Below are 116721 nucleotides of genomic sequence, written 5' to 3' on the forward strand. Positions count from 1 at the left end.
GCACATTTTCGCATATGCAAAAATATAAGCGAATATTACGAATATGTGAATATTCGTCCATATATTCGCGAAATATCGTAAATTCGAATATGGCCTATGCTGCTCAACACTATCAACCACAAACCCTACTGTGTTGATCCAGAAGAAGGCAAAAAGCCCTTATGAGGCTAAGGCCAATTTCCACATAACCAGGGGGAATTCCTTCCTAAGGGTATGTTCACACTACGTAATTCCAGCAGTATTCCGTGAGCGGCATTCCGTGACCGGAATTACGGTCTGTGAACATAAACATCAGTGTGATTGGGTTTCCGCGAGACCCGTTCACACTGCGGAATTTCAGCGGCGGACTATTCTGCCGCTGAAATTGTTCCGCGCAAAGAAAGAACATGTTCATTCTTTGCGCGGAAGTCCGCGATCACTGCATAGCCGTCAATGGTGGCCACGTAGTCCTACCGCCGACCACCGCCAGAATGGAATCTCCGTTCGCGAAATTCTGCGAGCGGAGATTCCATTCATAATCCGTAGTCTGAACATAACCCTAACTCCAAATATAGAACAAATTCCTGAATCAAAGTCCCATCTCCAGAAATCCAGTAACCATAACCTCTATTATTATATTTTTCAAGAAAAGCTTCAAGGCCCCTCTTGAATCTTTATGGATCAACCCATCACATTGTGTGGCAAAGAGTTCAATAGTCTCACTGCTCTAACAGTTAAGAATCTCTCTCCCCCCCCCCCCACCTATGCTGATGATAGTTTGCCACTTAAATTATGTCCTAAAACATAGTTGGGACTTGTTTGCCCTAATGGGGAAGTTCCATCTTCTTGGTCCCCTTGTCCTTCTGATGTGGTTGGATGACACGCCAGCTCTATAATGGAGCATGACAATAATATCACTCAGCCTCTTCCATAGGAACGTGAGTGACATTGTGCGGTCACGTGCTCCTCCATAGGGGCACCATGTTATTGACGGGATAGCCACCTGCTTCTTTGTGAGGTCAAACAAGCCACAGCTACAGAATATTGCGGTCGGGTGCCAGATAGTTAAACACATTAGTAAATTACTTCTATTACTCCTTCCAGTACTTATTAGCAGCTGTATTCTACAGAGGAAATTCTTGGGTTTTGAATTCCTTTTTTGTCTTGTCCACAGTGCTCTCTGTTGACACCTCTGTCCGTGTCGGGAACTGTCCAGAGCAGGAGAAAATCCCCTTAACAAACCTATGCTGCACTGACAGCTGATACAGCCTTGTTTATGTAGAATGTTCTTTGCGTGCTTCCATCCTAAGTACCCGTGACTTCTAGGCGGAACCTCCCATAGACATATAGAATCAATCACAAAAGCATAATGAGTCATATTATATACAGTTCATCTATTACTGGAGAAACAGGATATACCAAAAGTGTTTACAGATTGTAAATAGAGAATTTGTTTTCCCTCTATTGTACTGTTATGTAACCAACAGAGGCAAAGGTTAGATCCTTGGTTTAAAGGGGTACTCTGCTGCTCAGCGTTTGGATTAAACTGTTCCGAACGCTGGAGCCGACGCCAGGAGCTTGTAACCCGCTGGGACTCCCTGCGATCTCCTGCATGTTGAGCCTTGCACGAATGGGCAAGCGTCATATCCCCTCCATGTTTCTCTATGGAAAACCCAGAGAAAGCCAAAAGCTGTATCTCCTGCTCTCCCATATAGATATATGGAGGGGGCATGTAAGCCGCTGCTTCGTACGGGGGAGGATATGCCTCATTCCCGTGAAGAGCCTGGGTCCCGTGGAATACCCCTTTAACCTCTTAAGGACCCAGGACGTACGGGGACGTCCCCGCACCCTGGGCCTTAAGGACCCAGGACGTCCCCGTACGTCCTGGCGTTTTCCGGTCTCTGCCGCTCGCCGGGCAGAGATCGGAACTGGATGCCTGCTGAAATCCTTCAGCAGGCATCCAGGGCAAACGCCGAGGGGGGCCATGTAGGCCCCCCATGTCGGCGATCGCCGCAAATCGCAAGGGAAATCGCCCTTGCGATCTGCGGCGATACCGGGCTGATCGGGTCTCTGGGACCCGACCGCCCGGTAATTTCGCATGATCCCGGCTGTCACAGACAGCCAGGACCATGCTGAAGTATCGGAGCGAGGTGGCAAGCCGGCCACCTCCTCCGATCCCCTGCGATCTGTCGGTTAGTGAACCGACCAATCGCAGGAGGGGGGGCGGTTACTTCCTCCCGTCCTGCCCGGCCCCTGAAAGTCCGGAGAGGACGGGAGGAAGACCGGAGGACGCGGCGGGGGACGGGGGAGTGCTGGGGACCGGCCCCGGTACTTACCTCGTCCCTGAAGACCCGGATCCCGGCGAGGAAGATGGCGGCGGCGGCGACAGGTGAGTAGATCTTCAGCCGCGGTCGGGCCCTTTACAGCAATGCACGTCGCCGTAAAGCGACATGCATTGCTATAATAGGACCCTGTAAACTACAACTCCCAGCATGCCCAGACAGCCCTTGGCGTCTGGGCATGCTGGGAGTTGCAGTTTTGCAACATCTGGAGGTCCACAGTTTTTGGACCACTGTGCCCTTCCAGATGTTGCAAAACTACACATCCTCAGCATGCCCTTACTGTCCAGGCATGCTGGGAGTTGTAGTTCTGTAACATCTGGCCCTTCAGATGTTGCAGAACTACAACTCCCAGCATGCCTGGACAGTTTTGGCATACTGGGAGTTGTAGTTTTGCAACATCTAGAAGGGCACAGATTGGGAACCACTGTATTAGTGGTCTGCAAACTAGTCCTCCAGATGTTGCAAAACTACAACTCCAAGCATGCTGGGAGTTGTAGTTCGGCAACATCTGGCTCTAAAGATGTTGCCGAACTACTACTCCCAGCATGCCTGAGAATGTTTGGGAGTTGTGGTTTTGCAACAGCTGGAGGCACACTGGTTGGGAAACATTGTTTCCTAACTCAGTGTTTCCCAACCCGTGTGCCTCCAGCTGTTGCAAAACCACAACTCCCAAACATTCTCAGGCATGCTGGGAGTAGTAGTTTTGCAACAGCTGGAGGTCCCCCCCCTGTGAATGTACAGGGTACACTCACATGGGCAGGCGGCTTACAGTGAGTATCGGGCTGCAAGTTTGCAATGCAGCAAATTTTGCGCGGCAGCTCAAACTCGCTGTAACCCCCCCGCCCGTGCGACTGTACCCTAAAAACACTACACTACACTACCACAAAATAAAATAAAAAGTAAAAAACACTACATATACACATACCCCTACACAGCCCCCTCCCTCCCCAATAAAAATGAAAAACACCTGGTACGCCACTCTTTCCAAAATGGAGCCTCCAGCTGTTGCAAAACAACAACTCCCAGTATTGCCGGACAGCCGTTGACTGTCCAGGCATGCTGGGAGTTTTGCAACAGCTGGAGGCACCCTGTTTGGGAATCACTGGCGTAGAATACCCCTATGTCCACCCCTATGCAAATCCCTAATTCAGGCCTCAAATGCGCATGGCGCTCTCACTTCGGAGCCCTGTCGTATTTCAAGGCAACAGTTTAGGGTCACATATGGGGTATCGCCGTACTCGGGAGAAATTGACTAACAAATCTTGGGGGGCTTTTTCTCCTTTCACCCCTTATGAAAAGGTGAAGTTGGGGTCTACACCAGCATGTTAGTGTAAAAAAAATAAACTTTTTACACTAACATGCTGGTGTTGCCCTATACTTTTCATTTTGACAAGAGGTAAAGGGGAAAAAAGCCCCCCAAAATTTGTAACGCAATTTCTCCCGAGTACGGAGATACCCCATATGTAGGCGCAAAGTGCTCTGGGGGAGCACAACAAGGCCCAGAAGGGAGAGTGCGCCATGTACATTTGAGGTGATTTGCACAGGGGTGGCTGATTGTTACAGCGGTTTTGACAAATGCAAAAAAAAAAAACCCCACATGTGACCCCATTTCGGAAACTACACCCCTCACGTAATGTAATAAGGGGTGCAGTGAGAATTTACCCCCCACAGGTGTCTGACGGATCTTTGGAACAGTGGGCTGTGCAAATAAAAAATGTTGTACAGCCCACTGTTCCAAAGATATGACAGACACCAGTGGGGGGTAAATGCTCACTTTACGCCTTCTTACGTTCCTCAAGGGGTCTAGTTTCCAAAATGGTATGCCATGTGGGGGTTATTTTGCTGTCCTGGCACCATAGGGGCTTCCTAAATGCGACATGCCCCCCGAGCAAAATTTGCTCTCAAAAAGCCAAATATGACTCCTTCTCTTCTGAGCATTGTAGTTCGCCCGTAGTGCACTTCAGGTCAACTTTTGGGGTACCTCCATACTCAGAAGAGATGTGGTTACAAATTTTGGGGGGTATTTTCTGCTATTAACCCTTGCAAAAATGTGAAATTTGGGGGGGAAACACACCTTTTAGTGATTTTTTTTTATTTTTTTTTTACGTATGCAAAAGTCGTGAAACCCCTGTGGGGTATTAAGGCTCACTTTATTTCTTGTTACGTTCCCCGAGGGGTCTAGTTTCCAAAATGGTATGCCATGTGTTTTTTTTTTGCTGTCCTGGCACCATAGGGGCTTCCTAAATGCGACATGCCCCCGAGCAAAATTTGCTCTCAAAAAGCCAAATATGACTCCTTCTCTTCTGAGCATTGTAGTTCACCCATAGTACACCTCAGGTCAACTTATGGGGTACCTCCATACTCAGAAGAGATGGGGTTACAATGTTTGGGGGGTATTTTCTGCTATTAACCCTTGCAAAAATGTGAAATTTGGGGGGAAACACACATTTTAGTGAAATTTTTTTTAAATTTTTTTACATATGCAAAAGTCGTGAAACACCTGTGGGGTATTAAGGCTCACTTTATTCCTTGTTACGTACCTCAAGGGGTCTAGTTTCCAAAATGGTATGCCATGTGGGGGATTTTTGCTGTTCTGGCACCATAGGGGCTTCCTAAATGCAACATGCCCCCCAAAAACCATTTCAAAAAAACGTACTCTCCAAAATCCCCTTGTCGCTCCTTCGCTTCTGAGCCCTCTACTGCGCCCGCCGAACACTTTACATAGACATATGAGGTATGTGCTTACTCGAGAGAAATTGGGCTACAAATATAAGTATACATTTTCTCCTTTTTCCCCTTGTAAAAATTCAAAAATTGGGTCTACAAGAACATGCAAGTGTAAAAAATGGAGATTGTGAATTTTCTCCTTCACTTTGCTGTTATTCCTGTGAAACACCTAAAGGGTTAAAACGCGGACTGAATGTCATTTTGAATACTTTGGGGGGTGCAGTTTTTATAATGGGGTCATTTGTGGGGTATTTCTAAAATGAAGACCCTTCAAATCCACTTCAAACCTGAACTGGTCCATGAAAAATTGTGAGTTTGGAAATTTTGTGAAAAATTGGAAAATTGCTGCTGAACTTTGAAGCCCTCTGATGTCTTCCAAAAGTAAAAACATGTCAATTTTATGATGCAAATATAAAGTAGACATATTGTATATGTGAATAAAAAAAAAAAATATTCGGAATATCCATTTTCCTTACAAGCAGAGAGCTTCAAAGTTAGAAAAATGCAAAATTTTCAAATTTTTCATAAAATTTGGGGATTTTTCACCAAGAAAGGATGCAAGTTACCACAAAATTTTACCACTATGTTAAAGTAGAATATGTCACGAAAAAATAATCTCGGAATCAGAATGATAACTAAAAGCATCCCAGAGTTATTAATGTTTAAAGTGACAGTGGTCAGATGTGCAAAAAATGGCCGGGTCCTGAGGTGTAAAATGGCTGGGTCCTTAAGGGGTTAAATATAACACTCATTTTGTAAAGCATAAGCCACACTAATCCATAGAACAAAGTCCATATGACATCTTTAAGGTTGGGTATTGTCTTACAACATAAATCTTTCTTGTAAAAACAAACCTGCGTTAGAGATTCTACGTAATGAACAAGGAGGGAGAGGGAACATTTTTCCCGCCTGGGAGAATCGCACCAACATAATCCTACTGGAATTTATGATAGAAAAGCTACTTAACTGTACGGAGTCCCATTGTTTCCTCAGGGGTATGATACAAACCTGTAATGCTCTGGACAGTTCCTAAAATGGACAGAGGTGTCAGCAGAGAGCACTGTGGTCAGACTGAAAAGAAATTCAAAAAGAAAAGAACTTCCTCTGTAGTATACAGCAGCTGATAAGTACTGGATGGATTAACATTTTTTTTTTTTATAGAAGTAATTTACAAATGTGTTTAACCGTTTTGGTACTAGTTGATTAGTAAAAAAAAAAATTGTTTTCCACCGGAGTACCCCTTTAAGTATTAGGCTATGTTCACACAATGGGATTCCGTGCAAAATTCCACATAAGAATTCTGCATGGACATTCCCATTTCATTGGGAATTCTGCTGAACTGTGCACATGGCGGAATTCCCGCGGCAAAAGATTCTGCCGTGGAAATCCTGATTCCGGAGTCCACAGAAAGAATAGACATGTCCATGTGGAAATGCACTGAAATGTATTGGCGTCTTTGAGACGCTCCCCTGTCCGGGAAATAACCCCGAAATTTACTGTACGGACATTCACCTGTGTGAGAGAACAGCAGAGGGGGGTTACACACCAACTGAGAAAGTAGATAGGGGGGAAAGAACCAAGGAGGGAAGGCTGAATGGAGAGGAGATAATCATACAGGCTGTGTACAAGTATAAAGAAAAAATGCAGCTCGTACAGTCAAAAGTAAGCAAATTTTTATTAAAAACCTTATGCAAAAAGTTTTTGTACCATAATTTCAAAGCAAGAATAAAAATTAAAAAATCCTTTACAAAAGATGTCCACAGCCTGTTGAACTTTTTTCTTGTATATAGCGTTATTAGGGTGCGTTCACACACTCTTACTAGTAGCAGGTTTCACGCTGCGGGAAACCTGCTGCGAGTTATGCTACCATTGATTTGAATGGGTCCTCAGACAGTCCGCAATAGTGTCAGATTTGCAGACTGTCCGCGGACTCATTTAAATCAATGGTAGGGTCCCAGCAAACTGAAACTTATCCCCTATCCTTAAAATAGGAGATCATTTTTTATATCCCAGAGTACTCCTTTAAATGTTATGTCCAAGTTACTTCACATCCTGGAGAGTAAAACCTCTGGATGTTTTGTAACGGTGCCCATAAAAGATCATCATCCTCACATATTAATAAGTCAAACTGACTCCCTTAGAGGGATATTGGACCAGACCAAACATTTCCATATGACTTTGCCGGAGTTTATTCCAAGTGCTTCAGAGAGTTGTGCCTTGTATAGTACTACCAACCTCAGAGGGAAGGTAAGTCCGGATGACTGGCTTTAATTGACACCATATTGGTGAACTGGTTACACTTGCAAGTCCTGAAACCATTGCCAAGGATCCAATATTGATCACTGACTTTTATAACTATTACTTAAAATATATAATGGTTGAACAATTATACTACCAGGGAACCAATGGAAGCCAATCCTAAGTATCTAATGTGTGACTCAATACATACTTGATGTTCAAAGCGAGCTATACATAGCACGTAGGAATGTATTACCTGCACCTTTAATAGAAGTTCACTATTCTTCATGCTTTCATTATTATAGGAGGATTTCTGCACAATGTCAATCAGCTGGTTAATGCACTCCTCATGTGACTGTCAATAACTAATATGTTTATTAAATCAGTTGAAATTTTAGACCCAGAAATGCCATGAAAAATCTTAGTTGTTAAAGGAGTACTTCAGCTATGCAAAAAATACCCCCTAACCACAGGATAGAGGATTAGTGTCTGATTTTGCAGGTTCTGACCACTGGGACCCCCTAGAATCTCTAGAATGGAGCCAATTTTCTTACCTAGAGGACCCCCACCCTCTGTGACAAACTGGTTTCAGGAGTGACTGTCTGATCCCCCTATTACCGGCCATAGCGATGTTCCGCCTCTGATGATGATTGGCGGACTATGCCTTAAAACCCAGTTTTGAAGATTGTGGGAAGTCCTAGAAGTCGGCCCTCCCACGATCAGACACTTATCCCCTACCCTGTGGAAAGGGGCTACGTTTTGCATAACTGGGGTGCCCCTTTAAGGGCATTTTACAAGGGATAGTATGAGTATGGGTCAAACAGGCCAATTACTTTTGTAAAAGGTACTATGATCATCCCATGGACAAGTAAGCAGTTGTTTGCTTGCTAATGGCTGGAATGGTATGGCCCTAAAAGTCATCATTTGTCTGGTCTCAGGAGTGACTGCCTGATCCACCAATGACCAGCCAGGGCGATGTCCCGCCTTAGGTGATAATTAGTAGACTGGTGCCTTTAGTTTGTCTCAGAAAGTGGGGGCCGAGTGCTCCAAGGTAAGAGACAGGCCCCATTCTGAAAATTGTGGGGAGTCCTAGTGGTTAGCCCTCCCATGATCAGACACTTATCCTCCTGTGGAGTTTTGCATAACTGGGCTGAACAAGCATAATAAAGGGTCCCATGAACGAACCAGCAGATGTTTGTTGGCTGATGGCTGGAATGATATGGCCTTAAAAAGTCACCATTTGTTGTCCGATAATCTATCAGTGTAGACAGGGATGTGCCGCCAACAATGATGGAAGTGAGTTGCCGAACAAATGATCCAGCGATCATTCAGGTGGCTCTTCTCTGCCAAGGGTCCTTCCAAGAATCGCCAATTGATGTGTACATGGTCGGCGCTCATATCAGGCAGCTATCTGCCTGGGTCAAAGGACCCTAGTGTATTTCCAGTTTGCACCAAATCAGAAGGTAAAAACATAATTGGGCAGTGGTCGAGGGTAACTAATAGGACAAGGGGTTACAAGCGCTCAAAGGGTCTGTCTGTGAACGCAAATAGACATCAGAGGCAAGTAACTAGATTATGATCTAGGAGGAACCACAGTGGCCTGCAGGGCCTACACGGAAGGAGAAATCCATACCGTAGGTGCTACTGCAAGTTCAGGAAAACATTTACAAGGAGTATGAGGGACATTACACTATAATGTACTATATTATTTTTTTTTTATATCGAATCCTTATATAGTAAATACTATAGTATACAAACCCAGTCCTTGTCTATTTTCTAGTAATCCTCCTGGGCTGGGAGGGACAGGACGTGTCTGCGCACCTGTGTCGCCTCTGTCCTATTTATTATTCATCAATTCTAGAAATGTTTTGAATACTGAGCCGTCCATTTATAACAATTAACTATTCATGAACCTCACCTGTGACAGCCAGGAATTCTGGACAGGTTAGTAATTGACATATAAGACCTAATGAAAGAGGAACTTATAGGAGCTCCTGCCAAACATGCTCCACCAATGTGATGTCTACAGGACAATGGTCTACAATATTGTCTTCAAACCCGTGACTGTGCCAAAATGTATGGAGGTGTCAACTGGATTACATCATGTCAGTGACAAGAGTGATTGGAAATATTAATATTTCAGCTTCCATACAGGAACGTTGTCTTTACAGAGAATGTATCTTTTACTTTTACTGATTAAAGACAGATACTTAAACATGCAGTATAAAAAAAATTAAAAACAATTTATGATATTATGGGGGCAGCCATCTTGCCTAAGATGGTTTTTTTTTTAACAGCCCATGGACCATAGACAACAATAGAAAGGAGCTATCCCATTCACATGAATTGGAAACACGACTGGACATTCTCTGTGACCTTTTTAAGCTTTATTCAACAGGGAGGGGGAAGCTGAGCTCTTGTGTGATAGGGAGTGGATCCAGTGTCAGGCTTCTTTCACACTGCCATTGTGACACGGCGCACGTCCGTGGGAGAACCCGGGATTAAATAGCGGGAGGAAAAATACATCATGCAATGTTTTTTCCTCCCACTACTCCTGTCAAAAACAACGGTGCCCGTCGGACTCCATAATAGTCAATGGGATCTGTCGGCACCTGTTGTTTCCCGTTGTGCCTTGTCAAAAATAATGTCTAAGGCACAAAAAAAAGGACGATGGACGTTTTCCGACAGGGTACGATGTCAGTGTGAAAGGGGGCCTTATGGTGTCACCTTTCTCTCTACTCCTACCTGTGATGATAATGAGGAGCCTGATGGAGAAAACTCTGTATGGAACAAGAAGTCTCAGCTTGGTTTTAGGCCTAGTGACCAGAAAGGAAATTTCAGGATTATTAGAAATGATAGATAGTGAAATTTCAATAAAAAAAATAAATCACTAAACATTCTTAAAGAGATAAAGTTAACAAAAAAACTTGATCTGAACAACAGTTTATTTTCCAATTGCACAAAACAGTTTAAAGGTTTTGTCTTGTTTGGAGAAATCTATGGATATTATACAATAGATAGAAACCTACACTGCTCAAAAAAAAAATAAAGGGAACACTTACATAACAAACATCCTAAATATGAATGAATAAACTAATTGTATGAAATACTTTCGTCTTTACATAGTTGAATGCGCTGACAACAAAATCACACAAAAATTATCAATGGAAATCAAATTTATCAACCCATGGAGGTCTGGATATAGAGTCACACTCAAAATCAAAATGGAAAACCGCACTACAGGCTGATCCAACTTTATGTAATGTCCTTAAAACAAGTCACAATGAGGCTCAGTAGTGTGTGTGGCCTCCACGTGCCCGTGCGGGGCCGGGATTCGCATTGCGAGAAGCGCCCGCATGCGAATCCCGGCCCGTCACTCACCTTGTCCCGCTCCTGCAGCTTCCTCACTCTCTCAGCTCCGGCACGCACATCCCCATTCCTTAGTGAGCGCGTTCGCTGAAGCTTTGAGATTCAAAGGGCCAGTACGCCCACAAATTATAAGTTGTAGCACCTCCCACACCCCCCTGCCGGATCTTCAGTGCCCTTGGCCTGAGATAAAGCGTTCCCATTGCCTGATCTACCATTCCAGTGTATCCAGACCTTCCTGCTACATTTTTTGACTATGAACCTTTGCCGCCTTCCTTGACTCTCTGCTACGTTTGACTACTCTACAGCCTTCTTCTGTACCTCGTCTTGCCCAGTTACCTGTGGGGTCGAGCCGTGTCGGGGGTAGCGACCTGGGTGACTCCTGCTGAAGCAAGCCCATCCTGCCTTGCAGCGGGCTCTGGTGAAAACCATCGGCACCTTAGACTCCGCTCCCCGATACGGTCCGAGTCATCTGCCACGCAGGTGGAGGATCCACTTCAGGCTTCGTGACAGCCTACATCCAGGTGCGTGACAGGAACAAGCGGGCTAGTCCATAGCATCAATGCCTTCCACTTGCAGGAACTGCTGACACGCACCAGCAACATGAGGTTTAGCATTGTCTTGCATTAGGAGGAACCTAGGGCCAACCGCACCAGCATATTGTCTCACAAGGGGTCTGAGGATCTCATCTTGGTACCTAATGGCAGTCAGGCTACCTCTGGCAAGCACATGGAGGGCTGTGAGGCCCCCCCAAAGAAATGCCACCCCCCACCGCCAAACCGGTCATGCTGGAGGATGTTGCAGGCAGCAGATCAGTCTCCACGGCATCTCCAGACTCTGTCACGTCTGTCACATGTGCTCAGTGTGAACCTGCTTTCATCTCTGAAGAGCACAGTGCGCCAGTGTTGAATTTGCCAATCTTGGTGTTCTCTGGCAAATGCCAAATGTTCTGCATGGTGTTGAGCTGTAAGCACAACCCACACCTGTGGACGTTGGGCCCTCATACCACTCTCATGGAGTCTGTTCCTGACTTTTTGAGTGTACACATGCACATTTGTGGCTGCTGGAGATCATTTTGCAGGGCTCTGTCAGTGCTCCTCCTTGCACAAAGGCGGAGGTAGCGGTCCTGCTGCTGGGTTGTTGCCCTCCTACGGCCTCCTCCACATCTCCTGATGTACTGGCCTGTCTCCTGGTAGCTCCTCCATGCTCTGGACACTACGCTGACAGACACAGCAAACCTTCTTGCCACAGCTCGCATTGATGTACCATCCTTGATGAGCTGCACTACCTGAGCCACTTGTGTGGGTTATAGACTCTGTCTTATGCTACCACTAGAGTGAAAGCACCGCAAGCATTCAAAAGTGACCAAAACATCAGCCAGGAAGCATAGGAACTGAGAAGTGGTCTGTGGTCACCACCTGCAGAACCACTCCTTTATTGGGGGGTGTCTTGCTAATTGCTTATAATTTCCACCTGTTGTCTGTTCCATTTGCACATCAGCATGTGAAATTGATTGTCAATCAGTTTTCCTTCCTGAGTGGACAGTGGGATTTTACAGAAGTGTCATTGACTTGGAGTTACATTGTGTTGTTTAAGTGTTCCCTTTATTTTTTATTTTTTTAGCAGTGTATTTTGGTGTCTTACTGCTGGATGCCCACTTAACTATTTGGGGTCAAGGGACTTCCTTAGGGGAGGATTCTTATGGAATCCAGTTAAAATTAGCTGTGGTTAATGGCTTTCACTTGGGGTAAAATTATTTTTTTGGTTGCCAATACCTTTATCTAAACGTGTTTGTCAACTCCAGTCCTCCAGGCCCCCAAGAGGTCATGACTCGGGGATTTCCCATACAGAGGACGCTTGTGTTAATGCCTGATGCACTGACCATAGTTATTAGTGTTGAGCGGCATAGGCCATATTCGAATTCGTGAATATTCGCGAATATATGGACAAATATTCGTCATATATTCACAAATATTCGCATATTCGTAATGTTCTCGCTTTATTTTCGCATATGCGAAAATTCGCGAATGCGAAAATTAACATATGCGAAAATTAGCATACACAAAATTAACATAAACGAAAATTCTCATATACGAAAATTAGCATATGTAAATTTTCGCATATGCGAAAATTCGCACACCAGTCTCACACAGTAGTATTAGAGCCTTCTTTACACCCCACAAGCTGGAACAAGCAGGGATGATCACTGTGATGTGTACTGTGAAAAAAAAAAAAAAAAAACTATTCGTAATTACGAATATATAGTGCTATATTCGCGAATATTCGCGAATATGCGATATTCGCGAATAAAATTTGCATTGCGAATATTCGCGAGCAACACTAATAGTTATATATCACCTGTGACATACTAAGAAAAACATGAGCTGTGGCCGAGCCTTGAGGAACGGAGTTGAGAATTGCTGATCTAAAAACTTGGCTGACACAAGGTGACTTATCGGTTTCCTCCTGGCACCAAATCACTTTCAGTCAACCCTAGATAATTCAGGATTTCTGTATAAAATATGGGATTACCAAGCATCAGACTCTCTTCTATTAGCTTAACATACCCTAGAAGGCCTATATAAAGATGGTGTCTGAAATGTTAAGACAGAGCCGCCATCAGGGGGGTACAGGCAGTACTCATGTAAGGGGCCTGAGCCACCAGGGGGCCTGGGGCCTGTGACCAGCATCGATCACTGGTGCCGGCTGGCAGGATGTGCGGATGTGCGAACATCCCTGTGTGCCTAAAGATCATTTCGGGACACAGGAATGTCCGGGTTACTCAGGGATGTCTGGGTTACTTAGGGATGTCTGGGTTACTCACGGCCCACGGCCACTTTAAATTCGCAAAGGTGGCAAGGAGGCAGTGCGCGCAGTTACATCACTAACGTGATGTGCGCCCAGTCTGGAGGAGCGGTGCGGAACAGAGGAAGGAGGACGTGCGGGGCGGCAAGTTTCCAGCACCTTGGCAGCTTCGGAGCTCTGATCACTGCTTCTACGGCCCGGGAACCTGCTGCTATGGCCCATAGGCCACAAGATACTGACCTGGACCGTAGTAGCAGTTATCAGAGCCCTGGGGCAATGCAGTACACAGACATAGTGCCTCTTGCCATATACTGTATATGGCTGGAGGCAGTATGTCTGTGAAGGGCCTACAGCTATATATGGGGGCATGGGGGTCTACAAATATATATGGAGGCACGGGGGATTCTAGAAATGTTTTCTTTGGGGCACAGATGGGGATCTAGAAATGCATATTGGGGCACAGAGGGGTGTCTAGAAATGGTATATTGGGGCATAGAGGGGGGGGGGGGCTAGAAATGGTTCATGCCGGAACAAAGAGGAAAGTCAAGAAATATATATGGGCACAGGGGGTCTACAAATATGGGGGCACAGATGGGAGGCCACAAATCTATAAGGGGACACATAGAGGGGTCTAGAAATCTATATGGGGGCACAGAGGGCTCTATAAGTATATGAGGACACAAAGCAGGAGCTAATGTTATGTGGGGCCATACACATTTGGAGTTTGTAAAGTGGTGTGTATTGTGCTGCAGAAAGGGGCCTAAAATGTTTGTCTGGCTGCTCTGACAGGTTCCGTGGAGTCACAGCAAAGAGAAGTCTTCACAATGGCCCAGGTCAGAGAGGGAAAGTAAAAATTACCAACTTCGATCAGAGAAGACGTTGCCTGTAATGTATGTAACTATAATCACTTATATGTCTGCAGAGCGCTTGCTGGTATCAAACTGTGTGAGGGAAAAAATTGTGATTTTCCCACAGCAACCAATCACAGCTCAGCTAAAGAGCTCTGGTAACATGAAACCTGATTGGCTGTTGTGGTAAAATCTATTTTTTTCTATCACACAGTTTAAGAAATCTGGCCCAGTATGTGGGAATATTGGCCAATTTTAGGGTGGTTTCACAGTAACCAGAATAAGGTATATTAGATTATATCATTAGGAACATTTTTTTAATTGGGGTGGGCTCTGGGGGCGGACTTGGCACGGGCCACAGGGGGCCAGGCCCTAAGCTGTGTAAGGGGCCCTGACATTTCTGATAGCAGCCCTGTGTAAAGACCTATAGAGATGTTTTATGACATTGCATTTCTACCTATAGGCAAGGTAGGGTCTACAAAGGAAACTCATTGCCCTCACATTTAATTTACTAACCTATGGACTAGGCTTGGTAGGTACACCAAGTGTACAATGGACATAGCGCTAACCATTTGAAGCATTGGTAAGTAGCCACCATCGTCCCAAAAATTTGCAAGGCACCATCCTTGTGCTACTACTTTGCTACTTAAAGGGTCACATTAACCAAATGTGATGCATAGGAATATCCTTTTGGGTTGAGGCATTCTACATCTTTCCGTGCTTGAGCTACTGTTAGAGGAAGCATGTGAAATGTTATCTCATCACTGTGAAAGTGGTTGGGTTACCTCATAACACCTGAGGCGACAGTGGAGAAGGTTTACTGACAGTGAGCTATGCTGATAAGAGGAGGTACCCAGTCTACAGTAATAGATACCAGTGTCCATACATTCCAGAGCTAGGTCGATAGTTGTCATAAGAGGGATGTCCATCAACCAAGGCTTAGAATAGAAGAAAATCATGTAAGTAAATTAAAGGGGTATTCCAGGATTTTTTTTTTATTTGACTATGCTACAGGGGCTGTAAAGTTAGTGTAGTGTCTGTACCTGTGTGTGACGGTTTTCTCAAAATTCTTATGTGATTTTCACCCCAATATTTAATTTTAACAGCATACAAAATGACTGTTGTCTCGGATTTTTCCCAGGTTGCAATGCATTCAAGACCTGACATCACTAGTCAGCTGATGACAGGGAGCCTGTCTGCTTCAATGGGTGGGAGAGAGATTAGCTTGGTGGGAGAGAGATTAATCTGCAACTAATGCAACAGCTGTAGGCACCCTGATTGAAAACCACAGGTCTTTTGAATGGATGCAGCTCATTTATGTTTCAATGGGTGGGGTGGCTGATGTGTGGGAGGGAGGAAAATGGAATTGTGGGATTTGTAGTCAGAAAAAGAAAAGTCAAACAGGAAATACCAGTTCACAAAAAGCTAGCCACAGTTTTATGATAATCTCACAACACAGCCATTTAGCCCCAAGACAAGCACAGATCCTTCCTAAGCATGTCCATTACCAGGTACGTACTAAAATCACCTTATGGTGGATAACGCCTTTTAAAGTAAGCTTTAGGTTTGTGACCTTAGGTATGCCCCAAAGACACAAAAAGTGGAAATTTATAAGACTCCCATACTCTCTGAAGAGTAGTCAAGTCACATTAAAGGGGTGGTCCAGCATTATGCTACTAGGCTGGGATTAAAAAATAAATAAAATCTACATTCACTAATTCAACAGTGTCTGGTACCGATTGCTCATGGCTCCCTGGCTCCCATTCACACAAGGAAGTGACAACTGCAAACAAGCACCTTTATTATGATGAGGACCAAGAAATGGTGAAAAGTGGGCACTGAGTACCCTCGGAAGTATATAAACAGATTCCTATGATCATAAACTATTATTAGATGGAATCCTGGGATCTTTATACAGAGCAATGTCCACATCTCATGTTCAATGCAGACAGAAAATGTAGAGACCCCTCCACTTTTTTACATTTTGTTATGTTGCTCCATGTGCTGAAATAAATAAAAATTAAAGTCCCCCCCCCACCATTTTGCACAGAATGTTAGAAATTTTTGTAAAATTTTAAAAAATGAAACATTGAAGTTTTGCATGAACATAAGTATTCAGACCCCTAGATATTTAGCTCTGGCTCCTCCCATTTCTCTTGATCATCTCTGAGATGTTTCTCCAACTTGATTGGTAAGTTCAGCTGATTGGACAGGATTGGGAAAGACAGGCCCCTGTCTATATAAGGTCTCACAGCTGACAATGTATATCAGAGCTAAACCAAGCCATGAGGGGGAAAGAACTTCATGTAGAGCTCAGAGACAGGATTGTGTGAAGGCACGGATATGGAGAAGTTCCCCTCCAGAAATAAACAGAAAGTCGCCTGGATTTGCAAATAAAAAGCATCTAAAGGATTCTTAGACTGTGAAAAACAAGATTCTCTGGTCTGATGAAAAATTTTTGGCCTCAGTTTTAAGTTTCAATTCTAGAGGAAACCAGGCACTGCCCATCACCATCCCTACAGAGAAGTATGGTGGGAGAGCATTATGTCTGGGGGAAACCAGGCACTGCCCATCACCATCCCTACAGAGAAGTATGGTGGGGAAGCATCATGTCTGGGGGAAACCATGCACTGCCCATCACCTGCCCAATACCATCCCTACAGTGATCATGGTGGGGGCAGCATCATGTCTGGAGGAAACCAGGCACTGCCCATCACCTACCCAATACCATCCCTACAGTGATCATGGTGGGGGCAGCATCATGTCTGGAGGAAACCAGGCACTGCCCATCACCTGCCCAATACCATCCCTACAGTGATCATGGTGGGGGCAGCATCATGTCTGGGGGAAACCAGGCACTGCCCATCACCTGCCCAATACCATCCCTACAGTGATCATGGTGGGGGCAGCATCATGTCTGGAGGAAACCAGGCACTGCCCATCACCTGCCCAATACCATCCCTACAGTGATCATGGTGGGGGCAGCATCATGTCTGGGGGAAACCAGGCACTGCCCATCACCTGCCCAATACCATCCCTACAGTGATCATGGTGGGGGCAGCATCATGTCTGGAGGAAACCAGGTACTGCCCATCACCTGCCCAATACCATCCCTACAGTGATCATGGTGGGGGCAGCATCATGTCTGGGGGAAACCAGGCACTGCCCATCACCTGCACAATACCATCCCAACAGTGATCATGGTGGGGGCAGCATCATGTCTGGAGGAAACCAGGCACTGCCCATCACCTGCCCAATACCATCCCTGCAGTGAAGTATGGTGGGGCAGATTCAAGCTGTGGGGACAGGGAGACTGGTCAGGGTTGAGGGAAAGCTGAATGGAGCAAAGTACAGAGATATTCTTAATAAAAACCTGATCCAGAGCGCTCTGGACCTCAGACTGGGCAGCTTATCTACCAACTAAGACAATGACCCTAAGCACACAGCCATGACAAGACATGATCAGCTGAGGGACAACTCTGTAAATGTCCTTGAATGGCCAAACCAAAGCCCAAATCAAATGGAGCATCTGTGCAGAGATTTAATAATGGCTTCCACTGACAGTTCCCATCCACCCAGACTGAGGCTGTTTTGCAATACAGTTCCTGTTTCAGGTTTTTGATAAAAGAACGGATTCCTCAAAACTGGACTAAATTGTATCAAAACGTTTGTACAAATTTTAATCCGTATACGTTTTGAAAAATGATGTCCGGTTGCATCAGTTTTTTAAGAAAAAATTGTATACGTTTTTAACTTTTAATTCCATTATGAATAAAGTTTCACTTGTTTGATTGAAATTCCAAGAAAAAAACAGAGTAAGGTCAAAAACCGAATGGGGAAAACCAGATGGAACAGTACAAACATACGGTTCTGTACAGTTGCCACTGACTCTCATGTTAAAAATAAAACCGTATACTTTTCAATATGGTTTTTCACTCGGACCAAAAACAGTGGTAGGCTGGGTTCACATCACGTTTTCAGCCATACGGGACCGTATATGGCCGTATATGAGGGGAGCTAAAACCGGCCACTCCCGTATCCCTGCCATATGCCGCTTGTATGTAATTCATTTCAATGAGCCAACCGGAGTGAAACGCCAACCACGGTTTTAGGTCCGGTGGAAAACCGTATATAGGGGGCAAAAATTAGCCGACCGGAGTAAGCGTTTCACTCCGGTTGGCTCTTTGAAATTAATTACATATGGGCCACATACAGCAGGGATATCGAAGCGTACGGTTTTAGCTCCCCCCAGCCGTATACGGTGCTGTATGGCTGAAAATGTGATGTGAACCCAGCCATAGGCTACAGTTTTGGGTACGGGAAAAAAACTGACAAAACCGTACAGGATGCAAAACGGACACAACCGGATGCATCTTTTGGCATACGGTTCCCAATGGAGAGCCAATGCATACGGTTTTCAATATGAAAACGTTACTGGGAACTGTATTGCAAAAACGTGATGTGAACTCAGCCTGAGAGGATCTGCAGAGAAGAATCAGAGAAAATCCTCAAATCCAGGAGTGTAAACCTTGTGGCCTCATCTCCAAGAAGACTGGAGGCCGGAATCACTGCCAAAGGAGCTTCAACTAAGTCCTGAGTAAAGGGTCTGAATAGTTACGTCACTGCAAGATTTTTTATTTAATATTCTGTTTTGACTTTGTCATTATGAGTACTGAGTACAGAATTATGGGGGGGGGGGGGGTTCCTCATATTGGGTCTGAAGACTTTTTGGATGTAACATGAAGTGTGTGAATTAGTTGGTATCTCCTATGACTTTCTTCCCCAGGCCTGGATGATGCTTCTCCCCGTCACCTCTCTCTGGGTGTTGTCTCATTCCAGGATGACGCTCCCCGTGTAGAAGGTGCAGAGAGCAGCTGTCTGCGCAGATCTGGAATGTGCTCTCTCCGTGACTAAACGTGAACTCTCACAGTAGATATCATTGTGATCAGTGTCAGGTGTTCATCAATGTAGACGGCTCAATGCACCGACCGCAGCCCCGTTCTCTGTGTACTCTAAGCTTTGATTTTGTAAGCGGTGGATCAGCACTGAGGTCATTGTGGGCACCATTGTATCCAGGATAACAAATACAGCTGATCGGGTCAAACGCGGGGTGTCAGGGAAAGTCGAAATTGAAATTTTATTTATTTCCAAAAACTATTTATGGAGATGTTGAGGTGTAATACAGTGTTTTTGTATTTTGTGTGTATATATATATATATATATATATATATATATATATATATAGTTTTTTAATGTAGATTATTATTGTTCTTATTTATGTTTAAATACCTTGTCACAGGACCACATGATTCCATCACATAACTGCTGCAAAGAGCATCTTCCATCTGTAATGCCTAATTTTTTCTGTGGCCGTGCTACAAGGGAATTCTGGGAGCTCAGGGAGGACAGAAACCTCCCATTGAGCAGAAGGGCAAGTGGCTTTCCCTTAAAGTTAGGGAATTCCATGTAAATTTCATGTGGATTTTCAGTCAGAATCTGTGTGGAATCCACTCAGTGTGAACATATTCTAAGCCCTCCCTCCCTCTTTACCAGTCATTTATTTAGTTGATGTTTCTTGTCATCTTATATATTTAAACCCCCTTTTTTCATAGGTGCAGCACTGGAATTTTAACCCATTACAGGGGTACTCTGCTGCTAGACATCTTATCCCCTATCCTTTGGATAGGGGATAAGATGTCTGTAATCTCTCACAGTACCCAGCATTCAAAACAAATGCCCGGTTCCTGCAGCAGTGGTTGTGATGTCATGGCCTTGCCCCCTGACACCCCCCTCCCATAGACATGAATGGAGATAGTGTGGCTTGACAACACAAGGCAGGGTAGTCGTGACGTCATGATCACTGCCTCTGACTCCGAGCGTTCTGAACAAAATGTACCCCCTTTAAGGACACATCCAGCTTCAAGTTTTCCTTTTAAGAGCCATAACTCTTATTTTTTCCATCCATAGACCCATATTCGGTCTTGTTTTTTGTATGACCAATTGTACTTTGTAACGACACCTTTCATTTTGCCGTAAACTGTACAGCGAAACAAGAAAATATTATTTTGTGGGGAAAATGGAAAAGAAAACCACAATTTTGGAGGGTTTCTTTTTTTAACAAATTACATTTTTTATGTCCTTATAGTATTTATAGCAATCACTCAACTGCTATTACTGTTTAGTGCTATGCATAGGCATAGCACTGACTAGTATTTTCTGCAAACTACTTCTATAGTCTTCTAGAAGGCAGACCATAGAAGAGGATTGCGGCAGGAGGCTAGTGAGGAAACCTCTGGTCACCATCTTGGCTCATCAGACCCCCATGATTATGCCATGGGTGGTCCGATGATACTCATTAAGACCCCGTTTAGCTACAGATGCCATGATCAGTATTGATCACAACATGTAGAGGGTTAAAGGGGTACTCCGCTGCTCAGCATTTGGAACAAACTCTTCCGAATGTTGGAGCCGGCGCCGGGAGCTTGTGACATCATAGCCCTGCCCCCTCATGACATCACGCCCCCTCCCATAGAATTGTATTGAAGGGGCGGGGCATGATATCATGAGGGGGCAGGGCTATGACTTCAAGAGCTCCCAGCACCAGCTCCAGCATTCAGAACAGTTTGCTCCAAATGCTGAGCAACAGAGTACTCCTTTAATTGCAGGGACACTGATGCCCACCATTAACAGCGGGTCCCCAGCTGCTGATAGAAATGGGAACCTGTTGTGCATGAAGCTCCTGCACTTGCTTAATGTATAGGACGTAAATGTACATCCTGGTGCGTTACGTATCAGGGCACCAGGATGTACATTCACGCCAATTGTTGTTATTGAGTAAAAAAAAAATAAAACCTAATAATAATAATAACCATCATCATCATATCATCACAGAGATCTGGGATTTGATGACTAAAGTCCCTGGTATGTAGCCAAAGTCTCACTTTAAAGAAAAGTTTTGCACTTTCCAATTGCAACCAACAGATGGCGCTACAGTTTTGTTCCAGCACGCTGCCACTCTATCGCATATTGTATGCACGCTGCACCATATCCAGCGTAAAAATGTTAAAATTACACCTTTACATGAAAAATGTCAGAACAATCCGGAGAAAATGAAAAATGACAATGTTCTTTTAGAAATAAGCATCAAACATTCTGATTTTTATCTTGTGAAATTCCTTCTTAAATAAAAAGGTGAGGACGCGGTGCGTAAGATGTATTTCTTCATCTCTCCCGGCGGATCCCTCCTTTAATTAACTCGTTTGCTCGGATAAGATCTATAATGAATTCCAGATAAATTGTATGTCATGTGATGAGATTGTGATGCGAGTGTATTGTACCGTCATGTGCTGTGTCATTGGACCAGTGTAAAGCGTCTGACTAGTCTGAGCTATGCCAAAAATGCACTTTAAAATTCAAGAGCAAGGCAGGGTTGGGTTACCTGGATGGGGCAATCTGATGGAGCCTACAGGGAAGAACCTACAGGAACCTTTGCATGCAAAGAACATATCATATAGGAGAAGATTTATCAGAACTGTTTAAAGGGGTACTTTAAATCAACGGGTGCCAGAAAGTTCTACAGATTTGCAAATTACTTCTATTTAAAAATCTTAATCCTTCCAGTACTTATCAGCTGCTGTATGCTCCAGAGGAAGTTGTGTAGTTCTTTCCAGTCTGACCACAGTGCTCTCTGCTGACACCTCTGTCCGTGTCAGGAACTGTCCAGAGCAGGAGCAAATCCCCTATAGCAAACCTATCCTTCTCCGGACCATTCCTGACACTGACAGAGGTGTCAGCAGAGAGCACTGTGGTCAGAATGGAAAGAAGTACACAACTTCCTGTGGAGCATACAGCTACTGATGAGTACTGGAAGGGTTAAAAAATTTCAATGGAAGTAATTTACAAATCTGTTTAACTTTCTGGCACCAGTTGATTTGAAAACTTTTGTACCCTTTTAACCTTTGCAGAGGAAAAGTTGCCCAGTTGCCCATAGCAACCAATTGCTTCTTTCATCTTGCAGAGGCCTTTGTAAAAATGAAAGAAGCGCTCTGATTGGTTGCTATGGGCAACTGGGCAACTTTTCCTCTGCACAGGTTTTGATAAATCTCCCCCACTATTTCTACTGCTAACCTGATGCTTGGTCACCTTACACATAATATATGGAGCAACTATATAGAATTCAGCATGTCCAACCTAAAAGAACTTCGACTCTCAGCTGCCGTTTCTTCCTCCCTTTTTCATGTCTACAGACCATCTTCTCAATGTGCATAGCTGTGGATTTCAGGTGGCCCCATGTTAGGCAACATTGGTAAGTTCTTCTGCTTCCCTGCATACATTTCCATGTCTATAGACTAGTGGACAGCATCTTCTTACAAGCATACCATTGGCCCCTTAGCATAGCCGATCCCTTCAGTTACTGCACACACTGATCTTTGACATTGATCATTGTTATCTCATATTATTACATAATAAAGAGGTGTCATTTTTACCGAAAAATGTACTGCGTCAAAATGGAAGCCCCCAAAATTTTCAAAATGGGGTTATTGCTTCACTTTTGTCGCACAATGATTTTTTTTCCCGTTTTGCCGTTTATTTTTGGTAAAATGACTGATTTCATTACAGAGTAGAATTGGTGGCACAAAAAATAAGCCATCATATGGATTTTTAGGTGCAAAATTGAAAGGGTTATGATTTTTTAAAGGTAAGGCGGAAAAAATGAAAGTGTAAAAAATGGAAAAACCCTGAGTCCTTAAGGGGTTAATACATAATAATAATAAATAAACAAAGTATATAACTCAAAAAACTTAGTGAAAAGTCTGCAAAATAAATTTTACGGAGTGCCAAAAATAAAAGTGTCATTGCACAAATGACAAAATAATTTGATTTTATTGGGATATAAAACTAAAATGATGTGTCACAATCTGCAGCTGGTAATAAGCAGTGTATGTACTGGGCTATAACAGAAGCTTATACGTAATAAATCTGTCATTGTATACAGCGGCTGTAACAAAAGCGTTTGGCAGAGGCGCTCACTTCCACATAACGTGGGTGTTTTCCACAGTTTATTTAACCCGGGTTGTCTAATAGACACCAGCCTCTCCGGAATGAGGAACGTCTGTAACATAGAGAATAATAGAAGAATTTTAGGATCTGAAATAAAGATGTTAATGTTTCTTTATTTGTTATTCAACCCCATCATTATCTTACCTATAAATCGTAGGAGGAAGTAACCAATAGAACCACAATGTAACTTTATTAGATCTTGAGCTTTCGTAATGATCAGTGTTTTGACTGTAAACTCTCTTTACACTTCCTCTTAAACCTGGTCGCATGCACGAATTAAGAATGTATGTACTTTGTTCTTCAGCCTGGGGCTTTTCTAGGGTTTTAGGAGATCAGACTCACACATCGTTCTCCAGTATACTAAAACAAAAACAAGAGTGGCCCAAACAAGTAGTGTCAACTAAATCAGTTGTGTCAAATAGAGACCGCAATGGTAAAAGTGCCCACAGTGTGCCCAAAATTAACTGTGCCAAAAGGTGTGCCCTCCATAGTTTCCTCACGCTAATAGTGTCCACATGGTGTCCCCCAAAACATATCCCCAGTTGGAAATAATGGCCCCATAACCCTAATAAGTGCTTAAAGCGTGCCCACAGTGTGCCCAAAATTAACTGTGCCAAAAGGTGTGCCCTCCATAGTTTCCTCACGCTAATAGTGTCCACATGGTGTCCCCCAAAACATATCCCCAGTTGGAAATAATGGCCCCATAACCCTAATAAGTGCTTAAAGCGTACCCGACTTCAAGATACTCAGTGTGTGTTCATAAAGGTAACCCTGGAGGGGAGAGAATAGGACCGGAGGGGCACATGACAGGGGGATTATGCAAGGGAGGGGTTAAATGGCTGGGGTTGCAGCAGGGTAGACAGGAAAGGGTTAGTGGCTGAGGTTTTTGCAGCAGGGTAGGTAGGAAAGGGTTAATGGCCGGGGTTTTGCAGCAGGCAGGGGAGGAGTCAAGAAGGGGTTAAAAGGCCAGGGTTAGGGGGAGGGTGTTCAGTTGGCGCATGGCCAGCTGAACGTTACATAGTTACATAGTTAGTACGGTTGAAAAAAGATATACGTCCATCAAGTTCAACCAGGGAATTGAAGGGTAGGGGTGTGGCGCGATATTGGGGAAGGGATGGGATTTTATATTTCTTCATAAGCATTAATGCTATTTTGTTCCAGGAATGTATCTAATCCTGTTTTAAAGCTGTAAATTTTTCCTGCTGTGACCAGTTCCTGAGGTAGACTGTTCCATAAGTTCACAGTTCTCATGGTAAAGAAGACGTGTCGCCCCTTGAGACTAAACTTTTTCTTCTTCAGACGGAGGGAGTGCCCCCTCGTCCTTTGGGGGGGTTTAACCTGGAACAGTTTTTCTCCATATTTTTTGTATGGGCCATTAATATACTTATATACATTTATCATATCTCCCCTTAAACGTCTCTTCTCAAGACTAAACAATTGTAACTCCTTTAACCCCTTAAGGACCAGGCCATTTTACACCTTAGGACCAGAGCATTTTTTGCAATTCTGACCACTGTCACTTTAAACATTAATAACTCTGGGATGCTTTTACTTATCATTCTGATTCCGAGAAGGTTTTTTCGTGACATATTCTACTTTAACATAGTGGTAAAATTTTATGGTAACTTGCATCCTTTCTTGGTGAAAAATCCCAAAATTTGATGAAAAATTTGAAAATTTAGAATTTTTCTAACTTTGAAGCTCTCTGCTTGTAAGGAAAATAGACATTCCAAATAAAAAAATAATAAAAAATTTTGATTCACATATACAATATGTCTACTTTATGTTTGCATCATAAAATTGACGTGTTTTTACTTTTGGAAGACAAATGATTTTTACCCCACAAATGACCCCATTATAAAAACTGCACCCCCCCCCCCCCAAAGTATTCAAAATGACATTCAGTCAGCGTTTTAACCCTTTAGGTGTTTCACAGGAATAGCAGTAAAGTGAAGGAGAAAATTCACAATCTTCATTTTTTTACACTCGCATGTTCTTGTAGACCCAATTTTTTTTTATTTTTACAAGGGGTAATAGGAGAAAATTTATACTTATATTTGTAGCCCAATTTCTCTCGAGTAAGCACATACCTCATATGTCTATGTAAATTGTTCGGCGGGCGCAGTAGAGGGCTCAGAAGCGAAGGAGCGACAAGGGGATTTTGGAGAGTACGTTTTTCTGAAATTGTTTTTGGGGGGCATGTTGCATTTAGGAAGCCCCTATGGTGCCAGAACAGCAAAAAAAAAAAAACACATGCCATATCATTTTGGAAACTAAACCCCTTGAGGAACGTAACAAGGAATTAAGTGAGCCTTAATACCCCACAGGTGTTTCATGACTTTTGCATATGTAAAAAAAAAAAAAAAAAAAAAAATTTCACTAAAATGTGTGTTTCCCCCCAAATCTCACATTTTTGCAAGGGTTAATAGACCCCCCCAAATTTGTAACCCCATCTCTTCTGAGTATGGAGGTACCCATAAGTTGACCTGAAGTGCACTACGGGCAAACTACAATGCTCAGAAGAGAAGGAGTCATATTTGGCTTTTTGAGAGCAAATTTTGCTCGAGGGCATATCGCATTTAGGAAGCCCCTATGGTGCCAGAACAGCAAAAAAAAAACACATGCCATATCATTTTGGAAACTAGACCCCTTGAGGAACGTAACAAGGAATTAAGTGAGCCTTAATACCCCACAGGTGTTTCACGACTTTTACATATGTAAAAAAAAAAAAAAAAAATTTCACTAAAATGTGTGTTTCCCCCCAAATCTCACATTTTGCAAGGGTTAATAGCAGAAAAGACCCCCCCCCCAAATTTGTAACCCCATCTCTTCTGAGTATGGAGGTACCCCATAAGTTGACCTGAAGTGCACTACGGGCAAACTACAATGCTCAGAAGAGAAGGAGTCATATTTGGCTTTTTGAGAGCAAATTTTGCTCGGGGGCATATCGCATTTAGGAAGCCCTTATGGTGCTAGAACAGCAAAAAAAAAAAAAAAAAACACATGGCATACCATTTTGGAAACTAGACCCCTTGAGGAACGTAACAAGGAAAAAAGCGAGCCTTAATACCCCACAGGGGTTTCACGACTTTTGCATATGTAAAAAAATAAAATAAAATTAACTAAAATGTGTGTTTCTCCCCAAATTTCAAATTTTTGCAAGGGTTAATAGCAGAAAAGACCCCCCAAAATTTGTAACCCCATCTCTTCTGAGTATGGAAATACCCCATGTGTGGACGTCAAGTGCTCTGCTGGCGCACTACAATGCTCAGAAGAGAAGGAGCGCCATTGAGCTTTTGGGAAAAAAATTGTTTGGAATGGAAGTCAGGGGCCATGTGCATTTACAAAGCCCCCCGTGGTGCCAGAACAGTGGAACCCCCCACATGTGACCCTATTTTGGAAACTACACCCCTCACAGAATTTAATAAGGGGTGCAGTGAGTATTTACACCCCACTGGCGTTTGACAGATCTTTGGAACAGTGGGCTGTGCAAATGAAAAATTTAATTTTTCATTTTCATGGACCACTGTTCCAAAAATCTGTCAGACACCTGTGGGGCGTAAATGCTCACTGTACCCCTTATTACATTCCGTGAGGGGTGTAGTTTCCAAAATGGGATCACATGTGGGTATTTATTTTTCTGCGTTTATGTCAGAACCGCTGTAAAATCAGCCACCCCTGTGCAAATCACCAATTTAGACCTCAAATGTACATGGTGCGCTCTCACTCCTGAGCCTTGTTGTGCGCCCGCAGAGCATTTTACGCCCACATATGGGGTATTTCTGTACTCAGGAGAAATTGCGTTACAAATTTTGGGGGTCTTTTTTTCCTTTTAACGCTTGTGAAAATAAAAAGTAAAGGGCAACACCAGCATGTTAGTGTAAAATTTTTAATTTTTTTACACTAACATCCTGGTGTAGCCCCAACTTTTCCTTTTCATAAGGGGTAAAAGGAGAAAAAGCCCCCCAAAATTTGTAGTGCAATTTCTCCCGAGTACGGAGATACCCCTTATGTGGCCCTAAACTGTTTCCTTGAAATACGACAGGGCTCCGAAGTGAGAGAGCGCCATGCGCATTTGAGGACTAAATTAGGGATTGCACAGGGGTGGACATAGGGGTATTCTATGCCAGTGATTCCCAAACAGGGTGCCTCCAGCTGTTGCTAAATTCCCAGCATGCCTGGACAGTCAGTGGCTGTCCGGAAATGCTGGGAGTTGTTGTTTTGCAACAGCTGGAGGCTCCGTTTTGGAAACACTGCCATACAATACGGTTTTCATTTTTATTGGGGGGGACAGTGTAAGGGGGTGTATATGTAGTGTTTTACCCTTTATTATGTGTTAGTGTAGTGTTTTTAGGGTACATTCACACTGACGTGTTACGGTGAGTTTCTCGCTAGAAAGTTTGAGCTGCGGCAAAAAATTTGCCGCAGCCCAAACTTGAAGCAGGAAACTTACTGTAAGCCTGCCCGTGTGAATGTACCCTGTACGTTCACATGGGGGGGCAAACCTCCAGCTGTTTCAAAACTAAACTAAACATTGCAGTTTTGCAACATCTGGAGGGCTACAGTTTTAGAGAACACTGCAAAGTGATCTCCAAACTGTGGTCCTCCAGCTGTTGCAAAACTACAATTCCCAGCATGCCCTGACAGCAAACAGTTGTTTGAGCATGCTAGGAGTTGTAGTTTTGCAAGATCTGGAGGGCTACAGTTTAGGGACCACTATATAGTGGTCTCAAACTGTAGCCCTCCAGCTGTTGCAAAACTACATATTCCAGCATGCCCAAACAGCTGTCTGGGCATGCTGGGAGTTGTGTAATTTTGCAACATCTGGAGGGCTACAGTTAGAGACCACTGTATAATGGTCTCAAAATGTACCCTCCAGATGTTGCTAGACAACTCACCGGCTTCCGTCGGATCCAGCCGCACGTCATGGCCGCCCGCCGATCTCCGTCGCCCGCCCGAATCGGTAAGTGGATCTTCGGCGCCGGTCCCCGTCGTTTCCCCGTCCTGCCCCGCCTATTGTGGGTGGGCAGGATGGGGAAAACGAAAGTAAACCCCCCCCGCCCCCGATCTGCTATTGGTGGTCGCGTCTAGACTACCAATAGCAGGGATAGGAGGGGTGGCAACTCTGCCACCTCACTCCTATCGCTGCAGGGGGATCCTGGGTGTCTTAGACACCCGCGATCCCCTTTCTATTCCAGGTCACCGGGTCACTATAGACCCGTAATGACCCGGAATTGCGCAAATCGCAAGTGTGAATTCACTTGCGATTTGCCGCGATCGCCGACATGGGGGGGTCGGATGAGCCCCCCGGGCATTTGCACGGGATGCCTGCTGAATGATTTCAGCAGGCATCCCGCTCCGATCCCCGCCTGGCGCACGGCGGGGACTAGAACTGCCCATGACGTAAATGTACGTCCCTGGTCCTTAAGACCCAGGGTGTCGGGATGTACCATTACGTCATGGGTCCTGTAGGGGTTAATCGCTTCTCATAGCTAAGATGTTCCATGCCCCATATTAGTCTAGTCGAGCGTCTCTGCACCCTCTCCAGCTCCGCAGTGTCCCTTTTATGGACTGGTGCCCAAAACTGAACAGCATATTCCAGGTGAGGCCGTACCAATGCTTTATAAAGGGGGAGTATTATGTCCCTGTCCCTTGAGTCCATGCCTCTTTTTATACATGACAATATCCTGCTGGCCTTGGAAGCAGCAGCCTGACATTGCATGCTATTCTGTAGTCTGTGATCTACAAGTACACCCAGATCCTTCTCTACCAGTGACTCTGACAGTTTAATCCCCCCTAAGACATACGACGCTGCAGGTTATTAGTACCCAGATGCATAACTTTACATTTATCCACATTGAACCTCATTTGCCAAGTGGATGCCCAGACACTTAGTCTATCCAAGTCATCTTGTAACCTGTACACATCCTCTATAGACTGTACCGTGCTACAAAGCTTGGTGTCATCTGCAAAAATAGAAACAGAGCTGTTAATGCCACGTTGGTGATATTCTGCGGAGGGTTAGGGATGAGGCCCTCCAGCATGGCCCTGGGTGGCTGGAGGCACAGTTTTCATCCCTGGCCACTCCTGTTGCGCTGCTGGTGGGGGAGCCCGGGCCCCAGTCCAGTGGCCGATGCTCTCGCCCGGCAGAGCGCTTGTCACTGGCATCCTCTCGTTGTCCACGGGGCCAGTGGGTGAGTCCCTCTCTTGCCCCTGCAGGTCGCCGGGCTGGTGTGTCTGATTGTGGGCGGCCTGGGGGGACTTCCTTTGGCGGCCCTGCTGGAGGTGCAGGACATGCAGTCGGCACGTCCCTGGGTCATCAGGTGGAGCAGGGTTCCAGTGCAGCCTGCTCCTACATGGAGGCTGCAGTGAGGGAGCAGGCCTGGCACAGATCTTCGTCACGTGCTCCGGCATGCTCTGCCTCTCAGCCCAGGGGGGCGGGCTCCTGCAGGCCTGGTGGTGACCCTGGCCAGCATCCATTCTCCGCCTGCATCCTCGTCCTCTAGGGAGGGCTGGTGGGCCAGGACCGAGGTGGCTCCAGCTGTTGCCGTGGGGGGAGGGGGGGATCTGTGGCCAGCAGTGGAGGAGAGTTCAGCCCTGCCCCTAGTGAGGAGAGTGACGACGACCTGCTGATGGCTGGGGATCCTGTTTCATCCCTGGACCCCAGGGATCCTGTTTCATCTCTAGTGTCGCTGGGATACCCCTCTTCAGGAGGGTCTCCGGCTGGAGCTGTTGCTGTTCCTGTGGGCAGGGTTCCCCTGGCCCCTTCTGCTGCTGCAGATGAGAGTCAAGTGGCGAATGTCCGCAGTCATCCGGATGCTGGAGAGACGGCCACTGGTTCAATGCCGGTGAGGTCGGGTGAGTGTTCTCCAGTTTTGCGGGTCCGGGGGTGGGGCCTGGAGGGCTGGGGGAGTTGCAATTTTTTCTTGACGTTCTCCAGGCCCTATTGCGGGGTGGGGGGTCCCCGGTTCAGGTGTGGGGGGCTGCGGGTGCGGTCGAGAGGGCTGAGTACGGCGGGGGTGTCGGTGGATGTTGTTCCTAGTGGCGGGGTTGGTGCAGGCCTGTCGGGGTCTCCTCCTGTGGTGGCGGCTTCGGGGGCGGGGGGCAGTGTGCACCTGGCAGATGCCACTAGGGGTGAGGTTTATGTGTGTTTTGAGGGCCCTTTATGGGCTCACCTCAATGCGGAGGTGCGGGATAAGATTTGGAAGCAGGAGTACGTTGATATTTTTTCGCTGCTGCCGTTAGAAAAGTTTAACCTGGATAGGGTTCGGCCTAGTGAGCCCAAATGGATGGAAAAGAAGAAGTATCAGCTGATACCGCAGACTTTCTCCAATTGGCTGCAGGCCTTGGCGATATTGGCTAGCGTTGTGGGGGAGAATGCATCGGAGCACTGTTCCGGTCTCTTCTGCTATATGGATGCGGTGGGGGAGGTGTACCAGGTTTACGGGGGCACGGCATGGCTGCGGTATGATGAGCAGTTCCGGCAATGCATGCCTGATTTGATGTGGGACCATAAGGACATTGGTCTGTGGATGCGGCTGATGTCAGCTCAGGGGGTGGTCAGCTGTCCTTTCAGGACGGTGCCGGCGGCTCAGGTTCGGGGGTTAGGCGGTTGGCGGGGTCCGGGCGTGGAGTGTGCTGGCAGTTCAACTAAGGGAGCTGCAAGTCTGGGGCCGACTGTCGCTTCAAGCACGAGTGCTCCGGCTGTGGGGGCGGACATGGCCTGGCGCAATGCTTCCAGCGAGGGAAGGGGCGAGGCTGAGCAGAAGAGGGGCGACTCCGCTATGGGTGGAAAGGATGGAGCCTTTCCGCTCCCTTTACCCAAATAGGGCGGCTGCAGAGCTGTTGTGGGGTGGGTTTGCGAACGGTTTTTGCAGCCCATTTTCGGGGTCGGCCCCCCCAGGGGGTATTGCGCGTAATCTGGTCTCGGTGCTGGCTCGCCCGGATTTGGTGGAGGAGAAGCTGCTTAAGGAGGTGTCTCTGAGCAGGATGGTGGGGCCGTTTGCGTTTCCTTCGTTAGAGGGGTTGTGGTTGTTGTCATTGGGTTTGGTGCCCAAGAAGGGGCCCAATAAATTCCGTCTCATTCACTACCTCTCCCACCCGGTGGGTGGGTCAGGGAATGATGACATTGACCCGGCTCTTTATACCGTGTCTTAAACCTCGTTTGATGCTGCACTGGTGTGGGTGCGGCGGTACGGGCGGGTGGGGCCTCTTTTGGCGAAAAAGGATATTGAGGCGGCATTCCGTTTGTTGTAGTTTTTTGGGGGAGCGTTTTTTTGTGGACCTCTGTCTGCCGATGGGGTGTTCCATCTCCTGTGCGTACTTTGAAAAGTTCAGTAACTTCCTGGAGTGGGTCGTGCAGAGGGAGTCTCAGTTAGACTCCGTGTAGCACTACCTTGATGATTTCCTTTTTCTTGGCCCGGCGGGGCCGCGGGTGTGCGCTGTTTTGTTACAGGTGATGGAGCGGGTTTGGTTTGGCATCACGTTGGCACCCGAAAAGGCGGAGGGGTTTTTGGGTATCGTTTTTTGGGTATCGTTATTGATACCCTGGCGATAGAGTGTTGGCTGCCTGAGGACTAACTGGGCAACCTGCGGGAGGAAGTGGCGAGGGCATGTAGGGTGCGCAAATTGCATTTACGGGAAGTTCAGTCTTTACTGGGCCGGATCATCTCTATGGGGAAGGTTTTTTTTGGCTACAGCTACCGCAGGGGTCCAGCGGCCCACTGATTTTGTGCGTCTCTCGACAGGCTTGAGAGCAGACTTGGGGGTATGGTAGGAATTTTTGGCCTGGTACAACAGGAGGTCGGGGGTGATGGAGGCGCCGGTCTCTGGTTCAGGCTTGGAACTGTTCACCGATGCGGCTGGTGGCTGCGGATTCGGGGCGTACTTGCAAGGTCAGTGGTGCGTTGGGCAATGTCCGGAGGCTTGGAGTGAAGCGGGGTTTACTTGGAACCTAGCTTTGCTGGAATTGTATCCAATTGTGGTGGCCGTTGAAGTGTGGGGGGATTTGTTTCGCAATCGGAAGGTTTGCTTCCATTGTGATAATATGGGGGTTGTGTTGACCATTAACAATCAGACGGCGAACTCTCCGCTGATGGTTATGTTACTGCGCCACGAGGTGTTGCGGGTGCTGGAGCTCAATTTGCATGTAGTTGCTTTGCATGGACCGGGGGTGTTATTCAGTGGCTGACGCCCTCTCTCGCTTACAGTGGGGCCAATTTCGGGAACTGGCGCCGGAGGCCGAGGAAATCGGATTTCCCTGCCTGGAGTGGCTATGGCAGCTGGAGTAGAGGTTGCGCTGGGCCTGGTTTGTCGGTCGGTGAGCCGGGCTACCTGGGAGTCCTACTGTCGATGGTGGGCCGATTGGGAGCAGCTGGTTGGGCAGTTGTCCATTATGGGTGCTTCTTCAAACTGGGAGGCGGCTCTTTTGTTCCATGTGGGCAGGGCTTTTTGTGAAGGGGTGTCCCCGTTGAGTATTAAATCGCTGGATGGAGGCTTTGGCCTTCTGGTTTAAGGCCCGGAGTTTGCCGGATGTGAGTAAGGCGTTTTTGGTCCATCAGGCGTTGGGGGGTTTTCGGAAAGGGGCGGTTTCCCGGTACAAGAGGAGGCCGGTGACTTTTCCTCTTCTGACACATTTGGGTGTTTTGTTGGCGGGGGTGTTTTTCGGACTACGAGTTGTGCCTATTTCGTTTAGCGTTTGCGCTGGCATTTTTTGGGGCGTTCCAGATTTCAGAACTGGTGGCCCCTAGCTGGAGTTGGGTGGGGGGGGGGGGGGGGGGTTACTTTTTTCCGATGTTGGACTGGTGGAGGCCCTGGATTGATCTGGATCATCGGTCATTCTTATGTTGTGCGGGGTGGTGTCCGGGCTGGAGTGCGGCCTGCTGGTAGGCAGCTGGGCTTGGATAGTTTGGAAGGGCAGGTGCATTGGTTGGGGAAGGGCCAGATGAAGTGGTCGGAGCTGTTAGCAGGGGTGCAGTTTTTCGTCCAGTTGGATAGGTCCCCAAATGTGCTGGTGATTCATTTGGGAGGGAATGACTTGGGTTTTCGGAGGTCCCGGGATTTATTGTGGGATATCAAATTGGATTTTCTCCACTTGTGGTCTTCGATTTCGGGGATGGTCGTAGTGTGGTCGGAGATGGTGGCTCGTAGGAAATGGAATCAAGGTAAACAAGGTAGTGGGCAAGTTTGTGGCGTGGAATGGGGGATTGATGGTGAGACATAGGGAGTTGGAGGAGGGGGTGCCGGAGTTTATGGCGGATGATGGGGTGCACCTGAACAAGCTGGGGATGGATCTTTGGATCTTGGAGGTGAAGGAGGCGGTGGAACAGACTGTTCGTTTGTGGAGGAACAGCGATAAGTAAGGGGGTCACTTAACGCCATTGTGGCGGGGTCAAGAGATGGATCTGGAGGCACCATTGGATGGCATGATGGCCGTATTGGAGTATCGGAGTGTGGAGCTGGACTGGGAGTGGTTCCAAGCCCGATTGTGAAGTCCATGTGGACATGGTCAAAGGACATTTTGTGGGCTTCACAAATGGTGCTCCTGGGCAGGTGAGCTACAGCTAGGAGCAAGTGAAGCACAACCCCTGGTGCCTTCAGGTTCTTCTCCTGCGTTAGGGATAATTTATAAGTCGTGGTGGGTTCTGGTTCTATGTATGATGTTCATACAATTGTTGTTATGGTTACAATGTTTTAATTGGATATTTAATAAAGTGGGCTGCTGTGGCCTTTTTGCACCAACACCTTGACTTGTCTTGTTTAAGGAAGGGGAGGGTTTATGGTGAATTAAGGGATGGTGTAGGTGGGTGGGTAAAGGTACATAGCAGCTATAATATCCCCTAGTCAAGGTAGCCCTGGAGGGGATAGAATAGGACCGGAGGGGCACGTTACAGGCGGATTATGCAAGGAAGGGGTTGAATGGCTGGGGTTGCAGCAGGGTAGACAGGAAAGGGTTAATGGCTGGGGTTTGCAGCAGGGTAGGTAGGAAAGGGTAAATGGGTGGGGTTTTGCAGCAGGGAGTAGAGGAGTCAAAAAGGGGTTAAAAGGCCGGGGTTAGGGGGACGGTCTTCAGTCGGTGACCAGCTGAACGTTCCCACCCGACCGCCTTTTTTTAGTTCTGTCGCAGCAGCAAGGTCAGGAGAGGGATCTGGAGGCACCACTGGACAGCATGATGGGGTGTGGAGGTGGACTGGGAGCGGTTCCCAGGCCGATGGTGAAGTCCATGTGGACATGGGCACAGGAAGTTTTGTGGAGTTCACAATGTTTACAATGTTTTAATTGGTTATTTAATAAAGTGGGCTGCTGTGGTCTTTTTGCACCAACACCTTGTCTTGTCTTGTTTAAGGAAAGGGAGGGCTTTTGGTGAAGTAAGGGATTGTGAAGGTGTGGGTGGGGGGGGGGGGGGGTAAAGGTATATAGCAGCTATAATATCCCCTAGTCAAGAGCAGCACTATTTCTGGCCATTATATAACTTGTATATGGCATATTTCTGCTCTGCATGCATCAACTCTAACTATCAGTTCTCCCAGAGCTGGGGGATGGACACTAAAGGTAATAGTTCCTGCCATACACTGCACACACAGAGGAGGAGATCGTGCACTTCTATGTCTCTATACACTGTACACAGAGGAGGAGATCGTGCACTTCTATGTCTCTATACACTGTACACAGAGGAGGAGATCCTGCACTTCTACGTCTCTATACACTGTACATAGAGGAGGAGATCCTGCACTTCTATATCTCTATACACTGTACACACAGAGGAGGAGATCCTGTACTTCTATATCTCTATACACTGTACACACAGAGGAGGAGATCCTGCACTTCTATGTCTCTATACACTGTACACACAGAGGAGGAGATCCTGCACTTCTATATCTCTATACACTGTACACAGAGGAGGAGATCCTGCACTTCTATGTCTCTATACACTGTACACACAGAGGAGGAGATCCTGCACTTCTATGTCTCTATACACTGTACACACAGAGGAAGAGATCCTGCACTTCTATGTCTCTATACACTGTACACAAAGAGGAGGAGATCCTGCACTTCCATATCTCTATACACTGTACACACAGAGGAGGAGATCCTGCACTTCTATGTCTCTATACACTGTACACAGAGGAGGAGATCCTGAACTTCTATGTCTCTATACACTGTACACACAGAAGAGGAGATCCTGCACTTCCATATCTCTATACACTGTACACACAGAGGAGGAGATCCTGCACTTCTATGTCTCTATTCACTGTACACAGAGGAGGAGATCCTGCACTTCTATATCTCTATACACTGTACACACAGAGGAAGAGATCCTGCACTTCTATGTCTCTATACACTGTACACACAGAGGAGGAGATTCGGCACTTCTATGTCTCTATACACTGTACACAGAGGAGGAGATCCTGCACTTCTATGTCTCTATACACTGTACACACAGAGGAGGAGATCCTGCACTTTTATGTATCTATACACTGTACACACAGAGGAGGAGATCCTGCACTTTTATGTCTCTATACACTGTACACAGAGGAGATCCTGCACTTCCATATCTCTTTACACTGTGCACACAGAGGAGGAGATCCTGCACTTCCATATCTCTATACACTGTACACACAGAGGAGGAGATCCTGCACTTCTATGTCTCTATACACTGTACACAGAGGAGGAGATCCTGCACTTCTATGTCTCTATACACTGTACACACAGAGGAGGAGATCCTGCACTTCTATGTCTCTATACACTGTACACACAGAGGAGGAGATCCTGCACTTTTATGTCTCTATTACACTGTACACACAGAGGAGGAGATCCTGCACTTTTATGTCTCTATACACTGTACACAGAGGAGGAGATCCTGCACTTCTATATCTCTATACACTGTACACACAGAGGAGGAGATCCTGTACTTCTATATCTCTATACACTGTACACACAGAGGAGGAGATCCTGCACTTCTATGTCTCTATACACTGTACACACAGAGGAGATCCTGCACTTCCATATCTCTATACACTGTACACACAGAGGAGGAGATCCTGCACTTCTATGTCTCTATACACTGTACACAGAGGAGGAGATCCTGCACTTCTATATCTCTATACACTGTACACACAGAGGAGGAGATCCTGCACTTCTATGTCTCTATACACTGTTCACACAGAGGAGGAGATCCGGCACTTCTATGTCTCTATACACTGTACACAGAGGAGGAGATCCTGCACTTCTATGTCTCTATACACTGTACACACAGAGGAGGAGATCCTGCACTTTTATGTCTCTATACACTGTACACACAGAGGAGGAGATCCTGCACTTTTATGTCTCTATACACTGTACACAGAGGAGGATATCCTGCACTTCCATATCTCTTTACACTGTACACACAGAGGAGGAGATCCTGCACTTCCATATCTCTTTACACTGTACACACAGAGGAGGAGATCCTGCACTTCCATATCTCTATACACTGTACACACAGAGGAGGAGATCCTGAACTTCTATGTCTCTATACACTGTACACAGAGGAGGAGATCCTGCACTTCCAAATCTTTATACACTGTACACACAGAGGAGGAGATCCTGCACTTCCATATCTCTATACACTATACACACAGAGGAGGAGATCCTGCACTTCTATGTCTATATACACTGTACACACAGAGGATGAGATCCTGCACTTCCATATCTCTATACACTGTACATAGAGGAGGAGATCCTGCACTTCCATATCTCTATACACTGTACACAGAGGAGGAGATCCTGCACTTCCATATCTCTATACACTGTACACACAGAGGAGGAGATCCTGCACTGAATGGCAAATGGTAGCTGGAGGGTCCTATTAGAAATATTGAATTTGGGCCAAGGAGCTTCCCACCCTGATGAAGAGTTCACAAGAATTGTTTCTGGATTTTATATTCCAAGAGTAATATCCTACTTAATATGCAGTTTGTCTTTCTTGGTAAAACTTTATACAGACTTGTATGTGCTTGGAAATCTAGGACAACCCAAACATTATGAGTGTTCTTATGTATGTATAATAAACAACTGGGTCTCAGCCATTTTGTCTGTCCTTCAGGTATCAGAGAAATGCTGCCAAAAATCCTTTACCAGGAATACAGGATAGAACATGAATAGTCTCTATGTAAACTGCACAGTAAGGAACAGAATCTATGATCATTTGTGTGAGCCGATAAGTGATTGCGGCCAATTGTAGCCGTCTATAATAATCAGTCGAGATGACTACCTACATTGTTTCGTATACAACCCAAAACTGGGACTTTTTAACAATGTCACAATAGAATCTTTTGAAAAACATTTTTGTTTTCATGAAATCATTTTTGCCAGGAATCTAACTCATCATTGGAGTCTGCTTAATACAGGTGCGTTTGTATTATATTCCCTTACAACTTCACAATTTACATGATATTTTGACTAGTTATACGCTTTGAGTAAAGTTTTAGGGGTAAATATTTTTACTTGATGAATACTGGAGCTGCACCATGAGTATCCTTCGCCTAGGATTACGGGTGTTGTAAGTACACAATATAATACTATTACTATGAGATTATTGAATATACAACGTGTAGTTATAATTGAAATGTCAGTCAGACAACCATGACTCATTCTGTCCTATCCTTCATTCCAGGAGCTTGGAGAGCACCAAATAACATTTCACCACAACTCACCCATATACTGTATGGACAGGAACATCTTATTTTTGGGTAATACATATGGTTGTTCTTAGGACTCACTGCAGAACGTTCTCCATGGCGTCTCCAGAATCTGTCATATCTGTCACATGTGCTCAGTGTGAACCTGCTTTCATCTGTGAAGAGCACAGGGTGCCAGTGGCGAATTTGCCAATCTTGGTGTTCTCTGGCAAATGCCAAATGTCCTGCACGGTGTTGGACCCTCATGGAGTCTGTTTCTGACCATTTGAGTGGACACATGCACATTTGTGGCCTGCTGGAGGTCATTTTGCAGGGCTCTGTCAGTGCTCCTCCTGCTCCTCCTTGCACAAAGGTGGAGGTAGCGGTCCTGCTGCTGGGTTGTTGCCCTCCCACGGCCTCCTCCACGTCTCGTGATGTACTGGCCTGTCTCCTGGTAGCGCCTCCATGCTCTGGACACTAAGCTGACAGACACAGCAAACCTTCTTGCCACAGCTCGCATTGATGTGCCATCCTGGATGAGCTGCACTACCTGAGCCACTTGTGTGGGTTGTAGACTCCGTCTCATGCTACCACTAGAGTGAAAGCAATGCCAGCATTCAGAAGTGATCAAAACATGGGTCAGGAAGCATAGGCACTGAGAAGTGGTCTATGGTCACCACGTGCAGAACCACTCCTTTATTGGAAGTGTCTTACTAATTGCCTATAATTTCCACCTGTTGTCTGCTCCATTTGCACAACAGCATGTGGAATTGATTGGCAATCAGTGTTGCTTCCTGAGCGGTCAGTGTGATTTCACAGAAGTGTCATTGACCTGGAGTTACATTGTGTTGTTTAACCCCTTAACGACCACGGACGTAAATGTACGTCCTGGCTTGGCGGTACTTTGCTCACCAGGATGTACATTTACATCCTGTGTATGACCGCGAGCATCGGAGCGGTGCTTGTGTCATACACGGCAGGTTCCGGCTGCTATCAGCAGCCGGGGCCCGACGGTAATGGCCGACATCCGCGATCGCGCGGATGTCCGCCATTAACTCCTCAGATGCCGTGATCAGTACAGATCACGGCATCTGCAGCAATGCGCATGTTAAAACAGATGATCGGATCGCCTGCAGAGCTGCTGCTGCGTTCTGATCATCTGTAATGGCGGACAGAGGTCCCCTCACCTGCCTCCGTCCATCTCCTTGGGTCTTCTGCTCTTGTCTGACATCAAGAAGACCAGAGCAGAAGATCACTGATAATACTGATCAGTGCTATGTCCTATGCATAGCACTGAACGGTATTATCAATCAAATGATTGCTATAGATAGTCCCCTATGGGTACATAAAAAGTGTTTAAAAAAAAAGTTGAAAAAATGTAAAAGTAAAGAGTAAAAGAAGTGAAAAATCCCATCCCCCAATAAAAATGAAAATTGTCAGTTTTTTCCACTTTACCCCCAAAAAGCGTAAATTTTTATTTTATAAACATATTTGGTATCGCCGCGTGCGTAAATGTCCGAACTATCAAAATATAATGTTAAATGATCCCGTATGGTGAATGGCGTAAATGTTAAAAATAAAAAAAGTCCAAAAATGCTGCTTTTTTGTCACATTTTATTCCAAAAAAATTATAAATTATCTAAAAGTTTTATATATGCAAATGTCGCATCAATAAAAAGTACAGATGACGGCGCAAAAAATTAGCACTCATACCTCCGCTTATACGGAAAAATGAAAAAGTTATAGGTGGTCAACATTAGATTTTAGATTACTGATTTTGTACAAAAAGTTTTAGATTTTTTTTAAGCGGTACAAAAATATAAAAGTATCTATCCATGGGTATTATTTTAACCGTATTAACCCACAGAATAAAGAACACATGTCATTTCTACCGTAAAATGTACAGTGTGAAAATGAAACCCTCCAAAATGTGCAAAATTGTGGTTTTCATTAAAATTTCCTCCCTAAAAAAAATATTTTTTTTGGGTTCGCCGTCCATTTTATGGTAAAATGAGAGGTTTCATTACAAAGGACAATTGGTCACGCAAAAAAACAAGCCCTTATATGGGTCTGTAGATGGAAATATGAAAGAGATGGATTTTAGAAGGCGAGGAGGAAAAAACGAGTCCCAGAAGAAGGACATTTAGTCCGAAACGGTCGTAGGGGTGGATGCCTCCTGGACACGGAGTTCATTTACTTATGTTTTGGTATGATAACATGTATTGCAAGCACTTATGCACCTTATGTGAATACCGTTACCATTTACTAGTATAACTTGCATTGTTGGTATAGCCTTGCTGCTTTATCCATGCTTTTTACCTCTTTGTATTACCTTGTGCGACCTGTATGTATACATTGCTTTAATAATTAGTAATTAGTACACTAGCGTATGGCACAGGCCACTTTATATACCTTTAAAATAGGTATCTGCATCACTTGCTTGCACCTTATCCAGGAGAAGTCCCATTTATCAGTCGCCATTCCTCTTTTGTTATACAGTAACCCCCCGACCTACGATGGCCCCGACATATGATAAAATCGACATACGATGGCCTCTCAGAGGCCATCGCATGTCGATGTCAGCATCGACATACGATGCTTTTATATGTCGGGGCCATCGCATTAACTGCTATCCGACAGCGCAAAATGCTTAAGCTGCTGTCGGATAGCAGTTTAAGCATCCCTTGCAGGTTCGCTTACCTATTCCTGCTGCTCCGGTGTCTTCTTCGCGATCCTCCGGTGTCTTGCGCATCTTCTCCAGGGTCCGGGCCTTGCTTTTCGGCGTCGTTATTACGTCACTACGCACGCCGCGCCGGCGCAGCAGCGTAATAACGTCACCAGAAAGCAAGGCCCGGACCCTGCAGAAGATGTGCAAGACACCGGAGGATCGTGAAGAAGACACCGGAGCAGCGGGACAGCATCGGGAGCCCCTGGGACAGCATCGGGAGTGGTGAGGAACTTGTCCGGAGCGGCGGGGACAGGTGAGTACAGCTTCCTATACTTTACATTGCACGGATCCCTCAACATACGATGGATTCGACAAACGATGGGTCGTTTGGAACGAATTACCATCGTATGTTGAGGGACCACTGTATATGTAATGTTTTATTGCTTTTTTTTAAACAATAAAGTGAATCTTGATTATATGGTCTGCTACAGCTTTTTCTGTTTTTGGTATGTGTAGTTTGTTTGCTGAGTTAGCAGAATATACCCAGCCCATTATTTATACCCTGGGAGCACATAGGGGTAAATTTATAATAGTCCCCCCTCCCTACAGCTAGGGCGTCTGCTGTCTGTGTTTGTGGTTATTTTCTATCCATAGACATCACATGAACATTCAGCCATACGAAATATTCATGTGTAGGGGAAATCTGTAGAGATCACTGTCGACTGAAAGAATGTTCTGCTGACAACTATTAAAGGGGTACTCCCCTGGAAAACATTTTTTTTTAAATCAACTGGTGCCAGAAAGTTAAACAGATTGGTAAATGACTTCTATTAAAAAAATCTTAATCCTTCCTGTACTTATCAGCTGTCGTATGCTCCACAGGAAGTTCCTTTCTTTTTGAATTTCCTTTCTGTCTGACCACAGTGCTCTCTGCTGACACCTCTGTCCATTTTAGGAACTATCCAGAGCAAGAGCAAATCCCCATAGCAAACATATCCTGCTCCGAACAGTTCCAAAAATGGACAGAGGTGTCAGCAGAGAGCACTGTGGTCAGACAGGAAATTCAAAAAGAAAAGAACTTCCTGTGGAGCATACAACAGCTGATAAGTACAGGAAGGGTTACAATTTTTTTTATAGAAGTAATTTACAAACCTGTTTAACTTTCTGGCACCAGTTGATTTAAAAAAGTAATAAATTCCATGGGAGTACCCCTAAGTGTATGGCCAACTTTTGATTGTCTGTCTAAAAGGAACCGAGTTAAGGTTTCTAACACGTCAAGTTTCCTAACATTTTATATGTTATCTGTCCCATATGAATTTCTTCATAACCTGCAAAACTTATCCTGTGAAAACGGGGCCAGTGTATTACTAGGAAGCCATATATCAGTTACCATCAGTTACCATCATTTTTGCCATGTTTCCCTAAGAGGATTTTGTCACACTGGTATTCTTGGAGAGTTCCCTTACTTTTATTCGCCTTTGCGGTTGTATTCTTTGATGTTTTTTGTTTTTGTTGTGATTGTTTTACGATCTGCTGGTTTAACACATCACAAAAATGAAAGTTGGAGCTGGATTGCAGGGTTGGCAGACGTACCGGGTAATTACAACAAGTCAACAACCGTGGTGTATAACAAACGTGTGTTACGCCTTTCTCTTTGATCTGGTTTAACTACATACATAAATTTGTCTATCATCTCATACGAGTTGCTTCACCGTCATATTATCACTCGGGGTCAAACCCTCTTAGAACCTGAAAACTACTTAGTTATATTAAATCACTTGGGAAAAAAATGCCAATCCCATGGCTCACGATGATATTCTCTTATGCGTAACAAAATATATTTAATTAAGTTAGAAGCCTAAAGGAATAGGTCATCAAAAAAACGAATGATTAAAATTTCATTGTATTGTATTGTATTGATTACCAGCGTCATAGTCATGGTATGAAAATATGCTTGTTTTATAATGGTTCATAGGAAAACCCCAATATTCTGCTCAAGGGGCTCAGATAATTATTGGTTAGAAACATAGAATGTGTCGGCAGATAACAACCATTTGATCCATCCTGTCTGACCAATATCCTGAATATTATGAATAGTCCCTGGCTCTATCTTATATGAAGGATAGCCTTATGCCTATCCCTATCTTATATGAAGGATAGATTTATGCTTATCCCTATCTTATATGAAGTATAGCATTATACCTATCTCTATCTTATATGAAGGATAACCTTATACCTATCCCTATCATATATGAAGTATATTATTATGCCTATCCCTATCTTATATGAAGGAAAATCCTTATACCTATCCCTATCTTATATGAAGTATAGCCTTATGCCTATCTCTATCTTATATGAAGGATAGCCTTATGCCTATCCCTATCTTATATGAAGGATAGCCTTATGCCTATCCCTATCTTATATGAAGGATAGCTGTCACGATGCCGGCTGGCAGGAGGTGGATCCTCTGTGCCAGAGAGGGATTGGCGTGGACCGTGCTAGTGGACCGGTTCTAAGTTACTACTGGTGTTCACCAGAGCCCGCCGCAAAGCGGGATGGTCTTGCTGCGGCGGTAGTAACCAGGTCGTATCCACTAGCAACGGCTCAACCTCTCTGACTGCTGAAGATAGGCGCGGTACAAGGGAGTAGACAAAAGCAAGGTCGGACGTAGCAGAAGGTCGGGGCAGGCAGCAAGGATCGTAGTCAGGGGCAACGGCAGGAGGTCTGGAACACAGGCTAGGAACACACAAGGGAACGCTTTCACTAGGCACAAGGGCAACAAGATCCGGCAAGGGAGTGCAAGGGAGGAGATCAGATATAGCCAGGGAGCAGGTGGCAGCCAATTAAGCTAATTGGACCAGGCACCAATCATTGGTGCACTGGCCCTTTAAGTCTCAGAGAGCTGGCGCGCGCGCGCCCTAGAGAGCGGAGCCGCGCGCGCCAGCACATGACAGCAGGGGACCGGGACGGGTAAGTGACCTGGGATGCGATTCGCGAGCGGGCGCGTCCCGCTGTGCGAATCGCATCCCCGACGGCCATGACAGTGCAGCGCTCCCGGTCAGCGGGACTGACCGGGGCGCTGCAGGGAGAGAGACGCCGTGAGCGCTCCGGGGAGGAGCGGGGACCCGGAGCGCTAGGCGTAACAATAGCCTTATGCCTATCCCTATCTTATATGAAGGATAGCCTTATGCCTATCCCTATCTTATATGAAGGATAGCCTTATGCCTATCCCTATCTTATATGAAGGATAGCCTTATGCCTATACCTTTCTTATATGAAGGATAGCCTTATGCCTATCCCTATCTTACATGAAGGATAGCCTTATGCCTATCCCTATCTTATATGAAGGATAGCCTTATGCCTATCCCTATCTTATATGAAGGATAGCCTTATGCCTATACCTTTCTTATATGAAGGATAGCCTTATGCCTATCCCTATCTTATATGAAGGATAGCCTTATGCCTATCTCTATCTTATATGAAGGATAGCCTTATGCCTATCCCTATCTTATATGAAGGATAGCCTTATGCCTATCCCTATCTCATATGAAGTATAGCCTTATGCCTATCCCAGAGCAGGACAGTTCCTAACATGGACAGGGGTGTCAGCAGAGAGCATTTTGGTCAGACAGAAAATAAACTCAAAAAGAAAAGAACTTCCTCTGTGTCACATATTCTATATTCTGCCCTTGGATTCTTATGCCCAAAGTACATTATCTTGCACTTATTCACAGTGTCCAGAGTTCTGACCATTCCTCTAGTTTACCTATTTTATTTTCCATTTGGCGTAACACCTTCAAGACCATCAACCTTGTTACATATCCTTGTTTTATTAGCAAAAAGACCAATACCTTACCATCAAGGCCTTCTGCAATATTACTGATAAAGATATTATACCGAATGGGTCCCAGTACAGATCCTTGAGGTCCCCACTGGTAACAAGACTTTGCTCTGAGTTTGCTCTGATTGGGTGCCCCACGCATTTATTTCTATGGGAGCGCCAGAGATGCCAGAGTGCTGTACTGAGGTATATTCGGCACGCCTATGGAAATGAAGAGACTGTGTGTCGTCTACAGCTTGAGCTGTGGATAGGAAAGTTGTGTTTTACCCCCTATAAAACAATTACAATTCTGCTTAAATAAATTAATATGTACTATTAACCAAAACTGTACTAAACCTATTAATATGTAAACTGAAATGTTTCACTATTTCTTGTTCCTTTTTAAAAAAAATTTTTTGATTTGCAGTGTTTTGAAGGGTCTTGCAACTTTTTAAATTAAAAAAATGTGTTATCATGGCGAAAGCTGAAATTGACATTTTGGAGGTCGTTCGCGGAAAAAAAGTGCTGGAGCGCACGTACAACATTTTAAGTGATAAGTGTTTGCAAACAAAAAATAAAAAAGTCTCCAAAGACAATGATAAATCTTCCCTATTGAGTTCTCCAAATTGAGCCATGAGGAGATTTATCGCCATATGTGTAGGTGAATCATTTTTCTACACCTTTTTTTTTTTTTTTGTGTGGGTGCACCACATTTATTAATTGGTCCCAGGTCATTTGATACATTTTGTGCAGGTCACATTTCCTGAAATTTCACTCTACACGCACAGAAAGAAGCTAAGCTAAGCCTGGACTGGTGTATTTTTTTGCGACTTTTTGGTGGTTTTTGCTCAAAAGTTTTTGCCTTTCTTTATTTTTATTTTTTAAATGTCTCAGTTTCTAAATTCATCACCAATGCAAAATATTAACCTTAACAGCTGGTCTGTACACACTTCTGTAAAAGAAAGTGTAAACCGAAAATTTGTAGAAAAGAGCCTGAAAGGCTGTGCTGCACCAACTGCGAGACACATATACACACAAAAACAGCTCCAAAGACAATAGGATATTCAACCTTCCCCCCGATGCTCTTTGCAGACATCTTGATCCCCAAATAATAGATGAGGACCACTAAGGACCACCTTATCCCCCCCACGCTCTTTGTAGACATCTAGGTCCCCAAATAATAGATGAGGACCAATAAGGACCACCCCATCCCCCCCATGCTCTTTGTAGACATCTTCGTCCCCAAATAATAGATGAGGACCAATAAGGACCACCCTATCCCCCCCCATGCTCTTTGTAGACATCTTTGTCCCCAAATAATAGATGAGGACCAATAAGGACCACCCTATCCCCCCCCCACGCTCTTTGTAGACATCTTGGTCCCCAAATAATAGATGAGGACCAATAAGGACCACCCTATCCCCCCCACGCTCTTTGTAGACATCTTGGTCCCCAAATAATAGATTATGACCAATAAGGACCACCCTATCCCCCCATGCTCTTTGTAGACACCTTGGTCCCCAAATAATAGATGATGACCAATAAGGACCACCCTATCCCCCCGCCCCTGAGGTCCATAATAGGGTATTTGATTTTTCTCACTTATTTCTCTGATCACAAACCCTATATCTTCAGTACTTCACATACAGTAGATTGGTCCCTGGAATTTAATCCAATTACTGTTCCATTTATATGTCATATTTCCATGATGTGTCACGGCTCATTGGCCCTGAATTTCTCGACTATTCAAGCTAATTGTTTTAACAGAGAGAGAGAGAGAGAGCAATATTAAAAGTTGGTCAGAGCTGAGCAATGTCACCTATGGGTTGTCCCTTCCCTTCTTCAGATCACTGCCAGATAAAATCCCTGAAGACTTTATTCAATTAACATTTGGACTAGATGTTATTCTCCTTCCATGGTTTCTGGGACTGAAGGACTTATACGGGACACATCATGGGGAACTCATATTTTCTTCTTTTAAATTGTGTTTTGCTGCTTTTTGCCACCACGTTGCCTGGAATCGGTAAGTCAGGGAGCCACCCAGAAATGGATATGGTGGGAGATGATGTTACTTTTTCATTGAATGAGTGTATCTAAATACTACTTTTACTTATACTACTACTTCTACTCTTACCACTACTACTAAGGATAATATAGTCAAATGTGGATGGATGTAAAATTATAATATACATTTTAAATTAAAATACATGTAAATGATGCTAATACTGACAAAAATATATAATATGACATGTAATTTTATACAATGTGCATAAGATTAGGATATAGATTTTAAGAAATATTGGTTAATATATGTAGATATATATATATATATATATATATATATATATATATATATAATGATAGTTAATACTTTTTTATATTAGATATAACTATTATTATTAATAATAATAATACTGATAATAATGATAATATAAGTAATAATAATAATAATAATATAACTAATAATACTAATTTAGTTAATTATATGTCTCTATTATGACAAAAAAAAAAAAAATTCTGACAGTGTTTCCCAACCAGCCTGCCTTTAGCGGTTGCAAAACCTCAACTCCTAGCATGGGCATTCTGGGAGTCGTAGTTTTGCAACAGAATGAGGCACACTGGTTGGGAAACACTGCTGTAGGCACATGTCAAAAAAATATTTAAGTCATAATAAAATATATATTTTTCATTATTATATTAACAATATTAATATTATAAATAATAATAATCATAATAATAATATTAATAAAAATAAAAAATAAATATTTTATTTTGACATGTGGAGCAGTGTTTCCAAAGGCTGTCCGGACATGCTGATAGTTGTAGTTTTGCAACAGCAGGAGGCACACTGGTTGGAAACACTGCTCTAGGGACATGTAATTTTTTTTTTACTTAAGTCATAATAAATACATATAATTAAATACATTATTATTATTATATTATTAATATTATTATTATAAATAATAATAATAGTCATTTATAATATACTAAAATAATAATAATAATAATAGGTATATGTAAAATAATAATAATAATAATAATAATAATAATAATAAAAATAACAATGTATTTTATATTGACATGTCCTAGAGCAGTGTTTCCAATGGCTGTCCGGGCATGTTGATAGTTGTAGTTTAGCAACAGCTGGAGGCACACTGGTTGGGAAACACCGCTCCGAGGACACGTCAAAAATGTTTTGGATCGATTAGATTAGTTGACCAGGACAAGTGCTATTCTCTCTGCTGTGCATCATTAAGACCTGGAGTGCCCCATAGGCTTAAGTCCGTCCAGGTCACATGACACAGAGTCAGGAGAGAACATGTTAAGCCTAGACTTCTCCTTGCTCGTTCTCATGATTGGTCGGGGTCTGAACACCCTTTTGATATGTCTCTATTTTTCGAATGACAGTACAATGAATAAAATAATGATGGATATTGTAACTTTGTGAAATGGCTTTATGAAATTATAGGAAAAGATTCTAATAATTAAGCAAAATGTCACCCAAAATATTTGTGTCACTATACTGCGGTATTCAGTAAAATAAAGCTCTGCACAGCGCCAAAGGGGTGGAATCCCTCTATAGGGTTCTTTGGTTCTGGAAGTCAGATTTGGTGCAGGATTTGGTATTTGCCATCATTACTTATGACATATTTATGGTTGATCTTGATTGGATTTCCACTGTGATGTATGTAATGTAAAGAGTGACCTACATACCGGATCTTATTTCCCCATCCATTGCCATCTTTGCCTGTAGGAAAAGAAAAAATATATAGATTTAGATGATAATAGATGGAGGAATCGAAAGTCAATAGGTCAATAGGTGGCTGTTCACATTCAGTCACTTAGGTTGGGTGTTGTAACATATTCTAGAGCTGGCCGTATACTTCATGACATTTTTGGGTCACAGATATCACTCTCGACAGCCCCATAAAATAGCACATTCGGCTCGGCCAAGTATGCATGTGTTCTATGTGTAAAAGAGTGGAGAAAGTCAATGACCGACACCTCTAGGGGCAGCTTATTTACAAAAAGAACCAAACGAATGAGTGTGTTAAAGGGGAACTCCAATAAGATAGGGGATAAGTGTCTGATTGCTGGTCACTGGCTTGGGTGGGACATTGCTGTGGCCAGTGACTGGCAGAGTGGGCCATCACTCCCGATACCAAGTTGTCTCGGAATTTGGGGGCCGGAGTATTCAGAGATAAGAGTCTGGTCCTGTTCTGGAGTGGTGAGAAGATAATGGAGTACCAATTTAGTATATAACTGCCTGATCCTCCAGTCTCCTAAAATTTGACATCATGGAAGAGGTCCCCATAGACATTAGTTGGTCGGCTAGTCCCAACAAAACTGACAGGTTTGGCCAACGTTAACGTCCTCAAGACCCCCAACAGGTCATGTTTTCAGGATTTCCTTGGTCTTTCACAGGCTACGACGTAACGAGCTCCCGGCGCCGACTCTTAGCATTCGGAACATTTTTTCCAAACGCATAGCAGCGGAGTACCCCTTTAAGCACTACTTGTTAAAGACAACAAAACTATCAGCTTTGGCCAATGGACATTTAGTGTAGCGGTAAAAAAAAAACTTTATTGTTTTTTTTTCTGCTGGAGACAGCCATTAAGTTACAGCTTGTAAATTCCACTGTACAATTTAGTAGCATATAAAGTATATAAATCCCAGTCTGCTAATAAACTGATGAGCCGACTCTTCTGGTGTTCTAATCCTATTAAAAGATGGGCTAGAGTCTTACAAAAATATACAAAATAATCCAGGCATCCTTCTTACTTACAACAGGGACCAGATCTGTTTTATTTTTCTTTTCTCATTGAAATATGTTTTTTCCCAGGAAGTAGAGCAAACAAAACACATAAATAATATAATATTATAAATATATATTTATAAATATATAAATTATTCCAAGTGAAAAGACAAATAAATTGACAAAGTAAAGAAATAAGGAATTAAATTATGCTGCAGTGAAATGATGATTTTTCTTAATTATATATTAATTGACTGATAACCTGACTCAGTGCCCACAAAATGTTAGTAAATGTAAAAGTGTAGAAATAATATATAAATAATTCAAGTGAATTATATATTTGCAATATTATTAGTTTCCTTACATAAATTATCTATCTATCTATCTCATATCTATCTATCTCATATCTATCTATCTTATATCTATCTATCTATCTATCTATCTCATATCTATCTATCTCATTTCTATCTATCTATCTCATTTCTATCTATCTATCTCATATCTATCTATCTATCTCATATCTATCTATCTATCTATCTATCTATCTCATATCTATCTCTCATATCTATCTATCTATCTATCTATCTCTCATATCTATCTATCTATCTATCTATCTCATATCTATCTCATTTTTATCTATCTATCTATCTCTCATATCTATCTATCTCTCATATCTATCTATCTATCTCTCATATCTATCTATCTCATATCTATCTCATATCTATCTATCTATCTCATATCTATCTATCTCATATCTATCTATCTCATATCTATCTATCTCATATCTATTTATCTATCTATCTATCTCTCATATCTATCTATATCTATCTCATATCTATCTATCTATCTCATATCTATCTTTTTCTGTACATTATATAACATTACATTGGTGCAGGATAATAATTCATAACAGGTCATCACATGTAGTTCCCGTGTTTCCCTTATGCTTTCGGCTATACATCTGTGATTGTTGGCGAATCTTCATAAGACGTAATAACTATAATAATAACTATCACACATTAAAGCAATAAAAGGAAAATTGAAGCTTCTGTAAAATGAATTGCCATGCTTATTTATATTGGATCTAGTGTTTTTTTAAGTGGTTTGAAAAAACAGCTATTCTTCATGCAGATTTTCCCCCCTGATGTTTATTTTTTATAGCTGAAAATACCAGCTGTAAACATTGTGTGAACATGGCCTTAGTGAGCCGCATGTTCATCTGTGCTAATCTTGCTGGCCTGTATGAGACCTAATGGTAATCTAAGATTAAAAAAATATGCCCTTAACATAAAAACAAAAATATTCTGCCGACAAGAATGCCAATAAAAGCTTCTGCCAAAGGAATACAAAAAATAAAAATTAGAAAATGAAAATAAATAATAATAAAAAATATATATATATTGGTAAATGATGAAAAAAATTAGAAGGGGTTCTGCAAAGGAACAAAGACAAATAAGTAAAAAAAAAATAACCTAAAAGTAGATTGAGAAAAAAACTGATAAATACGGTAATAATCCAATAATAAAATAATAATAATTATAATATGAGGAAGAAGAAGATCATAATTTTATATATATATATATATATATATATATATATATATATATATATATATAAAAAGACTCTCCTGCTATGGTACCAGCGTCCCAGACTTGATGAAGGTCCATGCAGTATATACCCAAGATAATGGCGCAGCAGCCTCCAATGGTGAAAAAATTCAAAGATTTAGTGGCTCACATCACAGCAACGTTTCTATCCTCTCACAGGACCAATAGCTTAAAAATGGTCCTGTGAGAGGACAGAAACGTTGCTGTGATGTGAGCCAATACATATTTGAATTTTTTTTTTATCCTTTGCACCATTATCTTGGATATATATGTGTATATATTTATGTGTATATATATATGTGTGTGTATATATATATATATATATATATATATATATATACATATATATAGTTAAGATCACATATAATAATAATGATGATGATTGATGATGATGATAGATTACAGATTACTGGAGACGGCACTTTTTTTTTTTCACTTGAGAAAATGTAAAAATAATTTATTTTTTTTTGTCACATGAGAAAATGTAATTTTTTTTTGTCATATGAGGAAATTTAATTGTCAGAGTAAATTTGGTTGAGGAAATTTGGTTGATATTACCATTTTTTTCTAAAATTTATTTGACATTTCTGCATATTTAAAAGATTTTTTTTTTTTTTTTTTTTTTACATATTTATTTAAATGAAGGCTGACTCAACCAGGAGGCAGCAAAATCTAATTTAGACGAAAAGATAAGAATCTCAAAGAGAAACGATCTCAAGGCATTCTTTGGTGATGATGTCAGGGTATGCTGTAGAACAGTGTGGTTTTCCAAGCAGTGTGTCTCCAGCTGTTGCAAAACTAAAACTCCCAGCATGCCCGGACAGCCAACGGCTGTCCGGGCATGCTGGGGGTTGCAGTTTTGCAACAGCTGGAGGCACATTGTTTGAAAAACAATGTGGTAGAATGCAGTACAAAAGTTTGACCGGTCATAAGAACTGCTCCACCCCTGAGGGATATGGAATACTGCCATTCTTTTTTTTTTTTTTTATATTTTTAATTGTTTAATCAATTTGATATAATCCTTATGAAGTCCCCATGTTTACTTTCCACATAAACGTATCATTTGCAAACAAAAGAACAATGAAATCCGGCGCAGATGTTTGAGAAAAACCCTGGCTGCGGGTTAAAAGGTCCCAATTTTAATGAAAGAGTAAATTTTTTAAATATTAAGTAAGAGACCTGGTAGATTCTGTGACTTACTAAGATGAGGATTTTATAGGCCCGAATCCCAGTAGGGATTTTTATTTATTTTTTTCAGATGTACTGCGTACTTATCGCCCTTTTGCCTTCTATCAGTCAGGAGGATAGCTCCAATCTGTATATGTTTTTTCGGGTTAACTTTATTTATTTATTGTATTTTTTTTTTCTCTTAGAACTGTTTCTAAGACTGGTGCAATAATTAATTAATTAATTAATTAATTAAATAAAATATATTTTTTTCATTACATTTTCCCCATAGAAAATTACAAAAGTTTTACATACACCACACACACATTTTTTCTTTAAGCGCCAATATTTTAGTCTTTGTTTTACAATCTTTTTATTGGGTTTTCAAAACATAAACATAACAGACATTTATAACATAGCGTTAAACATTTTTTTTTTTTTTTAATGGTACTTTAAATGTATATAAAAAAAAGAATTAACCAGTTCTTAGCATGATGCAAACACTATCCATTATACTTGATTAAGCTAAATCTATACCTATTCCTTAAAGGGGTACTCCGGTGAAAAACTTTTTTTTTTTTTTAAATCAACTGGTGCCAGAAAGTTAAACAGATTTGTAAATGACTTCTGTTAAAAAATATGAATCCTTCCTGTACTTATTAGCTGCTGAATACTACAGTGGAAATTGTTTTCTGTTTGAAACACAGAGCTCTCTGCTGACATCACGAGCACAGTGCTCTTTGCTGACATCTCTGTCCATTTTAGGAACTACCAGAGTAAAAGGAAATCCCCATAGCAAACATATGCTGTTCTGGGCAGTTCCTAAAATGGACAGAGATGTCAGCAGAGAGCACTGTGCTCATGATGTCAGCAGACAGCTCTGTGTTTCAAAAAGAAAAGAATTTCCGCTGTAGTATTCAGCAGCTAATAAGTACAGGAAGGATTAAGATTTTTTTAATATAAGTAATTTACAAATCTGTTTAACTTTCTGGCACCAGTTGATTAAAAAAAAAAGTTTTTCACCAGAGTACCCCTTTAAAGGGAAACATACAGCAGGTTCACTCACATTAAACCCAACACAGGGTTATAGGGCGGGTGAAGCGGATTACAATAAGGTATCACTTACATGGATCTGTGGTCTGCTTCCGGAGATAGCCATTGTAGTAGCTTCCACTGCTAATCTTCAAATGGCCAACTTTTTGTAATGGAGGCAGGACCCGGCATGCCCAGCTTCCCTGCCTCCATCCCCTCTGCACTGATATGACTGTGCACCTTGCTCTCACATGGGTAAAGGGGTTTCATTAATATTAATGAAGTGGGTAGGCATATGGGAGCAGAGGGGATGGAGACAGGAATGCTGAGTATGCCTGGTCCCATCTCCAAAAAGCCGGCCATTTCCAGATTAGCAATGGAGGCTAATGCAACGTGTATGTCCGGAACTGGACCGTGGATCTGGGTAAGTGATACTTCATTGTAATCCAGTTTACTCGCCCTATGACTCTATGTATTGGGTTTTGTGTACGTGAACTCGCTGTCAGTTTCCCTTAAATGTGGAATAATGGGATGGGGCTGGTGGTGATAAGAAGATGAGCAGATTAGTAGTGTTCTGTCTATTCTATATATCTAAAGGAAAGTAACAGTGAAACCACAGGAGCTGTTGTATGCATGATGCTTGTGAGCCAATTGACTGCTATATGTGGTTGATAACTCTAGAGACAAGGAAATAAGCGCTCCATAGAATAGTAATGTTGGACCCAGGGGGCTGAATATATATATTTTAGAACTGCTCACCCTGGGTGGTTGTGTAAACGCATACACAACAATGGAATGGGTATGTAGAAAAAGGTCGTCTGCTGCTCTCCGGAGTAGAACTGGTAGTAGGTGCTTGGCTTCAAGGGAACACGGCTCACGGCGCTGATTGACCAAACAGAAGGATGTGCTTAAAAGAGGATTTATTGACCAGAAAGCATTGCATTCTGGTCAATAAATCCTCTTTTAAGCACATCCTTCTGTTTGGTCGATCAGCGCCGTGAGCTGGGTTCCCTTGAAGCCAAGCACCTTCTACATGTGGTTGATGGCTTGTGTGCATTCCCCTTATATATAAGGGAAGACTAGATGGACCAGGTGGTCTTTTTGTAGACAGTCCTTTATGTTTCTGTTGGACGCCAGAATCTAGGAATTACTCAAGATAATTTTCAAAAACTACTTACCTTATGTATAATGTCTGTGAAGTTTATAGCACTGAAACCTTTTGACATTGGTTGGTCTCCATGAAGGTCATTTGTAGAAGGAATATATCAAAGTGTTGGGTATAGGTCTCAAGACACTTGATCTTATTAGGGAATGTTATTTCTGCCATATTCTCCTATATTTCCATCTTGGAATATTTTCTATTTTTGTGTCTCTTTTTGTCATAGAGATGTTTTTACTTTGCGGTATTGTTACCTGAACTTACATCCCTTGATTTAACTCTGGATAGAGTACATAGACTCCCCAAACCGAAAACCCTGCCAGCATCGAGCCCAAGAGACACAATAGCTAGGGTACATTTCTTTCGTGTAAAAGAAAAAATTATGTTCACAATGAGGAATCCTCCTCTAATGCCATAGAGTTTGGGGGTATTACTATTTTTGCAGATCTCTCAGCTGCTACAATGATGAAACGAAGAGAGTTTACACCTGGAACCCACCTACTCAGAGAGCAAAAAATTCTGTACAACTGGGGGTTCCCTGCAAAAGAATTAATAACATCATAAGGGAGAAAAATATGTGGCATCCTCACCCTCAAAGTTATTAGAGTTATGTCAAGAATGGGGATTTAAACCATGCCAAACACAAGCAGCAAGGTGCAACAGTAATATCACCGCCCCACAAGTGTCAACAGACTGGGTAACGGTATCTTATAAGAAAAAAAGGAGCCCTAAGACTATAAGAATATTTTTATTGATTTTATTTTTCTTGTTTTTTTTGGTTAAATTCTGTATGTTATTGAAAAACGGAAAGAGGTAGAGACTAGCAGGGTTAGCGGCTACACTATAGAGGATCTCTTCTTTCTGTAATGGGTATTAAGTTTGTCTCCATCAATGCTAAAGGTCTTAATTCTCCTTTTAAGCGGACATTGGTATGGAAGGAGGCCAGGAGATTAAATGCAGATGTGATAAGTATACAAGAGACACATCTCTTACAAGCAGATGCTAAACGTCAAATGCATAATCAATATCCCTATGTATTACATGCACATGTATTGCACAAAAAAGGGTGGGGGTTGCCCTAGCCATTCGAGATACGGTAGCGTGTGAACCATATTATGTAGAGGTAGATGAGGAGGGATGCTTTATTATTCTTAAATGTCAACTGAACAATGCCACTTATACTCTGGTTGCGGTATATGTTCCTAATTTGGAACTACAGATGAAGTTGGCAGAGCTTCATAAGCGGAATCAGGCAGCCCACTCTTGTAGACTTAACACATGAAATCACTCAGATTAAGGCGCAACTCCAATCCCTATCTTTCCTTGATTATGAACTCACGCTTAGGCGTTTGAAATTGACTTCCTATTGGCAAGGCAATAAAGCCAGCTCACATCTGGCTAAACAACTTAAAAAATGAAATCGCAAATCTCGAATTCCCTTTATTTCTACCCCTAACGGCTCAAAAATTATGGATCCACAAGGTATTGCTAACTTTTTTGCCCAATATTACCAAGAGCTATATAATTTAAAATCTGATTCCTCCACCTTTCAAACTACTAGTGATAGAATTTTTTTCCTTTCTTCTGTGGCATTACCTATGTTTCCATCTGAATGTGTGGCCAAGATGACCTCTCAATTTTCTATTGACGAAATACTCTCTTGCATACGGGCCCTCAAGCCCTCCAAATCTCCAGGTCCTGATGGTATCTCTAATGATTTTTATAAAAAGTTTGCTCCTTTAGTGGCTCCATATTTGCTTAGGACTTTTAATGTTATTGCATCCACAGTTGCCCCTGCTGCCGAGATTCTTGAAGCCCTTGTGGTTACTATCCCTAAGACAGGTAAGCCAACCGGTAAGGTTACTAAACAAGATCTTGCTTGTCTAAACAGGATCTTGCCTGTCTTGATCTCTAGAGACCAGGTCAGTTTTGTTAAGGGGCGCCAGACACTGGATGGTACTAGACGCTTTCTCAACCTTATTGCTAAAGTCAGTGCCGATCGGATGCCTTCTCTGCTCCTTTCTCTGGATGCAGAGAAGGCATTTGATCGTGTGCACTGGGAGTACCTCCAGGAGGTTCTTTGCAAATTAAAATCCCCCCTTAAATTGGAACGTGCCATTATGGCTTTATATTCTTGTCCTTTGGCAAAAGTATATACTGCTGGTGCAGTATCTCAGAGATTTGCCCTCAGTAATGGCACTCGGCAGGGGTGTCCCCTGTGTCCCCTTATTTTTACCTTAATAATGGAACCTTTTGCACAACACATAAGGACATCATCGGCTTTATCTGGGATTCAGATAGGACTTCAGAACCACCGCATCGGTTTGTTCGCCGATGATGTCATTGTTTGTTTAACCAATCCCCAATATTCACTCTTTACAGTCACAACTATAATTGAAAATGTTTCAAAGGCAAGTTATTACAAGAAGAATCCAACTAAGTCCACCATATTGGGTCTTAATTTAACTATGGAGGTTGAGGAATATTTGAGAACTAACTTCCCTTATTCCTGGTCAGAAGGTCAAATTCCCTATCTGGGCATTATTCTAACTGCTGATCCATTTAAAACTTTTCTGACTTTTCTTTCCTCCCAGTGTCATGGGTAGGTCATATAGCAGCTGCAAAAATGGTTTTGTTACCATAAATGTTATATTGTTTTTGAAACCTGCCAATTATCGTACCAAATATGTATATTTTGGATCTCCAGAAGCTACTATCACAATTTATATGGTCCTAGAGTCAGTGCACAACTCCTTTATCGCCCAGTCAGAGAAGGAGGAATGGGGTTCTCCTGTTTACGAATTTACTATCACGCAGTTTTAATGGATCAGCTTAAAAGATGGTGTGGCAAAAAGACTCTCCACACTGGGTGGACCTAGAATCAGAGCTACTGGGATCACCCTCCCTGTGCAACTTTTTGTGGTCTCTTCGATTCAACCCTACCCTTTGCCCCTCTGTCTCATGCCCTACCATTACAGCAACTACTAGAATTTGGAGTAAATTGGAATACATGAAGGTCCTGTGCCCCTGGCGGGTAATGGATATCCCACTTACAGCGATAAGTAGCTACTTAAAGGACCTAGATCTAAAATCCTGGACTTGAGCAGGTATACACAGTTTCTCAACTTTTTGACTCATCCGGTCTTCTTTCCTTTTCCTCTATTGCTTAGTTTTTTTCTCTTGCACACAAGGAGTTTTATAAATATTTAAGAATCCGTCATTTCCTTAGCTCTTTAGCTTGGCCCAAGGTAACAATTAGAACAAGTTACGTGAGGTTTTTTCTAAATAATAAGGCACTTACTAAGGGAATCGCCTTGGCCTATACAGAGCTCTTACAGATTAATAAACCTCAACGCTTTTCATTTCAGCAGAAATGGGAGGAAGATCTTGGTCAAAAATTTACAGCCGAGCAATGGGGATTCGTATTTGATATACATAAGAAAACATCTAGATGTGCTAATCACTTTGAATCCTCACGGAAATTGTTATATAGGTGGTATTATACTCCTGCCCGTCCTGCCAAGTTATATTCTTTGCCTTCTAACTGCTGCTCATATACGTCCTTTTTGGTTGAATATTAAGTACCTACTTGATCAGCTCCTTTCCACCCCCTTTAACTGGGGTCCTGAAGTAGCCTTGTTATTCTTGACCCTAGAAAATATTTCTATAGACCAGTTGGTTATTATCTATCATGTCCTTACTGGGGCAAGAATCTCCATTGCTCAGTGTTGGAAATCGATAGACATCCCGGAGATTGCAGTTACCAGAGCTACTGTCCACTGTAATCTTATGTTGGAGGAACTCATAGCTAGGCGAGGGACAGGAATTGATAGGTGGAGTAAGTGGGCTGACCTCATAAAACGGATTTAATTGGTACCTGATCTGTATACATATTGAATATCTTTAACCCCTTAAGGACCAAGCGTTTTTCAGTTTTTGCACTTTAGTTTTTTCCTCCTTACCTTTTGAAAATCATAACTCTTTCAATTTTGCACCTAAAAAATCCATATAAGGGCTTATTTTTTGCGCCACCAATTCTACTTTGTAATGATATCAGTCATTTTACCCAAAAATCTACCGCAAAACGGAACAAAAATCATTGTGTGACAAAATTGAAAAAAAAACACCATTTTGTAAATTTTGGGGGCTTCTGTTTCTACGCCGTACATTTTTCAGTAAAAATGACACTTTATCTTTATTCTGTAGGTCCATAAAATAAAAATGATACCCTACTTATATAGGATTTATTTTGTAATACTTCTAGAAAAAATCATAACATGCACAAAAATTAATACATTTAAAATTGTCCTCTTCTGACCCCTATTACTTTTTTATTTTTCCGCGGGTGGTATGAGGGCTAATTTTTTGCGCCGTGATTTGAAGTTTTAATCACTACCATTTTTGTTTTGATCAGACTTTTTGATCGCTTTTTGTTCCTTTTTTTCAATGGTATGAAAAGTGACCAAAAATACACTTTTTTGGACTTTTGAATTCTTTTTTTTGCGTGTACGCCATTGATAGTGCGGTTTAATTTACAATATATTTTTATTTTTTGGACATTTACACATGTTTATTTTTATTATGTTTATATATATTTTTATATGGAATTTGGGAAAAGGGGAGTGATTTAAACTTTTAATAAGGAAGGGGTTCATGTGAGTGTTTTTAACCTTTTTTTTTTTTACTTTTTTTTACACTTTAGGTCCCCTTAGGGGACTTTTAGGAGGAATCATTTGATTCCTCATACAGATCAATGGAATTACATACAATCCCATTGATCAGTGTGCTTTGCGCTCAATTGATAAAGCCTGGTCCTGCCAGGCTGTATCATTCTGAGCACGGGAGCAGGCACTATAGGAGAGGTAAGCCCTCAGGCTACCTCAGTAGTTAATCGCCCCCCCCCCCCGCTATCATGCTGCAGGGGGGGGGGGGGCGATCCACCCTACTGGACCACCAGGGACTGGATAGAGGCACCTTTAGACACCGCTGTCAACTTTGACAGCGGCGATCTAAAGGGTCAATAGCCGGCCGCGGCGATCGCTGCATGTCGGCTATTAATGCCGGCCCTCAACTACAGCAAAAAGTCTCGAGAGACAGCACTGGACCACTTTGCTGTGCCCGTACCTATCCGGAGGGCCAATCCAGAGTCACATTGCTTGAAAAAGGCAGTTTGTTTGCCGAAACGTTGCATCTGGGTAGCTAACAATAAAAGTCCCTTTCCTTTGCTATTGGAGTCTCCGGCTTGTGCTGTACATCTCTTCTTGGATTGTTGTGGCCCCCAACTACAGGAATCAGCTGGGGGCCGACTGGTATGACGTGGGATCGAGTCGGGAGCCCATGTCATACCGCGGTAACGGCCATTGGACTAGCATAGACGTCCATGGTAGTTATCGGGTTAAAGTGAACCCTTTTTCACTTTTGTTTTCCCTTGTTTTTTTTTTTTTTTTGTGCCGCCTTTTCTCCTCCGGTTTTCTTTTCTTCTCTTTTATCTTTATACCACATGCTTCTCATTAATCTGTATATTATGATTGTTATTTGCTCCTTGTAGTAGGAGTTGTAATTTTAAGTTATCTTGTTTGAAAATTAAATAAAAAGTAAAAAAAATATGTTTTTGAGAATTTGGTTTAGACACATCTATAGCAATATTTTATGTATGACAAAAAATTCAGGTGGTATTCCCATCTGAAGAAATATCTATTCTCTATCCAAAGGATAGGGGATGATAGGTTCAGCAATGGTGGCCTGACCCATGGGACCATCTCCGAATCCAAAAATGGGGACAAACATTTCCTTAGAATGAATGGCAAGCACTGCATGTGTGTGTTTAACCCTCCCTTCATTCTCTATGAAGCCTATTAAATTGATGACCTCAGCATATGGGAATGTTCAGTAGCCCCATAGAGAATGAATGGAGCACCGGTCACACACCCGTGGTTCTCATCCTTACTTCCAAGGACATTTTTGTTCCTGTTTTCAGGATCCGTGGAGGTCCAAGGAATCGGAAGCCCACTTATTAGCTTGTTATACCCTATCTTGTGCATAGGGGTTAATTTCTTCTGATGGGAATACTCATTTAAATAAATAGTATAAGGATATTATTAAAATGGGAAGAATCGGAAGGGGGGATCCAAAGTTTAATGTTGCATTCTCCAACAAACATTAAGGTCATAATTGTAAAATGTCTCTTTTTGATTCCTATAGCGTTCTGTATGCTATTAATAACTCTATAGGCACATGTATTGTCATGGCTACAAATACCCTTTAAATTGAGTCCAATATAATCATCAAATTGACTAAGTGAATCATTCCATTGAGTTTTAAATGAGAAAATGCCATCTCGTTTTACCAGTTCTGTTTTGGCATTTAATTAAAACCTTGAGGATTAATGTAATGAACTGATGGCCCACATTCTGAGGAGAAGGAACGAACCCTAATCTGGTAGACCATCAGTATTCCTGTTATTTATGGGGTGGTCCCTAGATGTTTCATGTATACAGAATTCTCATGTGAATCATTTCCCAAAAATTGTAAGAGCGGTGCGTGGATACATTTCTCACCTGAGTCAGCATGACTCGATAGAACTAAATTAAAATTGTGACCTTAATCTGGTCTGAAATGGAAACTGTAGTAAGTGAAGTAAAAATATCCTTTGTAGTTCTCTCAAAGAAGCCATTGTTTGTCCCATCCATTTTTCTATTGGTTGGAGGACCTGTGTAGGACACATCTCATGAGAGAAACTTCATTTTTAGCAAACGCAGGGGTAGGAACTAAGTTATGGATCAGGGACAGTATGGAGAGAGAAACAGAGACTAAGCTCTTCTGTCTCGGGTGGAAAAACACGACCCCTAATTGGGTTGTCCGATGCTCACCTGACCCTTTCTTCTGCCGCGCTCTTCTCACCTAAGCACAGCTTTTCGATATTGAAACACAATAAATGCCCAGTAAGCCACTTACCGGTCAAGGTGTGTCACCGCTACACCGTTCAGTGAATGAAAGTCGGACTGCGGCTCAACCAGGACCCAGAAGTGTATGCCAAAATTGTTGTGATTGGTTGACTAGTGTTCTGCATATTGTACCATGTGACCATGTGTGTTATATATTGATGTATTATTATTACTATTATACAAATAATAATAATAATAATAATAATACACATAATAATAATAATTAATAATAATAATTTGTGCAAAAACTTAATTACTGAAATATAATATATATGTCATCTACATGAAGAACTGGGGCTTTTGTTTTACCATTATCCAAAGGTATCCCCTTTTCATATACAGCAACATTTGGGTCATTGGAATATATTAAGGGAATTGTCTTCCGTTAGTTTAAATGGGTTATTCCAGGAAAAAACTTTTTTTCTTATATCAGATTTGTAAATTACTTCTATTAAAAAATCTTAATACTTTCAATAATTATCAGCTGCTGAAGTTGAGTTGTTGTTTTCTGTCTAAGTGCTCTCTGCTGACACCTTTGCTTGTCTCGGGAACTGCACAGAAGAGGTTTGCTTTGTGGATTTGCTTCTAAACTGGGTGGTTTCCGAGACAGGTGTCATCAGAGAGCGCTTAGACAGAAAATAACAACTCAACTTCATCAACTCATAAGTATTGAAAGGATTAAGATTTTTTTTTAATAGAAGTAATTTACAAATCTGTTTAACTTTCTGGAGCCGGTTGATATACAAAAAAAAAAAAAAAAGTTTTTTCCTGGATAATTCCTTTAATAGCTTGTTGTTTGCTTCCAGTTGTAAAAATTCTCATATATTTTCTTTTTTTTTGTTTTTCTAGGTGCCCAAACATCAGGTATGTCTGATTTCAGTATTTTTCATTCCACCATTCTCCATTGTCTTCATTGTGTAGCTCAAGAAATGTGTCATATATGTTAATGTGAAGTTACATCCACTGGAAAAATTCTACATTTAAACATATTCTATAATCTAATTTTACAAACAGCGTCATTCATGTCTGTGGGCTGTGTCTGGTATTGCAGCTTAATCCCAATTTAATTAAGTAGGGATGTGTTGCAATGCTAGACACAGCCTGAGAACAACAGTGGCGCTGTTTCTACAAGACAATAGCCATGTTTTTTTTTTTTCTTTTGTTTTCTTTTCCAACCATTTCATAAGAAATCTGGATCATGGTTATACCGTATTATGTGTTTTATCCCGGTTTACAGTTTATTTCAATCATATATTTATGGTGTCTACAAAGGAACAATTGTCTATGTAGCTTGTTATTATTATTTCCCTTTTATCATAAGAACTCCCCTAAAACAAGTTATGTCACAGTTTACTGTTACAGAACTCCCAGGGATCAGATTTAAAGGGGTACTCCGCTACCCTGCTTCCGGAGCTCCGCTCCCTAGCGTCTGGAAGTTTATTGTTCCGAACGCTGTGCGCGGGCTTCCGTGTTCAGGGCCGCCCTTCGTGACGTCACGTCCGGCCCTCAACGAAAGTCTATGGGAAGGGGGCGCGACGGCTTGTGACATCACGCCCCCTCCCATAGACTTGAATTGAGGGGGCAGGGTGTGACATCATGAGGGGGTGGGGCTATGACGCCACAAGCTCCTGGCGCTGGCTCCAGCATTCGGAACAGTTCATTCCAAACGCTGAGCAGCGGAGTACCACTTTAACATTTGGTTAATCAGGGCTGATAGGGCTGATAACTATTGTCCCAAAAGTTATGATACTGGACTAAGGGTAGGAACCTTAAAGGGAACCTATCACTTGTTTTAAAAGGGTACTCTGTCCCTAGACATCTTTTCCCCTATCCAAAGGATAGGGGATAAGATGTCTGATTGCAGGGGTCCCAGCGACGGTATGTTTAGAATGCTGGTTTCCCGCTGCGGGGGTCGTGACATCACAGCCCCCCCCCCCGGCCCCACTTTCCCAGTGATGTCACACCACGCCCCTTGATTCATGATTATGTTCATGTCTCCGTTTTGAGGAAGAAGCAAAAATGGCCTAGTGTTTATCAGGTTTTAAAGGGGTAATCAGCTGCTCAGCATTTGGAACAAACTGTTCCGAACGCTGAAGCCGGCACCGGGAGCTCGTGACATCATAGCCCTGCCCCCTCATTATGTCCCGCCCCCTAAATGCAAGTCTATTGCTTGGGGCTTGACAACCATCACGCCCCCTCCCATAGACTTGCACTGAGGGTGCGGGCAATGACATCACGAGCTTCCGGCGCCAGCTCCAGCGTTCTGAATAGTTTGTTCCAAACGCTGAGCAGCGGAGTACCCCTTTAATGTTAAAACATTTTGAAGCATTTTTAGTGATCTTTTTTTTTTTCATATTTTCCATTTTTCTATCCATATTGATGAATAAGCCAAAAATCTTGCAGTTTTCAGTATCACCACTAGGCCTAAATATAAGCTGAGACTGTCTGTTATTTCTGTGATGATAAGGAGGAGTCTGCTGGAAAGTGATCAGTACAGCATTACAGTGAGAGGTGACACCAGTGGAGAAGACAATAGATGAAGCTCACAGATCAGCCTTCCCCACTCCTGTAGAATGACTTCTGAAAAGGTCCCAGAGAATGCCCACTAAGGGTCTATTCACACGTACAGTATTCTGCACAGATTTAATACGCAGGATTTCAAGTCATTCAGTTTACATTGAAATCTGCAGCAGAAAATCCTGCGCATCAAATCTGTGCAGAATACAGTACGTGTGAATAGACCCTAAATGGGACAGGTTCAGTCTACTGTAGCCTATGTCCATGGGATGTGCTGTAAAGCATATTTCTAAGTGCTGTTACAGCTTAGGCAATATGGCAGCCCCCATAATAATGTACTAGAATCTAGCCGGCACCTTCACTTTAAGGCAGTGTTCAAATAGCCATATTTTTATTTAATTTTACCATCAATTTAGTCATTTGAGGGCTTGTTTTTAGTTCATATAATTTACTTATTTCATTTTATATGTTTTTAGGAGGGAGTATAAAAAGGAAATTCTGTCCAGGTTTTCTATGTTTTTTTTTCTTTATTGTGTTCACTGTGTGGTAAAAATAAATGGATTATCCAAGAATAGAAAAACAAGAACTAATTTCTTCCAAAAACAATGCCACACCTGTCCTCATGTTGTGTGTGGTTTTACAACTTGGCTCCATTCAGTTCAATGGAACGCTCTGCAATATCACACACAACCTGAGTAGAGATGTGGCGCTGTTTACAGAAGCAATCAGTCTGTTTATCCTCATCCTGGGTAACCTATTATTCTATGGGTTGGTGAAAATGTGGCACTACCAAATATAAAGTGGGAGGTTTTATCAACACCTGTCCAGGGGAAAAGTTGCTGAGTTGCCCATAGCAACCAATCAGATCACTACTTTCATTTTGCAGAGGCCTTTTCAAAAATAAAAGAAGTGATCTGATTGGTTGCTATGGGCAACTCAGCAACTTTTCCTCTGGACAGGTTTTGATAAATCTCCCCAATAGTTATTTATTTATTGGCCATTACCGTAGTTTATTATTAGTTTATAAGTTATTAGTTTAATATTAGTTTATTAGTTATTAGTTTAGTATTAGTTAATTAGTTATTAGTTCAGTATTAGTTTATTAGTTAATAGTTTTTAGTTTATTATTAGCACAAAAGTTATTAGTTTTTAGTTTAGTATTAGTTTATTAGTCATTAGTTTAGTATTAGTTTATTAGTTATTAGTTTAGTATTAGTTTATTAGTTATTAGTTTAGTATTAGTTTATTAGTTATTAGTTTAGTATTAGTTTATTAGTTATTCGTTTTTAGTTTAGTATTAGTTTATTAGTTATTAGTTTAGTATAAGTTTATTAGTTATTCGTTTTTAGTTTAGTATTAGTTTATTAGTCATTAGTTTAGTATAAGTTTATTAGTTATTCGTTTTTAGTTTAGTATTAGTTTATTAGTTATTCGTTTTTAGTTTAGTATAACATTTTTGCAATTCCACATTCTGTGCGTTTTTTTTTTTTTGTTCCATTTGGGTACCTATAATTGCCTTATTTTATTTAGTTATTTGTTATTTTTTTGTAGGTATAATAGGGTAAAAAGACTATTTTAATTTTTACTATTCACTTATGAAAAGCAGTTATCTTGACTTTAGTGACGTTTTTAATGTAATCCTGTCTGTGATAATAAGTAGGAGACTGATGGGAAGTGATTTGTACAGAACAGGAAGTTTCATTTTAATTTTTGGCCTAGTGGCAAGAATGGGAACTGCAACTTAAGGTTTGTTTTTCTAATATAATTAATGAAATGAAAAATTAGAACAAATATCACCAAAAATGTATAAAAAATATGTTTAGCATAAAAACTTGATTTAAACATCTTCTGATGATACATTCCCTTTAACAATTGCAGCCACAACCATGGAAGCTCCAACTACAACTGCAAGTTCAACTACACCAGAATTTACCACAACAACACTCACTAGCTCTGAACCTACTACCACAATAATCACTACAACTGAGCCACCTACAACAACTCAGCCCACCACAATACTCACTACAACCGAACCTACCACAACACTCACTACAACTGAACCTACCACAATACTCACTACAACTGAGCCTCCTACAACTCAGCCCACCACAATACTCACTACAACTGAGCCACCTACAACAACTCAGCCCACCACAATACTCACTACAACTGAACCAACCACAACACTCACTACAACTGAGCCACCTACCACAACTCAGCCCACCACAATACTCACTACAACTGAACCTACCACAACACTCACTACAACTGAGCCACCTACAACAACTCAGCCCACCACAATACTCACAACAGCTGAACCTACCACAATACTCACTACAACCGAACCTACCACAATACTCACTACAACTGAACCTACCACAATACTCACTACAACTGAACCTACCACAGCACTCACCACAACTGAACCTACCACAATACTCACTACAACCAAATCTACCACAACACTCACTACAACTGAGCCACCTACAACAACTCAGCCCACCACAATACTCACTACAACTGAAGCTACCACAACACTCACTACAACTGAGCCACCTACAACAACTCAGCCCACCACAATACTCACTACAACTGAGCCACCTACAACAACTCAGCCCACCACAATACTCACTACAACTGAACCTACCACAACAACTCAGCCCACCACAATACTCACTACAACTGAACCTACCACAACTCTCACTACAACTGTACCTACCACAATACTCACTACAACTGAACCAACCACAACACTCACTACAACTGAACCTACCACAACAATGCTCACTACAACTGAACCTACCACAACAATGCTCACTACAACAGAGCCTACCACAACAATGCTCACTACAACTGAACCTACCACAACAACACTAACTACAACGGAACCTACAACAACACTCACTACAACAGAACCCACATCAGGTATACCACTACATGTAACTTTTGGCTGTTATGACCTTATAAATCTGACATCTTAAATGCACAATTTGAACTACGCGTGATTTAGTATTTTTATGTTAATGCAGTCTGATTGTTATTCCACACTGCCGTTCTTTTTAATTTAGGATAAAAATCTGGACAGATACAATATTTTCTCACAGATCAACATATAAAAAGCATATCAAGGCCCACAACTTGGCTTTCGAGGGCAAAAACAAGGGCACAGCTGTGCACCTAGGAGCTTTAAGTTATTTCAATGGGTTCAGAAATGGATGTTCATATTATGCTTGGCACCAGGAACTGTGAGAATATAATGGAAATACAAAAAAAACTGAGATGGCGCTTGATAGTGACGTTATCCTATTAATTGGAAGGGAGATGCACAGAAAGATAAGGAGACGCTCACCTTTCAATGTTGTGTTGGCAGGCACAACAATGTTGAAAGCTTTATGGTGGCGGCACTTTCCAGGAGCTGCTTTCTGTCGGTTACCGCGTTTAGGGATGCCGCTGGTACAGATGTAGTGAGGGTAATTTTCAGGGTTTTCCTGACAGGAAATAATCCCTATATCTGACTTGGGGATGCAGTGCTTCACCAGAGTTACAGGACACAAGAGGTGTAGAGGTTAGCAGAAATAAGTTTGTATTTTTTACAGTACAGGTACATCTTATAATGGTACAAGTACATAACATGGTAGGGCAACGCGTTTCTAGAGGTAACCTCCTCTCTTCCTCAGGTCCAATCCTTGTACCTGAGGAGGAGAGGAGTCTACCTCTAGAAACGCGTTGTCCTACCATGTTATGTACTGTGAAAAATAAAAACAAATTTCTGCTAACCTCTACACCCCTTGTGTCCTGTAACTTCGGTGAAGCACTGCATCCCCAAGTCGTATATAGGGGTGATTCCCTGCCAGAAATACCCCGAAAATAACCCTCACTGCATCTGGCTCCAGGAACTGGCACAATATATGTATCATGAATACTCATGCAAAGACCAGGAATGGTTCTATATACCTGGATAGAAAGGGGCATCCAAGGGCTACTTGTGTGAGGTTGTGTGAGTGTAGACTGGATAATAAATGTAAAGTGTGACCCTTAGAAGGAGTCCAGGGCAACAGCTTAGCCTCCATAATGTGAATAGCTAACCACTATTATTCTAAATATTGTAATAGTCACGTGGGTATCTTATGTTTATAACTAATAATAATGAGCCATAAAATGAATGTTATCTACATCTTTATCCAAGTTGCCCCTTTTACAAAACTGAAGCATTTTGGGTGATAGAAATATATTAAAATTATTGTCTTCTGTTAATTCAATAGCTTGTTGTCCAGTTTTAATAATTCTTGTACAATTTGTTTTTCTTTCTAGATGCCCAAACAACAGGTATGTATGATTTCTATATTCCACTATATATCCTGATCCTATATAGATAGCAGCAGCAGTATACAGATAGAGCTGGAGGGGAGGTGTATAACTACTATATATCCTGATCCCATATAGATAGCAGCAGCAGTATACAGATAGAGCTGGAGGGGAGGTGTATAATTACTATACATCCTGATCCCATATAGATAGCAGAAGCAGTATAGAGTTGGAGCTGGAGGGGAGGGAGGGGTATAACTACTATATATCCTGATCTCACACAGAGAGCAGCAGCAGTATACAGAAAGAGCTGGGAGGGGTATAACTACTATATAGCATTATCCTATATAGATAGCAGTAGCAGTATATAGATAGAGCTAGAGGGGAGGTGTATAACAGACAGCTTCCTCTAACACATTAAGCACTATGATTTTCTGTGGGTAAGGATGGTGACCACATCACCCAGTTACAAGGAAAGGCATGAATGCAACTGGCATACAAATGCAATTGGCATACAAATGGCATTTTAGGACTAGTAATGGCATGTGTGCATGATATTGGTAAAAAATTTAAATAGAGTGAATTTTGAATACCAGAAAGAGATGCTATCGGAAACGCTTTGCCATCTAAGGAGACTTTGCATTTCAGAGTGCTTCTCATTGCTATATATGGAATCTCTGTAGAATCCAGGCACAGGTTCCATAGTGTGAGTCCTTACAGCTATCCAACAGTGCCTGCAACTCTAAGCAGCAATCGGCTGACAGATTCCCTTTAAAGGGGTTATCCTGGAATAGAAAAACATAGCTAATTTCTTAAAAAAAAAAAGTGCCACTCTTGTCCTCAGGTTGTGTGTGGTATTACAACTTGGCTCCATTCACTTCAATGAAACTGAGGTGCATTCTATACACAACCTGAGGACAGGTGTAGTACTGTCTTTGACATTAGCTCTGTTTTTTTTTTTATTCCTGGATAACCCCTTTAAGTAAGTTACAGCACTCATCATTATAAAGTGCGTAGGTAGAAAGAGACAGGAAAAAAGGATTTCCGAAAAGGCAACATGTCCCTGTAGTAGAATTTTCCCCATATCTGTGTCACTAGACGACCATCATAATAAAATAGAGAGAAAGTGACATCAGTCATTGTTATTGTGATATTCAGAGATTGGTTTATTTTACACATACAATTCTAGTTGCTTCCTCACTATTAGAATATTCTCAATGTTAAGTCAAGAAAAGTAACATGGCGGACATGACTAATGATGTTATGTGTCTTGGATTCACCATTGCAGCCACAAGCACGGAAGCTCCAACTACAACTGCAAGTCCAACTACAGCAGAACTTACCACAACAACAACGCTCACTACAACTGAGCCTACCACAACAACACTCACTACAACTGAGCCTACCACAACAACGCTCACTACAACTGAGCCTACCACAACAACAACGCTCACTACATCTGAGGCTACCACAACAACGCTCACTACAACTGAGCCTACCACAACAACAACGCTCCCTACAACTGAGGCTACGACAACAACGCTCACTACAACTGAGCCTACGACAACAACACTCACTACAACTGAACCTACCACAACAACACTCACTACAACTGAGCCTACCACAACAACGCTCACTACAAATGAGCCTACCACAACAACACTCACTACAACTGAGCCTACCACAACAACGCTCACTACAACTGACCCTACCACAACAATGCTCACTACAACTGAGCCTACCACAACAATGCTCACTACAAATGAGCCTACCACAACAACACTCACTACAACTGAGCCTACCACAACAACGCTCACTACAACTGAGCCTACCACAACAATGCTCACTACAACTGAGCCTACCACAACAACACTGACTACAGCTGAGCCTACCACAACAATGCTCACTACAACTGAGCCTACCACAACAACACTCACTACAACTGAGCCTACCACAACAACACTCACTACAGCTGAGCCTACCACAACAATGCTCACTACAACTGAGCCTACCACAACAACACTCACTACAACTGAGGTTACAACAACAACACTCACTACAACTGAGCCTACCACCACAACAACACTCACTACAACTGAGCCTACCACCACAACAACACTCACTACAACTGAGCCTACTACAACTACACTCACTACAACTGAGCCTACCACAACACCACTCACTACAAATGAACCTACTACAGCATTTACTACAACTGAACCTACTACCACAACAACACTTACTACAACTGAGCCTACCACCACAACAACACTTACTACAACTGAGCCTACCACCACAACAACACTCACTACAACTGAGCCTACCACCACAACAACACTCACTACAACTGAGCCTACTACAACTACACTCACTACAACTGAGCCTACCACAACACCACTCACTACAGCTGAGCCTACCACAACAATGCTCACTACAACTGAGCCTACTACAACTACACTCACTACAACTGAGCCTACCACAACACCACTCACTACAACTGAAGCTACGACAACAACACTCACTACAACTGAGCCTACCACCACAACACTCACTACAACTGAACCTACTACAACTACAATCACTACAACTGAACCTGCTACAACTACACTCAATACAAATGAACCTACTACAGCATTTACTACAACTGAACCTACTACCACAACAACACTTACTACAACTGAGCCTACCACCACAACAACACTTACTACAACTGAGCCTGCCACCACAACAACACTCACTACAACTGAGCCTACCACCACAACAACACTCACTACAACTGAGCCTACTACAACTACACTCACTACAACTGAGCCTACCACAACACCACTCACTACAGCTGAGCCTACCACAACAATGCTCACTACAACTGAGCCTACTACAACTACACTCACTACAACTGAGCCTACCACAACACCACTCACTACAACTGAGGCTACGACAACAACACTCACTACAACTGAGCCTACCACCACAACACTCACTACAACTGAACCTACTACAGCACTTACCACAACTGAGCCTACCACCACCACAACAATCACTACAACTGAACCTACTACAACTACAATCACTACAACTGAACCTGCTACAACTACACTCACTACAAATGAACCTACTACAGCATTTACTACAACTGAACCTACTACCACAACAACACTTACTACAACTGAGCCTACCACCACAACAACACTCACTACAACTGAGCCTACCACCACAACACTCACTACAACTGAGCCTACTACAACTACATTCACTACAACCGAACCTACCACAACAACATTCACTACAACTGAACCTACTACAACAATTGCTACAACTGAGCCACCTACAACTCTCACTACAACTGAGCCTACCACCACAACACTTACTACAACTGAGTCTACCACCACAACATCACTCACTACAACTGAATCTACTACAGCACTCACTACAACCAAACCAACTACAGCACTCACTACAACTGAACCACCCACAACAACTCAGCCCACCACAACTCTTTCTACAACTGAGCCACCCACAACAACTGAGTCCACCACAACTCTTTCTACAACTGAGCCACCCACAACAACTGAGTCCACCACAACTCTCTCTACACCTGAACCTACCACAACAACACTCACTACAGCTGAACCTACCACAACTCTCTCTACAACTGAGCCTACCACAACAACACTCACCACAACTGAACCTACTACAACAACGCTCAGTACAACGGAACCTACTACAACAACAACACTCACTACAACGGAACCTACCACAACAACAACACTCACTACAACAGAACCCACATCAGGTATATCCCTACATGTTTTTGTTTTTTGGGCTATAAACCTTAACATCTTATATGGACAGTTCAATGCTGCAACATTTAATATTTTCCATTTTTAGTGTAGTCTGGCTGTTATTTTACACTGGCTTAAAAAGTGGCTTCTCAGGGCTACTTGTATGATGATCATTGTGAGGCATGACCCTTAGAAGGTGTCAGGGCAACAGCTGAGCCCTTCATAATGTGATAAGTTAACACTATTGTTCTAAACATTGTAATAGTCACCATGGGGGAGATTCATCAAAACCTGTCCAGAGGAACCGTTGCCGAGTTGCCCATAGCAACCAATCAAATCGCTTCTTTCATTTTTGAAAAGGCCTCTGAAAAATGAAAGAAGTGATCTGATTGGTTACTATGGGAAACTGATCAACTTTTCCTCAGGACAGGTGTCGATGAACCTCCCCCATGTGTATGTTATACTTTTAATGATATATGATATGTTATTATTCCTATTATTGTTATAATTATTTTTATTTATTTTTTATTTATATTTTATTTATTTATGTTTTTTTTCCTAATATCCAGTTTGCCACTTTTCACAAAGCTGAAGCAATTTGGGTAGTAGGAGTATATTAAGGGTGTTATCTGTTAGTTTAATAGCTTGTTGTGTGCTTCCATTTATTACAATTCTTATATATTTTGCTTTGTTTTGCTTTCTAGCTGCCCAAACAACAGGTATGTATGATTTCTATATTCAGTACCTTATTCCTTCATTCTTCATTGTCTTCCTGTCTTGTTTTGCATAGCTCAAATATATGTCATATATGTCCATATAAAGGTTCTATATCCTTATAAAACCAACTATATCCTTTAAAAAAAAAATAGTTACTTAAATCCAGAAGGAGCAGCATTCATGTCAGTGGGTTATGTCTAGTATTACTGCCTAGCTCTATACAAATGAATGGGGATGCAAAGACATCGAAAGTCTGTGGACGCTGCTTCCTTTGAGGGGTACTCCACGCACTCCCATAGAGATTAATGGAGGGCATGCACTGACCCAGCTCCGTGCAGGAGAGAAGCTGGGGGTGCCAGGCAGGAGATAGTGGTGGATCTTAGTAGTCAGATACCACCCCCCCCATGATCTGACACTTATCCCCCTATCCTTTCGATTTGAGATACATTTTTCTAAGATGGATATCCCCTTTAAAGGTGTAAGGTGTATTGTCGCTTTAACTTTACATTAACATGTGCCAACACTGCCCTGATAATAAGCGCCAATCAGCAAGATCAACGCTCGCTTTGAGGATCTGTACAAGGCTCAATCAGTTGTGTGACCAGGATGAACTCTGGTATCTCCAGCTCTCTCTTCCGCTTCATGCGGTGGTCAACATAACTCTGTGCAAAAGCAGAACCGGGGCGCTGGGCAGCGGTCAGACCTCTTGCAATCTGAAACTTTGGATAGGGGATACATTTTACAGACACCATGAGATAGCTGTTAGGGTGTAAAAGCAATGTCTTACATGGAACTGATGGTGGCTGCCAAAATTATAAAATTGCCTTTTTAATTTTCATCCAAGTGTCAAGGAGGAGGTGCCAAACAGCTATCCCACAGTCTGGCCATGCCTTTTTTGCTCACCCTCACCTGCTAGCTCCTCCTTAACTGGTGTACAGGGTTTTGTAGGTCAATTAAGAAGGAGCGGTTCAGTGAGGGAAAGCGATGAGGAAAGAAAAAAAGTGATTTTATATGTTTGACATCTGCCATTAGCTCCAGGAAAGGTATGGTTTGCTTTTATACTCTAACAGCGATTCTATGGAGTCTGCATCTCTTAGCAGCAAATACAGCTGACAGATTCCCTTTTAGTAAGTTAGTAAGTTAGTAAGTTTACATTATAAAGCGTGTAAGTATAAAGGGACCTGTAAAAAAGGATGTCCATGGGCGAAAGGACAACATGTCCCTGTAGTAGAATTTTTTCACCAGATCTGTGTCACTAGACGACAATAATAATAATATAGAGAGAAAGTGACATCAGTAATTGTTATTGTGATATTCAGAGATTGATTTATTTTACACATACAATTCTAGTTGCTTCCTCACTATTAGAATATTTTCAATGTTAAGTCAACAAAAAGTAACATGGCGGACATGTCTAATGATGTTATGTTTCTTGGCTTCACTATTGCAGCTACCAGCACGGAAGCTCCAACTACAACTGCAAGTCCAACTACAGCAGAACTTACCACAACAACAACGCTCACTACAACTGAGCCTACCACAACAACACTCACTACAACTGAGCCTACCACAACGCTCACTACAACTGAGCCTACCACAACAACAATGCTCCCTACAACTGAGGCTACGACAACAACGCTCACTACAACTGAGCCTACCACAACAACACTCACTACAACTGAGCCAACCACAACAACGCTCACTACAACTGAGCCTACCACAACAACGCTCACTACAACTGAGCCTACCACAACAACAACGCTCACTACATCTGAGGCTACCACAACGCTCACTACAACTGAGCCTACCACAACAACGCTCACTACAACTGAGCCTACCACAACAACAATAACTACAACTGAGCCTATGACAACAACACCCACTACAACTGAGCCTACCACAACAACGCTCACTACAACTGAGGCTACAACAACAACATTCACTACAACTGAGCCTACCACAACAACGCTCACTACAACTGAGCCTACCACAACAACGCTCACTACAACTGAGCCTACTACAACAATAACTACAAGTGAGCCTCCCACCACAACAACACTCACTACAACTGAGCTTACCACAACAACACTCACTACAACTGAGCCTACCACAACACTCACTACAACTGAGACTACCACAACAACACTTACTACAACTGAGCCTACCACCACAACAACACTGACTACAACTGAGCCTACCACAACAACACTAACTACAACTGAGGCTACAACAACAACATTAACTACAACTGAGCCTACCACAACAACACTGACTACAACTGAGCCTACCACAACAACACTGACTACAACTGAGCCTACCACAACAACACTGACTACAACTGAGCCTACCACAACAATACTCACTACAACTGAGGCTACAACAACAACACTCACTACGACTGAGCCTACCACAACAACACTGACTACAACTGAGCCTACCACAACAATGCTCACTACAACTGTGCCTACCACAACAACACTTACAACAACTGAGACTACTACAGCATTTACTACAACTGAACCTACCACAACTCTTACTACAACTGAGCCACCTACAACAACTGAGCTCACCACAACTCTTTCCACCACTGAACCCACCACAACAACACTCACTACAACTGAAACAACTGCAACTCTTACTACAACTGAACCTACTACAACAATCACTACAACTCAGCCACCCACAACAACTGAGCCCACCACAACTATGTCTACTACAGAACCCACCACAACACTCACTACAACTGAGCCTACCACAGCAACACTTACCACAACTGAGCCTACCACAACAATGCTCACTACAACTGTGCCTACCACAACAACACTTACAACAACTGAGTCTACTACAGCATTTACTACAACTGAACCTACCACAACTCTTACTACAACTGCGCCACCTACAACAACTGAGCTCACCACAACTCTTTCCACCACTGAACCCACCACAACAACACTCACTACAACTGAAACAACCACAACTCTTACTACAACTGAACCTACTACAGCAATCACTACAACTCAGCCACCCACAACAACTGAGCCCACCACAACTCTATCTACAACTGAACCTACCACAACACTCACTACAACTGAACCTACTACAGCACTCACTACAACTCAGCTACCCACAACAACTGAGCCCACCACAACCATCTCAACTACTGAACCCACCACAACTCTCACAACAACCGAACCTACTACGGCACTCACTACAACTGAGCCAACCACATCTCTCATTACAACCGAGCCACCCACAACAACTGAGCCCACCACAACTCTTTCTACAATTGAACCCACCACAACAATACTTACTACAACTGAACCTACTACAGTACTCACTACAACTAAACCTACTACAACTACACTGACCACAACTGAATCTACCACAACAATGCTCACTACAACTGAAGCTACCACAACAATGCTCCCTACAACTGAACCTACTACAACACTAACTACAACTGAAGCCACTACAACAATGCTCACTACAACTGAACCTACCACAACAATGCTCACTACAACTGAAGCTACTACAACAATGCTCACTACAACTCAACCTACTACAACACTAACTACAACTGTACCAACCACCACAACACCCACTACCACAATGTCCACTACAATGGAACCTACCACAACACTTTCTACCACTGAGCTTACCACAACAACAATGCTCACTACCACTGAACCTAGCACAACCACAATGCTCACTACAGTTGAACCCACCACAACACTCACAACCACTGAAGGTACTACTACACTACTTACTACAATGGTACCTACCACCACACTCACTACAACAGAACCTAGCACAACACCTGCTACAACTGTACCTACCACAACAATGCTTACTACAAGTGAAACTACGACAACACTAACTACAACCGAGCCTTCCACAACAATGCTCACTACAACTGAACCTACCACAACAATGCTAACTACAACAGAACCTACAACAACAACACTCACTACAACTGAGACTTCCACAACACCCACTACAACTGAACCTACCACAACAATGCTAACTACAACTGAGCCCACCACTGTGCTCACTACAACTGAACCTACCACAACAACAACATCCACTACTGAACCACCAACATTTACAGATATAACTACAGGAATGGGAATTGTTGAACCACTTACTCAGACAGGTGCCGCACTTATTGTTTCTACTACTGTAGCACCGGCCATAGCTACTTCTGCAACCATGTCAGAAACGGGAATGACCACAGGAAATGCAAATATTGCACCACTTACTAATCAAGGAATCACTTTAATTCTTCCAACTGTTATTACTACTATAGCATCATCCACTACTGAGGCAACCACTACAACTATACCTACTTCAACATTTACAACTGAACCTACAACTACTGCAGAATCAACAACTGCACCATCAACTACTGCAACCACTACAACTGAACCTACCACAACCATGCTCACTACAACTGAACCTACCACAACCATGCTCACTACAACTGAACCTACCACAACAATGCTCACTACAACTGAACCAACCACAACAATGCTCACTACAACTGAACCAACCACAACAATGCTCACTACAACTGAACCTACCACAACAATGCTCACTACAACTGAACCAACCACAACAATGCTCACTACAACTGAACCTACCACAACAATGCTCACTACAACAGAGCCTACCACACCAATGCTCTCTACAACTGAACCAACAACAACAATGCTCACTACAACAGAGCCTACCACAACAATGCTCTCTACAACTGAACCTACTACAACAATGATCACTACAACAAAACCTACCACAACAATGCTCACTACAACTGAACCTACTACAACAATGCTTTCTACAACTGAACCTACTACAACAATGCTCACTACAACAAAGCCTACCACAACAATGCTCACTACAACTCAACCTACTACAACAATGCTCTCTACAACTGAACCAACTACAACAATGCTCACTACAACAGAGCTTACCACAACAATGCTCACTACAACTGAACCAACAACAACAATGCTCACTACAACAGAGCCTACCACAACAATGCTCTCTACAACTGAACCTACTACAACAATGCTCACTACAACAGAGCCTACCACAACAGTGCTCACTACAACTGAACCAACCACAACAATGCTCACTACAACTGAACCAACCACAACAATGCTCACTACAACTGAACCAACCACAACAATGCTCTCTACAATTGAACCAACAACAACAATGCTCACTACAACAGAGCCTACCACAACAATGCTCTCTACAACTGAACCTACTACAACAATGCTCACTACAACAAAACCTACCACAACAATGCTCACTACAACTCAACCTACTACAACAATGCTCTCTACAACTGAACCAACTACAACAATGCTCACTACAACAGAGCCTACCACAACAATGCTCTCTACAACTGAACCTACTACAACAATGCTCACTACAACAGAGCCTACCACAACAGTGCTCACTACAACTGAACCAACCACAACAATGCTCACTACAACTGAACCTACCACAACAGTGCTCACTACAACTGAACCAACCACAACAATGCTCACTACAACTGAACCAACCACAACAATGCTCACTACAACTGAACCAACCACAACAATGCTCTCTACAACTGAACCTACCACAACAATGCTCACTACAACTGAACCTACCACAACAATGCTCACTACAACTGAACCAACCACAACAATGCTCACTACAACAGAGCCTACCACAACTATGCTCTCTACAACTGAACCTACTACAACAATGCTAACTACAATTGAACCAACCACAACAATGCTCACTACAACAGAGCCTACCACAACAATGCTCTCTACAACTGAACCTACTACAACAATGCTCTCTACAACTGAACCTACTACAACAATGCTCACTACAACAGAGCTTACCACAACAATGCTAACTACAACTGAACCTACCACAGCACTCACTACAACTGAACCAACAACTGTTGGACCAGTTACTCAAACAGAAGCTGCACGTATTATTTCTTCTACAGAAACAACAACTGTAGCAAGTACAACTACTGGAGCAATTACTGCTGATACAGATATTACAACAAGGAATTCAAATATTGGTGCACTTACTCGTTCAGGTCCCACTCTTGTTCTTCCAAATGATACAGCTACTACACCATCTGCAGCCACTGGTCCCACTACTTTATCTACAGCCGCAAATACTGACAACTCAGCTGTTACTACTGGGAATTCGAACATTGGTGCACTTACTGGATCAGGTCCTACTCTTGTTCTTCCAAATGATACAGCTACTACACCATCTGCAGTCACTGCAGCAGTCAATTCCCCTTCTACTTTATCTACAGCGGCAAATACTGGCAACTCCGCTGTTACTACCAGGAATTCAAATATTGGCGCACTTACTAGAACAGGTCCCACTCTTGTTCTTCCAAATGATACAGCTACTACGGCCTCCACAGTAACTGGCCCCACTACTTTATCTACAGCCGCAAATACTGGCAACTCTGCTGTTACTACAGGGAATTCTAATATTGGCGCACTTACTAGAACCGGTCCAACTCTTGTTCTTCCAAATGATACAGCTACTACGGCCTTCGCAGTCACTGGCCTCACTACTTTATCTACCGGCGTAAATACTGGCAACTCCGCTGTTACTACAGGGAATTCAAATATTGGCGCACTTACTGGATCAGGTCCAACTCTTGTTCTTCCAAATGATACAGCTACTACACCATCTGCAGTCACTGCAGCAGTCAATTCCCCTTCTACTTTATCTACAGCCGCAAATACTGGCAACTCCGCTGTTACTACCAGGAATTCAAATATTGGCGCACTTACTAGAACAGGTCCCACTCTTGTTCTTCCAAATGATACAGCTACTACGGCCTCCACAGTAACTGGCCCCACTACTTTATCTACAGCCGCAAATGCTGGCAACTCTGCTGTTACTACAGGGAATTCTAATATTGGTGCACTTACTGGATCAGGTCCCACTCTTGTTCTTCCAAATGATACAGCTACTACTGCCTCCGCAGTCACTGGCCCCACTACTTTATCTACAGCCGCAAATACTGGCAACTCTGCTGTTACTACAGGGAATTCAAATATTGGCGCACTTACTGGATCAGGTCCAACTCTTGTTCTTCCAAATGATACAGCTACTACAGCCTCCGCAGTCACTGGCCCCACTACTTTATCTACAGGCGCAAATACTGGTAACTCTGCTGTTACTACAGGGAATTCTAATATTGGCGCACTTACTGGATCAGGTCCCACTCTTGTTCTTCCAAATGATACAGCTACTACGGCCTCCGCAGTCACTGGCCTCACTACTTTATCAACAGCCGCAAATACTGCTAACTCTGCTGTTACTACAGGGAATTCTAATATTGGCGCACTTACTGGATCAGGTCCCACTCTTGTTCTTCCAAATGATACAGCTACTACGGCCTCCGCAGTCACTGGACTCACTACTTTATCAACAGCCGCAAATACTGGTAACTCTGCTGTTACTACAGGGAATTCTAATATTGGCGCACTTACTGGATCAGGTCCCACTCTTGTTCTTCCAAATGATACAGCTACTACGGCCTTCGCAGTCACTGGCCTCACTACTTTATCTACCGGCGTAAATACTGGCAACTCCGCTGTTACTACAGGGAATTCAAATATTGGCGCACTTACTGGATCAGGTCCCACTCTTGTTCTTCCAAATGGTACTACAGTGAATACAAATGTTGGCGGACAAACTCAAACAGCAGGCCCTCTTTCTCTTTCTACAACTACTAAAAAACAATCAACTACTATAAGACATTATCTGGGATACCCATTTGTTAATATTGCTGCCATGGAACAATTTGATGAAGACTGTAAGTACTAATTTATAAGAATGTTTTTATAATTGTTTTAACTCTACTTATTTAGAATGTGCATCATATGATGTGTTCCAGTTTACATTCTCCTTGTTTGTTTTACAACCCATTCACCACCAAGACACCTCATAAATGGTACTTATTGTATTTATGGGTTATAGGAGACTACTAGCGGTCCAAGAAGACCACTGCTTTAACTAAGTTCCTCATGGTTTACGATATTGCTGTCAACAAACATTTGGGGACACCAATGGGAACCTGGCAGGCCCTCTTATAAATCAATGAGAACCAATGAGATTTGTCATTATTGGTTCCCCATTGGAAACCAAGGTGGTAGTGTAAACAAAGCCTTAACTGGTTCCAAACTGCCAACAAGTTTAAATATCAGGGGTGTCCACTTATGTTTCAGAACCATCTTTAAAGGTAGGGTCATACATAGTGCACCAACAGCTGTCACCAGAGCGAGCTCCCAACTGCGGCTGGGTAGCTCTGTTTGTTTGGTCGTAATGGTGGACTTACTGTTGTAAAAACAATACCTGTAAAATCCACTGCTATGAACAGACAAACCGAGCTACCTGGCTGCAGCATGTAGTTGTAGGTGCATCAGCAGCAAAAAGTATGCTGCAGATGTGCTTAATGTGACTATACCCTCATAGTTAAAGGGATAAAAACCAGAAGCATTTATCAGCTATCTAGCAGATAGTTAAAAAAAAAGCTGAATTGATGATAGCCCAACCTGGATCCCCACTGATCTCCAGATGAATAGATCTCTATTTGCACCAGCCCCAAAGCTGTAGCTAGGAGATGTTGTGGTGGTGGTGTTTTAAAGGGACTGTATCACCTAAAAATATTTTAGTAATTAGAGGCAGGCAATGATTTTTTTTTTTTTCTAATCTGTTTCTGACTAGTGACATGCTTTACTGCAGGGCCTGTGGACCATAGACAGCAATGGATAGGGCTTGTCCTATTCAGATGAGTTGGAAATGTTATCTGTGACCTTTTCAGAGGTCATTCTGCAGTGAGGGGGAGGCAGATCTCTGCTTTCAGTGGTGATGGATCCAGTGTTATCTATATACTAATGCCCCCTTTATTGTGCTCCTAAGAAGAAAGGCATTTGGCTAAGTTCACAAAGTCGTTGTGCTCCAACCCTTTCTGGGTCCTTTGGCATTTTTCTTTGCGCCAAACAGACCCAGAACAGTTCGGAGCACAATTGACACCACTGGGTCACGACCAGGGGTCAAGTCCTGGGGAAAAAGTGTGGGAACTCACCTAAAATTTCCACTCAAGGAAAGTGCAGGAAAAAAATTGCAGAAACTCAGTTCCCATGCATTCCTGCAGGACTTGAGCCCTGGTCAAATGACGGATCCATTGACTTGAATGGGGTCCTTCTTTGATCCGGTAATTTACGGCAATTATGCAGAGAAAAAAATTAGGACATGCACAATTTATTTTCTCTCCTTAACTTCCGACCCTCCGACGGACTCAGATATAGAGCTATCTTTACCAGAGCACAATGGCAATGTGAACGAGCCCTTACTGGAAAATAATCTGTACACAACCTGAAGTCTCAGTTTAGTTTGGGCCTAGCGGCCAGAATGAAACTAGCAAGATTTTGGGATTATTTTATGATATAGAGAGTAAAAGGAAAATTAGATAAGAAAACAGCAAAAACCATTAAAAAAAAAAAAATTTACATAAAAACAAGATTTATAAAAACAGGTCATTTTCTGGTGATACTTTCCCTTTAAGTGTCCAATATTTGACACTATCTGTAGCCTCCAGTTTCAACAAAAAGGCTATAAAATATAGGTATTATTTAAATAAACAAAACATACAAAAAAAAACTATAAAATTCTACTTCAGGACACTTACTATTATTTACATAAAAGTTTAGCTATTTGCCATATGTGATTTTAGCTATTTGCCATATGACATAGGATCGCTTGAATGTGCGCCCTCCTCGCTGAAAGGCAATCAATGAATTTAATCTTTTGCTTAAATTTTCCAGTGTTCATGCGCACTGCCAAATTTCCGCTGAAATTTCAAATTCTCAACTGCCATCAATGGTGACGGTGCATATCTAAGCGGTCCTATGACCTACGACAAATGCCATTGAAAACGAGCTTGAATGCACCCTAATACTTATACTGGAAAAAACCTAAGTAATATTTTCTCTGATAAGGAGCACTATAGTCTTATATAGACTATATATTGTTATTTAGGAAAAATCAGGTCAGTGAGGCCAACACCGTGACACAGAGAGATATTTATTTCATCACATTGTGAAAGTTAACATCAGAGATTCCTGAATTTTTTAAGCCTTTACTATCTGTACGGCTTATATCTTATCTTTTTTTTTCATCATTATTTGGAGAATTATATGACGCACCACTCTTATACCGTGATGATCTGTCATTGTTTGGAAGCAATGTTAATAAATACCACGCTCACAATAATTACATAGATTATTCTTAATTGCAGTGCCATTCTGGGGCATCATCCTTATTGCGCTGGCTGTCATATTGGCATTCGCTATGCTATTAGGGTTTCTTTTTTCGGTAAGTAGCTGTTTTATTATATACACTCTACCATGCATAATAAAGGGTGGAAATCTCACAGATCTCTTTGATGTTGTCAGTTTTGGGTCATTTGACCAATGGTTGGGCCTGGATTTGCAGCCATATTATAGATTAGTGGTCTCCAAACTGCAAACCTCAAGATGTTGCAAAACATCTAGAGGTCCACAGTTTGGAGACCACTGATCTATAATATGACCAGAATTGGATATCAGGTACCCTTCCTACATGAACTAATATTACTTGTCTCCTATATAAAATGGCCTAAAAATGATAAGTGATAAGGGGAGACCACTGTAATTTAGATGAACTGCCAACAAATTCATTGTCAGCCTCCAGGGGGCATAGTAACGTGAAGCCAGCTAATGGCCACTGAGTGAAAGACAACTTACTATAATAAGAAACCATTCATCAAATTGGAAGTAAATGGGGTTTCTTGTCATTTACTTTGTGTTTTGCACACAATAGTCTAAGTTACATTGTGTTTATTCTTTATAAAATAAGTGTTTGGATCCCTGTGCCCTAGTAAAATGGGACACATTTAAAAAAGAAAGGGCCCAAATACAAGCTAGTCTGGTGAGTGACCAAGGGTACTTCACTAACCACCAACAATGGTCCTTTTCTAACCCCCAAAAGAGGGTCTTTCTCTTACCCCCAACAACAGTTTTCCTCTTACCTCCAACAAGGATTCTTCTCTAGCTCCCAACAAGGGTTTTCCTCTAATCCCCAACAAGTGTTTTTTTTCTTGCCCCCAACAAGGATTCTTCTCTAACCCCCAATGAAGGTTTTTCTCTAACCCCATATGAGGAATCTTCTCTAACCCCCAACAAGGGTTCTTCTTTAATCCCCTACAAATGGTTCTTCTCTAAATTGCTGGGAAAGATACGTCTGAAGAGATGCTAAAATAGCTGGCCATGTAAAGCATGGACCGAGCAGGTCTGCCACAGAAAGAGCCATTCATAGGAAGTGGATGTCTGTTCTTGCTTACAGAGATGGGTCTTCAGATGGGGTCCTCCCTCTATGGTTTCTATTTTCCAAAACTAGGTACATAGACAGAGGTTGTGACAATCCTATACTTATGGAGCAGCAAGACAAAGATGGCTGAGAGTCGAGGAGTAAAGGGCTTGTTGTCCAGCTTGTTCTCAGCACTGAAACCCCAACTGATCAAAACTTTTGACATGTCAATACAAGATGCCAACAGTTTTTTCAAGTGACATAGATAATTTTAAGTACAACTTAAAATGATCTATTACAGGTAGTCACTCTGTTTCCGGACTATGTTGTCTTCCTGTGTCTATGCCCTATGGCATATTACACATGATGAGACTTCACCTATCCAACTAGAATTTTGTCCTTTTCGATGTCACCATCACCAAGATAATGTAATTATGTCTAGGCAAATGGTGCCTGTGGTCATTTAACAAAATGTTGAATGTTATGTCATCAAGTATAATACTTAAAAAGAAGAGACGCAAAACTAAAAGGCATCTGTAGCTAAGAAAAATTGGTATAGTGAGCCCCTTCCAAACCTGTTCTACAGCCCTATTACCTTAACCCTAATAACCCAGTATTGAAAGCTATATTATAATATCATTAATGCACGATTCTCCTTTATACAGATTCTGGCCTGCATACGAATGTCAACTTGTTGCAGAAAGAACAGAACCCAGGAATGCTATCAGGCCTACCCAGGCTACGACACACACTATGGATGTTGGAACCGTAATCAAGCAATTCAAGATCCAGAAGGTGGAGCTCCAGGAGAATGTATTCCGAGGCCGAATATTAGTAATGAATTTAGCTCCAGGCCACAATGTGGGGAGAACCCCAATTGATTGGTCTAAACTGGACTTGGCACTTGTTGCAATCATGAGTACCGGATAAAAAGCAGGGGCTTAAGAAGGTCATTGTGGGCTGTTAAAATTAAATAAATATTGGTGGCACTAGCCATAAACGTTTACACTTCCTCAGCTTCGCAGGTAGGCTTCAGGCTGATATTTTTCCTGCTTTGGAGTTTACATTGACAGCCAAGTAGAGAAAAAAATAACTTTCCACAAATGAGGACTAAGAAAGATCTGCTTGATGGACCAACCTGGACAGGTTTAGTGGTATATTCAGTCTAACAAGCTTTCTTCTCAAAACCTAGTCATCATGATCTAGATTAATACCTCCAACCTCGCTCTATTCCAATGGAAAGACAAATCAGATAATGGCCGATATTGGTGGTGGTACCCAACCTCAACAAGTTATTCAACCCACAGTTCAACAGTCTATTGGAACCTGGCAAATATAAGTGTATCAACGCTTACTAGTTTGGGCCTACCCATCTCTGGTTGCTAATATGTTTACAACAATTCGGCATATAGCTATATCTCGTATTGAGCAAAGATCACCAACATTATGAGGCTAAAACAAAGTATAGTAGATTATAAATATGAAGCAATATAACTAATGCCGACTCAGGTTTGGTGCCATCTCTCTATGATTAGGATATAATTTATAAAGTTGTTATATATATATATATATATATATATATAAAATAAATGATACAGTCCATAGAGTTCAACTCTTCTTGTTCAAAAAGAGATCAAATGTCTTTTTAGGTATGAGACTACAAAAAGTCCTGACCTGTGTCTTGACTTGAGCACTTTAATGTGGTACTAACAAGGGGCTGAGGGCGAGTATTTTAATAATGGGGTTTTCTAGGGCCTGTTCTTTTTCCACGTAACAGAACCACCCAACATAAGTTTGGTATTGCAGTTCCGCACCGTCCACTTGAGTTGCAATACTATATATATATACCATAAACTAGTGTTTCTAAAAAAAAATGCACAATTTATTGAAAAAACCTAATCTTGCAACCTTTTTGTATGTGATTGATTTCAAACAGAGATGTCAAAATATTGATGCCTGCTATTTATACTATAGTGATTTATTTTTGCATTTGAATAAATAAACACCTTTGCCCTCAATTCGGCACTTTTTTCCCCCCCATCTTTGCAGCTTATCTTTAACTTCATTCATGTTCACTACCCAAACATTGCTAAAAAAAAAAAAGGCAAAAAGTGTATGGACTATTAACAAACAAAAATCAAACAGTAACGGGCCTAAAGTGTTGAATAGTGTTGTCCCATCCAAAGAAGAAAATTTTGCTTGAAATTTCTAAAACTACCATTCTCCCCACCCCCGCACTTTTGCATCATTTATATTCTCCAACTTTGAAAAATTTTGTAAAATTTTTGGTTATGTAAAATCTTGTTGTAGACCTTAGTTATCTGTATAATTGTCAATTTGCTTTCAGAGTTGCATTCAGAATTCTTCAGTCTACCTAGCTCAAACCTTAAAGTGCACACTTTCAGGCTTATATTGAAGCAAAATAAGTAAAGTTGCTCAAATTGTTATGTAAATGGTATGGGTTTGCCCAGAGAATATACTGTTTGGTTGCCATGCAGACTTGTGAAGAGTCACATGCCGTGGTCTATAGTCCCTTGAAGAACTACACTCCTGCCGAGTTTTACCTGTACTCTACTGGGAATATACAATTCTGGACCCATTAACTTAAAACTACAAAGGGCCATTTGGAGAATAAACCTTTATATTCTAATAAAGTAGACCCAATGGTACTCAACATTGTGAGATTCTAGATTGAAATCAATGGACTTCCTTCAACCATCTCATCTATAGGCTAACAATTTTAACACCAAATAATCCCATGCCACCAGCCACCCAAATTTTAATAATTTGGTTCCTTGACCGAAAAAATTGTTGGACTTAACCAATGAACTGATGATTTATCTTGATACCTTGCTTCTATGTTTTTCATGTCAATACGATAACACCCGAAATTGCTTATGGTGCGATGCACTGCCATTTGCCTAACCCTGTGTTGCATAATTTTATACGCTTAGACATGTTTCTATTTATTACATGTACAATATTGTAAATACATAGGATGGCATTTCTAGATGTCTCCTATCTCTTTTACAGATGATTCCTATTTTATATTTGTATGCTGGAGTTTATAGCTTTATTATCACAGGCAATGATTTAATGAAGCTTTTATTGTTATTTATGATTAAAAGAAATCACAAAGCTTTCTGTAACTATATTTGGACTTTTTTTTTATTAAATTTTTTTGTTATTTTTGAATCGAGAATGAATGGAAAAAGAGTCATGGTAGCCTTGAGTTTATTGTTACTTTCAATAAATAACTCATTGACTTATGATACAATACACCCTTCACTGTGGACCATTCATAGCCCTGCATTCCAAGCTCAACCAATGCACACCCCACTCATATAAATGACAAATTATTGCTACTACTCCGCATATTGTTATGACACGTTGACATAAAAATTACACATAAAACTCAAAGATTCAGGTGTGCCTCCATTTGTGGTTTCCCACCTTCTCCCCATGACATGCTTAGAGGACATCATATTATGAATTTATGGATGAGGGTTCAAAATTGATATCTTCATATCTTCAAGTTGTTGACCAACAAAATACAAAGTGACCACGTTTTTAGGGAAAAGCTCCTGCATAACAAACCTAAGATTCTTAGACTCTTGTAAGTGTGACAAAGGTGGCGGACTTTTTTTGTTTTAAGTTAGTGGGTGAACATTCCTCCTGCCTCAATGTGGTCACTGAATTACTGTATCTTAAATGTAATTTATTTTTTAACTTTCTTGTCTTCCTGGCAAAGGCAAAGAGTCTTTGATGCTTTAGATCAGTGATCATGTACAGGGGACACTATAGATCAGTGATCATGTACAGAGAACACTATAGATCAGTGATCATGTACAGAGGACACTATCGATCAGTGATCATATAGAGGACACTATAGATCAGTGATCATGTACAGAGGATGCTATGGATCAGTGGTGATGTACAGAGGAAGCTATAGATCAGTGATCATGTACAGAGGACATTATAGATCAGTGATCATGTACAGAGGACATTATAGATCAGTGATCATGTACAGAGGACATTAAAGATCAGTGATCATGGTCATGTACAGAGGACATTATAGATCAGTGATCATGTACAGAGGACACAATAGATCAGTGATCATGTACAGAGGACACTATAGATCAGTGATAATGTACAGAGGGCACTATAAATCATTGATCATGTACAGAGGACACTATAGATCAGTGATCATGTACAGAGGACACTATAGATCAGTGATCATGTACAGAGGGCACTATAGATCAGTGATTATGTACAGAGGGCACTATAGATCAGTGATCATGTACAGAGGACAATATAGATCAGTGATCATGTACTCAGGACACTATAGATCAGTGATCATGTACACAGGACACGATAGATCAGTGATTTTGTACAGGGGACACTATAGATCAGTGATTATGTACAGAGGACACTATAGATCAGTGATCATGTACAGAGGACATTATAGAACAGTGATCATGTACAGAGGACACTATAGATCAGTGATCATGTACAGAGGATGCTATAGATCAGTGATCATGTACACAGGACACTATAGATCAGTGGTCATGTACAGAGGACACTATAGATCAGTGATCATGTACAGAGGACACTATCGATCAGTGATCATATACAGAGGACACTAAAGATCAGTGATCATGTACAAAGGAGACTATAGATCAGTGATCATGTACAGAGGATGCTATGGGTCAGTGATCATGTACAGAGGACACTATAGATCAGTAATCATGTACAGAGGACACTATAGATCAGTGATTATGTACAGAGGACACTATAGATCAGTGATCATGTACAGAGGATCCTATGGATCAGTGATCATGAACAGATGAAGCTATAGATCAGTGATCATGTACAGAGGACAATATAGATCAGTGATCATCAGTGGCGTTGCGACCGGGGTGCGGGGGGTGCGGCCCGCACGGGGTGACACCATCCTGATGGGGTGACACCAGGTACGCCCTCGGTCCTCAGTTGCGCTGTCCCCGTACTAGCAGCACCCCCCGTCCTCACCCCCCCATCCTCACTTGCGCTATCTCCATACTAGTAGGACCATCCCCCCCTCACCTGCACAGTGAACCGGCCTGCGCCCCCACGTCTTCTGTTGCGCGGGCCCGACGTGCCTCCGCAGGGCCGCGCAGAAGGACGTGACGTCACTCGCAGAGCGCCCGGAGAGAAGGAGCACTTCGCTGGATGGGTGAGTGAGTGTGTGTCTGTCTCACTCTATCTCTGTTTGTGTGTCTCTGTCTGTGTGTGTGACTGTGTGTGTGTGTGACTGTGTGTGACTCTTGTGTGTGTGCGACTCTGTCTGTGTGTGACTCTGTGTGTGACTGTGTGTGTGTGACTTTCTGTCTGTGGGTGTGTCTCTCTGTCTGTGAGTGTGTGTCTCTGTGTGTGTGTGTTTGTGTGTGTGTCTGTCGCTATCTGTCTGTGTGTGGCTCTCTGTCTGTGCGTGGCTCTCTGTCTGTGTGGCTCTCTGTCTGTGTGTGGCTCTCTGTCTGTGTGTGACTGTCTGTCTTTGTGTGACTGTGTGTGTGACTGCGTGTGACTCTGTCTGTGTGTGTGTGTCTCTGTGTGTGTGTGTGTGACTGTGTGTGACTCTCTGTGTGTGTGTGTGACTGTGTGTGACTCTTGTGTGTGTGAGACTGTGTGTGACTGTCTGTGTGTGACTGTGTGTGTGTGACTTTATCTCTGTGTGTGTGTGTCTCTCTGTCTGTGAGTGTGTGTTTGTGTGTGTGTCTGTCGCTATCTCTGTCTGTGTGTGGCTCTCTGTCTGTGTGTGACTGTCTGTGTGTGACTCTGTCTGTGTGTGACTGCGTGTGACTCTTTCTGTGTGTCTCTCTGACTGTGTGTGTGTGTCTGTGTGTGTGTCTCTCTCTCTCTATCTATCTGTGTGTGTCTCTGTGTTGTGTGTGTATGTGTTTTTTTTGTGTGTGTGTGGGGGGGGGGGGGTTGTTTGAACCAGCGATCTAATGTGGGGATACTTTGACCTATTGTGGGGAACATGCAAGGGAATCTGCGGCCTAATGGGGGGAAACTACTACCAAATGTGGGGAATCTATGCTACCTAATGTGGGGAAACTGCTACCTAATGTGGGGAAACGGCTACCTAATGTTGGAAAACTGCTACCTAATGTGTGAAAGCTGCTACATAATGTGGGGTATCTGTGCTACCTAATGTGGAGAAACTGCTACCTAATGTGTGGAATCTGTGCTACCTAATATGGAGAATCTGTGCTACCTAATGTGGGGAAATTACTACTTAATGTGGGGTAACTGGTACCAAATGTGGGGAATCTATGCTACCTAATGTGGGGAAACTGCTACCTACCTAATGTGGAGGAACTGCTACCTACCTTAAGTGGGGGAACTGCTGCCTACCTAATGCTACCCCCCCTGGCAGTAGCACCCTCATCATCCACCAGCAACCCCCCCCCCAGCAGCAGCACCTCCATCAGCAGATCCTGATGGTGGATGATGGGGGTGCTCCTGCCGATGGATGATGGGGTGATACTGCCAGGGGGATGGCCAGTAGCACCCTCATCATCCTCCAGCAACACCCCCCAATACTAGCACCCCCATCATCCACTAGCAACACTGCCAGATTTATATTCAGAGGGTACAGTATGTGGCAGATTTATATTCAGAGGGTACAGTATGTGGCAGATTTAAATTCAGAGCGTACAGTATGTGGTAGTATTATATTCAAAGGGTACAGTGTGTGGCGGTATTATATTCAGAGGGTACAGTATGTGTTGATATTATATTCAGAATGTACAGATGTGTGGTAGTATTATATTCAGTGGGTACGGTGTATGGAAGGTTTATAATCAAAGAGTGTAGTGTATAGTAGTATTATAATTAGAGGATACAGTGTCTGGTAGGTTTATAATAATACTTGTTTTCATATAGAGGATGAGAATGCGTGGACATAGTGAGGAGACGTCTGGGCGTCACATTCTGCAGAGAGAAGTTTTAGCTGGACGAGGCGGTATGTACCATCTGAATTAGATAAGGGAAGACTATAGAGAAGACGTCACCCATAGTCACTGATATCATTGTGTATTCTCCTCACTATAGAGAAGAAGTCACCTGTAATCACTGATATCATTGTGTATTCTTCTCACTATAGAGAAGACGTCACCTGTAAATCACTGATATCATTGTGTATTCTCCTCACTATAGAGAAGACGTCACCTGTAATCACTGATATCATTGTGTATTCTCCTCACTATAGAGAAGACGTCACCTGTAATCACTGATATCAACATGTATACTCCTCACTATAGAGAAGACGTCACCTGTAGTCACTGATATCATTGTGTATTCTCCTCACTATAGAGAAGACGTCACCTGTAATCACTGATATCATTGTGTATTCTCCTCACTATAGAGAAGACGTCACCTGTAGTCACTGATATCATTGTACATTCTCCTCACTATAGAGAAGACGTCACCTGTAATCACTGATATCATTGTGTATTCTCCTCACTATAGAGAAGACGTCACCTGTAGTCACTGATATCATTGTACATTCTCCTCACTATGTCCTATCAGAGCTGTAGTCACTTGTAAGTTCTACAGTTATGGTGAGTGAAACTACAACTCCCAGAATAACCTTACCGCTGCATAAAGGGGTACTCTATTGGAAAACATTTTTTTTTATCAACTGGTGCTACAAAGCTAAACAGATTTATAAATTACTTCTACTTAAAAATCTTAATCCTTCCAGTACTTATTAGCTGCTGTATAAGTGATTCACAGGAAGTTCTTTTCTTTTTTAATTTATTTTATGTCTGACCACAGTGCTCTGTGCTGATACCTCTGTCCATGTCAAGAACTGTCCATAGTAGGAGCAAATCCCCATTGCAAACCTATCCTGCTCTGGACAGTTCCTAACATGGACAGACAGAGAAGTGGACAGACTGGAAAGAACTACACAACTTCCTGTGGAGAATACAACAGCTTATAAGTACTGCAAAGATTAAGATTTTAAATAGAAGTAATTTAAAAATCTGTTTAACTTTCTGGCACCAGTTGATATAAAAGTAAATGTTTTCCAGTGGAGTACCCCTTTAAGTAATTCTGGGAGCTGTATATATAAATGGTGAAAACTTTTTTAACACTTTCCCATTCTGTGGCAACTGGTATATCTGATTATTATACTGGAATTTCTCACAATGCGCTACACCAGTGGTGTCTGTCACAACAGGCTAAAAACTTACTGAGGGGGGGGGGAGGTATGGGGTGACACCATTTTCTACTGCACCGGGTGACACCAACCCTAGCAACGCCACTGGTGATCATGTACAGAGTAAATTAAAGATCAGTGATCATGTACAGAGGACACTATAGATCAGTGATCATGTACAGAGGACACTATAGATCAGTGATCATGTACAGAGGACACTATAGATCAGTGATCATGTACAGAGGGCACTATAGATCAATGATCATGTACAGAGGACACTATAGATCAGTGATTATGTACAGAGGACACTATAGATCAGTGATCATGTACAGAGGATGCTATGGATCAGTGATCATGTACACAGGACACTATAGATCAGTAATCATGTACACAGGACACTATAGATCAGTGATCATGTACAGAGAACACTATAGATCAGTGATCATGTACAGAGGATGCTATAGATCAGTGATCATGTACACAGGACACTATAGATCAGTGATCATGTACACAGGACACTATAGATCAGTGATTTTGTACAGGGGACACTCTAGATCAGTGATTATGTACAGAGGACACTGGATGTACACAGGATATGGGATAAGTAGCTGACCGCGAGGGGTCTGACTGCTGGGACCTTCTGCGATTTCCGGGACGGGACCTGATGCTCACTGAGGAGCGCATCCTGCATGCATCCTGATGTCCCGTGCTCCCGAGTACAGCTCTGGGGCATCATCGGCCCTCCCATAGAAAAGAATGGAGTGCGTGCCGTCTACCGTAGACTACACACGCTCCGCACTGAGAGCGCCAGGGTCCCGCCCCGGAACTGGGGGGGGGGGGGGGTGGGTTTCCCAGCAGTCAGACCCCTCACAATCAGCTACTTATCCCCTATACTGTGAATAAGGGATATGCTAACTTTTGCTGCAGTTCTCCTTACAGTTTTTGTTTTTTTGACAGCAATACTGTTTCTCCCTGTAATGGTAGGTACTTGTGGTGGTGTCCTTTGCTGTTTTTTTGTGTCCAGTTTCGGTGGTCATACATGCCCAGTAGCTCAGCCCTACCCTCTGGAGCCTCCTGTCCATAGATGAATTGCTCAACCAAAAAGCAAAAGTATTGATACATACTGGTACAGTAATTCTTTTGATCATTTCTAAATATTCATTAAGAACAATAATACAAAATGTTTACGCAAACAGCAAAAGTATACAATGGAGAGTATTGAGAGAGAAAAAAAATGTACAATCATTATCCATGCTAGTGCAGGACAAGATGGCAGCAGAAAGCAGGTGCCTCAAATCCAATGGAATTGAATCCGAGCTGATGTGCCCAGGTTTAAAAAAAAAAAAAGAAAGAAAGAAAAAGCCTAATACATAGGCAGAGGCGTAACTGGAAGATTTTGGGCCCCAATGCACAATCAGTAACAGGGCACCCAACTAATATGTTTTGTTGATAGCAATGGCCTCTTTATATTAAGATGAGAGACTTTATGGGGCCTCTTAGGCTCCTGGGCACTGGTGTGGCCACATCCTCTGCACCCTCTATTGTTATGTTCCTTTGACATAGGACATAAAGAAAAACAATAACACAGGCATTAAAGGGGTACTCCGCTGAAAACATCTTATCCCCTATCCAATGGATCTTCCGTCCGACAGCGGCGGTGTCCAGAACACGGAAGGTACACAAGATGTCACGCCACACCCCCTCCGTTCATGTCTATGGGAGTGGGCATGACGGCTAGTACATAGCCATCATGCCTCTTCCCATTGACGTGAATGGAGGGGGCGTGGCGGCTGGAGTTTGTTCTGTGCATCAAATGATAGGTTTTCACCGGAGTACCCCTTTAAGCTTCACAATCAACGCCTATAGGGAGTAGCCCCCAACATAAGGATTCAAGGTAAGAAAAAAACTAATAGTACAAAAAAAGATCGATTGTCCATAGGGTGTAAGCAACAAGCAGGTCAGAATAGTTAGCCAAATAATACATGGACAGGCTAAGGCTACTACAGTGGGGACTGTTTTTAGCAGGTCTTTACTTTGGCTTGAATAGGGGGTCTCAAAGACCCCACAACAGTTTATGACTTCCCTGTGTCCTGATAGGACATGTGGTCTGGGCTTGTCTTGATGACACATGACCTTTAGCATAAAACAAGTAATAAACGATGTGCTGCTGTTTTACAAGTTCACTTATGAGTCAGATTAGAGATTATGACATTAACCTTTATTGAACCTTTTGTCCGCACAAAATCCTGTCCTTATTTATGGCTCAGAATAGTTCTTGTTTCAGCTAATCCTAGCAAGAACATTGACAGCAGCCGTACTGTCACAGTGATACATATTTACATACTGAGGTAATACATTGCCTGATCAATAATTCAGAAAATGCTATATCGCGGAGAATATTTAGCAATGAACTTTACTTTTGTTAGTTTTTTTTTATTCATTACTCATCAATACGTGGGGAATATTTTTAGACCACTTTTTCACCCTTAGAGTCAGGTCCTGTGTACAGTGGTACAGTAACCTTCTCATAATGCTTATGTGTCCAATAAATGGCTTAGACCACTAATGAAGGGCTTAGACCACTAATACATGGCTTAGACCACCAATTAATTGCTTTAATAACTAATGGATGGCTTGGAACACGTACGAATTGATTAGAATATCAATAAATGGCTCAGCCCAGCAAGGAATTGCTTTGACCACCAATAAATGGCTTAGACCGCTAATGAATGTCTTAAACCACCAATGAATAGCTTTGCCCACCAAAAAATGGCTAACACCACTAATGAATGGCTTAGACCACAAATGATTGGCTTAGACCACTAACGAATGGCTTAGGTCACTAATAAATGGCTTAGGTCACTAATGAATGTCTTAAACCACCAATGATTAGCTTTGACCACTAATGAATGGATTAGACCACTAAAAATAGCTTAGACAACGTATGAATGGCTTAGACCACCAATCAATGGCTTAGACCACTAATAAATGGCTTAAACCACCAATGAATGGCTTAGATCACTAATGATTGGCTTAGACCATCAATGAATGGCTTAGGTCACTAGTGAATGTCTTAAACCACCAATAAATAGCCTTGACTACTAATGAATGGCTTAGACCATTAATGAATGGCTTAGACCATCAATGACTGGCTTAGGTCACTAATGAATGGCTTGGGTCACTAATGAATGGCTTAGAACACTAATGAATGGCTTACACTACTAATGAATGGCTTACACTGCTAATGAATGGCTTAGACCACCAATGAAGGGTTCAGATCACTAATGAGTGGATAAGCCCAACAAAAAATGGCTTTGACCACCAATAAATGGCTTAGGCCACTAATGAATGGCTAAGACCACAAAATAAATGAATGCCTGCTTCCAACTAAGGCTGTGTTCACATCACGATTTGTCCCTACGCGGAATGTATATGTTTTTTTTTTAATTCTTAAAAATAAAGAATCTGACTAATAAAGGTATCAATTCATTAATATTAGAGACATATTGATTACGCTTGTCTTTTTATGGCCCTTGAATCAACATATACAAAATTTATGTGGTACAGAGTCTACCGGGATTTTTTGTCCTTTTTGAGTAACATATTCTTGACGTATTGGTGAAATATTACATTGACTTGTATTATACACATTTTTTTTTTGTGTGTGTACCTATGTTGAACGTATATGTCATAACTTCTACACATGCGCAATAAGGGTTTCAGAAGGTGCGAAATGCCCGGAAGCCCAGTTATTATATTTTCATGTATAAGTTAATTACATTAAAAAAACTTACGGTATGCAACGTATTGAATATGTTGTACGTATATGTTGTTTAAACGTATAAACATAAAAAGTTGGGTGTGCGTTTTTTCATCCGTTTTGTATATACTTTTTAAAAATACTCTGGTAGAGAGACAAAGAAACCGGCACTGCTGTAATTACAGAGTGGATAGATACAGGTGGAATGATTGGCAGCAAGTTGACTATGAAGGTGCTCAGTCTATGAAATGGTAGACAGTTCCAAAGTGTAAATACGGTAAGAATTGTAGACGGGACTCACCAAAGTCGTAGTTCACATCTTTATTTCTTGTGACTGCAATAAACAGGAGTGCGGTGTCAGGCAGGTATTAGCCGCTGAGGTCCTCGGCATCTCTGCCATTATACCTGCCTGACACCGAACTACTTTTTATTGCAGTCACGAGAAATAAAGATGTGAAGCTACGACTTTGGTGAGTCCCGTCTACAATTCTTGCCATACTTACACTAGGTCAAACATATTAGAAATCGTGAAGTGAACATAGCCTAAGCTGTCACCATCCAACATGTCTCCCCCCCCCCCCCCCCCCCAGTGACGTGGGGCCATGGCCGATGCAGTAATGCAGTGTTTCCCAAACAGGATGCTGCCGTCTGTTGCAAATCTACATCTCCCAGCAAGCCTGGACAGCCTTTGACTTTCTGAGAATGATGGGAGTTGTCATTTCTCAACAGCTGGAGGCACTCTGGTTGGAAAACACTGCATTACTGCATTTTTTCTGTAGGTGTATGTACTGTATAAGGAAAAGACAAATATGCTATGCAAATCAACATGTCACTCAAGTTTAGAATGCTTCAATGTATAAAATGATGCAATCTTAGCTTTCTGGTGACAGTTCAGGGATTGAAATTTCCCCATCTCAGTCAAAATGTAATTGACGCAATGTTCGCTTTTGTTTGTTAAACTGGTTATCCCACAACCATATACTGGAAGCCCAGGACCCATCTCACTACTGAACACTGTACACACTAGGCCTCCTCTAACACAACTGTCCAACAAAGTGTTCCTCATTGAAAACTCTCAAAAAGAGATAAAAACTGTCTAAGGCGGCATTCACACCTCGTTTTCAGCCCATGGTTGCCAGATCCGGCTGGTGGAGGGGAAAATCGGTCGCTTCCGTACCCCAGCCGGACCTGCGCTGAAATCCATTTACTTTAATCAGCCAACCAAAGTCAAACGATGACTCTGGTGGGCTAATTTTCATACCCGTATTCGGTTTTGTGACCGGACCTAAAACCGTAGTATACTATGGTTTTAGGTCCGGTCACAAAACCTGATACGGGTCAAAAAGGAGCCGACCGGAGTCACCTTTTGACTCCGGTCGGATCATTTAAGTAAATGCATTTCAGCGGTGGTCCATCTGAGGTACGGGAGTGCCCGGTTTTCCCCTCCCCCAGCCACTTCCGGCAACCGTAGGCTGAAAATGAGGTGTGAATGCAGCCTAAGGCCATGTTCATATGGTGGAATTTCCAAGCGGCAATGGGCAAAAAAGTTCCACGTTGGAATTTCCGCAGCAGAAACATCTGCTGCCAAAATTCCAATTCCTGCCTCCCCATGTCCTAGGGCCGGCATGCTCTGTCCGCGACATTTGCAAAATGTGCGCCCACAAATTTTTCGCTGGTGAACATATCCTAATGTAAAAACTGTCTTTGTTGCCCATAGCAACCAATCACAGTACAATTTTTTACTGTTGAAGCTGTGCTGTTACTGGTTTTTATGGGCAACAAATCCACTTGGATTTTTTTTTGGTGTTTTATTTTTTTTGGCCACAAAAATTACAAAATTTCCCTGCGTTTTTCCATTATTTTTTTCTAGTGCTTTTACCTTTGTTTGGAAATTGCATCTGGCAGTTTTTCCCTGAGGAAGTTTTTTTCCAAAATTTCTTTGGGTACCACGAAATAAAAGATGAAGGAGTGATGGGGTTGGGATGCAGGCATAAGTAAGAAAACAAATTTCAGTTGTTTTAAAACAAAATGATTTTTCATTAGAAAGCTAGAAACTATTTTTGGGCGCGAGCAGGGACCTGAGAGAGCCGGCGGCTGATATTCACATTGGAAACATGGTAAGATAATGAATGAATGGAAATGAGGTGCAATGTTCTGCATGCAAGGGCAGAACGTTGTGCTACCTAATAGTGAAATACAGAATTTCCTTTCTGTCTGACCACAGTGCTCTCTGCTGACACCTCTGTCCATTTTAGGAACTGTCCAGAGTAGGAACAAATCCCCATAGCAAACCTATCCTGCTCTGGACAGTTCCTAAATTGTCAGCAGTGTCAAGAGAGAGCAATGTGGTTAAACAAAAAAGGAAATTGAAAAAGAAAAGAACTTCCTGTGGAGCATATAGCAACTGATAAGTACTGGAAGGATTAAGATTTTTAAATAGAAGTAATTTAAAGATAAATGTTTTCCAGGGGAGTACCTCTTTAAAGGAGTTCTTTAGTAAAAGATAACTTATCCCCTGTTCAAAGTATAGGGGATAAGTTTTAGATAGCCGGGGGGTGGTCTCACTGCTGGCACCGCCCTAATCTCCTGAACGGGGCCCTGGCAGTCTTCTGGAAGGGGGCATGCCGACCCCCCCGCACAGATCCACGACCGACATGCCCCCACCATGTATCCCATAGAGATACATGGAGGGGGCATGTCTGGGCCACAGCTTCCTGCAGGGGTCGGAATGGCTGCTTGCCGGGGCCCCATTTAGGATATCACGGAGGGGTCCCAGCGATCGGACCCCCGCACAATCTATAACTAGGGGATAAGTAATTTTTTATTGCACTACTCCTTTATTTAATCCCTCCCTTATTATTATTATTATTTTTTTTTTTAACTGACTTCTGTCTCTCATTCTTCTATATCATGTGAAAGACTCTCCACACTGGGAGATCAAACATGACTGCCATTTGTATACATCAATTCCCGCATCAAGCAAAGTACTCTCCAATGACTTCTCGAGGGTGAATGCGCTTGCACGGTTTTACTGCCCAGGGCGAGCATGCACAGCCACACAGCGCAGCGAGAGAAAGTGCTGCACTATAGTAAAAAAGTCCATGTTATAAAGAAATCAATGACATTCATCCGAATCTTCTCATCCGTGATCTTTTATTCAGGCAGAACGGTTTCGGATACAGGTTACAGACGTTTTGATACAGGTTACAGATACAGCCGTTTTGATACAGGTTAAATAACTGATTAACCCCTTAAATGGACATAAATGTACGGTCTGACTGCCTGGTACTTAACGGCCAAGGACGCCCCTTTACATACAGTGTATTCTGTCTATGAATATGGCGTCATGGGGAAGTAAATTTTGTTACGCAAAAAACAAGTTATCACATGGCTCTGTGGACAGAAAAAAATAAAAGAGTTAAAGGGGTACTCCGGTGGAAAAAAATTTTTTTTTTATGTCTTTATAGGTCAACTTGTGCCAGAATGTTAAACAGATTTGTAAATTACTTCTATTAAAAAATCTTAATCCTTCCAGTACTTTTTAGCAGCTGTATGCTACCAAGGAAATTCTGTTCTTTTTGAATTTCTTTTTTGTCTTGTCCACAGTTCTCTCTGCTGACACCTCTGTCCGTGTCAGGAACCCTCCGGAGCAGCATAGTTTTGCTATGGGGATTTTCTCCTGCTCTGGACAGTTCCTGATACGGACATCAGGTGTCAGCAGAGAGCACTGAGAACAAGACAAAAAAGAAATTAAAAAAGAACAGAATTTCCTCTGTAGCATACAGCTGCTAAAAAGTACAGGAAGGGTAAAGATTTTTTTAATAGAAGTAATTTACAAATCTGTTTAACTTTCTGGCACCAGTTCATAAAAAAAAAAGTTTTCCACCAGAGTACCCCTTTAAGTCTCTTAGAAGTTGATGAGTCAAAATGAGAATACAAGGTGTTGTGTCCTCGAGTGTGGTGCAGGATTACAACACATAGCTTCTTTCTTTCAAAAACAGCACCACACCTTATCACAGGTTATCTGTGGTATTGCAGTTCAGCCCAATTCATATCAACAGAGCTGAGCTGCAACACCAGACGCACTGGCCCAGATTTACTAAAATTGTGTAATTTTTCCAGTCTTGCAAATTTAAACCTTTAGACCAAAGGTTCTAAACTGTGACCCTCCAGATGTCGCAAAACTTAAACTCACAGCATGCCCGGCCAACGGCTGTCCAGGCATGCTGGGAGTTTAAATTTTGTGACATCTGGAGGGTCACAGTTTGAGACTACTGATTTAGGCTAGGTTTCCACTTTGTGAAAAAACACTGCGGCCAGATGTTAGCTGCAAGTCAATAGGGAACTGCACAATGCCATATCCACTTGGTGTTTTTTAATCCTTTTGCAGTTTTTTCAGCTATTTTTGGCTTCTTGGCAGTTTTTCAAAAACGACCTCTTGTTGAGACTTTGGCATTTTTAAGGAAAATCTTGGTGTTTTCGTCCCAGAGAAGTCTATGGGAGTGAAAAAACACCAAGAAAAACACCATGTGTGTTTTAACTTTGGCGTTTTTGGAGATATAAGAAACAGTAGTGATGGAAAAAATTGTATTTAACGAAATGTATCTTTTTTTATAACTAAATTTTTATAAATTTTTAAACAGGGATCAATTTATGTGTGTGGGCAGGGACCCAAAAATGTAGCCGACAATAAAAAAAATGTAGTGTGTGTGTGTTTTTCACTTTTTTTTCCCGTAGTACTACTACTCCCAGCATGGAGCACACTGTTCCATGATGGGAATAGTAGTACCTGTACTAATTGACAGGTAGCCCCGGGTCCGTTGTCACTTTTACAATCCTTCTGTATCATTTAGACATGCGGTCGTCCGCTCTTCTATGGTCCCCTGCACTACCGTATATATACACACCTATTCATATTTCCCACAGAGAGCTGTGATTGGCCAGATGGTTCCAGCCAATCACAACTCTCTGTGGGAAATATGAATAGGTGTATATATACGGCAGTGCAGGGGACCAGAGAAGAGCGGTCGGCCTCATCTATACATTATACAGAAGGAGCACAGCGGGTGTCAAAGTGACACTCACTGCGATCTGTCTATTAATGCAGGTACTACTGCTCCCAACATGGAGCAGAGTGTGCTCCATGTTGGGAGTAGTAGTACCTGCAGTTAAGGACAGATCACTCCTGACACCCGATGCGATCATCCTATCTATTGCAGAGATGCAGAGCAGCTCTGTACCGCGCTCGCATCTCTGCTCTGTACTCCGGCCGGTAATATGAATAGAACATCACTCATTCATATTTCCCTATGAGAGCTGTGATTGGCTGCAACCATCCGACCAATCCCCACTCTGGGCGGAAAATATGAATGGTGTTCTATTCATATCACTGGCCGGAGTACAGAGCAGAGATGTGAGCGCTGTATAGAGCCTCTCCGCATCTCTGCAATAGATAAGACGATCGCATCGGGTGTCAGGAGTGACACCCGGGGTGATCTTTCTGTCAGTGCAGATACTACTATTCCCATTATGGAACAGTCTGTTCCATGCTGGGAGTAGTAGTACTACCTAAAAAATTTAAAAAAGAAAAGAAAAAAAAGTGAAACACACACACACTTTATTAAAAATTAATTAAAATTTCACTATAAAAAAAAATTTGTTAAATACATTTTTTCCCATCCCTATTGCTTTTTTTTTCCTTTGGTACCCAACAAATTTAGAAAAAAAACACCAAAGGCACCAAAAAGGCAATTTCCACTCAAAGGCAAAAACCCTAGAAAAAACGCCAGAAAAACTGCCAAAACATAGGAAAAATCTGTGACAGTTTTTCTGGTGTTTTTGCTGGCATTTTTTTAAGTGTAAAAAAACAAGTGGAAATCTAGCCTTAGACAGTCTTCAAATGGGCCAGATTTATCAAAGTGACTTTTTAGTTGACACTAGTAGTCGGCAGCCTTCATACCTGAAACAGAAGGACACACCCCTTTTGCCAGAATCACCAGTGTAAACAAAAAAACATGCCCCAAAGGCTGACAGTGACCCACAAAAAAAAAAAAAAAAGTGTTTTTGGTGCAAATTGTGCCAAAAAATTTGGCACATTTGTAATATTAAACCTGGGCCATTTTCTTCTGGAAGAAAGTCACCATGACTTCCTAGTACTGTAAGAATCTATGTATTAATAATTTATATATCAGGAAAACGTAATGGATGGCAAAAAATTTAACTGGTAACCAGCAGGAGGCGATGCAGATGCGTATAATCCTTATACTGTATGGGTTCTATTTGTGTGCCAACGTCCATGGAAGCAGGAAAGGATATTACTATGTGTGTGCTCCAGAATCCACCATGACTCATATAGGACAGATTTATGGGAAATATTAGATACAAATGCCAAGATATAATCTGCTGCCCAGACCTAGATATAGATAATGAGCAATGAAATATTCATAGGAAGCAACGCCATCTGCATTAGAATTTACATGTGATACCATTACAATGTCCATGCATCTCATATACTGTATTTGTGCACCCCTAGAAGCTTATACTGTTCTTGGACAAAAAAAAAATGTCAGTCTTTGTATTTTATAGCCTGTATGTGTCCCATATCTATTTCTACCAAAACACATTCTTAGTTGATCTTAGGGGCAGGGCCGGCTCTGCCTATAGGCAAAATAGGCAGCCGCCTAGTGCGCCCTTTTGATGGGGGAGCCACTCTGCATGCAACAAGAAAATTAGTCAACCTACATCCAAATCCTCCGCTCAGCCAGCAGCATGAGGAGGAGGTTTGTTACAGTGTGTCACCCCAATAATATGGTAATTACATGAGGAGGAGGTTTGTTACAGTGTGTCACCCCAGTAGTAAGCTAATTACATGAGGAGGGGGCTTGTTAAGTGTATTACCCCAGTAGTAAGGTGGGGCTGGTTAAAAGGCGGGCCAATGGGCGGAGTCTAGTGGGCAGAAAAATTAGCTTTTGCCTAGGGTACTCAAAGGGAGCCTGTCACCATTAACTTTCTATCTAATTTTTCAGCATTAAGGGGAATTCCAGCTTATAAAAATGTATCCCCCATCTTGTGGATAGGGGATGTTTCTGATTGGGGGGGGTTCATCCGGTGGAACACCCTGAGATCTCCAGAACTTGATCCGTCTCCTATCTTTGAGAACTCTGGCCCACTCACCTTCCTAGACAAATGATGATAGTGATGTCCCATCTTAGCCAATGATTGTCGGAGCCGGCGGTCACTTCTGAGACCAGTTCATCTAGGAAAGTTGGGAGCCAGAGCACTCATGGAGGTAAGTTGGGCCCTGTTCTGGAGAAAGGGATATGTTTTTACAAGCTGGAGTTCCCTTTTAAGTAACAGAGCAGGGACAGATGAATATATTTTTTGTAAGAACAGATTCAGGATAATGTGTGACATGATTGAAAAACCTGCGCTTTCTATTCTTAGGAGTCCAGTGGACAGTGTCACTTACAGCATGATCGAGGAGTGCTGATGAGTTAATGTGGCTGGCAGAGGCCTCCATGCTAGTCAAGAAATAGCGATAGTTAGTGGTTAGAGAGAGCTTGTGTGTGTCTTTGAACAAGAGTCAATCCCCATACAAGAAACCTATAGGGGATCCTAAACAGCAGATAAGGAGACATCCTTCTCACAACCTCTGAAGGGCTTGTCTTTTGCTACCACAATGCTCCTACCTGCAAATACTGAATTGAATAGTGTTTCTCAACCAGCTACAGTAGCCAGTGCCGTGATCTGTATCTAGCCTGTAGTTCTGTTGCATTTTATATAGTTCCGCAAACACCACCAGTATGTATTGTGCAGTCATCTCAGCCAGTCAAAAAGCCTGCTGATAAGTAATACGTATGTAGCCCGTAGTGTTAATACAGGTCTGTTGAATTTCATATAGTTCTGCAAACACCTTCAGTACTCATTGTGCTGTCATCTCTGGCATCCAAAAGGATATTCTTCTGACAAATATCTGGCCTGTTAAGGGTACGTTCACAGGAGCCGATCCCCAGCGCGTATTATGCTGCGGAACCGCCGCTGAAGGACCGCTGTATGCTGCCTTTACAGGTGCCAGCTCGGAGCTGCAATACGCTGCTACAAGAAGACACACTGAAGTGATGTGCGAGTCGCTGCACATGCGGTGTCCTCGCACACATCGCGGCCGCTCCCCTGCTCTATGAGCTAGGCCAAGAGCTGCCGCGATGTGCAAGTATATCGCACATTGCAGTGTGTCTGCTCGTAGTGGCGTATTGCAGCTCCGAGCAGGCACCTGTAAAGGCAGCATACAGGGGTCCTTCAGCAGCGGATCCCCAGCGTAATACATGCGGGGGATCCGCTCGTGTGAACGTACCCTAACAAAGTTTTGTTAAATTTCATTTTTTTCTACAAACACGACTTAAATCTTTCTAGTTGTGTACACGCAAACACGCATTATACTAAAAAGCCTGTTCATTCCAAATACATAAGGCTTTTAAAGATAAGATAAACGCAGTTCAAATCATTTAAACTTAAAGGGGTATTCCAGGAATTAAAAAACAGGCCCTTTTTCTTCCAAAGACCTCTTGCTGTTTGTCTCCAGTTTGGGTGTGGTTACATAGTTAGTACGGTCGAAAAAAGACATATGTCCATCAAGTTCAACCAGGGAATTGAAAGGTAGGGGTGTGGTGGGATATTGGGGGAAGGGATGGGATTTTATATTTCTGCATAAGCATTAATGTTATTTTGTTCCAGGAATGTATCTAACCCTGTTTTAAATTTATTAATCGTTCCTGCTGTGACCAGTTCCTGAGGTAGACCGTTCCATAAATTCACAGTTCTTATGGTAAAGAAGGCGTGTCGCCCCTCGAGACTAAACCTTTTCTTCTCCAAAGGGAGGGAGTGCCCCCTTGTCCTTTGAGGGGGCTTAACCTGGAACAGTTTTTCTCCATATGTTTTGTATGGGCCATTAATATATTTATATACGTTTATCATATCCCCCCTTAAACGTCTCTTCTCAAGACTAAACAATTGTAACTCCTTTAATCGCTCATCATAGCTAAGATGTTCCATGCCCCATATTAATTTAGTCGCGCATCTCTGCACCCTTTCCAGCAACACAGTGTCCCTTTTATGGACTGGAGACCAAAACTGAACAGCATATTCCAGGTGAGGTCGTACCAATGCTTTATAAAGGGGGAGTATTATGTCCCTGTCCCTCGAGTCCATGCCTCTTTTGGTTCTGCAGCTCAGTTCCATTGAAGTAAATGGAGCCAAGTTGTAATCCCACACCCAAAGTGGAGACAAGGAGGGCGCTGTTTTTGAAAGGAAAAAATGCCTGTTTTTTGATTCCTGGAATACCCCTTTAAAGTTGACAAGGTTGGTAAAAAATCACCCTAAAAAGATAAAAGGGTCCTTGATATGTCTGGTAAAGGAATTGTCCGTCCTAGAGAGTCTGTTTCCTCATCTCTGCCTTTGCTTCTTCCCTACTGCTATGCAGAAGGATAGCACTAGCCACGAGGAGGAGTTGGGTCACTGTCAGCCTTTGGAGCATGTTGCTGAGGTGGGGGAAGGGGCTGCAATGGTTAAGCACAGCCCTAGTGGGACTGGTGGTAGTCATGGTGAGAATTCTGGATGTGGATGTGGTGTGGGGGAATGAGGAGGCCACAATGACACATCAAAAGTGCTAACTGGTGGGGATGTTGAAGAGCGGTTTAAAGAGGAGGATGTCAGCGGGCCTTCTGGTCCAAGCAGCTCAGGAGCAAGTAACAATAACACTGGTACTGGATATGAAGGCTTGAGAAAAAACATTCTAGAACAGGGGCACAGTTGGGTGTTGATGTACCTAGCTATTTACAATAAATTTTTTACTATGTTACCAGATGCAGGAAATCAGGCATGGTGCCATCTCTGCGGAGAGAAAGTTAGGCATAGGCAGGGTCCAAATTTTGGAATTAGGCCTCTACATCAGCACCTCAAGTGTCACAAAGCCTGGGTAGAAGTATACCTAATCGACCAATGCCTGCTCTCTGCTGGCTACAGATAACTCTACCTCACCACCATCTGCTGTACGCTGGCTACTACGAGAAACACCAATCCACTATCACCCTACTCCCATCCAGGTCAATACATACACAACCCATCATACACAAAAAAAGGGATAATCTTTGGGAGGCTTATAATATTCCATGCCTTCTTCTTCACCTAAGCCTAAGAACCTATTGCTACTCCCATAAAAGGGATAATTTTTGGAACACTTGGAAAAATCTATGCCGTCTTCTTCACTTGCTAGACTAATAGTGTGTTGCTACACCCAAAAAAGGGATAATTTTTGGAATACTTGGAAAAATCCATGCCGTCTTCTCCCAACTGTCTAACAGCCAGGTCTCTTCTATAGGCAGCACATTTTCGGGATTTGCCTCATCTGTGTCGTGCCCACATCCTCCCCAATCCCCTCAGTTAACCACTGTGGAATCCATGTCCTCCAGACAACAGTATTCTTCTAGTCAACCTGTTTTAGTGTGCCTCAATTTCTACCTGGACAAGTTTTTGGTGATACAGCCCCTCCCATACAATCTTGTGGACTTCACGGCCTTCAGGCAACTAATGGGGTGTGCCCAGCCAAGGTGGCATGTACCGAGTTGGCATGGTTGATACGTGGAGTAGTACTTATAGCCAGGCCCAGTGGCCATACTTTTCCCAAAAATAGCTTTGCTTCATTTCTGTTTGTCTCAGCGCAATTTCCAAGCCAGGGCTGGGCAGCCTGTCTGGGGCAAAATAAAAATGTATCGAGTTTGCTCTTGCAAAAGCCCTGCAGCCAGCCAGGGCTGCTGGATAAATAAAAATGTTTTGCTTTTGCAACCACCCTGTGGCCAGCCAGGGCTGCTGGCAAAAGTGAGTGCCTAGTCCCCATTATTTTGCTAAGAAAGCCGTACCCTGCATGCCACGATTGAAACTTGGAGTAGTACCCATGGCCAGGGGCAATACATGGCTGAAAAACAGCTTTGCTTCACTGCTGCTTCTTCCAGCCAGGCCTGGGCTGCCTGGCTGGGGCAAAATTTAAAAAAATTCATAGCGGTTGCTTTTGCAACCAACCTGCGGCCAGCCAGGGCTGCGGGCCAAGTTCAAATTAGTTGCGTTTGCTTTTTCAACCACCCTGCAGCCAGCCAGGGCTGCTGGCTAAAATGAAATGGACTTTTTGACAAACCTGCTACTTCCAGACAGAACCCATGAACCTCTGGCTCACCAGATTTGGCCAGAACTTGCTCAGTTTGTCATGAGTGTTCTGTCTTGTTCTTTATTCGAACAAGATTGTCAGCCAGCAGATTGGAAAAACTGACTTTTACTAAAATAAATCAGGCATGGATCAGTGAGGAATTTAAACCTCCTGTGCTATATGCCACTGATTAGGCAGTACTACCACCATCTCTGCTGGATGCTAGTGACATTAGTTCGCCATCTCATGCTGTACACTATAAACATGTCTTCCATCTCATGGTGTATGCTGTTGAAATCAGTCAGACACCACCTGCTGTACTCAGGATACTACTAGGAACACCAATCCCCCATTACCCTTTTTCCAGCCAGGCCTACACGTACACAACTCATCATCCCCAGATAAGGGATAATTTTTTCGGCTATTTTGTCTTCAGTTTTCATTGTTTTAGAATGAAAATTCTGTGACTATTCCCAAAAAAGGAATAATTTTTGACATGCTGGGATAAAGCCACAGCATCTTCCCATGCCTTTGTGTGCATATTAACACTGGCAGGCACCTACCGACAACCAGGGATACTTGATGCCACTTAATTTTCATGTAAATAAGCCTAAAAAATTGGCAAGCTGGAATACTTACTATGGTTTACCGCATGTCACCAAAACTGAGCCTTCAAAACTACTTGAATAAACTCCTAACAGTGTTAGACAGGAGTTTAGAGCTGTTAGGCAGTGTTTTTAATGTGTTTTAAAGGGTCTATTTTATTGCCGTTCGAGTTGAACTGATCTAATCTGAATTCATGATTTTCAAAAAGTCTGGCGAACTGAACTTTTCAAAAGTTCGCTTAACTCAAATGAATATTTTCTACAGTCACCTTTCTTTGCAATGCAAGTCACATGACACGCTAGGACACAACCAATTACTATTTTTCCCGCCTTTAGTCTTTCCGATGATAATAAAAAAATGCTGAAAATTCTCAAACGTCCCTCTAACATTGCAGTTCTCACCTTGCCAAGATTAGCTGGGAACTCAGCAAAATGCAGAAGGGTCTTGCTTTTCTAACAGGGGTTCATTTGGGTAACCCCACCTAAGCTTAGTACACACTCACAAAAAATAAGAATAAAACAACTTAGTAGATTTATTATTTAGAAGATCAACGGTGAGGGACCAAGCAGACGAAATACAGACGGGGATAAAGTGCATGAAATCACTGCACAAGTACATTTTGTTTTACTACACCTCTAGTGGTAAGAATTTGGGTATATTCTAGGTCTGTCTGGGGTAACAATATATTAAAAGCCCCTCTATCCTGGGGCATAGACACATGGGATGAAAACATAGGTCATGCGTCAGACAACACATGGAATATTGTGTACAGTTTTCAGCACCAGTGTAAGATATAGTGGAGCTATAGAGGATTCAAAGTTGGGCAACCATATTAATAAATGGAATAGGTGAACTACATCAACCATAATTATCAAAATTATTTTGTTTTGAAAAAACATGGCTAAGAATCGACCTAATAACTGTCCTGATCAAGGCTCTGGTGCGACAGAGCCGAAACGTGTTATAATAAAGAATATTGAGCTTTAAATAAACTTCTGGAATATATAGAGGTCGCTGTGTCCTAGAAGTGGGTCTTTTTTTTTCCTGGCCCGGTCCTGGTGTTTGTGAATTGTACTCCATTGTACTCCATTTCTTTACTGTGTCTGAAGTGTGGTCCTATAAGGGCTTTGTTTCCTTGGGTTTCATATCACCTGATGCAAGGTGGCACTGAGGCCAAGGAACCCTGACCCAGCCATGATGCTTTATTTTTATGCATCGTGAATTACCCAGTGACCAAAACCAAATCTTTTCTTATCAACGTCTGTGGAGCAAAGAAAAAAAAATAAAAATAAATAAAACACAACATAGGAAGAAAAAAATAAAATAAAATAAATAGGAGTCTTGTCCTTTGTATGTTTCTATTTGTAAATATCCTTGTTCCTCAGGGTTCTCTTATTTTAGTGACAATGGACACCACACCCCATCTCCCATTCATGTGATGACAGACCTGTCTCAGAGAAGTACGTAACATCTCACATCTCTATACACATTTGTTTGGCTGAAAGTTCATGTTTGTCTGATGCGTCACAGGACCAGGACATTGAATGTCTAAACTTCCAGAAGTAATCGTATATATATTTAGGGGAAAGAACAATTGATAAGTAAGTATCGTAGGGTGTCAACTGTAAGCAATGACATACATGGGCCGTCCCCTGTCCAACACACCCCATCATAAAACCCCCCTGCAGTCAACCTTCAGCACATCTCTACAGTAAACATGTGGCCATTGTTTCTGGAGATTTGGAGATTTGGATTTTGAAGGTGAATATAAGACATTATGAAGACCTCACTAACCGCGCTTGTGTTTATCGTAGCGTTCACCAGCAATACAGGTAAGACATGGGGACTCTGCATTATATTTAATAAAAAGTTATTTTAAAGTCTTTCTACTACAGCATGGATGAATAGAATACAATAAAAACATAAAGAGACGAGGATGTCAGGCATGACTGTTAGGTATTATAGACTGAAGGCATCAAGAATAGGAGTATACGTTATAGTGAGTCACAGAGTCCATGTTGATAGAAGGGTGTAAATTATATGAAAAACATACTGGGAAGTTTATATAGCTCCGAGGCATTGTATGAAAGCTATATTAGCAATGCAAATATAATATAGTATAATAATAAGAAGAAGAAGAATTATTATTATTATAACTAATAAACAATAATAATAATAATAATGAGAAGAAGAATTATTATTATTAATAAAGAATAAGAAGAATTATTATTAAACAATAATAATAAGAATAATTATTATTATTAATAAACAATATTAATAATAATACTTTTGCTTCTAATAACAGTAATGATAATCAGTGTACAATTGTTACTTTTTGTTCTTCTTTTCCTGGACAACCCCTTGAAGTGAAGCTCTAACAATAGCCTGTGCCACAGAGAAGTGAAGCCAAAGGCTTTGTTCACATCCTGTTTTTTAAACCCCCTTTTTGAACCATTAGTGGGTGAAAAAAAGGACCAAAAGCAAAAAAGCGGCTGAAAAAGGTTGAAAATAAAAGGTAAAAAACTGTCTGAACATAGCCGTAATGGGATAAACAAACACATACAATGTAATATAATAAAAATAATACACATTTTTTTAAAAAAATCCACAAGAAGTCATATATAGTATAAAAATTTTATTGTGTGTAAACTGCATATAAAAAAACAAATATATAAATATAACTAAACCTATAAATATTGGATATCTAAGAATCTGCCCTAACCTGAGATTATAAATGCAGTTTATTCCTATGGTCCATTCAGACACATAATCGCCCGGCCCTAACACGTAGTGTGGTGTCCCAGTACCGCATTCTATACGGTACTTGTTATTTATGGGTCCCCATAGCCAGAGTGCCTAGGACTTAGGGATCCCTCTTAGCCAGTCTACCCCTAGTCGCCTCTATTCTAGTGTACAAATCTCTAATTTATGCCTAGGTTAATGTAAATAGGATATTATATGTAAATGAATGGTTAATTATTTGTTTCCATGGCGTCGCAGGGCCATCGGGTCGTGTGGTGCGTTCCAAGCCTCACTCTGGATGCGTTCCAGGCCTCACTTTGGTATTTCTAGCCTCATTTTGGTTTTATTATATGTATAGGACCTGTATAGGAAGTCAGATGATCACTCAGAAGCCTGTGCGACGGTGAGTGACAGCTGACCTTGGACCTATCAAATTAATCTCCGCCCCAAGTCCATATAAGGGACACGGCAGCCATTTTAGCTCTTCTTTCTTCTGGCCACCTAACAGTAAGGATCTCTTTTGTTCCTGGCATTCAACAGAGAAAGACCTGTACAGTAGCTGATGCAGTGAGTTAGGCCTGAGCCTTGCAGCAATGGCCGATCCTTAGCAAATATAGAGTGTATAAATCCCCAGACACTCTGCGGGACCACTGGACCTAATCTTCCCCTAAATCCGGACGGATCCACGCACCAATTACCTTGATTCTTTTAACCTGCAAAAGGTGCAAGGTCCGCAGCAACTGTCAGTCATTGGAGTCTATAGAAGTGTATTGCAGAGACTGTAACTGTATTCTGAATGTACTGCAAGTTCAAGAGTAATGTTTACTTCGGTTCAAGTTTAACTCCAGTGTGGACCTTCAGTCATTGCCTGCATACACCTGTCGTTTCTGGGAAGGGCGGCGATAGGCCGAAGCCATAACTCAATAATACCAGCCCTCACCCTGGCGTCACGAGTGACAGGGTTAAACATTAACCCCTTATATACTATTATCATACCACCACTACCATACACCCCCCCAGGGCTACCACAAAGCCTTTTTGGCATTGCATGAACGAAGCCACTAGTGAAAGTGTACTCCCCCTAAGAAGTGAACTTTATTAATGTACTGTGATTTATACTCCGGAGCAAGAGGCTGCGCACACGGTGCTGTGTGGAGGAAGTGCGCATGTAAAGTAAGGGGGAGGCGAACAGTACAGCGGAGCTACAAGTTAGCGCGGGATATCCCGACGCACGTGATCCAAAGGCCCCCTCCCACGAAGCTCTCGGTGCCGCGGCGGCCATTTTGTTGGAGCCTAGTGTCAGAAATCAACAAGTAGAGACAGCTCAGCACGGGAAAAGGCGCAGAGTGCGACAACGGGCTAGAAGTTGTGAGGAACCAGAACAGTACAGGACTCTGAGACATCAGATTGCAGAATTGATGTCCCACATAGAGTTGCTTCAGCTGCCGATCAACGCACTCAAATTTCAACTAAAGGCTGTTGAGTTTCAGGTCACTGCTCTTAAGTTTGAAATCTACGATCTCAAGTACCAGATTTAAGAACAACTGCGTATTTCTTTGGGATTTAGGAATCCAAGATCCATTTAAAGGGCCAGCATACTAAATACAGAAATGTCGGAACCTGCAGCCCCACAGTCCCTGCTTGAACAGCAAGGGGGCGATGCGCCAGTGACCCCACCAGTGGGGTCTCCACCCCAAGTCAGAAGAATGTTGCCACCTTCACCAACGCCCTCAACTTCACAAGGACATGCTCTACCTGTAATGCCAGCAAGACCTCCAGCACAGGCGGAACAGGTCCCAGCCAATCCACCTTCAGTCTCTCCCTATGTGTTGGGAGCCCCAGTTGCTGCACCTGTTTTCTTGGGGAATTCTGTGCTTCCCACCTACAATGGTGACCCTTTGGAGACTTTAAAGAAAAATTCTACAGCCTCTTTGCATTTTATGCACTTCTCCCTCATCAACAAGTACAGCTGCTTCTGGGACAACTAGAGGGGTCCGCCTTGGAAGAACTTCGCACCTGGCCAGTGGCCGATAAGGCCACAGTGGGACAGATTTTTGAAGGACTTTCTCAAGTGTTTGAATCTCACTCTCCCTCGGACTTTATGAACAACGACAGAAGCCAGGTGAAACCCTCCAAGCATATGCAGTGGCCTTACAGAGCGCATTAGAGGCGGTACAGAAGTTGGACGGCATCACGCCCGATCAGGGTAATCGAGTACTGATGGACCGTTTTATAGAAGGAGCGCTAAACAAATGGGACAAAGCCCAACTCAGGATGCTGGCCGTGCAAAATCCCGACATGGCTTTCCCAGCTTTTAAGAGACTCGCGGTTAAAGTAATAGAGTCGGGACCTCAAACCGAGGAGAGTAGTGCCCCCGCTGCTGAATCTCCGGGGCCCGCGCCTCAGCTACCGGTCCCTGTCCAATCTGCTCCACCATCACCTTCTTCTAGTCCTTGGACAGCTGACTTACAAGACATTAAACAGGACATTGAACAGTTGGCCAAGGCCTTTAAAGAAATGGCAGTACGGCCAAATCCTTCTAGATCTGCAACACCGCCACCTAAGAAGGCTGACCCTCGCCCTGCTACTCCATCTAGTATCCCTCCGGGGAGACCACCTGGGAGTCAGAGACCCATCTGTAGCTATTGTAATAAGAATGGACACTGGAAGAGCCAATGTTGGGCTTTAAATGGGCGTCCCCTGGGGTCGAGGACCGCATCTCAGGAATAGAGATTGAAGGTCCAGAATCAACCAGCGACAAGAAGGGACTGTCTATGTATGTAGCTTCTTGCCCTTATGTATAGGTGATGATTGAAGGTGTCCAGTTACAAGCTCTGATAGATACGGGGTCTCAGGTGTCCACTATTCTGCAGGGGTTTTTCTATAGGTACTGGGGCCCAGAAAGGTTGTGTGACCCTCAGGAAGCGGAGTTCAGAGTAATTGCAGGAAGCGGGAAACCAGTACCCAGGCATGGTTACTTGGAGCCCACGGTACAGGTGGGAAAACATGTGTTAGGGAGACAAGGGGTGATTGTCACAGATGTTAGACATGAGGGGGCAGCCGATTTCATTTTAGGCATGAATATTATGAGGCACTGTTTTGATGATATTGTCTGTGCACTGCATGCATCTCTCCCTCACTTATCACCCCCAGGCCGGCGAGCTGCACAACACCACCTCAAAACCTTCCAAGCAGAACAGAAGTTCGTGAATCATCAGGGGGAAATCTGTTGTGTAAGGATTCAAGATATCCGAGCCGTTAGTCTGCAGCCACAGACGGAGACAGTTATTTGGTGCCGTGCCCGACCCGGGGTGAAGAATCAAGATTATCAAGCGCTCTTGGAGCCCCTTCTACTGGAAGATCATCCCTTGGTGCGAGCTGCTAGAAGCCTGGTAACCATACGGAATGGGAAGGTCCCGGTGACACTAATTAATCTCTCTCAAGTTGCGGTTCAGCTACCCAAGTACACCCCAGTGGCTGCTCTACACCACCTAGATGTCCGGGATGTAGTCTCGAAGTCACAGTTGGTCCAACGAGGACCTGACCAAAATCCTGCGGAACCTTGGTGGAACCAACTACAAATAGGAGACGAAGATACCCCTAGAGAACAGGTGGAAGGAGTCATCCAGGTGGCTAAGAAACACCAAGAAGCTTTCAGCAAATTTCCCACAGACTTTGGCAGAACCACCATGATCAAGCATAGGATTCTCACCGGAGACAATCCACCCATTAAAGAGAGACATCGTCCTGTGGCTCCTGGGATGTATCAGACCATAAAGAAAATGCTCATGGAGATGAAAGAGGCCGATGTCATCCAGGAAAGTCAGAGTCCATGGGCTGCACCTTTGGTCCTGGTGAAGAAAAAAGATGGAACTATCCGCTTCTGTGTGGATTACCGAAAGTTGAACAACATAACTCATAAGGATGCCTATCGAAGAATCCCTGACTGCATTGGGGTCTGCCGCCTACTTTTCCACACTGGACCTGACTAGTGGCTACTGGCAGGTGCCGATGGCAGAAGAGATAAAAAGGAAGGATACAGGAGCGCTCCCTGTGAAGAACAGTAACAATAATAGATGGGCCCCAATATTCAAAGGACTCACCGGATCAAGTTGTGCTATCTGGAGGCACAACACTCATAAAGGTATGGTAGACATATCCTTTCGGTTGGTTGTGTGGATACCACGATCAGGAGATCCACTCAGGACTGCAGCTGTACCTGCCCTCTCAGCAGCGTGGGATATGGAAGTAGGGAAATTTGCACCTATTCGGTACAGATGGTGGGAATATTTCAGCGCTGTCCACAACCGGTAAGTGTAAAATTCTTATTCTTTATTGTACATGTAACGCGTTTCAAGGACGCTCCATTCTCTTCTTCAGACAGGACAGAAGAGGACAGAGAGAAGACCACATTTGTGACCCCTATGGGTCTATTCGAATTTAAAAGCATGCCCTTTGGACTGTGCAATGCACCAGCTACTTTCCAACGCCTCATGGAGCGATGCTTGGGACATCTTAACTGTCCTGTTGTTTTTGGATGACGTCATAGTCTACTCCCGAACATATTAAGAACACCTGGATCATCTAAAAGAAGTTTTCTAAGTCCTCATCCGACATGGACTCAAGGTTAAACCTTCCAAATGTGACTTGCTGAAGCCACAAAGTGCATTACTTGGGACATGTCGTCAGCGCTCAAGGGGTCCAGCCTGATCCAGACAAAGTGAGTGCTGTGAAGGAGTGGCCTACACCCAGAAAGGTGCGAGACGTCCGAAGTTTCCTGGGGTTCGCTGGGTATTACCGGCGTTTCATCCCCCATTTTGCACAAATTGCTGGTCCTTTGACTGAATTGCTTAGAGGGACTGCCCGGGATAATTATAATGGGAGACTTCCCATCCAGTGGGCTGAAGAACAAGAAGATGCCTTTCGAGCCCTGAAGTATCTATCTCCTCACGGAACCCCCCCCAAGGGCTACCACATAGGATTGTTTGGTAGTGACGTCAGTCGCTCCCTTTGTGTTTGTATGATAAAAGGAAAAATAAGAATATTTTTAACTATTAACTATTTCAAGATCATTTAAGCCAAAAAACAACGCAGTGGGGGAGATTTATCAAAACTTGAGCAGAGGAAAAGTGGTGCTGTTGCCTATAGCAACCAGATTGATTTTCAGAGGCTTTTTAAAAAAATGAAAGAAACAATTTGATTGGTTGCTATGGGCAATTGCACCACTCTTCCTCTACACAGGTTTTGAGCAGAGCGCCGATGACACTGATCAATGCAATGCTAGCAATCAAATAAATTGCATGTAATATTCCCTTCTGGGAATAAAAAAAAAAAAAAAGGTGTAAAATAAAAGTTAAAAAATGTGATTTAACCCCTTCAGTGATGAGTTTGAATCACCCCCTTTTTCCATTTGAAAAAAAAAAATTGCTGCGTAAATGTCCAATCTATAAAAATATAATGTTAATTAAACCGCATGGTCAATGGCGTACACGTAAAAAAATTCCAAAGTCCAATATTGCTTATTTTTGGTCACTTTGTATACCCTAAAATTTTTTATAAAAAGCAATCAAAAAGTCCCATAAAAAAAAAATGGTACCGATAAAATCTTCAGATGACGGCGCAAAAAATGAGCCCTGATACATCCCTGTATATGGAAAAATAAAAAAAAGGTAATAGGGGTAAAAAGATAACAATTTTACACGGACAAATTTTAGTGCATATTTTTTTTAAAGGGGTACTCCGGCGCTAAGACATCTTATCCCCGATCCAAAGGATAGGGGATAAGATGCCTTACCGCGGGGGTCCCACCGCTGGGGACCCCTGTGATCTTCCACGCCGCACCCCGTTAGCATCAGCCCCCGAAACGTGCTCGCTCCGGGTCTGATTACTAGCGATCACAGGGACGGAGCATAGTGACGTCACGGCTCCGCCCCCGTGTGACATCACGCTCCGCCCCCTCAATGCAAGCCTACGGAGGGGGCGTAGAAATGTATTGAGGGGGTGGGCCGTGACGTCACGATGCTCCGGCCCTTGTATCGCCCGTCATTACGCACAGAGCTTTCCTCTGTGCAGTGATGCTGGCGGAGTACCGCGGGGCCCCGCGCAATCAGACATCTTATCCCCTATCCTCTGGATAGGGGATAAGATGTCTAGGGGTGGACTACCCCCTTAAGGGATTAAAAATTAAAGAGTGTAATACAAGTTTGGATATAAATTTATACGGTATGGTAAACCGGACGCAACTGGATGCATCATTTTGCATATGGTTTTCAATGATTTGTCTATGAATACAGTTTCCGATACGGCTACATATGGTTTCGATGATT

The 116721-nt window shown here is 42.5% G+C and overlaps 1 protein-coding gene and 1 long non-coding RNA gene across 2 annotated transcripts; one reads left to right on the top strand and one right to left on the bottom strand.

Annotated features, from left to right (window-relative positions):
- Nucleotides 1–23195: 23195 nt before the first annotated feature.
- On the bottom strand, nucleotides 23196–72624 carry LOC130290432 (uncharacterized). The gene is made up of 3 exons (XR_008847599.1): nucleotides 72525–72624; nucleotides 48225–48258; nucleotides 23196–23417 (listed from the first exon to the last, which is right to left on the bottom strand). It is a non-coding gene; the product is annotated as an uncharacterized LOC130290432 (long non-coding RNA).
- A 1273-nt stretch (nucleotides 72625–73897) lies between these two features.
- LOC130291984 (mucin-2-like) lies at nucleotides 73898–85359 on the top strand. The gene is made up of 3 exons (XM_056541416.1): nucleotides 73898–80354; nucleotides 82839–82915; nucleotides 84553–85359. Exons 1-3 carry the CDS (start codon nucleotides 73898–73900, stop codon nucleotides 84766–84768), a joined length of 6750 nt encoding a protein of 2249 aa, XP_056397391.1. The 3' UTR covers nucleotides 84769–85359.
- Nucleotides 85360–116721: the final 31362 nt, after the last annotated feature.

This window comes from Hyla sarda, chromosome 9, assembly GCF_029499605.1.
Source record: "Hyla sarda isolate aHylSar1 chromosome 9, aHylSar1.hap1, whole genome shotgun sequence".
NCBI lineage: Eukaryota > Metazoa > Chordata > Amphibia > Anura > Hylidae > Hyla > Hyla sarda.

Coding starts and splice junctions, on each gene's coding strand:
- LOC130291984 (XM_056541416.1), top strand. CDS start 73,898: ATGGCGGACATGTCTAATGATGTTATGTTTCTTGGCTTCACTATTGCA. Junction 80,355..82,838: donor GGAACAATTTGATGAAGACT/GTAAGTACTAAT, acceptor TCTTAATTGCAG/TGCCATTCTGGGGCATCATC. Junction 82,916..84,552: donor TATTAGGGTTTCTTTTTTCG/GTAAGTAGCTGT, acceptor TCCTTTATACAG/ATTCTGGCCTGCATACGAAT.